We start from the raw sequence: 135,936 nt of genomic DNA on the forward strand, positions 1-135,936 counted from the left end.
TCTTGTGTAAACATGTTGATTCTACTTTACAGGGGGGTGAGAGGAGCAAGAAACATTCCTCTAAATATTTGGTAGTTGGCAATGCTGAGTCCTATCTCTTCGCTTCCCATGGAGGACTGATAATTCTTGTGGAATTACCACTGGCTGCTCGGAAACATGATGTCAGGAGAGAAGGTATTTCATCCGGGTTAGTTGCTGAGTTGCAAAAAGGCATTGGGACCATGTAATCAGCCAGTTCTCTGCAGATGTGCAGAAAATGTTTCATGAACTGTAAAGTGTATTTTAGGAAGTACCTAGTGATGCAGGTAGCTAAGGTAGAATAAATTTGGTAGGGCACTTGAAGTACAGGAAGGGAGATTGCTCTAAAAATTTTTGCAACAAGTTTCCCCATCAGCATTTAAAGTTTCCAAAGCAAATTCTGAAAGGGGAAAAAAAAATCTCTTGTGTTTGAGAAATGGGAAAAGAGAAAGGTGGAAAAAAATGTTGCCTTCCATGTCTCTTAAAGCTCTTTAGTTTTCCTCATCATTTGAAGAAAAAAACAACCTAAACACAAAAACCTCAACCTTGTTCTAATTCTAGCTCACAGCTGCTAGGGAATTTACATCTCCTGTGGCAGGTGTTAATCATGGTGAGACTAAAGAGCTGTTCCACTTTGGTGAGCCTTTCTGTGTGTTAGTAGGTGGTAGCATAGTCAGGACTCGAATTATAAGAGATTATGTTTTCAGAGATGTATTGAAAACCCCAACCTAGCAATTATGTTTTCCAAGTAGTCCATTTGTTACTGCTGGAGACATCCTGTAATGGTAAGTGGTGTGTTCTTGCCGCCTGAGTTTCTGAAACATAAGTAGGGGAAAAAAAGATGAAGTAGGTGGATACTGTTAAAGCAAAACTTTGGAAGCTAGAAAGTCTGAGGCTTTACGTCCTGGGAGGAGGTGTGGTGAGGTGCAGTTGAAGCATTTTTTTGCAGTGTTAGATGGTACAACAGCCATCTTGCTGTATGGCTGGGGAGTGGAGGGCAGGTCTGCAGCGCTGCAGCAACAGTCCAGTTACCTACTCTAGCGCCAGGAACAGTCACACAGGCAGTGGGACACACCCCACAGTGCAGGAGCACCGTGGTACCTGAAGTCCACAGCTTCTTGAACTGAAAGGAACCACAGTAAAGAAACTTGAGTTCATTGGGAGTTAAAGTGGGTAACCGAGTTACTCAGTTCTAATTCAAGATACTTCTCATTTAACTGTGGTAGTGAGAACACATGCTCAGGAGCAATGACGTTCAAGACTCCCAGGTCTGTGTCTTGCCCTTTGGCTAGAAATGAGGCCAAAGGTCCAAACCTGTGACCTCACCTTAGCAAGTGCCAGCAGAGGTTCCTCACTATGACAAGTTTGGTGTTTCTATGCATTTAATTTCAGCTTTCTCATATGCCTGCAACTCCTGAGCAGTTTGGTATTTTTGTCATGCCTAAACAAAAGCTGGATTCCAAAATAAGTGTTCCTCATCCTAGTTGCATAACAGAGCACAAATACCAGCTGCTGTCCTTTTCTTTTAGAGCACAGCTGGAACACCAGGGGGAAATGGCAGTGCCAGTCCTATTTCCATTTTATGGACTAGAGTGGTTGTTCAGTGATGTTAGTGTAAAAGCCTGCAGCCCACTAGGATATCAGTGGATTTGTGTGGAATTCCTTTCACCCTGAAACTTTTCCACGATGCAGCGCAATCTGAAGTATCATAGGGAGTAAAGAATGTGAGTGTGTAAGGATATCAGGCTGCTCACTGTAGTCTGGATTTTATGTGCTTCCCTGTGGAAGAGAGACTATAGTTGTGTCTCTGCATCACAGACTGTTCATTTTATGCACGTTAAAGCAAAACTACCTTTGGCTAAAGTGCAAAAAACGTCCTGGTAATGTAATTGCTACTTACCTACAGCTACTTGAAAAACATTCTCTTGATTCTCTAGGGGATACAGAAAAAAAACAAAGAGAAGGGATTTTGTTTCCCCCAAATTACATCACATCACACAATTTTCTATTAATCTTCTTTTCAGTGTAAATCAAGAATATCCCTGTTGTTTCAAAAAGATGACAGCATCCTGCCCAGTGGGCCAAAGGAATGATAATGCACTCTTAGAACATGAAGAATTCAGCCTTGTTAGCTCTTCTTCCAAGAATAAAGCTGAGAAAAAAGGTTAATGCAAGGGTCGGGGTTGAATCCTTTAAAGTAATTCATCAAATGTGTTAATGAGAGCACCACTTTGTTATCATTTCTGAAAATGAGTGCTTGGATCAGACCAACTTGAAGAGTAGAAACAATCTCACCGTATTGACTCTAGGACTTGGCAAGATAAAGAGACTCAGAGCTGCCTGAAGAGTCCCCTGCATCACTGAGGGTGAGCCCAGCTTTGTCCCATGAAAAATCTACGAGCAGGAAGCTGAAGGTGAAGTTTGTGTGAGTGTCAGGGGTGGGGTCATTGTGTCCTACAGCTCCAGCAGCAGTGAGGTGCAAGAGACAGTGCTGTTATTTATGCTTTATTTGGTACAAACAATGCATTTTAACCTGCCTAACAGAAACTGAGCCAGACTGAGTCATAACTGTTGTGAACTTGGATGCCTGAGTTGTTCTTATATCTGAGCAAACCTTTTCTTCCAGCTTCTGCCAATCTGATTTGCAATCCAAAGGCGTTTGTCGAGTTAACCTAAGGGCATTGAATGGGGTTTGACTAATTCAGTCTCAGTTGGAAATGAGTGTGTATGTAGTGGGATATTTCTGAGAAGAAGCCTCTTGTATTATGCTCTTCTGACTACAAGTTTTGTTTGAATGCTGCCATAGTCCTTATTGGACATCACAGACATGTCTTTGAAACACTGACCTAATAAAATCCAGTCCTGGGGATAGAGAGCCAGTTAAATGTGCAATCTTCATAACCTCTCTACCCAACACAATCCTTTCAAGCAGGGGTCAGACTTTCAACCTCAGTTCTTTACACAGTGAGAAAGAACCAGCAATTAAAGCTCCTTATATGCTTGTAGTTGTCAAGTATAGAAATTACATGATACCAATATGTGTTTTCTACAATGGAGATGGAGGCAGAAAGAGATCATCACATTAATTAGTTTTTTCTTTTGAAAAAAAGACTGACTGTATTGAGAATTATAAGTAAGACCAGTGCATTCCTGACTGGCTGTAAGATCTCAGACAAGTAATTTATTTTCAGTCCTCCTGTTATTTTTATGTGCTCATTTTGTTTTTCGTGCTTAGACTGAAAGCACTTCAGGACAGAATCTCGCACTCTCTGCCCTATATAATGCCAGGCCTAACAAAGCTCTGCTTTGCTTTGGGGCCTTTAGACACTGATGAAACATAAATACTTTCAAAGACAATTAGCAGCACGGACTTTGAATGGGAAGTTATAGTCTGGCCTGAGAAAGAGGAATCTTTACTGCTCTTCCCTATCTGCTGATGAATATTCTCTTGGAAGGGAGGAGACTGGAAATTTTTGCAAACATTCTAAATGTTCAAGATGCTTTCAGAATTGTGGCTGAGTCTGAAGAACCTGCAGTGTGAGTGGTCAAATTGTTTGGCTGGAAATCAAATTAGCTTGATACCTGCATGTCTCACTAGCACCTAAAGCCTAGAAGAGCTTTAGTAAAAATTAAAGAACTCCCTGTCCTAAGCAAATACTTGTGATTACTTACAAAACTTAACCATCAAGTGCCTTGAGGGAGACAAGCTTGACAGTGTGGTAATATTTAAGCTGTAAAGCAAACAGATCAAAATAGGCTTTCCTTTGAAGAATTATATAAATTTTCTATTCCTTTTTTTTATTTTGTTTTCTATTATTTTTATCACAGCAGCACCTGAGAGTCCAGTCAGCATAAAGAGCAGGGCAACATACAAACCCTGCCATAAAATTCTGCTCTTCTTCTAAAGCGCCGTTGGTCTTAGGGCACAGTGAGAGGGGCAAATTAAGTTGCTTGAGAGAACTTAAAATGCAGCGTAACTGCATTTTATGACCTTTATTTCTCCAGAAGTTCTTGTCATGTTAGTTCTACCAGCTAATTTACTTTATTAATTTTTTTTTCCAGCTTGAGTTTTTTGTAGAGTCAGATTGCATTCTGTAGTAATTAGACAGATAAGAGCTGAGATAGGTGGAACTCTGGCAGAGACATAGGATTAAGTATCTGTGGAGTGGAAACTTCTTAACCATGATCAGCACCAGAAGACAAGCAACTGGACATGCACTGATTAGATTAAGTCAGCCCTGGTGGCACAGGTGTGGGAAATAAGTGCAGTCAGAAATTTCTTCTCACTGATTGGTGCCAGGCTGTGACCTGCAAAGACAGTCACTGTTGCAATTACACTGGCCTTTAATTTCTTTGTTTTAAAAGCTAAAGGACATCGCCCCCCCCCCCCCCCAATGTTTTAATAAACAGAGTGACCTGATGTAATCATAGGAGGGCACATTTAAGTATGGGTAGAGTATATACAATTTGTTTCACCTTTCTCCTGTACAAGGTGCTTTAAACATAGGAAGTGTCACTAATTATTCCACAGGTGCAACACAGAAATTGTGGTCTGTGTGTTTTCCCTCAGAAGATTTGGGACTGTGAGAATGTCCTCTGTAATCAGTGAAAATACTTCTGTCATGGGAGTGGTGCAGGTTTAGATACTCTGTTGGTATCATCATGGTAGACTATTCTAATTTGCCTTCTAGTTCACTACCAAGCATTCCTAGTAATTGCAAGTTTTTGAGAAATAACAGCAGGTCACTAGACCTGATCCTCAAGGCAGGCTCATCATTCACTTACCTGTAGTACACATAGGGGCAGCTAATAATATCTCTTAAACCCGATAGGTCAGGTGCATCTTTATAGGCTGTTGGATACCTGTTGGGTGGTTGGGGAATTCTGAACCTGCCCAGTGTCGAGGGCAGTTAATGCTTTTATATTTGGCAATGCAACTTCACCAGGACTATCTAGGAGGAAGTGGTGTGGACAGCAGCACACCTGAGATCTTGCCCTTCTTTAGCATGTGGGAATGTCACACGGAATTCACACCTCTGTGTCCTTGCAGTCATCTAATTTTTTTTTTTTCTTTTTTCTTTAATATGTCATTGTAACTGAAGCTCTTCTTATGAACTGTGAGTAAAGGTGGTGGCTTGCTGGTGGGAAACGAAAGTGTGCAATGCAGGTCTACAAAAGCACTTGCTCTTTAGATTTTGGTACTCTTCAGGCAGCTACTCTATAGTGACCTACTCTGCTTTGCCAGGGAAGGTAGTCGTGGGTCTGTGCAGAGGCACCTTTAGGCAACTTAGTCCGCCAGAGAGTTCAGACAGCCTCAAGGTTATGCAGAAGGTGAGTAGGAGTTTTCAGGAACAGTTTTGGACTTTAATTTTTAATTACATCCTTTTTTATTTTTTCAGTTTGGCCCTACAGTGAAATTTGATTAAGACAGTACTAAAGGTTTTTCCACACCAACAATTTCACCTTCAAAGGCATTTGCAGCTGTGACCTCAGATATTGTCACTGTTTCATGTATTTCTCCTCTACTGACAGAAGGAGGAATTCATGTTCACTGTTCATAAATAGGATCATGGCAGAGAACATCCTGACTCTGTGTGCAATCTCTCTGCCTGCAGTCTGTCTGCTTGATCTGCCAACCCTAAATTTTCATCTCCCCACCTGATTTGAAAAGGGGCAGATATTAGATTTTTCTGTGAAATGAACTGCTGAATTAGCAACTCTCTCATCTAAGGGCCACAAATGGAAATGAAGGGCTAATTCCCTGTGCTGTGGCGCTCAGCTCTGAATTATGTGGCAGGCGCTCGCTCTGAGTGCTGCATTTGATATTCTTAGAAACCATTTTGATTGGAGCAAATGCAGATGAAAGGCTCAACAGATAACAAACCAGAGGAATTTCCTTCAGCCTGAGGTTTGTGTCCTCATTCGGAAGTTGGATTTGGAATCTGCTTGTCCTGGGTGTCATCAGAGTATGTTTTGAAAGCACGCACACAACTGTCCAGAAAATCTGAGAGGATTGCTGGCCAGCTCATTTGTCTTTACAGGTTACATCTGGCTTTGATGAGCTGCACATGCATGCATATGATCTTTGTCCAGGTGGACAAAATGTCTAGTTTAATGTTTAGCAATAGGTCCTTCATAGCCTTTCAGTCAAGGGCTTCAGTTACATATTAATGGCACAGATCTTTGTGCAGGTTCAAGAGCAGGAACATTGGTACATACTGGGGTAGGGAATGTTTTGGCTCACCATGCCAGATATAGCTGTTGGCCCCAATTTGGCAATTACTTCAGTATCCATGTAATTTTAAGCACATAAGTAATTCCAGTCAGTCAGGCTTGTGTTTAAAAGTGTGTTGCTGACTGGGGAATTTCTGGCTTCTATAGCTGTTCAAATCTTGGCTCCCAGGAATCTTCCTCCAAATTTAACAACATTTCTGCTTTACTCTCTTGTGGTAGAAAACTGGTAGCCTGCTTTGCTCTGTCAGCACAGACAGCAAATCTGCTTTAGCTTCCATCCTGTGAGGATCTGTCATTTATGCATTGGACAGATACCTTGATGGGAATAAACATGGGATGGTTTACTTGAGAGGCCATGCAATGTGGGCTGCTAAAGCTGAGACTCGTTATTCAGGTTGCATGGAAATGCAGCCCAGACAATTGGCAAAAATCTTACACACACTTTCACAAAGTTGGGTGCTTGTTCCACAAAGTTTGGAAGTTTTGCAGAGCTTAAGTAGGGCAGTACAGAGTAAGAGCCAGGAGAGGTATTGGAAATGGAATTGCTTTTTCACCAGTATTGGGAGAGAAATGCGTAAGCTCCTTTGAACTAGAACATGAAGCTACATCAGCTCCATGCTATACATGAGATAAATATTGTTCAGGGCAGTGTGGAGAAGATATAGCAGCTTAAATCTTGAGGGAGAGGAAGGACTGTTTGGGACATTTCTAAGTAAGGGAAATATATTTAAATATAAGGTGCTATTCCTTGTCCTGATTTTTTTTTTTTTTTTAATGGATCCTTCACTGTATTGTACCATAACCTGTACAAGTGAAGGAGTTTCTTCTTTTCTCTGGGCAGTGATTTGTTTTATCTTTTTTTTTTTATTCACTTGTACTAGGAAATGTCTGCAGGCCATCAGCCATTTCCACGTTGGCTGTGGAAGAATGAGCCTGTAATAGGAAGAGAGTACTGCCCTACAGTGTAGTCCTTTCTCTTCCTTTTTAACCACATCTTTCCATTGAAGAGCAGAGACTGTCCAGCCTGGCTCAGGTCAAAATGGAAGAATGGCAAAAGTAGATTTTCCTGGGAAGCTGTTTTTTTCCATTCACAGCTAAGTGTGTAACTTCACATCAGAGCTGGTCTGGCTAAATGAGCACCTTGGATACCTCTCTCCCCACTACATCCTAGATGACTTCCTCATCTTCAGCTCTTCCTCCAGCTGGAAAAGCCACAAGTAGCTGGAGACTTCTGTCAGCTGTACTGACAGAACTACTGTCTTCTCTGTCAGCAAATCCACAGCTATTCCCAGGTGCACACCAAATATCTCCAAGCAAAGCAGCAAGAAGTGGGGTTCAGTTTATGACACATTTTCCTGGCTTCTGTAGAATTAATAGGAGCATGTCGCTCAGTGGGTTGCATCAGACAGCCCAGTGAGGTATTGCTCTGTCTCTTCCTCAGCTGTGCACTTGAGGCTTCTGTTCATACTTCAGAGCAAGGATGATCTGAGGTATGTGTAAGGGTCTAGAGCATGTCTGGGACTGTGCTTGTGGGGAGAGGTGGAACTGACAGAAGGGTGATATCAGCACCTTCTAAAGCCTCAGAAGGGATATCATGTTCTTCAGATCCAGCGAGAACCAGCATCTTCCCTGATTGCCTTGTCCCACTGCCAGGGTGAGGCTATTATGAGTAAATGGCTCGGTAATAGGAGGAGCTGCAGAAGGGCCTCAGGAGCCCAAGCAGGTGGTACAGCTGGTGATGACAGGCACAGTCTGTGGGAACAGTATGTGTGCTGGAGATAGCCAGGGAGAACCCATTTTAGCAAGAGCTGGGCAGACTCACGGTCACATGGCTCTGGCTCAGCTGTACAGCCTGAGCTTTAGGAAGCTGAGAGAACCAAGTTTTCAGAATTTGCATACTGCAGCTGAGTGACTCCACTGACTCCATTTCCTGGGGCCAGTGAGTTGTTCTCAAAGTCCTGTTTCTGCAAGAACCACAAAATGAATGACAAAACTCCCAGAATTTCTAATCTGATAGTGTATTTGGAATTGGTTTGGAAATTGGGCAAAGATTCAGCTTGAGTATTTGATATGAAGTGTTCACTTCTGGCTAATGCTATTTCTGTTACATCCCTCCTTCAGAGCATGATTTAAGAGGGCTGTCTGAGAGAAGGGCACTTGCTGACTCTGCGTTACCTCCTGCAGCATTTTGAATGCAGCATAATTCCCCTGTGAAAAGAACCAATACAACCAATCCCCGTGAACTCTTCACACTTGACAGAAACACAAGTGAAGAGGGTGATCCATAATAATTAGGAAATTGGGATCAAAAGCAGGCAGGCTTAGCCCAAACTGTTTTTTCTCAGGGGCAATATTGCAGCTTATAATACACAACTTAATTACTAGAGAACATCCTTTCTGCAAGTGCAGGCAGTTTCCAGAGTGGAAAACTGCTATAAATATAGTTCTAAATTCTACTCAAACTAGGTTAGGAGAGCATGATCTTGGGTAGTATTTAAAAGAGTAAAAGGAGAATGCCATGTAGTGTTGTCCTATTTCTGGCATCACTCCTTAGTGGAAAAGCCATTGTCACCTATCTGCCCTCATATGTCATTCAGAAACAAGAAATCAAACACAAGACAGAAATGATGGTCCTTACGATCCTTTTCCAAACAAAAGTGGTTGTCCTACTTTAGGGCAGTGGCAGGCATGTTCAGCTCAGGGCTGCAAATGCTCTGTTAAAGGCAGACTGAGCTATGTGTGTGTGAGGAGTCCTTTTGTGTGTCACAGATACCGTGTTAATAAAAGTCTAAGCTGCAGAAGAGGTTCATCCTCCCCCACACTTTGCTGCTTTTCCTTTTACTTTATACATGTACTCTACACTCTATAGGCTCTGTTCAATGGAGCTAAGACTCACAGGATGGAGGTAAATTTAAGATTTAAGGGGTTTTTTTAATATGTTGTGTAAGAATAGTCTGACAAATGCAGAGGATATCATGTATCTTAGCATTTGTTTTCCTTTGTTTCATACAACCCCCAGTTTCATTGAGGATTAGATGTCAGCAGCCATTACACAGCAGGGAGTTAATTACAGAAGTTACTGGATTATATAATGGTGTAAAGATTTCCAGACTCAGTAAGTTATATCTCCTCATGACCAGTTTTTTTTCTTGCCTTCTGGCCATATAGTCTATACTAAACATTTTTCAGGGCAGTGATTGAAGTAGTTTTACTGAAGGAATTTTAGCACTGAAGTTTCCTGGTATCTGATGGATTTTTCCAGAAGAAAACATTAGCAAGAGACCGTTACAGTTTGTCACATTTATATCCTATCCTGCTCTGAGGGTAGTGCTTTCGTTGCATGGCCATAAAGTAATGGTATTTCTCTGCCTCTAAACTCTCTTCACAGAAAAGTGCTAAAACATTCTATTTCTGGATTTGCTTTTTTTGTCCTTTGTAGGATTGGGGTGAGGGGCATGGAGGGGTGCGAGGGGGTGTGATTGCATTATGCTTTGCCTCATAGGGTGCAGGTTCTTCAGCTCTTCAAGACTTGAGAGTCATTTTCCTCTGTATGGCAGGTAATTTATTTTCAGTGTTTATAGGAGTATATATTTTCTGCTGTTGTCTGGCACTGATATTTAGCATCTTTGAACAGAACAACATAAGCACCTAATGTATGTATTTTTAAAAAAATCTGAACTGAGAAAAGGAAAAACAAGTCAAGGTCTCAAAGCTGAACCTACAACGTTATGCCAGTGATGTTAAATTTGAGCATTACCATGTCTAATTGTTTAGCCTGTGGTGGCCACAGCATAATCCCAGTCCTTGAGTTAGGCACCTGTAAGTAAATGTGATGCAGAGATACTTAAGGTGCTTTAGCATGGGCTAATTTAGTTGCTTTTCAGGGTGGTTTATCACACAGAGTGTCACACACTCAAAAGAGTAGTGTTTACTTGCATTATGCTGCCTGTGACTGGACTAAGGCTTTTGCTTTCTGTTGTTCCACTTCTATGTAAAACAAATTAAGATTCTCTGGACTGAGAGGGTGGAGCATAGGAATGACTTATTAACTGAAAGGCTTGGACACCCACTTGGGAAGGAGGAGATGTTGGTTTTGGTTTTTGGCCTGTTTCTGAGTTCAATGTAATAATCAAATACTCTTGCTTATTTCTGCCAGTGACCGAAATTTGCCCATTTACAAATGATAGCGTGCAGGTCCAGTCAGAAGTAAGAAAGATACAGTTAGATTGCCCAGCAGGACATTTCTGGCACATGTGTCTATGCTGTGATTCTGTGGGCCCTGAGTACAATATGCACAAGGCAGTTGGAGGAATTAGGCACATTGTGAACAAGATTTTGCCCATCTCCTAGAATTTCATGTTTGTTATTTGACTCTGACCATGTTCTGTAGTCTGACAATGAGATTAGAGGCTTTTGATGTAACTCTGAAAGGCAAAGATTTTGGAGGACAGATGAGTTGAGATCATGTATCTTTGCATGACTTTTGGCAGTTATTTTGGAGAATTATTTTGCATATGAATAGTACCAGCTCTATCTCTCTTTCAGACTTTCATGTCAATGGGTGCATGTTGAAGCTGGCAAGGAAGTCAAGAAGATGTATCAGAGGGAACGATCATGTTACATATAATTTTATGAACAACCATTTTGATTATTTACCTTAATGGTGATGCTTATGCTCTTCCAGAGACCATTCTTCTTCACTTGGTAAAGGCCAAAACACATATCACAAAATAGTTAAGAGTAGTTGCCACAACCATGAGTAAATAGGTTTAGTTCTTGCTCCATAGTGCAGGAAATTTTGAAAAAGATAATAGTAAAAAATATAGACATCCCCAAGTGTTTTGACTACTCAGGCTATTGGATAGAGAAGGAGGAATACACCTTTGTTGTCCAGTATGTGAAACATGGGCTGATAAATAAGTTTGCAAGTGCTTTCTGTATTTAGGCCTGCAGATGGAAAACAATACAGGGGAATACCCTGAGAATCTAAGTAGATCTTGGGTTATTGAACAATTGAGAAGTATTATGACACAAGCAGTTTTATATATTCCTGTTCACAAAAACATAGGCCCAAGCAATGCTAGGGCAGCAGCTCAAAGGGAATTTTAAGAAGTTGGTAGCAAATAAACATCACTTAAGCTCCTAAATGGATGCCTGGTTTTACTGATTCAGCCCCAGGTGCCTCCCATGGTACTCAAGTAATGTACCATGGGAAGCTGCTGTGCTCTGAATGGAACAGCACAAATTCTGTCCCAGCTGTTGCCAAGGGCCTGCCATATGACTTTATATTTGCTGATAGTTTACTTCTCCTTCAAAAACAGGAAAAAGGGGGAGATTTCTGGACCTTTATCATGTTTCCTTCTCTAATTGCTGTATGTGCTGTTTGTCACCCCAAAATAAACTGCAAAAACTTGTTTGCCTGAGGGGAGAGAGAAGATTCATTTGAACAGGCATTGTCCGGTGTGCAGCTGGTACATGCAACTTTGCCCTGCATTCATAATGGAATTGTGTGCTATAAGGGTTTTGCAAGTAGCTTGTAACATTTTAATGAAAACAGGTTACATAGGTTTCTTGTTTTAAAACCCATTTCCTGATTCATCCCTGGGAGAGAATGCAGCAATTCTCCTCCTGTGCTCATGCTGTTTATCTTTTGCTAAACAGAGGAAAGCAGATTATGGTTTTTAAGAGCTAAGCTTTGGCATTTCTGCAGGTCTGTGTGAGGGGGGACACGTTGCTTTGGTGCCTTGAGTGCAAAAATGTTTAGTTTGGGAGCATGTCTAAATAGGCTTAATGCACTTCAATAGTCACAGGTGACTATTTTAGTTAAGTTTGCCAAAATAAAATATACCAACCAGAAGCAAAGGAGGACATGCAGACTTTTGTACTTAAGTGCACTGGTTTAAATTAAGTTACTGCAACCTTTTTTTACTGCAGGCAAAGGCTGAGGTAAACGCTGTTATCAGCGGGAGAAGGGAGTTGTCAGTATCAGCGTACCTTGCCAGCAGCATGGCTGACTTTATCAGGAAGGGAAGAATTGGGGATTAGAAGGTTCAGAGGGGCTGCACTTCTTCCCACAACTGTTCTCTTTGACTGAGGAGGGGATAAACTCACACTGACTTTTGTCCAGATGGACTTGGAACATTGTACAGTGAGAAGCTACACTAAGCAATTAATTGGGAGGTGTTTTTAAGAACTCCCTCCCCAAATTTAGGTCTGAAGTAAGGAGAAGCCTACAGCTTCTCATACATTCATTCACTCCTAGAATGAATACTACAGATCACTGCCTTGTAAAAGCACTTCTCCTGGCAGAGCAGTCAGCAGACCATTCCCCTGAAAGTTAGGTTATTCACTATCAGTTTGAAAACAAGTCAGCCTGTAATTTCTAGTGCTGATGGCTCCAGCAGGGTTCTTGAGCTGCATTTATGTAGACATTGAAAGCAAGCAGTGACACAGACTACATACTGTTCTTGGGGTCTTCACTTGCCCTGATATAGAAGAATTCACATTTTTTTCAAGGAAGTGTTCTATGGCATTCCAAACAGCTGTACTGCTGAGCTTTAGTTGTCTCCTATTCTTAAAAAATAAGCCTTTACAAACTTCTGTTGCAGAGCTTTTTTATTTTTTTAACTGATCAGTCTAATCTCTGCCTGCAACCATTGCTAAACTGCTAATAAAAGTGTGCAGTATGTTAGCCAGCAACTTTGCTTTAGCTCAGAGAAAATAATTGAACAGTTCCTTTCCTCAAGGCACTTGATTCTACATTCCCAGAAATATTTCCATCATATATATTTTTGTATTTACCTTCAGTTTAGCATAATAAATATCTCTTTAAGGTGGCTTTTCCATTTTAGAGAGAATACATAAGTGGATCATATACTTGCATTATAAAATAACTCGGAAAGACAGTTTGTGTGCATGTAAGGTGTGTCTTTGCTTAACTTCATCTAGTGTAAAGAGTTTCCCAGTACAAGATTTGGGGGTTTTGTATCTAGTTTACATTCCCATAAAGTATATCCCAAGATTTCCTTAGCATTTGCAAAGGATGACAAATATCAGTACTTCATACAACTATATTTAATAAGTTATTACAGAAAAAAATAAAGTCCAAACTACAAAGTTTAAGCAGTTGTAAGCAATAGCAGCATTGAGCTCCATGTTTAGTCACAGTACTGCAGTTCCATACAAGCATTAGTCCAAGCCAAAAAGGAAGAAGCCTTGTTAGAATTACTAGCAAAAACAATCTAAGAGAACATGTAATAAAAGATACAGTACATTTAAAATTAGTTGAAAAACAAGTACAGAGATCTTAGCTGTGAATGCTCTAAAAGTTAATGTCCATTAGTTTGACAGTAAAATTACAAATATCTAATACTTTATACCCCAACAGAACTACATCCAGGAAAGAAAAAAGAGCAAAAGTTATCTCTTGTTAGCACCCTGGTTTTCTACTTACTGGTGAACTTTTTGTCATGTAAATTTGAGTGTGTCAGAATTATGTGACCAATGTGATTTCTGACCAGCTACCCATTTGGGGTATAGAGTAGTCACTAACATGAATATAAAATACTCTGTGGTATGATAGAACACTATAGCAGCAGAGATTAAGAAGTTTGTCTGTTTAAAAAAAAAGAAAGAAAGGAAGGAAAAGAAAAAGGGTTTAGCTGACATCATACAAACTAGCATAAAAGCAACTACATACAAGCCAGATTAAACAAAAGAGACACTTCTACAAATCTGTGACTAATCTTTCACTCATACCTTGCAAGTAGAGATGTCACAATACTGAAATATTAACATGGGAGCTTTTCCCAGTTAAGCGCCTTTTTTTTTCTTTTTTCTTTTTTTCTTTTTTTTTTTTACTACTCTAACAGATAGTGAAATCAGCAAAGTTATTTGCTAACTGCATATTTGCAATACAATTTGTTTTAGCCCATGCCTTGCTAGCAGGCTATAAAATACAAGCATGTCGGCAGAAATATAAGCATAAACTTTGTACCACTTAGCAGGAATTTTTTATTCCCTCTTCATTCCTTAATCTCCTTTGTTTGCAATTTGTGTACATTCCAACCAGTAGTACCTAATTTGAGTCTAAATTTTACTTCACTATTTGATCTAGTCTATACATTACTTACAGAACTGAACACACAGAGGATACACAATAGACCAACTCTGGGCACATTTCTTCCCACAAGTCACGGACAAGTCACTCTAACACTCGAGCAGAAGTTAAGTCTAAAAGGTCATCAGCAACTTGTGGAAGCAAGAGTTTTGTCTAGAGAAAGTCATTGTATGCCCTGTTTACGCAACACCAGTTTTAGTCTGGATTGTTTCAGGTGCCAGAACAGTCACTGGCTTCAGGAAGGGGTTTCTTCTGGCTGCATAGGGAAACAAAGGTGATGTAAATGGAGGTGAAAAGTGTTTTGATACTGGCCCTTGGTATTGCCAATACAAAAGAAAAAAAGGACAAAGACACAAGAGAGGCCGAGAAGAACGGAGAAAGACAAAGAAGCTGAACGGATGTTCAGACGTGGTGGCAATATGAGTTACTGCATTGCTACCAGGGGATGGACAGAGAGTATTTTGCATTAACTTGGCAGCTCCCACCCATGTGGGGTGGCTGGGTTAGAAAATGGTGTGGGCACCAACAGTCTGCTCCACGCTGCCACTGAGAAACGCATGCAGAGAGGGACTTGTGCAGGAAAGGGGCAATTTCATTAAATAAATAACACGGTGGCAAAATACAATGAAGAATATATATTTTAGGAGGTTCAATCTAAGGCTATTGAAAAGAGAGGTTACTGAGTTCATGACAAGAAAAGTAATGAAGAATTATGCTGAATGGGCAGGGTCAAAAACCCATTGTTCAATAGATTTAGTTCCTTATAACGGCAATAGTATTTCATCAACACTGGTGGTGTATAAATCTAGACAGCGAACTGGTACTGTGACATCCCTATTATCTCCCTAAATCATTTTGATAAAGGAAAAGGCTTTTCAAAATATCACGTTTTTTCTGCTTCATTCTGTCATTTTATTGCCCAATTCTTTGTTACAATTTTCCAATCACTTTACATAACCAACCATTTTCATCATTGCCACACTATTGTAAACCACATCAGCAAGTTAATACATAAAGCTTTGCATTTCAAAAAACTAGACACTTTAGTAACAATATTACAAAGATTTTAGCTTCAAAAATAACTGAAAATGAAAAAAATAAACTTTTAAAGAATCAGCATCATAAAATTAATTTATTCCAAGTAAAAATACAAAATAATATTAATGACATTGACCAGATATGAAAGTCTCTCCCAGAAACAACTATATTAATGGTTGAGAAAGCACTCCTTAAAGAAAATACGAAATAAAAATGAAAAATATGTAAATATGTTTAATTTTTTTCTTAGCAAAAAATCTTTCTAAAAATAACAATGAAAATTTGTCTCAGTACAAAGGCTACATTACTATTGAAAAAATACCAGCATGAAGAAAAGGTACATATTTGACAGTAGAAAAATGATTTTAGTGAATCACAATGTCTAAAGTCTGCAATGAAAATAAATCTGCAATAAAGATTTATGCCTTTTTTCTTTTCATTTTTCTTTTTTTTTATACAAACAGTACAAACAGTATTGCACATAACAACAAATAGTCGAGGTTAGGTTAGCCTTCAAAAAAATCGACTAGTTCAAGTCTCACATCAGAAAAGGCCACAATAGGACCTGTTGTACCCAGGGGCTTCTTAGTCAAGTTGCAGTTCAGAACTCCATATTTTAAAAAATAATTTTTTTTGAAGGACCCTCTTTTAATATAACATATTAACAACTCAGGGGCACATTCATTTACAAAACAAAAGGGAGCATGTCATAATTTAATAAACTAAAAAAAGTTCTCTTTAAAAAAATACAAACAGAAGAACTCTCACAATTCTGGTCAGTCGTGCATAATCACACTTGATTATAAATATACAAATTAAGGGAAAATATTTTTTCACCTTCTATTCACAACTTTCAGCACCAAATGGAGTTTGTGTTTACACCTGTTCTTTATGATGATTTTGTTTCAGATTTAATCCAACATTATGCTATATTGTACATTTTCCAGCTTCTCTCTCTCTCGCTCTCTTTCTCTCTGGGGGTATTTTTCTACATGAAAGAGGGGTATTTCTTCAAAAAGGTTTACTTCTTTCACATAATTAGGTAGACTTCTGTAGGTTAGCTATGATCTTTAATATTACAGTTATAAAGCTCTAACTTCTTCATTTTCAAAAAAACTCAAATAAGCATGAAAAAAATAAAGTTACCCATCTGTTAAATCATTTTTCTTGCAGAATTAAATTAATATATATTTTTCTGAATAAACTTACTTAGAAAATATCATTTTCTTTCCTATATTTCAAAATTGAGGTATTGCAAAAGATCATGTCAGTCAGAAAGCATGCCTTTTTCTTTAAAAAAAATCATCAGCCGACTGTTGAAAACTGTCTAGATACAAAAAGTAGTGCATAACAAAATGTCTTGTACAGATGAAAAAAAACAGAAAAGACATCTGGGCTGGGAAAAGCAATATCACAAAACCGCCCAGAAGTAACTTCAAAAGGGATAATAATAATAAGCATTTTAAACCAGTAAAAAACTATTTTTTCTTTTTTTTTTTCTCCAAAAACAGAAAAAATCCTTTCAAAGCCAATACTTGCAACTAAACATTGGGAAAACCAACTTACTAAATTAGACACAAAGAAGGACATCACAACAAACAAAACCCAGAACATTTAAATCTACTATGCGGTGTCATATCCAGTCAGATTGTCCCCAGAACTGCAAAAACAAAGGAGGAAAAAGAAAAAAAAATAGTGTACACATTCTCACAATCATTAGTATACCAAGTGTGTTTATATTTATATGCTATCTGCAGCCCCATAGTTCATGCTAAAAAAATGTCCACTGTGTTAGCAGGTCTTAATTGTATTCAAGCTTCACAGGATACATCCAGGGATTAGAGAGATAACACCACATCCACAGAGCAGACATCTCATGTTACTTTTATATGCAGACATTTCTTTAGCACCACTTTGTTTCCTAACTTCCTTAAATGTGCCTAGGTTATTAGTTTGACAGACTATCTAATCGGTAGTGTATGTACGCCAGCATGAGCTCTTTGGTTTTCTGGACAAGGTCTGCAGCTACGTAAATGATGCAAGCATTAGGAGAGAGATTGTAACTAAGAGCTCATTTCTGTTTATGTACCTGTTATGAACTGTCAAAAATGTGTTAATGTCAGATACAGAGGCTTTAACAGTTAAGTTTGATCACAGTACTAGACATAATCACTTTACTATATAAAATAAATTGCACGATATATAACAGAGCACCGCAAAGTACTTCATCTACCATCCACAATTTTTTTTTTAAGAATATCCTACAGCTAGTTTTTATATTTGTTGTAATATAGGTCATTCTGTAATGGGCTGATCCTAATTTCAGAAGCATTACATTTACTGAGGCATGCCTTCCTCCAGTCAGTAATCAACTTTTTTTTGTTACTGAGCATTTTGTAGCCTACGTAGATCATAATTTGTGCATTGTGGGCAGGTTTTATATTAGACATATATAAAATTTATTGCATGCAGCAACCTGATTAAGTAAACATGCAGTCAAAAAATATTGACCTTCCTTGGAAGCTTTTCTGTATGCTATACTGATCTCCTTTCAGCAGCCATCACTATTTTAATCACATACTCATTTTTAATTGATACCCTAGCCTGAATAGAGTATTATGGTATTAGTAATACCATTTTAATAGCAGCAAAAGCTATTGCAGCATACATTTACATAACACTAGAAGACCTAACAAAACAAAACAAACCCAACAAAACAAACAAACAAACAAAAAAAAACCCTCAGCAAAACAAAAGAAAAAAGTCTGATCCAGCTTATGAGGTATCATCCTTACAAGTCAAAATGGAGAGCAACTAAAGGCTTATTTTCTTTAAGGGTTATTACTATTCTAAATGACCCAAACTAATGATTGCTGAATATCTGTTTAAGTTTTTGCTACATCTGCCACCTACTTGTGAATATTACCTTTGGTAAGTCATCTGCTAGGGGCAAGTCTAAATTTCTGAAAATAAGTGCATGCTCCAGTTTAAAAATAAAAATAATTATAATTACAATAAAAAAATCTTCATCACATACACATCAGCCCAGTGAAGACTGATGAGAATGGCAGTCTACATAATGTCACTAGTGACAAGTCTTGTGTAGGAAATTAAGGTACCAAGCAGATGTTTGTGTGAATCAAAGTGCAAAATCAGTACAGTTACACTCTGCCGGTTTGTATTATACTGGACACTGAGTTCAGTAATGTGACTGTAAATAATAATAATAGTAATAAAAAGACCCATATCTTCATTAAAGTCGAGGACGAATGCACAGATTTCCAGAACACTAAGCCCTGAGGCAGCGCTCTCTTTTCACTCAATTTTATTTACTCCAGTACTTGTTGCTGGGTGCGGCCGGGGTTCAGCTCCAGCGGAACGGGACGTGGCGGGGCCGGTCACCTCCCTCCTTTACCAGTGGTTTGTGGAACTCCCGCCCAGCACGAGAGTGTATGCTGGCCCAGCAGTATTCACAGTAATACTGCAAACAGGTAACATTGGCACAAAAGAATGGAGCAAATTTTCCACCACAGCGAGTGCCCTGGCATTCATCACACATCTGATCATCCAGCACATATGGCTTCACTTCCACCTGCACCAGGGACAAGAAAACAACTGTAAGAACATCTCATAGTTTTGCTAAGCATGAACGCAAACCCCAGTATTTTAATTCTTTCTGGCTCTACTGAAGGTTTTCAACTGACGCAGGATTAACCCGAGGTTGGTAGTTAAATTTTCATATGAAGCACTTTACCTGTCAGAAAAATCTCAAGAAAGAAGGTCGTGCTTTCGTAACTATTCAACATTCCTTGGAAAAGTTAGGTGTGGGAAAGCACTAAGATGGAAGTACAGTAAAAATAGCATCTCTGAGGATTTTTCCACTAAGAGAACTCCAGGAATGTGAATAGTTAGGGGGGCAGGCCATGAGAGCAGCATTTAGGAAGAAAAAATTATAAAGAACAAAACTGTATTTTGAAACTTCAGAGGTCTGATGAGTTTCAGAGGTTTTTTCCCACAGAAGATTTTTTTTGTCTCTTTGGTATTTTTGTGATTTGCAAAATGTAGGACCAGACTAGTAAGAGATTCAAATTAAATAAAATTAAATGTACTTGTATTAAGTACTCCCCATTTTGTTGGCAAAAATCACTATCTAAAGATGTTTAACTCTTGAGGTGCAATAAAGTTTCATTGTAGTTACAACTGAGGCCTTGCCATCAATTACAAATAAGCTGGAGAGCTGCTGACTTTTGTCCTACACTCAGTTGTAAACAACTTGGGGCTGGAATGCTTTTTGTTTTTAAAGCATTTGTGCCAAACACAGCAGGACTGATGCATGACTAGGCACTTGCAATAATGCTATTACAGAAGTTGAGTCTGTTCCTATGAATTGTGCCTACACATTTAAATTGAGTGTTCATTCATTCCAGGGAAATCATGAGTTCATGCATGTCTAATTCTTACGGCTCTCTGATGCTATTTATAAAGTGGCTTAAGTACAATCAACTGCACTAGAAAACATAGAAAAAAATCGAAGTATACATTTCTTATACATAATGTTGCTGTAACTGGACAAGTGCCAGTCTGGCACAATTTGTATATTGCAAGGAAAACCTTACTCTAGTAACAACACTGAAGTACATAGATATTTAAAGAAACATATAGAAATATAGACAAGAAACATTCTACAAAAAAGCTTTATGCTGAATTTACTTCAGCTTATCCTGATCACACGTCAACAAATGTTACTCCTTTGAAGTAAAGCTTATAAAGTGAGTTGTATTTCTCGCCTAAGGAACAGCTAGGGCTGCCAATCTATTTTTTAATTACACCCTGCTACTAGTATTGCATGGAACAAGTCTGAGTAACTGCCATTTTGCATATCAGATGCCATATCACTAAAATTAGCAGCATCATGTAAAATAAAACAGCGCTGTCTCAAATAAAATTGGAAGAAAGCAGGTCCGATGTCCAGCACAGCTCTAGATCCCCACCTACTCAAATTTCCCAAGCATGAATTGTGAAGGTCTCAAATAGAGTCTCTTTCTCTCTCTCTCTCCCTCATCTTTTATTGCATTGGTTACTAGTGAAATGATTTTAAGAATGTTTGCTGTATTGGTCAGGGATTTTAATCTATTAGATTTAAAAACTAAGATTTAAGGACTCATTAAGAGATTTCATACTTCTTCAAACTCACACATAAATCTATTTTAAAAACAGATATAAGATAATTAAATAAACTTAAATTATCAGTCCACCAAGTGAAGAAAGAACAGATTAATGAAAAAAATTACTAGCTAGTCACCTTTTGTGGCTTTACCCTAAAGCTTAAAAAGAAACCCCTAGCAAGCATGTTTGATATATAAATCTCAAAGGGTTCAATGTGTCATTAAGACTCCAAAAGTAATCCTCAATCTGTCTGTAAGATTTTTCAGAATCCAATGGACAAGAAATGTTTAGGGATAGCCTTGTCTTAGTTAATGTAATACGGTGTAAGCACCATACAAAACTTGTTTGAGGACTTATAACTCCACGACCTCTTCGAATCTGACAAAAAGTACAATTCAGATTTCTAAAGACAAAGTCAAAATAGTTTGAACTTTGCAGCTGTGTGGATTTATATGCATACAGCACATAATAGACACAAGCAATACCTGTTAAACTGACTTCTGGAGAAACAATTTATGCCAGATTAAGGAAAAAACAAACCATCCCTATCAGAAAAATACATAGCAGCAGTGGATGTTCTTTTGAATAATTCTAAAAGCAGAGCCATGGATGTTGTTTGTATGTGTAATCAAGAGGTGAAGGCAGAAGGTCTAAAGAAAAAAAAAATCTGGAAAGTAAGTAATATTTTCTTTAAATGCATTCAAGTCAAATTTCAGTGAATCCTGTAACTTCACTCAATATTTGAAAAGCCCTTTAGGGATTTCATATGGACTGAACAAAACCATCTCATTTCCCCTCTTCTGCCTGTCAAGCATCTCTTGCCATTTGGTTTTAGTTAAATAATTCTCAGGACTTTTGAGGCGAGCATCACCTATTTTACTTAAAATAAACCTGTGCTTTAGGGACTTCAAGTCTAGACCTACACTACTGACAGAAAATGGTGCCTAATAATAGCAAAACTGTCAGAAGCTACACAAGTAGTCACTAAACTAAAAGCCATTGATGCACAATGAGCAAACTTCTAAAGAAGGAGAAAGAAGCTGGGAAATGCTATGGAATTCAAAAGAGAATCGAGGAAAAATGATCTCACAATCAATTATTTTCTGGGTTTAGCGCTGAACAGTTATTTAAGATATTTAAAGTATTTTTTCACTCTGCTTTAGATGCTTAAATAAGCTTTAAAAAAATTGACAAATGTCATCTGAATAACAGAACTTACAGTGTTCTCTGACACAATGCTAATAACGATTTTTTAAATACCTGTTCAGTTTGGTAACAACCATTCTGCTCCATGCTATTTTACTTACCCGTTTATCAATGTCATTGTGTTGGAGCTGGACAAAGCGAGCACTGATAGCAGCAATATAGCTCTGCTGATTGGAGAAAGCCACTCTGCCAGCACCTTTTGGGTACTTCAGCTCTGGGTCTGTATCAATGCCAGCATAGCAGACACCTCCATATAAACGGTCCATAATCATTGCCAATTCAACTGCAAGAAGTCAATTGTTAAATATAATAGATTTAACACAAATAATGGTGTTGCACTTGGATTGTTGTATTTAAAAAAGCACTATTTGCCTTATCAGACTTGTCTTCCAAAGTCTGAAATTGCAAACTGAAACACAGAGTGAATCAACCTTACATGAATTATAGTAAAATATAAAGGCAAAAACCAGAATCAGTCACACCAACTTTTTACAGAAGTGTGAAAAAAATGCAGCCTTACATTGTTAAAGTAGGTATCAGATGAACAAGAATTTACAATATTGCATATTAAAACACTGGCACTTGGTAGGCCTTTTAAGGCTACTTTACATGTAAGATCACTTAGCGATATTCCTGGTTTAGAATCTAATATTTTGCCCTAAGTACTAAGGTTCAAAAAATATCAAAGATGTGTTTCACATTTGAAACAAAAACCTGTGAAACATCTGAAGTTCCTGCAGCTAAGGCAAGCCTACATTTTAGGTGCGACTTAAATTAATACTTTGGTATTTTCTTGGTTGTGGATATTTTAAAATACTTTGTTGCTTTTTATGATATTAAGAATAACTCTAAAGAAGTTATAAATATCATACATAAAATAAGACAGGTTGAATGCATGGCTGAGGACACATAAAGAAGAAAAGTTAAGGAAAAGAATGGAATGAAGTAGTAAAGAGGCTGAAGAAAGCAGGGAAGGGCCATGTAAACTGTGCAAGGCTGTATGGCCACTGAGCCAAGCTCTCTGTAAAAACTCATAGGCAACACATTTGTCAGATGGACAATGCAAGAACTGTACAGGCCCTGCCAAGTCAGCCGTTTTCTAGTGCTAACGTGTGAAAACGCTTTCTGTAGCAAGTTACAATTTAAGTACCCAAAATAAAATTAAACCCCCCCAAATACTAAATATTTAAATTCTCATAGTTCTCACAAAATTCTCATTAGTAAATTGAATAGGTATATGTGTTTGTATAAATCTATGTGCAGGGAAGACTATATGCTAATTTGTCCTTTTGCAACAAGCAAACAAATGTCTGACTCATTCTACCAAACCAGATAATACTTTTGCTCCAAAAAGTAAGGAAAAACTACCAGCATAATGTGATTAATAGATAGATAGATTCTTCTGCTTTCTAATGAATTGGAATCATCATTTGGGTGGTGATCTCAAAAGATGACAGTTCAGAACAAACATCAGGAACACGTTTACAGTAGTAGTTCCACTAAGTTACTCTTGCCAATACAGAAAGAATATCCAGGATTCCAGGGCAAGGAATCCATGCAGTGTTCAGATATCTTAGGAAGAACTTCTGTATCAGATCTTTAAAGCTACAAACAAGAAAAAATGGCAACTATCTACTTTGGAGATGTTACCTATTTAAAGGCATCAGTTTTCAAAAGTGATCTATGACAGGCAAAATTACATCCAGTTTTATAAAGGCCATCATTAGAAATTAACTAATGTTTAATTGTTACTATTTACATAATTACCACCTTACAATTGGGCCTTATTTTAAGATAGTGAGGAAAGTGAAAGCTGCCAAGAAACGTGGAATAAGAGAAATCTTACTGTCAGCAATGGCTGGGGGACGTTGGTACAGCTTCCCAAAAGATTTAGGATTAGGCAAAAGATAAAGTGAGGAGCTGAACTTCCTGTGGGCTGGAAAGTGGCTGCTGAAGGAAAACTGCAGGCAGGCTACAAAGAAAGTCTTCCAGACGGTGACTGAGAGGCCTTGGCTACTACAGTTTCCCAGGATTAGGATTAGGGTTGAGAGGATGAGAAAGACAAACCATGCAGCTGCCTCGGAGTGAAGATGAAAAGGGAGTATAGACAGAAGTGAGGGTTGCTGAAAGATCTGGCCAGGAGAAATGTTTTAACTTGCTTCAGCACTTTGTCACTGGCTCACCAAAACTGTCAGGATTAGAAGAAAGAAATGAGCTACAATTGGGAGCAGTGCTCAAATGGGACCTTCAAAACAAAATGGGGACTGCCAGGAGTCCTGGGCTGGGATAAATCTTCCCTCTGGACAAAAGCAAAGGACTCTAGTCTATGGCTCTGCAAATAAAAGTGAAGAGAAAGAGCTAAGGGTGAAGAAAAAAAATGGAGGGAAAGACGCTACATTAGGAGCGAGTCTGGAAAATGGTCTTCCATGTGAGGCCACCAAGAGACCGGGCCTGGGAAAAATTTTACTTCTGGACAATAGCTGAGAGGCCATGTCCATAGCTCCATGGAAAAATTAAGGTAAGGGTTCAATAAAAGGGAAACATAAATCATAGAGCTGAGGTTGGAATTGGTATGGAAAGGGTCTGGTCTTCTAGTCAAAGGAAAGAGAAACTTGTCTGCACCTCAGCAAACAAATCAGGGTTAGGATTAAGATGGTCTACATTACAAAAAATCAGCCAAGTTCTAGGATATTTTGCAAAGTTGAGGAAAACTGTTTTTTATTGGCAATCCTAATAAGTAACCTATTTAAAAGCTAAAAAAGTGTTCACTGTATTTTGTAAACAGGAAGATACTCCTTGTCTTAGAAAGCAAGATGTGATCATTGGAAAACACAGGGTCCATTTTCTGTTCTTTTACAGATACTATATATCTTTCCTCATCTTTTCTACTTGATCTGCTACATGTCCTACATTTTCCTTCTACTCACCAGCTCGGAGAGGCCGTGGAACTCCTCCAACAAAGATTGTTTTTCTTGGATCCAAAGGCTGAGACCCATCCATCACAAAGTCACTGTCACTTAGGTTCCAAGGTCGAATTTGCACCTGTATTAAGGATCATTTTTAGTAGAGGAACTTGGCCACTTAATTAAGAAAAAAAAGGCCAAATCTTTCTATACTTGAAAACAAAATTTTAATTTTTCAAAAGCAGTAAATTGGTGGTATAAGCACCAAGACAATTTGAGAACATAGCTTATCTAAGTGTCCAAAAGAAGGGGGACAACTCATTTATCACCTCTAGAGGCCAGGCTTGAGTTAAATCTCCTCATCACAAACTCCTACGCTCATTAATTCCCTGCCCCTAATCACCATCACAGGGAGAAAGCTGTGAAAGGACTTTCAGAACATTTTACCATATATGTCCAATTACAGTTGCAGTTTGGGCTTCTGGCTTTCTTGAAATCACATACAGTGATCCACAAATTTAAAAGCACTGATATGAGCTGATAAAATTCATTTCTGTGCTTGGATACAAAAGGAATTTGTATAATATGTGAATGCCTATTTCTATTGAGCAGCAAGCAACACAGCTGATAAGAAGTCTTTAGATTACACAGAAAAAACTGCTCAAATTATTTAGATAAAGCTGTTCATCAATCCATTTTTTTGATCCTAGGAATCACACAAGCCCGCTCATTGTGCTGCAGTCCTGGGTTGTTCATTCATCTGTGCAAGACTTTTAATAGTACTTTCAAAAGGCTCTTATTTGTCTGTAGTTTTCACCTTATCTGTATATCTTCACAGGCACAAAAAAGACCAGCAATAAACAATGTTAGAGATGTGAATAAAAACTGGTTACTGTATGTCTTTTATTCTGCTATAGCTGTCTGCAGTAGTTGATTTTACCCTATAGTTTCTATAAGGTGAGGCCTAAATTATAAATGGATTAGCTATTGAATGCATAAAAAATAATATTTAAAAAAACCTAATGAAATACAGGGGATATTTGATGCTATCTGGATCTTAATTTGCCTGGGCAAGTTTCTTCATTTCACCACATTAGGCTTTCTTTTCTCTCAAATCATATAGATGAAAAGTTACCACTCCATTGTTTTACAGTTAATACTGTAAAAGGATGCACACTCCTGATGCATACCAGGAGTAGCAAATACAAAAGTTAATTGAACATGGCATTTATCAGAAAAAAGCAAATGTTAAAGCCATGTTACGCTGATACAGAAAGTCAATTCAAAGTAACAGCAAGGACAGAAACAGGAAATGACAAGTAATTAATTGTAAGTATTTTTTATTTATTTATTAACTGAAAGAGTAACAGCAAATGGGTTAGCAACCAGCGTAAGTGTCATGGCATGAGCTACTTACTGGCTTATCCTTGATTGTGGGACTTGACACACATAGGTAAAGTTTTCCATCTTCTTCCAGACAGGCATCTATCAGAGCTTGTACAGAGCTTTCTTCCTGGAACAGCAGAAAGGCGTAACCTTGGAAAGGGTAAGGGCACAAGAAAGAAAAGTAACAGATTAATTTAGAGAGCATTTTTTAAACAAACAAGCCCAAGAAGTGGGCAAGATAAACAAATTACAAATAACTGTTCAGGTTGGTAGTTTGTTTTCATAAATCAAATTCACTGAACAGATCATACCCTCATACAGTACGGATTTCAGACTAGAGACAAGAGTATTTGCTGCATCTGAGGATGTCTATTTGATTAATTAATGATTCTGAGCAGTGAGAATATAGGCTGGTGAATAAGGGTTTCTATTATCCAACAACTGTATTGGAGCTATTTACCAGTGGCATCTGCTGGTATCAGTGATTAACATCTTACAATGGAGGCACAAAATATCTACTTACTATATTCAATTAATAAATTCTAGAAGAGAGGGATAAGAAAGTGGACAGGTAAACAGAAAAACAGACTTCTATGCATACACACAAAAATGAAAAAATGTTCAATAAAACAATAAGCCCAGTGAAAAAGAACAACATGCTTTGTATTTTATTGTGAATAAAAGACCTGCTGTTGTTACTTACATTTAAATAAAGCAGTTCAAAAGAAAGAAGAAAGTCTACTAAAATTGTTTCATGTAATTCAGAATTTTAAGACGTTAAATTAGCCAGTAAAACTAAGTGTGTAGCACTCGGTGTTCTGCTGAATGCAGATGCCAAGAAAACTTTGAGTTTTATTTAATGTTGTTAAATCTGCATGAAGATTTGACCCAAGCAGCCCATGCTTTTGCTACCTCAGAAATGAAACGAATACAGCACCCCCTGCACTCAACAAAGCCAGGTAACAACAGGCTGCTGAATCACTGGAGCTGCCTGGTTGAGAGGACTCCCACGGAGCAGGCACTGCTCCCCTGCTCCACAATCACTACAGCAGAGTTTTCTCACTCCAAGTGAACATGTTGGGTGTGCCCTTCGTAATTTGCCACTTGTATGTCTTTTTTGGGGGGGGGTTCTACGTCATAGTGAGAGGTTACATCTGTTGTAGCTGGGAGTTGACCACCCTTTGGGGGTACAGTAAATGGTATGATCATAATTTCCCCAAACAGTTAAAATGAACCAAACAGATACTTACTATTTTTCTCTGGTTGTTAGATTACACTATTAGTCCAAGTTGGTGAGGTTTCAGTTTTCTGACCTGGAGCTAGTGCCTGCCATGAAGTTCAGAGAGGTACAAGCTCCTCACTCCTCTAGACCTCTGTGAATAAACCGTTCTCCTGCTGCGGGATCCACAAGGATCCGCTGAAGACACGGAGGCTGTTTACAGAGCAGCCTTGTGCTAATCCAGAAAAGGAGGAGGCTGCACTAGCATGACTTGATGTCCAGCACTACTTCAAAACCTGGTGACTGCACATCTATTCCAATCATTCAAGGACTCCTGGTACTGAAGATTAACAAAGATTACATGAAAATGAAAAATAAATGAAGAACAGAACTTCAGATAATAGGATCATAGAAGCTGATATGGTCAAGAAAGACACCTGCTGAAGTTAATGGTATTTTTGCTTATTTTCTAGAAGCACATAGAGATGCAAAAACCTTAAATTCAGAAAGGTGCAGCTTTTTCCCCATGAGCAATTCTAGGCATTGCCGCTACTGAAGACTTACCCTCTTCATCACAATGCCACAGTTTAGAGCTGCATCTACTTGTTCATCCAGGAAAACATGTGCTTCCATGGATGCACTTCATTTCACTGGAACTCTATAGCAGAAGATGCACTTTGAACTCAGATTCCAGTATAAAAAAATTAAACTGGAAAATACCTGTGCCAAAATTGGCATTGCATAAAGAATTATCTCACTCTAAGTTCAATTTAGCAGATGCTGAAAGTTGCTTCAAACTCCCCAGCATCATGTGCTTCAGCACATTCTCCTATCTGTGCTTCATGAATATTGTATCACTTAAAAAATCATCCATTTTTTCCCCAAGAAGTAAAAGATTTGATAAACCTCGAAATTTTAATGCTCTGTGGCAGAATTTTGGTAGCACACTGTGGTAGTAGGTTGCAGTCAAACTTCGGCAGTGCTCCTTTCTTACCTGACCAGACACTCTAAAGGTTTGAGGGCTCAAGGGACTGCCCTTGACTCAAATTCCACAAAGTAAAACAGGCGAGATATTTGAGGCTTCAAAAAACAGCAACCTGACTACAGCTGAATATTCTCTATCCACAGATATTTGGATTCTTGGCTGAGCAGAAGCAATCCAGCTCCTCCTCTGCTGTTGGTGCAACACATCACTGCAGTGCTGACAATAAACAATTCTCAGGAGAAGGCAACAACGTATTTTGGGGTGAGAGAAGTCATTACAACTTTTCAAAGGGTACAGCAGAGGGAGGATGAGGAGAAAATGAATTTCCTTAGTTTCTGAAGCCATCCTAGGAGATCCTCAACCCTGAGCTCCAAGATTCATTATTTTATGAAAAGCAGTGTCAGAACTAAGCTCCTTTGTACATGTCCTATTCTGACAGCTAAACAGTGACACAATTTCCATATGAAAGGGTAATTTAGTCCAGTTGGTCTAATTTCAGTTAACCTTGCTGAGAATAAACTGGAAAATCTGGCATATACACTGTGTCCCACAAGCTTGAAACAAGGTTGCCACTTGAAATGCAAGATACACTTGGAACTAAAAAAAGTAGTTACAGTCTGCCGAAAGCATTTTTGCCAGCCTAAACAGCCTGGAAAAAAACCCCAAAAACTCTATTTCAGTTAATACCAACATTGGCATATCTTGTCTAATGATGGGAACCTTTCTGAATTACTGAAAGCACATTTTGTAATAAGGCTTCAGTGACCTCTTCAAAACAACATGCTAGATGGAAAGGTGCCCAATCTGCCTTTCTAATATCTTGATATTCATACTTTTATGTTAAAAACTGGCATGTTGGTACAAATTACAGGCAATCATATTGGAGTTTTAGCTAGTCGTGCATTATGCATGTATTCTGCCCATCCTTCCTCAATGTAATTAATTGAAAAGAACTATTCATGTACCTTTATTAGGGCAGAATGTGCATTATATGTATTAGGCATGTGAGAGAAAATAACCTTACAGGCCCTGTGGACACCATTCAATTTAGCAAGCCACAGCTGGTAGAGTTTATCAGAAAAGAGTATTATCTTGTCTAAAGTAAAATATTTCTCAAGAGTTAAAGATTATCCAGCTTAATGCCTGTCATGACTCACCAGGAAAAGACTGACTGCATTTCACAGCATTTGTGAAAAAAGCATGTTTTAAATAGAAAAGGCTCTCTTTTATTCTTCTAAATCTGGTAACACCTTTCTTTTACAGCTCCATCGTTTGGTGGAATAAAAGGAAATCACTGACTGTGCTTTCTAACTCATGGGAGAAGGTAGGAATGAAGTTTGTTATATTAGAAGTTTTATACTCTGTTTCAGTTTAAGTGATTAATTACTAACATTATGAGACTAAAGGTTGTCTGGACAGTCTCTAGTTATTTAGTGATACAGGAATATTTCAGAACGGAACTAATGGAGTAACAGCACAGATCTCTCACTTAATGAAGTCCAGAGTGGACTGGATTTAATCAAGAGTTTTTCTTAGAAATTTCAATTAATTGTGAATTAGTTCAGTTTTATTATAATAACAGAAGGGTACCATTATGTGCTCAACTTGTGAATACTCAATGTAATTAATAATTTAAGTTCTTGCATTTGAGAACAACAATACATAATTTGTTGTTCAAATACATCAACCATGAGCTGAATCTTCTGGTACAAAGCCAGCATTTTGGCATGCAAATGCTATATAGCCAACAGGGAAGGATTAACCTATTTCTAGTTCTTAGAATCTGGGCTCTTTTCAAACAAAGTGAAACACTGTAATGAAGAATTATATATAAGGTCAGAGAGTATTTGAATCTCCATGATGGGAGTCTGCATGTCATCTATTCATTTCATATATCATTGATCTGAAATCCGTCATTCCCAAAATTCAGCCCACTTGCAAAATCAGATACAGGAATCATAATCTAAGGGTTATGTGTTTTCAGCTTTATAACGCTGAGGTTGGCTGGTAGAATTAAGAGAATGAAGAGAAGAATTTCCTCTTTACATTCTGCACAGCAAGTCAGAAGAGCCTTTGGGGTAGTCCCATGCATTGATTTCATCTGTGGAAGGGAAGGACTTATGCTTGAAAAAAGTTTAACTACCTTCGAAGCACATCTTCTTTCATTCATTTAGACAGTGTCTTTTCTGATGTTTTTATAAGCTTCAGGATTACAACAAAATCTAGCATCAACTTCAGATTTCTTATAAAAGTATTTCAGTATATAAATCTACCTCATACTATTATGTAAAAAATAAGATGGAGTTAAAATGGCAAAGAAAATTAATGTTCTAGTCTCATTTCTTTAGGGTTATTTTTAGATGGTTGAGATGGCTGTCTCAAAGAAGTAGATTTAAATAGACTTAACTTTTTCATGAAATATGTATTTCACTTTCTTTTTTTCTTTTTCCTGGATTTTAAAAAATAGTTTTGAACGGAATTATGGTTGTATTTACTAGAACTTTTAAAATAAAGTTGTTTTTAAAGCCCACAGGAAAGGAACATTTAGAAACAGTGTGAACCAAATTTCTGAATCAGTTAATGTGATGACAAGGGTCATTGCTCAAAGTCACCTTAGTAATCTTATTAGAAGATGCTTTGAACATGAATAAAACACATTTCTAAATCCAAAGATGAAACGACTATTAAAAATTAAACTCATTTTTGAAAAATAAAAATCTGAGGTGTTAAAAAAACTGCAGACTTTTCCTTTAAACATTGCAGTGACATGACTGCATTTTCAAAAAACTTCAAAGGCTTTAAATACTTAAGAAACCTCAAAATAGAAAAGGCTGTAATCTCAGCTACTGCAGAAGAGTAAAATTATGTATTAGTCAGGGCTGCAAAGATTAATTTCTTTTAGATGGTCTAATTTTATATGACAGTGTTTGACCCTGTCAGCTGATTCTTTTCTCCAAAAAACAAAGGTGTATAAGAAATAGGAACAGTCTAACATCTTACAGTGACTCTTCTATTTATACACATTTACATTTTTACATGTTTTTCATGAATACCAGACTAAGCCTGGCTGGTGTGATATGTAAGAAATTCCTCATATGCCACATATCAGACAGGTACTGGGAAGGGTTTGTTTGATTTTAATTAAAGGATTGTGCCCATGTCCTCCATTACATTGAAAAATAATTGGATCCTGAATCTTAATAGCAACAAAATGAAGCATACGTGTCAAATGGAAGACAGGAGACATAACAAGAAAAGTCAGCAATGGAGTGGATCACAGAAAAGAGCTGAATGAAAACTGAGGTTCTGTATCAGTAGCTTCTGTAAAATAAATTGCATGTCTTCATAATCCCAGTCATACCAGTAAATAGCCCACATCATGAGATCACCAAAAGAATTGAAAGTTAACACTTAGTCCTTACCAATAATGATCTTACCATATCACAAATAACAGGGAAAATAGAAACCTTCTATTTTGGCATAAACATTAGGGAGCGTTTTTCTCCACATCTTCAATTTAAGTGGAAGAAGAAACCCAACGTACCCACAGAACCTCTGCTTTCTGGACATGCATTATTTGTGGGACATGGGAGAGGTGCCCCAGTGTTTCCTCAGTAGAAAGGACAACATTTCTGTAGTGCTGTAGTAAATACATACAAAGATTTACAAAGCCTTTTCAGTTCCAAAACATGTCAAGAAGCAAAAACAATTTTCTAGCCATCATTACTTTACTTTACTTTCACCAGTTATGGGTAAAAAAGCCCCAAAAGAACAGTATGCATATGCCATCTCAGTTTGTCCTGTAGTAAAAATACTCCCACCCACCTGTATTAAAAAAGAAAAGCCTGAAATAAATTACTTGTGGGTTTTTGTGGTTTTTTAAGCAGAAGAATATTCTACAGGCATACTAAAGCCTCTCTTTATCTGGCATTTACTTTAAACTCGTATAAAACATTGCAACAGCAAATTTATAGGGTTGTCTCCTCTTTCAAAGGTCACAGCCATTTTCAACATCAGACTTCAGACTGCAATGTGATCTATAGCAGCTATAAATCAGAATTAAAGGGTATAAAAACGCAAAAGAAAGGCTCTAACATACAATTTGGTTACTGTAGTTGTAAGAGGAGTCACATGAATTTCATATGACAAAGACTAAATATTTGATGAGATGGAAGTTATCTTTGTGAAGTTTACTGAGTCAGCATCATGAAAAAAAAAAAGCATTCACATTCCTAAATATAAAAACCCAACTAAATTCAGAATTGAATTTTTAAAATTTTTATTTTCAAGGGCAATATGCAATGGTGACTGCTCTGGGCAGAGCAGCTCATGGTCATCATCTGGAGGGGGTCAGATCTGCTGCTGCTGCTTTTACTCTGAACAGATGGCTCAAGAGAGATCAGTTTTCAAGTTTGAACAAAACCTGTTACTCTCCTTTGCAAAAAAGCTATTTTCCAGTCCTACTCCAACCAAAATTAACATGGAAAAATTCTGCAGAAATATAAATGCTCTGCTTGATTTCAGCTTCTATTTCAAGCACAGTTATCAGCATGAGGTAAAATAAATTTTCAGAGGAAGAAAGCACCGGTCCAAAAATCCAGGCTACCTTTTAGCTGAAGTCAGTTATTTTAAATTAAATTTGATATTGGGTTTTACAATAAAAATAGTTTTCACTTTAAATTATATGTTTTTCTAAAAATTTATTCTTAAAGAAGAAAGCAAGCAGCACTTACTAAATGTTGTGATACACAAAATATTTGGGACTGTTGTCAAGAGCTTCAAAGTAAAATACTTCAATCAAAAAGAAAAGACACCCCATGTCATTTGCAGAGACCAAGCTAGTAACATTTTTTCTGATTTTTGTATGATGCTAACTCTCCTGTGAGCTGTAAGACATTTTTAAAGGCAGAATGCAGAGCTTCAGCACTAAGCTTTGACTTCCCTTCTTTTAATCAAGTAATCAATTTGTCATTTGCTGCTGTGGTGCTGCTAATAACTGGTTTGAATGTTCACTCACATGTGGATTGTTTTCAGGTTCTGGTTTGTTCAAGTTTCTTGTGTTTGTTGACTATAAGGAAAAGATGCAGCTTGAAAAACCCTCCTTAATAATACAAGGGTTTTCTTCCAAAATTGGATTATGTTGAACAACAAATTCCTCTCAAAACCCAAAACTGCTTTTAGTGAGTATGAGTATGCATTTCCCTGGGAGATCAGAATAGTGTGTTAAAAAAAATAAAAATACTGGACTTACCAAATCCTCTATAAAATTAAGTGTTTCACTTTATTAATATAACTGCCCAGCCTCCCCTGGCATACAGCTGACTACTGGTTACACTCTCTTGGCATAATCAGTAGTCAGATACATCGGAGGTCCCAAAACCAGGTAGAATTTGCATGGTATTGAGCAGACAAAATCTGCCAAGCACAGCACTGAGACAGCTGAGGGAGACACCAGTTCTGAGCTGCTCCAAGCTTTTGAGATCAGAGAGAGGCCTAAAAGTATGGATGTACTGCCTTGGGCAGAGGTACCCGCAGCATATCCAGCATCTGAAGTACTCATATTGCCAGTTCAAAGGACAGCTTTTATCCTGAAGCCCATAATACTTACAGATCAATTAATGTATTTCCATTTACAAAACAAAAGGTGACATTTAACAAAAATAGTATTGGGGAGAGATGGGGTGTACAACCCACAGTAACATCTACTTGGGCTTTAGAAGAGGTTAATGAGAATAAGGCAAATATTTAACTCCTTCCATTTGACAGAAGTGGTCTGGCTGCCTCTACAGATAAACGTGGAAAGATTTTAGGTACTTAGATATGTTCAAATTATTGAAAAAGGGTCAAATGCTTGCTAAAAATTGTGGCTTCTTCTATAGCAACCTAGCAATTCTGAAAATAAGTAGGATCTGTTGAAAGCAACATGAAACCTGGGAGAGTAATCCTGCAACGCTACTTCAGAATCAGATTTGTTCTGCCTAGGCTTGGATAGGTCAAAAATACTTTTGTGTTTTACCTCACCAGATTCTTGTTTTCCCCTAGAATAAGAAGTTGCAAATTACATAGAGACAAAAATTCCCTTATATGAAGCAATCTCCTTGAATGCTCTTTGAGACTGCTGTGCCAGGTATCTAAGATAGACATTTAAAAATCATCATTATCAGTACACCACCAAGAATCCTCAAATGTTTAGGACAAGACAGGAAAAAGTGTTAAGAGGTTAAAAAAGGGAGGCTCAAACAAAAGTCATCAAAAACCTCAAAGAAAATTCTCTGCAAAATCAACCTAAAGTCACACAGCTACAGAAGAGCACATTAGTGTGTACTGCATTTTGCCACCACACATTTTGTGAATTGCATTGATTTGGGATTATGCTGCCCTGCTGTGGGAAGACACAGGGACTACAAATCACAGACATGGCCTCAGATGTCAGTGGGTAAACGACTGACACTGCACACGTGTATTGGAACATAGATAAACAACACCTAAAAACCCTCCCAGAATCACTATTTGCCCCACAATGTAATTCTGGATAGGGAATGTCAGTTTCCATTCTAACATATTACGATCTCTGACTTCAGTTTTTAAAAGACAAAAATTGGCTCAGCATTTCACACTGGATTGTGGTGGTACTGTATTTGATCAGTTAAGCCAAAGCAGGCAGTTTCCTAGAACAGACTGCTGTATTTGGACAAACCAGATACCTTCTTGTGAATATAACTAATGAAATTGGAATTATGACTCCATACTTCCTCCTTGCAACTGTTCATGCTTGCTCCTCTGGCAGAAACTACAACTGCCACTGCAGTGGCAATGGAATTAACCATGGAAATGGTCTTCATCCATGAAATCAAGATCAGTCAAAAGACTACAACAACAGTGCTTCCATCTAAACAGTACTTTAGAGAGAATCAGAAAGGCTCACACTGTCTGTCCCACCAATTGTTTTAAATTAGAGCATGAGAATCATTTCATGTTACTTTGTACAACTTTGCTTACAGTTTTGTTTTTCATGAGATCTCCCTCACCCCTAGTGTCCCATATGGAGCAGTAGGGACAAATGTGCTTAATTTTATCAGATAACAGGATAACGAACTGAAGAACAGGGAAAACACAAAAGGATCAGACTGCTGCATCACACATTTAAATCAACTGTAAAGCCAAAGCATTCCTCCCATTCCAAACCCATCCTATCTCCAAGCTCTGCCATGCTTCATTTTCAAACTCTAATTCTCATCTCTATCCAACATCAATCTTTTTAAATGGAAAAAAAAAAAAAAAAAGAGAGGAAAACTTTTGCATGATTTTTGGCATTTTAAAACACCTTATGCAATTTTTAGTGATTACTAGAAAAATCATAGTTATCACAAGGAAAAAGCAGTAAAGAGTATTTTAAAAGTTCTTTTAAAGATAGCAATCTGTTAAAAAAAACAAACTGAAAAAAAAAGTTTTTGAAACAGTTGGCACCATCTGTTTAATAAAAAAAAAAAGGAAAGAAAAAAATTTACTGTAGTTAGCATAAGCATTGCTTAACTCAGCACACCAGCAAATAAGTGAAAACCCCATCAATTTCTATTTAAATAAAACATGAATTATCTGGATTTTGCCAGAGATAAATAGACTGTGACATGGTAATGTGCATAGCATCCTTTAATACATATTTCTTTATTTCTCAATGTCTCATAGGTACCCAAAAAATACTTAACCACAAACCACATTTAATTCCCAAACTCTGGGGTGAAAGCCAAGTAAACACATTATGAACTGGGCATCTGCTTACCCAAGACCAACACATGGCATTTATAATTTTGCCAGTTCCATTAGTAACATATCCAAACAGATGCCAAAGGAAGTAATCCAAAGACTTCTCAGGCAATGGGAATGAATTAGCCTTATTCAGAGGCAAAGCATTAAAAATCCCCTCATGCATGACACAAACATAAAAACATGGTGCTAAGCTTTACAATGCATAGGAGGGGTAAAAAGAAATGTTAAGACAACAATACAGATGCTTAGAACTAGAAATAGGAGCTCTTACACACATTGTCAGCTGTTGGCAGTTTCTCCTACCCAAGTGCACCATATTCACTTTCAGTGACGACTGTCCCTCTTCTCTCAGCAACCTAAATATTGAACTCACTGGCAACCAAGGTAAGGTAAGGTGTGCTTGATCTACAGAATGATTTTGGTTTTGCTGTTACAATGCTCAAAACTCAAACGCTGACAAAGCCAGACTGCTTTCACAAACACATGATCAGTGTATTCTGTGATGTCAGGCAAGATTCAGTAAGAGTAACAAACCCCTAGAATAGCTGGGAAAACAGGAAAACCTGGATAATACAGACAGCAATGATGTGCCTGAGGAATGTGTTGCAGATAAATCTGTGTTGCTGTGCCATCCCCCAAGGTCCAAAATGGCACTGTTGACACCACACTAAGCTAAGCCTGGTGTAACTCACCATGCTGGAGATCCCAGCTCAGCATTATTTCACACACAAACATTTATGTCCCTCAGGCCCAGCACTAAATCTGAGGTAATGTGCCTAAGCAGACCTGTGGTGACACCATCCTGCTCAGGATGCCATATCCAGGAAAACCTTCTTTGTTCAAGCTCAGTGCTGCAGGAATATTTCTGGACTCCAACTAGTCCCAATGATAGCTTACGTGCCACTACAGCTAAGCTAATCAACCACACCAACGAATAAATTAGCTAATAAGGCTTGCTGGAACTGACTACGCATCTATGGCCCGACTTGCTCACTAAACGAACCAGATAAAGCCCTTGGGGGGTTGGTGGGTGGTGGTGGAGGTCACTAGACTGTAAGCAATATTTTAATCTTTCAGATTTCATGCTTGATCAGATTAGCCATGGCTAATGGTTTCTGCAGCCTTCTCTTCCTAGCCCTAAGAATATCAACAGAGTGCCCCTAATACAGGGTGACTACAGGGAATTCATGTATGGCACCAACACAGCAAACATTCCAAAATGCAATAAATTATACCAACAAGTAGATACTGGAAATCTGTATTGATTTACTCAGGACTGCAGGGGATGTTGCATCACCTGGATGTAACTGAAGACAGAAAATCACGATGTGGAGCAGCTCCAGCATAAAACTTCACTGACTGTGCTGACCCACAGCATCACCTACTGATGGTGTCTGCCCCAAACCTCTAAGTGAACACTTATCAAAGCAAACAGACAAAAAATCCTGAACCTTGCTGAAAGACCAGACACTGCCCAATGGTCTGACCCTCCAGTAATGGAAAAGGCTATCCATCAAAAGGACACTGAAATCCATCTGGAGGTCATGACATATGTTCAGAAAGAGCAAGGCTCAATTTTACTGCCTGTGGGGCACATTCAGGTAGGTGGGAGAAGCCTTGAAGGTGAGGCTTTATCAATGTGGGAATAAAGACTAGCCTCTGCATCATCCCCACTTCATTCCAACAATTCATTTTTCTTGATTTCTTTCAAGATTGCTAGCATACAAAACCCAGCTCATTCTCTCCTCTATAACTTCATTTGTCCTTTGTTTTTTTTTTTTTGGACATGTTTTCAATTTGAAAGACTCATATTCAAAATGTCAGAGAATTTACAGACTAGCAATGCAACATGGAAAACAAGACATCTAGAAAAATGAAGGGAGAAAACATTTGAATTCATGAGTATTCGACAGCTGAGTCTCACTGAATTTTGCACCAAGCATAATTTCAAATATCTCTTTTTGTTTCACTGTTTTCAGGAAATGTCCAATAATGCACCAAAACAGCTTAAAATAAAAAAGTAAAACAAATAAAACCAAAACCAAAGCCCACCAACTAAAGTTTTAGGTCTAAAGGAACTTCTGATTAAAACCAGCACTGGAGAAGTTTTATTGTGGTACTCCTGAAAATGATTCCATAATAACTTTGAAAAAGTACTCTTTATTTAAAAACAAACAAACAAAAGAAGACAAAAAAGCTGTGAAAAAATTACAAGAGACATTCAATCTTTACCCTGTGACTCCTGGAAATAATATTCTGTCTTCTGTGTAGGTGCTGCCTATATGGGATCATAATAAATCAAGTACATTTGACCTACGGAGCTTACCATGACTGTAAGTGAATCTCAGAGCCAGGCATGCAGGATGTCTGATGCTGCAGCCCTGACTGATAACTAAGAAGTCAGATATAAATAAATCTGGAACAGTTGGGATTGACTGTTGTTTAGCACTTTCAGACAGACGTTCAGGGCAACTGGCAGGGGCTTTGAAAGCTGTTTCCTATATTAGAATCATGACAAAAATAGAAGTGAGGCAGCATTCCCTTGTCTTCTGCTAAAATAGATCTTACTCAAAAACATTTTACAAGTTTGTCGAGGCATAACTAGTCCACAGTCAGATACAGCACAAAATTAAAATTGGAAGTCCTATGTTGATCTACTACAAATAATTACTTATTGAATTAATAAGAGCAAAAAAATAAAAAAAGGGAAAACAAGTAGAGAGTACTAAGAGATAATAAGGACAAGGAGAAGCTGGCTTTTCAACTTTTTTAAAAAAAAACAACCAAACTTTTGAGTGAAGGAACAAATAGAATTCACTAGCCAGAAAGACCCTAAAGATCTTTAAAAATAACATAAAAAGGGAAACACATATATTTTACCCACTGTCCTTAGCAATATTGCAGGGGGGGTTCAGGTTTGGGGTATTTTGTTGCTGGTTTTGGGGCTGTTTGATTTGTTTTTAAATTCAAGAACAGATGTTGCATAACTGCTGACAGCAAGGCAAATTGGTGAGAACAGAACAGGAAAGAGGAAGCATGTATGGGTTTCTCTTCTGATTTTAAGTGTCCCAAATACTGTTCACAGGGCAAGTATTTGTCATGGTGTTATCTTGCCTCCAGCAACTAAGCTTCCAAATAAATTAAGTTGGCTTTTATTTGTGTGTTTTTGCAGTCAAAATACATCTATCAAAATATTGTAGGATTACCTGTTTCACTAACTGAACAGCCCATCGTTCTGCCAAAATAATCAATGGCCTTAATGAGCAATTAAGAGCTCCTAGGGTCAATGAGAACTGAAAATCTTTACATATAGACCAGAAATTTTGTGTACAACTTCCTGCTACTGTTTCAGATCATGAGTGAACTCAGGAGCTACATACATGCAAGAGGCACATGTGAAAGAGAGTAGAATGTATTGTACAAAATCACAGAGACCAGGGTACAGTAAGAGCAGTTTGATTTAGCCAAGTAATGCTCCCAAACAGGTTTCCCGTAAACGGTTCTTTCTCAACCAGAACAGGTCTGCATAATGTTATGCTGACAGATAGGAGGTTGCCCCACCTGCACACACTCTAGCCCACCCCTGGGCTGTCTGTGGTGCCCTCTGAGCAGAGCTCGCCCAGGGAGCCCTGACACAGAGTTTGTGCTTCCGAGCAGGATCACGGCCCCTCAGGTCACAGCACACACTGGAGGTGCTTCCCTGCAAAACACTGGGGACCCAATCCAACGGCCCAATCCAAGTGACTTCCAGATCTTATTCCCATGGGTTTTGCAATGTCCAAAGTGCAACAGAATCAACTAGGAAATTTCAGCAACTTGAATTCTACCTACTCCTGGTACAAATTAAAGCATAATGCAAGGGTTCAAGGTGTGCAGAAGAAGTACACACAGAGGAGCACCATTCAGTTACCAGATTGTGCATTTTTTTCCCATCATGACAACGGCTGAAAATATGCTTGATGAAAGATAGAAAATTCACCATGAAGAGTCAAAACTTTGCTTTGTAATGGATTTCCACACTGGGGATGTAATTTTCTTTTACCAGACCAGCCTTCTTAAATATATTTTAAACTCATTACCTTTAGGCGGAAAATATGACTTGCTTTCAGCTTTGTGAGGCCAGTCCACCACAAGAGGTCCAAACCTACGAAAGCTGGCAGTGATCTCATCTACAAAAAACAAATGAGGCACCTTAGAGAGAATGTAAAAACTGACAGTGGCAAGGTAAAAAGGTCTTACTTAAAAAAAAAATAATGTCCATAGAAGATGGCTAAATATTCTTTCATCTCTTATGCTGCACATGGCTGCTTAAAAAGGTAATTTTACATTTCACTAGTGGAAGTCTGCAGCAGGATTAAATGCAAACATGATCTATCAGAAGTAAATATGCTTCAGCTGTGGTCTATTTCTAATTATAGCCTCAAAGCAGGGTCAGATGCAGCCACATGGGACTGACGGAGGAGCTCCATGTCAGCACGGCTGCTCCTTGCAGCCTGCCCTAGAAAGAGGCTGCAGCAGGTCATGCTACTGTGGGCATTGCACTTTCCTCAGGCCCCTCAGGAAATCTACCTTGAATTACCAAGTTTTTTCTTCACTTTTTAAGCATCAATTTGGAACCACGATGTAACATACATCATGAGCTATCCTACAGGACAATTTTGTTTTACATGTAAATGCTTCAGAAAAAGTATTTTAAATTGTTTTTTTAAAAAACATTTTTTTCTCAATACATTTTAAAATGTACTTTAAATAAAGAATTAGTTTAAAATTGTATCTAATGTGGTGTTAGATAGATCAGAGCAACAAGCCATCAGGAGAAAAGGCAGTGGGGTTTTTCAATTTCTGGACTGCTGTTTGAGATGTGTCCAGTTTCTCTGACCCCATGAATTGCATGCCAGATTTTTCAAGCACCTGGAGACACAGCACACATGTTGTGTACCTGAGGAGCTGAAGGAGAAAGGGTTACTGAAGGAGACCTCTCAGGAAAGAGGGTGACAGCTCCCAGGTCACTGTATGACTTCCTCACAGGACAGACTGGGCATGTACTTTGATTCTGAGTGGCCCAGCAATGTTCACATCAGTTGTACCTGTTGGGCTGCTGCTTCTTACAGCTGCAAATCCAGATTATCCACCAGACCCTGTACAACAGTCTTGCAACTCTTGGTATGATATGGGAACTGCATTTGAGGTGTTTGCAAACATAAGACTGGCAACTCATACTCTTTTCTTCATTAAAATTCTACATGGTTTAGGCTTCAGATCAGTAGATTAGAGATCCCTCTCTTTTCAATATAAGGCATCCTCAGATTCTCTGTGTATGCCCATTGAAGCTAGATAGTGGTGGATTCCAGCTCTAATATGAAATATACACCAAAAACTGTCATGATTTTAGTTTGGGAGTAAGGGTTTGTGGGGGCACACACAAGCAGAGCAGATTAATGATTGAGGAAAAATCCTGACCATCCCTACTAAGCTGGTTATTATTTTGTAACCATATTATTACCCTGTATTTATCATCTGAACCCTGCATATGTGCTGGATAAAAGAGCTGATTATTCAAGCCCACCATATTTTGGTAACAACTGCATTAAGAAAGTCTTTAAAGTCAACCACATCCAAGAATAGGAAAAGACTATGGAGGAGGGACAGTACCCACTAAGTTCCCTTTTTCAGCTTTCCCACTTTACAGTCGTGGGAAGACATGCAGATCAGAAGACCTGCTATGCAGCCACTTCTGTCTCCATCTCTTCTGATCTACAGTACAAAAGAATGTCAAGTAAATTCTCAGGTGTTGCAGGGGGGTGGTAGTTTGTGTTTGTTCTAAATAATGCCACAAGCACTACAAGAGACACACCTGGGAAAATACATTTGCTTCTATGAAACTGACCTTTTTTATAATTATATGAAAGCCAATTCCCACATCTCAGGAATACAAGTGATTCACAGTACCTTCATCAATGTCAGGAGGAAGACCTCCAACAAACACCTTTCTAGAATAACGTTCCACTCTTTCCCCATTCTGACAGCGTGTTGGAGAGCTGAGACCTGAGGATAGTGACTGATCACCATGGCTGTCATCTAGGAAGCCATCTTCAAAAGGAAAGAGTGAAGACCGACCTGGAACAGATTTTGTAGGATCTAAAGTTAATGTTATTTCCTGGAGAATGAAATATTTCAGTAAAAAACTTTTCCTTTTACTCTTTTACTTCAACAGAATTTGCATTAAAGGACCCAGCTAGGTGGTCTAGTTGTCCAATTCATGTTCATTAGTATCATTTCTATTTTTCCAAGAGTGTATTACCCTTACAAGACAATAAAACTAATTTAGCTTTAAAACAAACCCTTGCAAATGGATAACGATGAAAAACAAGTTATCTGATGAAATTACATGTCATAGCTATAGAAAAACCTTTTCAAGATTTACATTTCAAACCAAATATTAGAGATTTACACCTTCCATAACAGATCTTGAAGGAATGATTTTAAGATCCCTCAAGCCACTGCACTGCAGAGCAGGACAGTCCTTTGAGTGCTCTACAGGATCCTGACAACAAGGGCTGCAGCACTTCCACCTCCACAGAACACAGGCCCGCACTGAGCAGCGGGGCAAGCAGCAAAATAAACATGAAAAAGCGTTGGCTTGTGGATATTAAACAGGTAGTGAAGAAACTTAGCAAACAAGAAAAAAAATCTTGTTAAATAAAAGAACTTGCACTTGAAGGAAAACATTGTTAGCTAGAACAGCCTGTCAGACTGTTTGTTCCTCAGAGTTAAAACATCCTCTCAGTAGTGAATGAGCAAAATCAACATAAATGGCTACTACTGAGTTTTCTAATGAAAAGTAAAGAATTTATTTGTAACCATCTGATACAATTAACTTGTCGCTACTACTACCAAAGTATACACACATTATCTTAAGAAGAGATTTATTAACAAAGAAGATAAAAATATTCAAAGACTGCAAATAAGCAACACTGTAGAACATGCCAACTTTAGAGTTTAACACTTCCCTATACCTGAGCTGAAAAATAAGTCCTGCAATATAAAGAGAGGTATAAATGGGAACCACACCTCAACTCTGAAAAGGCTACTTGTCCACTCATATCATGGAGGATTGATCCCAGGGATGGAAATTAATTAATTGATACAAACAGTTTATATGGGGGTTGATTACAAATATAAATGTATTTATACTTTTCTAAGCGCACAGAATTAAATTCAAAGGTAACAGACCACTTGAAACTGACTTAGCAAGACCTAAGGATTAATACCATACTGGCATTAACAGCGCAGGGAAGTGAAGGACAAAAAACCAGAAGTAAGGAGAAAAATCAAGACAGAGGGACAGCAGTCAGAAAAACATATACACTGAAAATATCAGTAATTGTCTCCAGTAGTAAAGGACAAATTACAAAAAGAAGCAGTAATCCTGTATATGGAAAACAAGTTAACAAAATCAGGAAAGATGCTCTCACTGACACACACCACCAGCCTGATTTTTTTTACGAACATCAGGTACTAGAAAAGTGTTGATTAAAAAGAATATATTGCATGTTAAACACTGACAGAGATCACAGACACAAAAATCCACTGAAGCAAAAATCCTTCTGTGCTTTTACACATCAACATAAAAGACAGGGTAAATGCCACAATCAGAGAAGGATGTAGAGATGCTGCCTTTCAAAGGCTTGTCAGAAATGGTGGGTTTAGAGCATAAAACAGGAAAGACTTTTGATGAATATTCCATTAATGGACAAATATGTATAAACATATGCATTTCAACATAATAGAGAACATTTGCATGAGAGAAAAAATAATTAAGAATAGTACAACTGTGTAAAAATACCAAATCAGAACACTCATTGAAAAGCAGGAAATCTGAAAATATCTGTAAGAGATTGACATTACTGAAGAGCTAAATCATCTTCCAATTCCTGCCCATCAACCTACTTTCTTGTAAAAAAGTAAACAAACAACAAACATGAGCCATTAGTGGAAGATGACATATCAAATTAATAACAAGGTGTCCAATGAAAATACAGATCTGCAGAAGAGACTGAGGTCTGAAGGAAATAATAAAAACTCAGAGCAGCTTAGAAAGCAAGGTATCACCTCTAAGCACCATGCCAGATGCTTGGCGGACTACAGGCACTGCACTCACCTTAAATAAATGCAAACAATGTTCTATAATTTTATAGTTAAGTATAGAGCTAAATGTATAAAGTATCCATTTAAAATAATGGAAAGCATACAGACAAGGGAATAGGCAATGACTGTTCATGGTCTTCTCCACTAAGGGAAAAATAAACTGCATTGAACATAATCAGTACATGCCAAGGCTGAAAAAAGCAAGGCAAACTCTGGAAACCCTTGCTACAAGACTTTTTGGGATGTTGAAAAATTTATGTAGGCTTAGAAAAGGGAATGAGTAGAAACAAGAAAAAAATGCAATCTAAAGCAATAAATATTGAAACATCACCTCAAAAAAACCCCAGGGGCAAATTTCTGGGAGAACATTATGGAAAGGCATCACTTAATGCACTTTTTTTGTAACATACTCCTGTACCCCTCCCTGGGCATCTCTGAGTTGTCAGTGTAGCAAAATAGTTTGGGCTGATTTCCCACAGCGGTGCTTACATCTGTACCTGAAAAACTGGTTGTAAAAGTTAAAAACCAAGGTACCAAGAACATGACTCAACAGCTCTAAACATGATACATACAAAGAAATGCTCATCTCTTTTCTCAAAGGAAACAGAGAATCAAGTAGAGAACTGAGAGTTCACTGCAAGCCTCAAGAAATGTCTGAGAAAACCTCTTCTCACTGAAGATGCTTAGTCACAGTAACAGAATCAAACACTAATTAAAAAATATCCAACTGTAACAAACATGAAATGAGTCCTTGCACAGGCTGGCCTCTGGTTACTCTGCATATTATCCCGATGCAAATGGTAAAAACAATAATAGAGAGGGATATATGAGAATATTAGATAACCAACACATTTTTTTAACACACTGTTGTAGGGCTCATGGTTCTTAAGGTTAAGAAAGCTCAAAACTAACATTATAAAAGTCAAGGTAATCATAAAGCATGAACATCACAGACTTTAATACGAATGAGGCAAGTCAAAATCCCTAACATAAATTATAAGACACACACAAATCTTCTTGTTAGTATGGAAAAGCCTGAATTTCATACAGGAAACGAGTCTTGTGTAGTGAAGCATGCTTTTTGGTAGTGAGAAAAAAAGTCTGAAAAGCCAGCATATTCAGAACTCGTTTGCCCTGTTTTGCCTTCACTAAAGTTTGTATAAAACAGCCTAAACTATATTCATCACAATTACTTCCACATTATTGTATTTTGCTTCTACAAGTAAACATGACTTGCAAGTAGTTGATAGTGTCCTACTGATTCCTACCTCCTTTCCTACTTTGGTACCATTTGATTAATCTGGACACACTTGCCACAATCTTAAAATAAAATTAATCAGTGTTTACATGCTCAGAGAGTATACCTTACTGTATACTCCACATACTTCCCAATTTGTTTCAGTACCATGAAAGCACTGAAAAAGTGTAAGTATCAGAATGCTTTCAACGTCTGTTAACAGTAGCCTGAGCTCTGGAGGTGGTGAAAAATTGGAAGGTCAGTTTGTGAAGAAAACTAAAGCTGAAACAAAAGATTCAAGTTATCAAACACTAAAACGAGGCTCAAATTCTTTATTACAAACTGTGTTAATACAGCCTGTACAGCCTACCACCTCAATACATACACATATGCAAATTACAAGCCCTTAAGACACTATTGGCCTGTGTGATGGATACATCTGTCTCCAAAGTTCTTCACAAACATGGTGCAAATTCTACATTTGGAAAAGGAAGCAATGTCACCTGCAGAGTTGCCAGAGAACTTCATGGAAAGGAAGATAAAATTAAGTTTAATGCTAAAGTACCCCACGCAGGTGACACTGCCTAAATAATTGTTAAAAGCTGCTATTTTCACTGTTATTTTCTCAGTAACAACCAGTCTGTGTAAACTACAGCACAGTACATAAATATAAGCTGCATTAGTTGCTTGCTCAGTAGTCAGCTATTGGACTTGCTATTGTCCTTGTTCATTCATCTCTCAGAATAAACTGATATGCAGCACTGTACATTTATAAAATATTTTCAGTTTGCTTTTATGTTGTAAGGGTTGTCTGTGATGAAATACAGTTAAAATGTGCTCAAATAATGTATCTTTTCAAAATTATTATCAATATTCACTGTTGAGGACAGTTACTAGTATTGGTATGCACACATGTCCTACCTGAGGCAATTCAATGTAATAAAGTGTAATATTCAGCAAAAGCTGTTACAGGTAAGAAAAAAATTAATTTTCAAATGTTCAATGCAACAGTTAAACATTGCACTTCTACAAAACAAACAAACACCAAACATAAACCCAAAACCAATCTTTTTTTGGAACTCTACACACATCAAGTCACAAATAGGTGTCACAAGAATCTTTACATTCAGTCATCCTCCAGGTCTCTCGTAATAGCAACACACTTGAAGTTATCAGCTCAGAATCATCTTTGCTTTAAGATGCTGTTAAAAGGGAGCTGTTTTGCAAGGGAAGAATATGAGATTGATTTATATGAAGCAATTGATCAATTAAATAATGTAAAAATTGGTAACATCATCTTATCACAAGAAAACTAGATTTATTTCTCCCACTATTCAGCAAACAAAACATTTAGTAAATACTTTTACCTCTTCTCCGCCCATAGCTCCTGGCTGCATGTAAACACAGAAGAAAATTGTCGGTACAGCTGTCATTAGATTTAGCTCCAAAAGCAATGAAAATGTAGCTTCTACCTCTTCTCTTTTCCCCCTCCCACCATAAAGAAGGAAAAGACATTTAAAAAGTGCAAGATGAAATTCAAACAACCCAAGATGAGAAAAAAAAGTTGAAGATGATACAGCCAGGGAAAAAACAAAACAAAACCCAACATACCTGCTGTGCAAATTTTCTATATAGCAAAGGTATTAAAAAAATCAGGCATATCAGACAGTATTATAAAATAATAATTTAGGATTATGGTTTTAAGAGGTAATAAACATCACCAACAGTAATCCTAATTAAAAGAACTCATTTTGCATTTTACTAAATAGTTGTGGAGAACATGTTTTCCAATTATGTTTCAGTTTAACTAATTAACCATATGTAAGTATTAAAATCCTACTAAAACAATATGAACTCAATAGCCAGCATGTTTAGATGAATAAAACTAGATTGACAAAATGCCTTCATAACTACCAGAATTAACACAGCATTTCAATGAGACATGCATCAATGGCAAATCCACAATGTTGGACAACTTCAGAACCGTATTTCATGATGTAATGGGAAATGCAAAAACCAGTATTTTTGAGCTGAAATTTTAGAAAGATGGAAAATAGCCTGGAAAACATGTGTCTTCTACACAGGATCTCTGATTTATCACAAAAGACATCTGTCCTTCCAAGGTAATCAAATGTGGAAGGCTAGGGATCAAGCAGGGTTTTTCAACACAAGTGAGCTCACCTAAGGGGTAACAGAGCTTTGTTTTGTTTCTTTCTCTCTTCATTGTAACACTCTCAAGTGTTCCTACTCCTTCCCAACCCCATCTCTTATCTCCCAAACTCACACAGTGCCTTCTGGTCCTGTCCTACACACCCAGGTGTCCCACCAGACCCCTCAGTATTCCCTGTCTACTTTTCTTTTGACTGAGGGGCCCCAGGGCTACCCAGAGCAATGCTCACCCTCCTTCAGCACAGGCACCTCTCTTCTACCCAAGCAGCTTCTTCCTCAAGCCCTGAAGAAACACCATACACCTACATCTTTTTTCTTCCACTATCCATGAGGTCACAAAAAGGCAACTACATGAGTATGTCATTAGGGGGATTAAAAAATTTCAAGGGCTATGATGAACTGCCCTTCATGTTTAGCATGAAGACAGCAGGAGCGGTTTGTGTGAACAGGTACTCAGCCACAGTGAGGTGTTTGGTAAGCCCTGAGAGAGACTCTGCTTCTTGCATAGCAGGCAATGGTGAGAATTAACACTAGAGTTGGCTTTGCAGCAAGAATAAAATTAGTCCTCCTTCTTTCTAGTTACTGCCATATTTTATTAGTTATTATGATGGCAAACAATCATTGTCAGATCTCTTGTAGCAAGTCCTTGTCTTGATGAATGCCCACATTCCCAAAAAAAGCATGTATCAAGGTATAGTTATGCACACATTCTGAAAGCAATTTATCTGAAAGAGGTTTTTCAGAATGTTACCAATCTAAAAATTAAATAAAGGAGAATTATTGCAGTATGAGATGGAAGAGACTCATGTGTTTCTTCTGAAGAAAACAAAGCTTTAAATGCTTAATGTAAACTTTCAGGCTCTGATCAAGATTAGTACATGAGGGCAGAAATCTACCACAGACTTCTGTAAATTCTAGAATACCCTATTGCTATTCATGTATAATAACACTTAAATGCAATACTTCACTGCAGAATAATACTTTTATCCTATATTTGCATCCACACACAATCTTTATGTCTATAAAAGTTACTGAAAGTCACTGAAGGTATATTTGCCTTGTAAATTCCAGGGGCAATTCACTTAAACAGGAAGACAGGCAAGTCAGTTTTTGCTGATTTAAAAACATTGCATTACATTTAAATACTCAAAGAAAGTGAAGTTTCACCATTGTTATTTATATTTTGTATACGATACATATATATATAAAAAATACACATATTTATATATATATAAAATTATCTCAGTTTCAACTGGTATTTATATTAAAATGTTACTTTTTTCCCAACAGGCTGAGAGTTATTCAGCACGACAACTTCAGAATGCCAATGCACACTTCATTATGTTGCTTACACAGAATGCAAATGTGAAATTTGAATGTGTCATTTGAAACAAGTTAATTAAAAAATACCCATCTTGTTCACAAGTCAAAATTCAGAGCACAACAGATTAAGCAGCAGGAATGGTTCATCAGGTAAATTTCATAATGCCTCCACTTTGAGTAAATATTTTAGAAAGTAAACAATTTAGAAATTATTCTTGAATGAAGATATTTGGGAGCAAATAAGAAGATTACTGCACTATTACAATGAAATTACCAGAGCTACATATCTGAAGTTACTTTCTCTCTTGGGCAATTCCAACAGAAGACAAAAAAAGACTGGGAGCTCCTAAAATTGTACCCACACCAATGCATCTGCTCCCCATATACTGGTTTTGGTGCCACATATAAATGTCCTTTTGCACAGAAACCATCTCCTGAAATGTTTCTGAATTCAACACAACTGATTCTTTCCTAGGTACCTCCTAGATCATTACAGTATTAAGGAAAACACAGATGAGCACATTTTCCCATGTAAAAAGTGCACTGATGGATTGTGCAGCTCACAGCAGGATCATCCCTGCATTGGTGTTTGTCCATCCTTAGCAACGTTCTGTAACTGTCAGGTACAAAGTTACATAACTGCTGTGTCCCAAATTGCCTGTCCTCAAATGCAAAGGAACAACAGATTCTTTTTCGCCCGCTGATAACTCTCCTGAAACTATTAACTCACCTCATCCCAGAAGCTGAGTGTATTTTTATGAACATGAAACTGTATAATGAAGGACAGAACTTTACACTTTTAACAAACAAGCAGAACAAACTCTCCAAACCTCAAATCTTGCAATGCAATCAAGTAAACTTAGTGTTAATGCTTTGGAATTCCCCAAAGCCTGCAGCTAAGATTACCCATTGTTGAAATAAATCAAAACCCACTCAAATGAACTGCTCAGATTTTAACTGCATCTCAAGGCTACATGAAACTGATGAAAAAGAACTTTTCTGGGGTTTTTTCATTGTTTTATTATAATATGGGATTGAAACTGCACCTTGTATTTGTATCAAAAATTAGCAGTCCTAGGAAAAAACAAATTTGTGAATCCGTAAAACATTAACTCAAAAGGACTAGATCTACGTGCTTTCCATAACATAACTAAAAATGAATCTGATAAGGTAATTTCAAATTTAGAAATAGGTGACAACATTTATTTGTATTATCACATTTTATGGAAGACTTTATAGAAAGTATTTTGAGATTTTAAAGAACATTCTTTCTTCACTTCTGGTATTTATTTTGTTCATGCAATTATGTGTCCACAATATCAAAGATGCACACTTCAAGGAAATCTTAAAGACACATCTTAAATTGACTTAAAGTAGCATTACCTCTATGAAAAAAAAGAAATCAACGTTCCCAGACTAGAAATTTTGGATCTATACTGGCTAAAGGAAAGTTTATTTGACAAGACTGGGAACCTCCTTGATTTACAGGGTACCAGAATCTTAGTTCTAGCTTGGAACACTCATTTGTATTCTTGAAGCAGTCAGCAGTTCAGAACAATACTTGCTTTAGGACATTCTGAGTTATGCAATGATTTTCTGAGATCAGAAAGGAAAATATGTCAAGCTTTTGCTTTTGAACAGAGGGTCTCTGAAGTTCTTAGGGATCTGGAAGTTTACAAGTGAATTAAAATACCAGTGAAAATGCATTCATGAACTGAGGGAAGGTGGTAGAATTGAGTATAATTATGCAATGTGTTTTTCCACAACAGAGGGATCATATAGAAGAATTGCAAAGATGATGGACACTCATCTACAAGTGGTTCAGAAAGTGGTTCTCAATTTCTGCAGATAGATGAGCTGGATGTGCAGATGGGCAGTACAATAATTTGGTTACATGAACCTCAGCAGTCCCTTTCGGTTGATTCTTCTCCAATACTAACAATGCAAGTGTTACAGCAATCTCCCTGCTAACATATGCTCACATACATATAAAACTGAATCCCATAATCAGAAAAACACAATCTACATGAAAGCTGTATGCAGTTAAGTCCCACACATAAGCCTCAAACACTTGATCAAACACATGAACTGCATTCAATACCCCAAACCAGCTTAGGTGTCCCTTCCTGAGGCATACAAGCAGCCAAGCAACTGTGCAATAGGGAAGGTTTATGTATTTTCATCTCTTTGTTTTAGTTAAAAAAAAAATCTGTTAACAATAAAACTCACATTTTTAACAGCCAGGCTGCTTCATCTCTTCTAGCATCATATATAATGCTCATGGAGTAGCCTGGCAAATCTTAAAATTCAGAGGAAACAGATGGCACTAACCCCCAATAGAGAGGTTCACGAAGATGAAAGGAAAGCACATTGGTGAGCTTGCGAGGCAGGAAAAATGGTGGGGAAAACAAACAAACAAGAAGTTATTAAAGAGCTACCAAGTTGGATTAAGAGGAAGACAATTTAGGAAATCTTCCTTTGCTAGAAAAAGCCTTCAGCAGCCACTGATTAGAGATATTGCCTTCAGTAACAGCCAAATCAGATCTCTGGAAGTGCAGATGCCAATATAAAAAACTGAAAGGAAGAAAGAAGAAAAGGCACATACCTACTATTGCTCCCCTGCTTCCCCCTTCACCCTTTTTTAAAATTTAAATAGGTACAGAAGGGACTTTAAGGTATCAGCAAACCCACCTCACAGCCTCCAAGGCATCAATACCAACTGCTCACACAGCTGGTTCTGAAAAACGTAACAAGGTGATGTGTAAAGCAACAGTTCCCACACGCTGGCACTCCTCCGAACCCCGCTGCCTCTGCTATGCCACACTTTACAGTCATTTTTTTCCCCTCCAGTTATATTAACTCAGATCTCTTCACAACTAAATCAGGTCTAGTTTTGCAAACCTTATAATTTCTCTCAGTGTTTTTTATTCCTTTCTGTTATTCTATATATGCTCTTAAGCTGGTGACACATTAGTAACCCAACCTGGCAACTGGGCTGAAGTGTTCAGCAAATTCCTATAGGCAAGAACTAATCTATTAGAAGAGATTGATGCCTCTTGGAATTTAGTCACACATTTGCCCAGAATATTATCACTACCAAAAAAAAAGCTTTTATTAGCTATTAAACTGCCAGCCCAAGATCTTGCAAGACGAAAGTAATCCAATAAGCTTTCTATTTGGAGCAGTTTATTTCAAGGTATAACAGTAGCATTGGCAAAAATTTTAAATCTAAAATGCTACTTCAGCAACTTTTTTTATATCTAAACACTATATGTGTTTGGAAACAACACATCAGAATAGAGGGAGAGCCAAGTACAATAGCTCTTAAGGAGTCAAAGCAATTTTAGAAACAACAGAAGAATGAAAATAAAAAAATGAGATAATTTTGTTGTCATTACACTTCCTGTCATGGCATGACAACTTCCCCACATAAATGGGATTAATAGAACAAAACCAAAATCTCAACACAGACATCTAAAAAGGTGACCCAAATCCTTTCCTTAATGTATTTTTCAAATTATTTTACTCTGAATAAATATAACTAAATTACACTAATGAAAAGAAGAAAAGACAGTCACATGGAGAGCAAACAGTACCAGACCTTACAGATGACGCATTTTTGTATGAGACAAGAATGAACAGTGGAAGCAGATGGAACATTTGAAGCCCAACAGGACTGCAAAGTCACTGTACAGAGGAGCTTTAGGAAAAACAAAATTCCAGCATTTCACAAAGGGGTTTTTCTCATTTTTTTCATTTAACCACCTTTAGACCACATTTATTTTATGGAAGATTGTTTGGGATTCTGGCACAACACTTCAGTACTTCCTTATAGAGATCACACACCCTCATTTTTTCCCATCTTCCTTTTTCACCTGCCACACTTCTCTCCCACTGAAGTTATTGTGGCTTTCTGGAGTTCCCAAGAAGCATTAAAGACAGCTCACCACCTACCACGTAGGTGACTCTGTATTCATGCTGATCATTCACTCCTAGTTACTCAGCTAATTAGAAAGGAGCACATATTCAGAAAAAGCAATGCCTGCAGAAATGTATGGCTACAAATGGTATTGAATATTAGCAAGAGAAGGGATGGAGGACACCTCAGAGTTAAATTTATGCCACATTTCCCCTACAAATTACAGTATCAATTATTTTAATAAGGTGCTGTAGATAGAAGTTTATAAAAATTCTTCTGTTTAGCTCAGTATGAATGATACTACTAAAAAATTACTTAATGTCACTAATTGATTAAAACACCATTTCAATTAGAGAAATTTCATTTAGATCTAGCACAGACAAAAGCTATACCATCTCCCCTTTAAAAATGCTTCCAAGCTAATATTTGCATCTTCCTTTTGTTTAGATGTTCTTTAGGATTATGCTCAGATCTCTCTGAATATTTGAGCACTGCATTCCTCAACAGAAGCCTAATTCTGAATTTCAAGAGCACTTATTATATAAACATGTTTACGCACATGTGCAAACCGTATGAACACAAGCATAATGCCACTAATGACACAGAGATTCACAATAATTATGCACTTTAAAGAAATCTCTTTTATCCCATGAATTTAATTATTTCAGAAATCAGTTTTTTAAGATGGTGATGATTTAGCCTTGCACAATGATGGACAAAATGGTGACAGCATGCTCCCCCCATGCTGCCAGCTAAGCAACACCTTCCCTCAAACCAAACAATGCCCTCCAACATTAAGAGACAGCAGCTCAAGACAGGCAGGCAGGAAAATCCCCGGTTTCAAAAGGCTGTAACGAGTAAGCAGGAATAACAGCTGAAGTACAGTTGAAAGTGCTGCCACAGAGGATAAGAAGGAGATAGAGACAAACATCCCCCAGAAAACTTCCCCTCTCCCTACAACATGTGAAGTTTTGCATTGCTGTTGGCATGAGCATATGTTGTCTTCCAACTTCAAAAGATTGCCTACATTGTCAGTGTGAAATTGAGCTTTGAGTAATAAATCTTAAAGATTATTACTATGTCTTCACAGGAAAAGAGAAAAATGCTTATGAAGCAATGACTATAAATAGAATGTGAAGGTTGGATTTGCAGACTCAGCAAACTATGTTTAGTTTCACAGAAATTAAACACAGATATGGCAAGTATTATGATTTAAAGATATTACATAAGTTCTCAAAATTATTCCAAAAAATACTGTGATGAAGTATCTTTTCGGAATTTTTATTTTACTTATTTTATATCTTTTAACCCAAATCATAGCCATTCCAGCACAGAAAAGAATACTTCTTCTTGAACTAATTTTCTTTGCTGTATTTCCCCACAACAAAGGTAATGGATGAAATGGGAATTACCTAGTTCTAAATTTTTCAAGTTGAGCTGCATACAAAAAAGAATTTCAATCACAGAAAGTAATTTTTAAGCTTTTGTACTTGAATATTTGCTTTTATTCTTAGCTCTTGAAAGATCTAAAAGCAAAACCCAACAGGTTTCAATAATTCTAGCTTAGGGCTCTTATTGATGGCCAGAAGTGGTGTGGCCTTGCCTAGTAAAGAAATAAAGGGAGAAGAGTTGCAGAAGAGGAAAAATATATGGGAACTTATTCAGACTTTTGATTTGTGATTAATTTCATTTTTCATAAATTGCATGTTTATGATTCTGGGCTTATTTAAGTCTTTAAACAGTCAATACTTCAATAAACCCATAATATTTTAAGTAGTGCAAATGCCTAAATATATTTCATTTCAGTCCCTCAGTTAGCTATGTTGATATTTTAACCATGTACCAGGACTATAGCTTCAAAAGATCATTGGTTTTATAAACTATTAGAGTATCTGTCTGCTGTAAAAATTTCAAAGAAATTAGGAAAAAGTTTTTTTCATTATTTTCATTAGAAAGAAACCAGAATAAAGCACATCATTAATTTAAGATAAAAGCAAGTTGTCCCAAAATAGTGTAACTTTTCGTTTCAGTTTTTCATCCCCATCTTTCAAAAATCACTATTAGACTTTGGAGGAAATACTACTATGTATTTCATCATAACTGTCAATTTTTAAAGGTAACTCAAAATTCAATCATAATATCCCATCTTCACAAATGTATTTCTGTTGCAGTTAGCTTGTTGAAATGCCCACTTTAGAACAACAAATACATTCTGAGACCAGAACTCATGTCAAACACCTGACAACTGTACTGTGTAGAACTTATTTACACACACACAGAGGCATGAACAGCTTCCTCTTTTAATAAAGTCTTTAATAAAACAAAACATTTCTCCTAGTTAATAACTTGATTTCCCAAAATTTCATGTGCCATAAGAAAATCGGGCTTATATGCTAACTACGACAACAAAATCTCCCCGAAGTATCACCTCACCATTAACAGTATAAAACTAAGAAGAGCACGAGCTAAGTCATAAAGGTTCCAAAAGCTGGCCTTTAAAGCCAAGTGTTAAACACCTTGCATCTTGCCTATGACAAATTTTCAGTTCTTCACATCTGTAAATTATTCTTTGCTTGGTACTACACAAAAAACCCCTGCAGTTTTCAGCTATACTCAGTCTAGCTTACATAGTGTGTAGTGGGTTGAAGTGGGTTTTTTTGAAAGGCAAAAAATTTTAGAGAAGTTTGTAAATAACCCTAACATGTCTAATACAACATTGTAAACAAAAATGGACATTTCAAAATAGTCAGCATTTCTCAGGATTAGACAGACAAATACTCTGCTTTGCACAATTCAGTTCAGCATTATGCTGGTGGTGCCTGACACCCTGTCCCCCACCCTCCCCATATAGGAACTGTCTTCCAGGTCCATTCTGCCAAGTTTTTTTGAATCCATATGTTCATGACTGGAATTTTAATTTTACTTTTATTTCCTGACACAAAAAAATGCAATAATCTCTCAGCGGAGTTTTCCCTCATTATTTAGATGTCTAAACATTCTCTCCATTCCTGTCTACATAATAGAAACCAACAAAGCAAACACCATCAGTCCATGTAATTATATGCAAAACTTGTAACAGCTCATCCCAACAGGAAGAAATATGTCTGGAGAGGTATCAGAAATTAAAGTTACAGCTTTAACACACATACACACCCACAAAAGAGGGAACAAGAGAGCCTGTTCTGTAATACTATCTATAGCAGGCATTGTGAAGCTTCCAGTGAAACACATAAAGCCATTACAAAGCTAATATAAAGAATCAGAGGTGATTGATTTATGGAAAACATTTTCAGAGAGAGAACATGAATTTCTGTGCAAACATTACACATATTTATGTCTGATTGTGCAGCTACACACACAATAAGAAATAATATTCAACATGGCAATATAAATCACTAGACATTAACTACTTACTATTAAGAGCCATAATATTGTCTGTTCCTGGATGATGGAAGTTTATTCCCATACGCCCTGCAATGTAAGCAAAAGTTATTTTCAATGGGTTTATTTCAAACTGAATTAAATTCATTAATATGAAAAATTTCTAAAGGGGATGAAGTCAGGGTAGCTGAATCTTCCACCTGTTGAAGACAACTTCCCAAGAATACACATTTAAAATATTTAACACCACAGTACCTTCAGTATTATGTACTTGAAACACTGAAAATCACAAAATAAACGTTATTTTTAATACATTTCCTTTACTTTTCACTAAGAAAGCATTATGCTTACCCTTTCAAAACAAGGCCTCGAGTTCAACCTTGCTGCAGTTACACCATTTATAGTCGGTTTTCAATAACGAGTACAGCATTGCAAAACTCCATTTAATTGGTAAAAATAAATCACTATTTTTCATACTACATAAAGCACCAGAAGCTCTCAAGTTAACAGATAGCTGGAGAGAGAGTTCTTACCCTGGTTTTGCATTCTTCCCTAAGAATCTTCCATCATCTACCATTTGAGATAAGACACTAGGTTAGAAGGAGTATCATTCTCAAGCAGTACATTCATATGTACTTTGAAAATTAAATATTCTTGACCCAAAGGAGACTTAGCCCACAGAAACCTACTTTTACTGTTAAAGCAAGAAATGAGCCAACAACAGCACTTCAGATTAGTACTGGATACTATTTAACTGAGATGAAGTATTAGATGTTATCCTGAAGAAACCTTGTCATAGGAGTTTTTAAATTAAACTACCCAAGACAATCTGCAAGCTTTAATTTGTATTAGTCCTTTCCTTGAAAAAGATACAAAAGGATAATTACAGCCATGCAAAAATTTATTTCAACTAAGTAACCTAAGTAACTTTATGTATATAATGTAATTCCATTTCATAGGCTCTTCCTGTCTCTAGGTCTGTGGTTAAGTTTGGGAAGTAAGGAAGAGGTCACTTTACATTTCTTCACTACATGGACACTCAAATATGGGGGTTCAGGACCCACTCACTGCACTGAAATACCAATAAAATTGTGATGTTCCTGTACTTCTGCAAACCCAAGTTTTAACAAACAAACTCTGGCAAAGCAGAACTGAAGCCAATCCTCTCCAACATTTTTAGTTCCTATTGATAGTCAAAGCCTTCTATTTCCAGTCACTGAAACTGCTGTGCTGTAATGAATATTCTTTCTGAACAGATGCAGCATGAAGTTTCAATATACTTCTGAAACTAAGTCATAAGCAGGTTAAGAAAAGTAAATAAATCTTTTCTTCACATTGAAGTTTTCTCCTTTTAGAACAAAATGCCACCACAATAAGGCTATGAAGCAAAGAGCACCTCCAGAAAGAAGTGGGGAGAGAAGGTAAATAGAATCTCCATTTTTACTTTCCAACTCCTTGAGTAAAGCTTCTTAAAGAGCTGATCTTCATTAACCACTTCACATTTCCTAATTACAGACATAATTCTCCTATACATATTTTCACATTAATCTGGCACTGCAGAAACATTAAAGCTGCTATTATTTCAGTTAGTATAACCTTTGCTAAAATACTTCAGACATGTCTCCAGATGGACATTAATTCCCTTTTCTTTAACAGTGTACTAATGAGTGTGAGGTTACAGGTATTACTTGTAAAAAGAAAAGGTGTCTGTACTAATTTGTACTTCAAAATTATTACTTGGAATAGAAAAAAAGAGAAAAAGTATCTGCTATGAAAAAAATAGAGTAAATTTTGAATGTATAATGTTTGGATGGGCCCTTCTCTTTTCCTTTGCTGAACCAGAAATTCTGCTGTTTGACCAGCTTCAGAAATAGAATCCTATCTGTGACATCTGGGTTTAGTTTTTTCCTCCCTCCTGGCTGTCACCGGACCAGGTGCTGCTTGTGTGACATTTTGTCACCTGCCCTTGGCCTGCTATTTTTAAACTGTTCTTGTCAGCTATCTTTTAAGAGGAGCAGAAAATACAGAGCAGCACAAGCAGAAGGACATGTTCTCACACTGAGCTAAGCCAGCGTGCAGGATAATTCTGTACATCTTCAGAGGTCCCTCGTGCAACTCTATAGAAACACATTAATGGAATCCTTCCAAAACACACCTCTATTAAAAGCATTCAAAAGAGACTGGCAATACACCAATCACAAAACAATTAATTAATTATGAATAATTATACAGCCTTTCATATTGGCTATAGTGTTTTAATATTTTATTGCTTGAAGCAAATTATTCAATTGAAAAAAGAGGCCATCTGCAGATTACAAAACTGCATAATTATCTAAGGAACAACAAGAGAGCACAGAAAGGAAATTATAATTTTTTAATTTAAAGGTGCAATGCAGAACTGTGAAGTATAATTAAGAATATGTACTTTCAAAGACCTATTTAGGTGAAACACATAAATGACTACAGGAAAACAATCAATTTTATGAAAATCATATGTATGTTACCTGAACCTTTATGAAATCTATATAAGCACATATTCTAATTACAGTTTTAAAACAAAACCTCTAGATAAAAGTATTACTTTTCAAGAATATTAAGCACATTAAACAGAAACATAGAGAAGTTAAGAGCACAGAAGTTATGGATTCCAGCAGTTCACTGAAATCATAAATAGCAACCCTTCCAGTAACATCATCCCCAGTACTTGTATTCAGTGTACATCTGCCATTTTCAGTTTGCCTGTCTTGGTTTCATAACTATTTAGTGAGTATATTTTCAATTATATGCTTTTATAACATGCACTCAAGAGTACTGCAGTTAGGCTGCAACAATTATCACTCTTTTACGTCTTTTCAATTCCTAGTTTAGAAAGAAAAAAATCTAGTTGTATACTTCTTGCTCTTCAAACACTTCAGAGCATAAATGAAGGCTTAATGACTCTTGTACAGCCCAGGCTGCACTGTTGCTAATCTCACATCATTAAATTTCTTACATTCTCTCTCCTAACAACATTTGGAGAGACTTTTCTGGCTGGACTGCCTGAGTGCCCTGCTGCATGTGCAATATCATACTTGCCATGGCAGAGAGCCCAATTCCTTTTTGGAGCACATCAAGGCTGTGCATCTTCTCTTCTGTATTATACTGGAAATGAGATGCTAAATAGAATTTGACTTTACCTTGATCTTTGTAAAAGAGAGTAATGATCTTGAATGAATTCTGAAATCTTTCTAACAACTTAAGGAAGTATACCCTTCCCACATATGAACCTTTATTGATACTTTTGCAAATAAATTTTTTTAAATTGTGTAGATAATTTTGAGTTACATGATCGGTTTTGAGAAATAATATTGTTCTGGAAATAGCAAACATGAGTATCAGAGACAGTTTTACCACTATTGCATTTCTTCTTTTATTAATTTTCTCTTCCTAAGTGCTTTATGGTTTTTTGAACTTGTGTAGCCCTAATCAGCCCCCGGCTATGAATACTCGCATAGTGAAGGACTTTTAAGATTACAGTTACCTATTCTCATCATTTTCATGTTACAATCAACATTCCAAGAAACAATGTTCATTGCTTGCGTATTGAGTAAAACTTCTTGCACTACTATATTTCATGATTTGCACCAAGACTGACCCCTTATACCAATTCAGCAATTAGTATTTGGCATAAGATTTGCTAGAAAATAGCTGGCCTGCTATTGACCTGTCCTGAACTTACTGGGAATGAGAACTTACTGGAAATGAGAACTTTCTCTCACATAATTCTTAAGATCACTGTTGATATCAATTACAATTTATGACTACATAATCCTGTGGCAAGGTCAAATGAAATGGGCAACGGGACTATGTCTGCTCTGTTTCTTTAGTAATAATACCTCCTTTATCAATCTTATCTTTTCTATGATTTCCAAGATGGTGCCAACAAAAGGCACTGAAAAACAGCAATACTTATTTGGATGGATAGCTAGCAAGCGGGGTAGGGTAAAGTTTAGACACAGGAGAGTGCAAAAATCAAAGCAAGACCTGAACATTACCCCAAACATGTGAAACAAGATTATTCATCTGACTCGCATGTATTCGGAAGCCTGGTTTACAGCACAAGCTACAACTCCACACACACCCCTCCCATCCCCCCAGCTCAGCCATGAGTGTGTGCTCCAGGATTCACAAATGGCCACAAAGCATGAAGCACGTGTGCATATAAAAGAATTTTAATAATTTTTACCTGAGAAGACCTTAGACCATTCTCTCTCTTTTCCCCCCAAAATTACAGACATCTGAAACTATGCTACACTATCTCAACATATAGGCCCAAGACAATTTCAACACCAAGAATGTTGTAAGCAAGGGTCTGCATAAAAAATTATAAAAATAAAAGGTAACTCTCTGAAGAAGTTTATTGACTTTATTCTCTCCCCTGTTTTTAATGTATATCTGCCATTTGCTCACACCCATAATTTAAACACCTACACTTACAGATCTTTAAAAAAACTAAAATACTGAGCAGAACAAAAGTACTATTGTTTTCCAGAAGGGAAATATGAAGAACTATTATTGTGATCACACACATATACTTTAACTGTGCAAAAACATATTGTGGCAATGTGAAGAAAAGTGTATAATTATCAGCTATGAATATCAGTAATAAAACTTCTTCCTATCACTGAGTAAGCATATATAGCCTATCAGTAGGGAAAGCAACCTATAAATAAAACAGCATATATATTACAATGAAATGCAGACTTTATAAGTAAATTACATTGCTCCAATAAAACACAACAGTCTTGCATATATTTAAGTAGGGCAAACATTTTTAGCTTGAAAACAGCTATATTTTCAAAATAATAGTACTTTGAAAGCAAGACTTGAACATAAAGTTAAATTTGGCATTACTTGTAAGTGGTAGACAAGTATTTGTACACATATGATCATTCTACATGAAGTTCTAGAACTGTATTCAAAAGAGTAATATTGATATTTTTCACTGGCGTGGGGGGAGGGGGGACTAAAACAAAACAATATCAAAGCAGACTTTTCCATTAGCAATCTATACTAAAATATACAAACCCCTCAAAACAGTAGCAAAGCAAGAAAGAAAAAAAGCAAAACACCTTTAGCTCTTTGTAAGGTCAGTCTTCAACAACACAATGAAAAAATGGAAATAAAGAGAAGGAAAATTTGCTATCTCTATAACCACTTCTTAAACTAAAATCAAACAAAAAATCCCCACCATTCCTGACCAAACAGATTCAGCAGGTCAAAGACAAGGACATAGTGGTTGCCAGCAGCAAATTAGGAAGTATGATCACACTACAGGATCGTTGGAAAAGGCACTTATTTAAGAAATATGAACCATTTAATGACCATATTCTGTCCTGAAAAAAAATACTAAAGAGGATCTTCTTAAATAAGAGGAGTTTTAAATGGAAAGACAACATACTGTCCTTTAAAAGGATTAGCATGAGGGGCCTAATTTTAAACACAAATACACGTGCAAACACATCTGTCTGCACACTGTTTTTCATGAGCATTTACAGAAAGGGGTCTGATGAGCACCGAGATTTTGGGAAATGCTGGTACACTGCACTTTTTTCTAATGAAAGTGTTGCAAAAAGCTCTAACAGGGTAGCACCATTTCTAGGACTGAGATGACAACATTTCTATTTACATGACCTTTGTGTTCAGTTGCTGACTGCAAACACAAATACGATCCATTCATCTTCACTTTTCTTAGGTCATGTGGCAAACTTAGTGCTTTGCTTACAAAAAGCTTAGGAACACTTAGAGCTGAACAAAATCAGGTAGAATGTATTGAAATTAATCCAAATCCAAGTGGAAATGTAAAGGTCCATTCTATATTTATTACAACACTAAGTTGCATGTAATCTTCAAACAACTGGCTGTCAAAATGTAGTTAATTTAAATGCAAACAAGAAATCTTAAATTTTGCTTAGTTTTCATATGACCTGATAGTCTTTACAATAGTTATGAAGTAACCCAGCAACTTCAGTTTTGTATTACACAAATAAGTACTGAAAACCAAGACAAAAAGTTTCCTCACAGATGCTGTTTCTGCCTCTGAATGTTGTACATATATATTCAACATCTTGATCTCTACTGAAATATTATGACATAATCAACACATGCTTTATGTATCTTTCTACAATATGATCTCTGTTAAAAGTAGGTACAATAGAGCCAACTCTTGAAATCTCCTTGTACTTGTGTTGTCTCCAATTACTTATATTTGAAGTTGTGTCACACTAATACTCTGAAAAAAATCAGAATTTTTGTTAGGTGGGGATTTGTAAATCACAAAGCTTGTTTCTGTTCTGATTTAGAATAAAACCCAAATATTACTGTTATCTAGTGTAACAGTAAATTTAAAAGAAATACTTTGAAGGACATGATTTCTCTCCTCAATTTCATACTTAGTTTCATGACCTGTCAGTAGCACATGTGCACAGCATATGATCTAACACAGCTGAAATATTTTATTTAATTATTTAAAAATAGAACAAAGGCAGCTGCTAGTTACTACCGATCAAAATATTTTTTATAGATCAGAATGCATCTGTTTGTGTTGTAATGCAATAGTTTGACATGGATAAACATATTGCAACAGTGACATATTACACCACAGACAGGAGACACTTTCATGTAGGAAAGAAATATTCTGGTCAGTGATAAGCAGCATCTACCCATAGCTATTCCGATAATTCACTTTTGCCCTACAGCTTCAGGTCAAAGCAGAATGTAAATTAAAAAGCTTATAAAATACTGCAAATACAACCTTTCCTTATTAAAGCAAAACTGTCCCTCATATTTTTGTAGTGTATAATATATTTTACTGGCAACTCAGAAAATAAATAAGACCGTTCAGGAAAACATCTTAGGAGATACTGCACACTTCTGTTACAGAGGCCTTGTTCTGACTGACATGGGGAGCAGCCAGATACCCTGGGCCATACACTGGAATTTGTCATTAACCAGGCGAAGCTTAACAGTTCCTTAACTGAATTTTTTTCCTCTTTTTTTCCCCTCCTTTTGAAAGAAGGAAAGTATTTATGAGTATTGACTGAAAGAAAAGAAAAATGTTGAAGCTGGTCATGATGGCAAAGAAAGCAGGTAGGGAAGTCTGTCGAAGTGTCTTAGGACAAATGAAAATGAGAATTCCTTTTCAATTAATTTACATTCCTTAAATCTCAAAGCACAAAAATGGCAAATGATTTGTAAAGCTACACAGTTCTCAGACTATGAGGACAGAAAGACAGGAACATACAGAAGGTTTCCCCTATCTGGCAGGAAAGGCTGAGAAAAAGAAATTGGTTTTAGAAACAAAACAAGAGCTGATACCAAGCACCTTCTCCCAAGACTGGGCTTATGATAAAATGCAAATTAGATGGATATGCTGGTAATTTAAGTCCAGAAATCTCAGAGCTAGATTTCAAATCTCTTTCACAGCAAGAAATACACTGAGTAAAAAGAACTGACTGAGTGACCCTGGCTCTCCTTGCTGGAAAGCACCAAGCCAGCCTGCCAATCAGACTAGGTCAGCACTCACTCAATATAAGTAACTCAATATTTCAAGAGTGAGGATCAGGTAGTTTCTGCTGCACTAACAATCTGTCAGACTTGCTCTGTTCCATGCTTGAAAGCAAAAAAAAAAATCCCTCCCCAAAAAAGTCACTTAATCACACGCCCTCTCAAGGCCAAGTGGATCATGCTTTAAAAGAAGTGCTTTGGTGACCTTGAAATAAATTCAATTTCCATGGCCTACAGGACAAAGTCTGACCATACCTCAGATTGAGAGAAGGGTTTGGAGCTTCAGCTACCACAGACAAGAGGATAGACTCTCCCTTTCTCACCTAGAGCTCCTCCACTACCTCCTCTGAACCAAACAGAGCACGAGAAACTCAGACCCCAAAACAAGAGGAAAATATCCCAGAAGCATTTCAATTTGGTCTTCCCATCAGAATCTTGTATGCTTAATCCTCCTAACCACATTCTAATCTTGTTCCATCCTAAGAGAATTATTTTTTGTTCCAAGTATCTACTGGGACATGAGGGGGCACATATACCAAGAAGGGTGATGTTCCAAGCAAAGTTTCAAACTTAAGACAAAGGAGGGTGCAGGTTGATCAGGAATTCAATGAAATGCTGCCACACCTTTCATTATACACTACCAGTGAAGTATTAGAAATGGTTTCATGTCTAATGCAACACCTGGTAGAACAAACACAGTTTAACAGCATAAATAATCAAAACTTTCTCAGCACTTAACAACATCTAACATCTTTTGGCTCCTCCTAACAATTTGAAATCCAAATTAAGATAAATTTGTTTAAAAGAAACCTGAAATAAATATAGAGAGTAACCTCGATACAGTGGTTGGTTTGGGACCACGGTATCGTAGCTGATAATCCACACATAAGTGAAGTATAACCTTTGAAAAAGATGTTGAACACAACAATTGGACTCCAGCTGCATGAAACATTTTTTGAAGTGACTGCAGCAAGAGATCTCATTCTACAATTTGCTGATACAAAATCCCATGTTTCAGATATGCCAGTTAGATAATACTATGATTGTACACTTACAATAAATGTATACACATTTCACCTCATCTTCCTAGTAGAGAAGTTGATCTTAAAATGGGAGAACAGAAATTTCACATAACTGGAAACTCATTCATTAACAAAAAGTTTATAGAAATACTGAAAAGCTGATTTTTTGTTTAAACACCAAGCAAGCATGGACATATGAATATTCCTAACCTGTAAAATGATTCCTCCACATTATATCAGCGAAACTCATTGGTGGGCCACTGGGAGGGTAGTGTTTACCTTTCAGAGGCTCATGATCAGTCCTTATCATATCCATTAAGGAATTTTCCAAAGAGTGCAAGTTAAAAGTGTCATAGGGCCTATTCCGGTCCTAGAAGAAAAAAAAAAAAAAAGAAGAAAACAACAAGAGTTATTGAAAAACTTAATTTTCTAACATAGGCTCATTTCTTGTTACATGAATTCCAGCATCCAATTCTACATTTCTTCTCGCAAGAACTCTTTATAAGAAAAAAATAAAAATTTATAAATATGTCTACAGTTGTTTAAAATTATACCCTTCATTTTGCAACTGCTGTTTTCACCAGTACAGCTATGCAAAGAGGCTTTTAAATACTTCTAAAAATACACATACAAGCAATAGCTAATTCTAAACATCATCATTTAAATAACAACTTAGAAATAAAGCAATATTAATGCTTACACTGGAGAAGTGAAATTGTTTCAGAGATTTTTGGTTTACAGCTTCAACATCTGCCTTCTGTCACTGTGCTATCTTAATACCAGAGCAGAAGCAAGCAATGCTCAAGACACCAGCAGGCACCTTTGCTCCAGAAAGTACCAATTAATTCTTCAAATGTCTCACATTAATCTGACAGGTTTAAGGAAAGTACACTAGGTGCAAAAAAAAAATAAAGGAAGCTAGGATAACACTTCCACTGTAGGGCACTCAAAAACCTGAGCAAGGGTTGGTTTGTATTGTTTGAATTTCTCATTTTAATTCACTGTAGTTCTGCTTCTGCTTTTGGTAAGTAGAAGGGAAAAAGAAAAGAAAAACAAATACCAGAATCACTCTTTAGAAGGCCGACTAGAACAACCAGTTTCAAAGCTCAGGAACGATCACATGGAGGGGACAATCTACCAATGTATCTGGAGTACCGTACGCCATAAGACAGCATAACAGAATGGCCCCTTGTAGTCATCCTGTCGCTAAAAAAACATTTGTTTTCCTATTCTCATCACTATCATTACAAAAAAAAGGGGGGGAGGTTGTATACTATATTATGCTACAGTTGATGAAGAGTGGTGCAACAGTCTACTCTGCAAACTGAAACCTTCATTGTAATATGCTCCCACAATTCCTGGAACAATGTTTTTCACATGCTAGTTACTAGAGGATATTCTTGATAGAAAAACTAAAATTTAAAATCCTCAGAGAAAAAGCAGAAGTAGCCATAGAAGAGGTAATAAAAGTTTTGTCTTAATAAATATTATTTCTCTTGAACCCTCTTGTTCTTAGGTTGTCTTTAAATAAAAGTAAAGGAGAGAACTGAGTTCACTGGTATAAATTAAGCTTTCTTTTAATATTCCTGTTCTGGAATTAAAATAAATACACATCATTAAAAGCTTGCTGTTACAGAAAACTCTGAAATACAGATAATCTTACTGTCAAAAATTTCACGTTCCCACAGTGCCTGCTCTGTAAACTGAAGACCCAATTTCTAATACTGTGCTAATACTGTACTTTTTATAAGTGGACTACCATTATTTTCTATACACCTTTATTTCATCTATTGAGCATTTTTTGGCAGTCAAACACGATGTTCAAAGAATAATACATGATTTCTGTTAGAAGCTATACTAAGTACTGAAGTTCAAGTGAGCTCACTGATTTTCAGTTCTCATTGTTGATGATTTTTATGTCTTCTACAGCTGCTTAGAATGCCAACGTTTGTATACTGTATTTAAAAGAGGACTTGTTGATCTATCCAACTGGATCAATACATTGGAATATAAAATAAAATGTATGTCCAGGAAATCTAAAATAGATCCTAGGGGGAAAAATAACCTCAAACCAAACAAAAACATCCAAAACACTGAGGTTCACTGAGGTGGGGGTTTTTTTCCAAAAAGAAAACTTTATTTTGGTTAAAACAACCCACTCCTTAGTAATATGTGGTCAGAGAGAAGAGTTTGTTTTATTTCATATCCACTTCCTTAAAAAAAAAATGCAAGTCTAAATTGAAAAGAAAAAGCGTTAACTTTGATGTGAAAAAAAATCCTTTCTAGTGATATATTAGTAAATTGATTCAATAGAATCTATATCATTCCTTCAAAGCAAGAATTTTTGTTGTCTTTCTCTATTTGCCTCTTTTAGATACATGTACTGCATGTAAGTAAAGAGGTCAGATGCTTCAATACCCAACTATAACATCTATTTGAAGAGAAAATATGAATGCAAAGATACAGCTTATATCCTAAACAGGGGTAAGGAAGTATTTTTTAGTCAGATGTGTGCCCTGATTGGGTTTACTATATAGCCATAGCAGAGCTGAGCTGGCAAAACCAACAGTGGCAGGAGAGTAAAAGGGCAGGACTGCTGCTTTTGCCACAATGATAGCTTATTCCAACTTTAAACATTCCTGAGATTACAGTCTTAGAGGTCGGAAGGCGTGAGTTCAGAAGAGGACACAGCCTACAAATTGAATTTAATTGTCCTTTATTAACATAGGTATGTTATATTGTAACTATGCTACTATAGCAGCAAATCCCTGGGAGGTCCTACTTTGTTCTGTAACCTGCCAAGAAGCTGTGCACACGGATACAAGTGGAAAAAGGGAGAAAGAAATCGAAGTGTCGCGGCAAGGTTATGCAGGGCAGGCTTGTTAGAATGCTGCATCTTCATAACCTTTTAAGGGGCATACAAACCTGCAATATCTTTTCAAGATTAACACAGACCTACATTAGACACAGGAAAATCAATTTAATCAAAACCCTTTACCAGGCAATTGTAACACTTCCCATTATAGTACTTGAGCAAGATAAATCTAGTAAAGGAAATTTTAGATGCAACAGATTTTACGAGTATGTTGTGGCAGTGCATAAGTATAACGCATGCTGACTACAGACTTCGCAGTGTGGGTGATAAAACACAAGTAAGGGCTAACATTCTAGCTCCTAAATAAAAGGGCTATTACAATTTTTCTCAGTAGCTTTCAATTCAGTAGTAATTCATTTGTACTCAGCAGATTTGAAAACTGTTTTCTAAATTCAGCAATTTCTTCCAAGATGACTGGTGCTTCTGCACACACACACACTTATCTTTCCTCATTTCCCAGCATGAACAGGTTCTCCTGGTTTTGTGAGCTGATACTGTTCCATCTCCTGGATTTGCCTTTTGCATTGTTTCCACAGGCCACCAGTCTATTGCCAAACAATCCCAACAACATACAAAACTCATAAAGGTCCTTAGCGGTGCACAAGAACTTTGCAAGAAAGTTCTGGGACTAGGACCGTGAACTAAAAACAAAATATATACAAAATACAGAGTGAAAAAGCATAATAAATAACTTGGAAAAGAAATTTGAAAATCCAGCAAGTCTGGAAAATTCGCAAGGATATCTTCCTAAAGAAGACAAAGCTCCTAAGACCTACTTAGGTAAACTGCATTATGGATAAAAGAGAAATCTCCAGCTACCAGGCACTGCCTCTGGCTACAGAAAAATCATTAAGTCAGCAAAAGATTAAGTCCAGCCTGCCCACGTTGGATTGTACTTCTGCTGTGTGCAGACAGCAGCTCCTTCCTTGTTAGCTACCGGTGTATATGGCAGCATATTTCAGTTCTTAGAATTCTCTAGTCTTGAAAGAAAAACAGTTTAGTAATAAGAGCTCTTAGAGAAGAGATGCATCCCAAAACTTTAAATCCCAGCCCTTCATGGCTATTATCTATTCATTCATCCATGCCATAGACTTCCTCAAAGTGGACATGTTAAGCATAGTGAAAAATTACAAATGCATATCAGGATCAGATTTTTGAAGGATCACAAAGTGAAATGGACCTTTAGTTGGAGTTGGGTCTCAACTTTCTACCTCTAAAGATCTTACTTGTAAGGCTGATTAAAAATGTCACATAATACAGTGTCTATAATATTTTAATTTTTAAAAAGTCAAAACCAAAGAGTAACTGCCAAAAATAACTGTAGAGTCAATACACTAAAATAAAATGAGAAAATACAACGATGTGCATTTTATCTGAATCTTACACTTTTGTGCATATGTATTATGCTAGTCTTTAATTACACAACCATGATAACTATTCAGAGGTCTCCAGTCTCCATCCAACACACATAATGAACAAGCTCTAGGAATGAATCAAAACAGTGCTTTCAAGAGGTCTGTTTATCTCTAGGACAGATGCCTGTGTCACTTATTCCAGGACATGGCTGAGTTGTAATAAGTGCGTCAGCAAATTCCAGGAGGCGAAAGTAACTTTGAAAGTTATCTTAATTATGAAACAAATATTACTGAGCAGTACCTGAACTACTGACACATTTGTAACACTTGAAATAAAAAGAACTTTTTCCCATTTTTTGTACCCTGTAATGTGGTAGCCGTTATTCTGCCCCCTTCAGACTCACAGCATGGGCGTGTAAGGGCAGGGCATAACAAGCACTACTTCAGTTCCCTCCCAGTAGACACACAAACCATGTCTTTACTGCTGAGAGTGAAAGATAAAGAATGAGAAAAAAATACATGACTACATCATGGATGACAGTGTCAAGACCAAATCTACAGCTAGGATCATAACAGGTGAGAAGTGGATCTTAATATAGCCTGATTTCCTCACTAACTCTCTCAGCTTGAAAAGGTAGCCCAAAGTAATTGGAACTAATGAACTAAAAAAGGAAATTACTGACCTATCCCATGGCAGAGACATGGAGAACATGCATCTTGCTCCAAAACCTGAAGATGTATAATTTTCTTTTGTCTCTGAAGAGGATAATGGCAGAAAATACACCTGACCATTAATTATTAAAGTACAGTTAAAAAGTGGCAGGTTTCACCCTGAGAACGCATGTCAGCAATCTAACACATTGCCCAGGCCTAGCTATCATCCATACTCAGAATCCTTAACCATGGAACACACAGCTGCATGTGTTAAGTTCTGTTTGGCATGGTCATCTACATCTATAGCATAAAATACACACGGAGTTGAGAGATCCCTCTCATCTGCATTTTTTCTACTGTGCAAGCAACAAATCCCCAGGTATCTAGACCCTTCCAAAGATACATTTCCCTGGGTCTACAGATTTCAGTTCACTGACTTTCTACTAAGCTTCCAAGCTTCCTATATTCTTAACACTATCTCAGTTTCAGTAATTTATTTCAGTGTTCTACATTTTCATGCTGCCCTAGATTTTCCAGCTTTCTGCACCAGTATGTGGCACAACGCAACCCAACTCTGCTGAGCAACAAGATGGCTTCAATTCACTGAAATATTAACTGTTTCCAGAATACCACAACTCCAGTGAGTCTCACAGGACCCATCAGAGCCTACGACATTACACGTAGTGTTTTGATCAGAAGAATGAGATCTAGGGAACAGCTACAACTCTTACGGCTTAAACAACTTTCCTATCAATGCAAACTTCTTCACAGGGGTCACTGCTGTGTTTTGTTCTGTGCCCAACATAAACCTGGATTTGGCTGGACAGAATTGCTAAGCATTGCCAACTAAAGCTGAAGTCAATGGAAGCAGAGCTTTGAATAAATACAGGGTAAAATGCCAGCACTGTTTCAAACAGGGCTCGCTCACTCTGTTCTAGCACTTGCAGCACAGGTTATTACTAAGAACACAAGGAAAACAAGTTTGTCTTGTTTCAGTATCTCAATTCAAAACAGCAAAACCAACAACTGCAAAGAAAAAGTATTCTGAAGTTTAGCTTGGGACATGCCCAACATACCATGATGGTGCACATGAATAATCACATACAGCATGCTCTAAATGCTCGCTGGGCAGCCCTTCACTTCTCACAGCTTCAGCTGGGATGCAATCCCACTTTCAAAAGTCTTTCAAAATACAGGAAATCTGAGGAATATGGTCACATGGTAAAGTAAAATTATCACTGTACAAAAGAAAAAAACCTGTAAATAGCAAGTGTTACTTCCTTTGCAGATTGGTGTTGGAATGCTGCCAACAACAACATGACTGACAACCCAGATGCACACAGAACTGGAACAACCAGAAATGTCAGTAGTTCTTCCTTATACTGGATTTAATAAAAATATGGAATAAACCAAAACAAATAAGAAGACATAAAATGTAGGTAGGATGGAACAATAGGGTAAATTTGTCTATGCCCATAATGAAGCATAGCTACTAACATCAAGTCTTAATGGAATTTTATTTGAATTCCACTTTCTTTCTTATCTTTCCAGTTAATTTTGGGTAGTAGTAAACTAAGCTGGATTTATTGTGTCCCTTTACTGGAACAAATTGGGGAATGTTTTCTTATGTTACTGTTGCTTTTGGAAATGTGCAGAGAACACATCAACTTCTCATACATTTGTCTTTTCTCAACATTACCAACTGTAGCACATTTTATTTTCATAGGTGTTCGGAAGTTCACTGGGCAAAAGGTGAATTTTTTTAAGCTTATTTAGAAGGCTTCTAAGAAAAATAAGGAAGTTTAATACAAATATAAAACAATATCTAACTGTATATAGATTATGGAAACATTTCCATGTCATTTGAAAAATAACATTTCAAAACTCTAGTTAATATTTAGTCACCTTGTCTATGTTACATAAACGTTTATAGTTAACATGCAAGAACTCGGACTGAATCCAAAAGCCTTGAAAACTTGACCTACTCAAGCAATTTTTCCACAAAGAAAGGTAAAGTTGTATTCAAACTTCAACCCTTTACAAATTCTGACTTCTAAAAATTTTTAGTGAAATGTTTGTACTTTTTATTTTCAGATTAACTAAAAAGCACAGAAATAGGAAGAGATACAAGCAGCACTATATAGAATTACAAAAACTAATAAAAATTATGTTATTTGGGTCTAATGTCCCTTTACTTTGCAGTTGAGATTCCCTTTTTGTACACCCTTAATACATGTTCAAAATATATATAAGAAAGTTCAGTCTTTATTGCTATACAACTTGGCATCGTTCTGACTAAACAAAATATCCTGTCAAGTTCCAGAATATTCAATATTTGCTTGCCAAGTAGGGGGAAGAAAGTAATTGAATTTGCCCTGCATTTTCCTAAATAGAGGTGATAACTGATTAAGTTATTCTTCCAATACAGATTTTTATAATATGCCAAGCATACTATTTGCATGATCACTAGTGTTATTTCTCCATTCAAGGACAGTAAAGCATGAAGAGTCATATGTTCCAATGGGGAACACCATCTTTTGCCTTGCTACCATCTTGGCAAACAGAAATATGATAATATAATACAATTAATATTTCAAACATCATCTTTTGCCATGAAAACAATTAAACAATGTATTTTAAAAACCCAAACAAAAACCCCACCAAAAAAAAAAAAAAAAAAATCAGAAGGATCAACAAAACATCCATTATTTTTTCAGCCAATACACTACTGTAGGGAATGATCTGCAGACAGTACAACTGACTGAGCACTCAGTGACAGGATTTATGTTTAGTCATATTTTGTTCAATGTGATGCTTTAGATAAAAATCTGCTCATCAGTCCTGCTGCTGAATGCATCTCAGAAAGCTGATGTATCCACTTTCTATTATAGTTACTGATTCCAGTAACAAACGGTTCTAACACTTGTAAAATATAGGATTAAAGTAGTTACATCCAAGATGACCATCAATTCACTAAAACAAGCAAGTGGAAAAAAAAAGATGTCAGCAGTAGAATTTACAAGCCCATTCATTATACCCTTGAGCTATTAAAATGACATAATTTAACTGGTTCATTGGCCGGCTGTGCAAGAGTTCAGCACTGATAAGCTACCTTTGGGCTTCTACTGCTCTGTTCAGTAGAACATTGCCTGTGTCCCATAGCAAGGAAAAACTAACATTGACCTAAGAACTCCTTGCCAGACAAATCAGCACAAGTGCAAACCTCAAATCACAAAATGAAAGCACTACAGAGATGCAAGGGAGGAGGGAGTACTGGGGATGCTACAATGTGAAAGGATCTGAATAATCAAACTTCTCAGGCTGGACCACAGTATGTAAAAGAGAGTAGAGACATACTGTGTAAGGAAGCTACTGCCTCAAAGATTTACAGACTGTCTCATGGTATGACAGCATAATGAGACAAAATGGGAGATAGAAAAGAACACAAGTAATCACTGTCAAACAGATGTCTGAGCACCATTGCCCAGTAGCTTCATTTACTGTGGCCACCAAGCAAAGGAGACTCAAGGATTTCTCTGAAACAGTGGTTTTGTCTACAGTTACTGATCATCAGTGACAAGGAATATATTGGTAAGAGGGGAAAAAAAGTGTCACTGAAATGTTTAAGCCTGATGACAAATAAAATATTGTCTCTCACCCCAACTCATTGTGCTTTTAAGAAAAATGTGACTAAAATAATATCTAACTGGCACATTTCAAGTCACACTCCTGTTCTATTTCTCTCGTGCTCAGGAAAGAGTGCCTCCTGACAAAAATCTTATACGTGTCAGAACTCCAGCAGCTATTTCAACAAAAGAGAAGTACCACGTTTCATCTGTTCACACAGGACAAGATCCTTACCTACAGGTTTGGAGAACTACCCTTAGAGAGGACAGTCATGTTCCATTTCAGAACATGAAACAGTATAGTGGGGATCATTGTTCGTAAGGGCTGGGGGGAACTGGGGTCATTCACCAGTATTTACTCAGAGGCCTGAACCAGGCCAGAAACACTCACAATGAAAAACAAGGAGGTGACCTTTGCAGTGTGATGTCACTTTGCAGCCAGCAGGATTTAAAGAAAAAGTTTAACCTATTAGGTGCAATATACTTTTAATTACTAATTAATTACCAATTCATGTGAACTACCCAAGTCCTAACTTTGTGCTATTACAGCATGATTAATATGCATGACAAATTGAGGCACACAACAATCCACTCTGTCACCTTCTTCCCAACGGGATTGAGAATAGTTAGGCAGCAAATGTTGTCCGTCCTGGGACTTTATCAAGGACATAATCGATCACAGAATTCCAAGCTGTCTCAGGCACCTTCTTGTAAGGGAAATAGAACTACAGGCTTTCTCAAGCTGTGTGCCTACTTCTAAACATGAGTTGAAGACTCCTGTACAGCCAGTGAGATATCAGGCAAACCTTTTCCTAAAGTGTCATTATGTTAGAAACCCTAATTTAAAAATATTTGCTATTAAGTATTTGATCATCTGCAAAATTACCAAAATCCCAATCCAAAATTATGTTTAAATTAGAAGCAACTCTTCAGATCAATTATATGCAAGCAATTTCATTTCAGATTAAATTTTATAAACAAAGGAATTTTTCCAGTTGCAAATACTGAATCATCCCATGTATGAAAAAAACCTCAATTTAATAATAAATTCAGAATTAATTTATTAAATATATTACTTCATGTGATAATATATTAAAATAGTAATAGAATCACACTGGGCATACTTCCATCTTTTATTACATAAGGGGCTTAAAGGCATACAGGATATGAGGAAAAGAATAACTAACTGTATCATGTATAAAGTGCCTGAATACTTATGTTAAATTCTTTAAAATAATCAGAATAAAAAATTCTTCCCCTTAGATAAGAAGAGGCCATAAGCAGTTGTGTTGTCAGGTAGGTGTTATGCATTCAAATTACTGCTGCACATTTGCATTTAATTAAAATAATTCAGAAATCACTTACAAGATACACAAGTGTGAACAGCCAATTAACCAAAAGGAAACCTTTATGCAGAAATTGAAAACCATATTCATGGGAGCAAGAAAAGCACTCTCCTTTTACATCATAAGAGCTAAACTGATTAGCACGTGGCAAATTCAGTAAAGATTGCTCCAGACAGGAAAAATGTCTTGAGATAAAAGCCTGCCTGATTTGCAGAATTCTCCTTTTTTTTTCCCCACAAGGTAATAAAAACTGACAGGCATCTTAAGAAAATGCTGCTACAAGGAAAGAACCAGGATGTTCAGTCACTTATGTATATTCAGGGAAACTGTAAGAAGGTCAGCATGAATACCTTGGACAACAAATGTCTAGAAAAAATTCTAGCAAGACTGATAAAAAAGTTGTAAAACACCCAAAGAAGTCAGAAGAAAATAATGTAGCCTCCATAATTGGTCCTCACATTCACAGAAAATATCAGGTAAACAAGGGTAAACAGAGAAGACAGATAAATAGTAAGAGAAAGCAGCATCATCTATCCAACTCACTAACAGATGAGGTGCATGGCAACATTGTAATCAAAAGGAGCCAGAGTCAGAAAGGCAGTCAGTGGAACCACCAAAGCTAGTCCAACTAACAATGTCAGTACTGTATGTATCTGACCAGCAAAATAAAAATGAAAGAACTTCAGCAATAGCTGAAGCAGGATATGAAACTATAGATGACAAACACTGTTTCTAGTTTTTATGACTGAAATTCAAGGATTTCTTCTCTTTTGAAATACAGTGCAGAAATAATGTAGCATTATGCTTTACTGATGCAATACCCTGGAAAAGATGATTCCTGGGTCTTGAAAGATTAGGATATGCTGTTCTAATGAGGACTTCCACAGAGGGTTTCACATGGTGCTACAGGCAAAGTAACCACGTAAATGGGGAAAAAAACCTAATCAGTGTAATTGAGGTAAGAAAGAAAATTGTAAAATGGGAAAGAACTGCTAGTGCTCAACAGAATCTGCTAAAGGAAAGTGAATAATGCAGTTTCTTAAAGGCAAATCTTGAGATCAGTTTTGTTGAGATCACTTGAGATACTTGAAATGAGTAATGTTGGTTATTAAAGTAAAAACAATAATAATACTTAAAAGATATCATCAACCCAGAGGAGATAAGCTCATCACACAAAAAGAACTGAAAAACTGCAGCAAAGCAGACTGATATTTAATAGCACTAAATACAAGGTCATGACCTCAAGGAGTCAATCTTCCCTATAAACTGGAACCTCATCAACCAGAAAGAATAACACAGAAAGGAGAAATACCAGTTTTTTAGTCGATTTCTAGACAATTACAAATGTTATGTGTGAAAAGGTAACAAAATTATAGGTTGTTTGAAAAACCATGCATCTCATATGGTTGCCACATGCATCTGTGCACACCTGTATTCATAAAAAAAGCTATTTTCACTGTATTTGTTCTTTTAAATTAATTCTCCTTGCTCTACATGTCTAGTGGAGCCAAGGACTGAGCTATATTTTAAGACATTCACCAGTTCAAGTTTATATTCAAACAAGGCCACTGTGCAAGTGAAATAGCATAAAAACTTTCCAGTTTCTATACAAAGTGAAGCCTTTCAAAAAACCTCTAAAATTTACTACAATCAATTTTCAATTCGTTTTGAATGGCATACACAACATCGGGTACTTCTCCCTTGCCTAGCAAGAAAAAAACCTCTTATATAAGTAATCTACTACTTTGTAAAACCATGTCAGAAGAGTGTGTTCCTGTTTAGACAAGGGAGGTAAGACTGTGTGCAGAAACTTGCATCAAAACATCACTCGTAAAATCTGCTGGCAATTATGGCTGATTTTCTTACTCAGAAGTCACAGGTATAGCTTCACTTAGCAGCAGCCAAAAGTAGCAGGAGCCACCCACCTGAGGACCCTTTCCACTAAAAGTTGAATCTGGTCCAAACTTTGCAAGATTTTATTTGCAGAAATTCTCATCCACAGAAAGTGAATGAGTATATTGTCATGTTGGATTGCCACATTTGAAAATGCCATAGCTTCCCCTTCATTCTGTACTATAAAAGTCCTACTTTTTCTTGTTCCTGATTTTTGTTTCCTCTACTCTCTTGTTCTGTCTTAGTCTTCCTGCTGCACAGTCAGCTGCTACTTCAGGCTTTGTGAGTTTTAAGAAAAACCCTTTCAGTTACTCTGAGAGGTCTCTCTGTTCTCTTTTTTTTTTTTTTCCCCAATTGTCACAGGAAGAAACAATACGATCCTGGAGAGAATACATGAGCAAGATAATTATTTAGTGAGGTGAAATAATTAGGTCAAACTGTTGTGGGCATCGTGATTTAAAACTAAAAGGTATCTTCAGAAGTAGTTTAAAAAAATTTCAAACCCACAAAGTGTGCTATAAACATTTTACACACTTGATTATTACACACCTTAATGCTTACTAAGGGCACCAATAGATCATATTAGATTTGGTTATAAGCCATCTGTTAACATGCTAACAATCAGTTAATACATTAGTAATTTGGTAACCCTTTACAAATTTAGAGGTCACACAGTAAATGGGTGTAACACTAGCTACCTCCATGTTAATTCATTAATGCTTTTAACACATCTCTTTCACAAAGCAAGATACTTCAGCAGAACAAAGCAGCAACTTTCAACAAGGAATTAGGAATTTTCATTTAATCCGAAGCAATATTTAACTGTTCAAGTGTTTTAAAACAAAATGTTTGTTCTGTTTTATTTCAGCAATTTCCGTAAGAAGGTACAATTCCAAAGACTTTCTGTAGGAAATGAGTCTTACCTGCAAAAAAGAGCCTTTACCACTCAGAGAATAAAACCCAGAGAGCTTTAGTGGGTGAATTTCTTTGTTGTCTGGTATTTCTCATTAAAAGATCAGCTTTAAGTTAACTACAGCATTGCCAAAAATAACTTTTTGGGATGAATCTTTTTAAGATGAGCACCTTCACAACAATTCTTCTATGTAGGAAAGATGAATTTCACCAGAACATCCACTTATGATTATGACATAAAACAAAACCATATTAAAAATGCCCATGATTAAGCCATAATGCTTTCCTCATTTACGTCAGAAGTGGTTTTTTGTCAATTTGTGTGAAAATCTACCCCAAGTCACACATTCTGGAAGCTTGGTTTGGGCATGGGGAAAGAAAACCAGTTCTGCATGCTCACACTAAGTTATCACTTAGTTAAAATGTCTAAATTTCTAGAATTTAGAACTTCTAGCCAGTATTTCTGGAAATTCCATTCTCCCTGAATTTGTTTCAACCTATTTAAAACCCCTCATGCTATTAATTTTGCACAGGACTAAGTGAACATGATTCAGCTTATGACTAAAGAGATTTATTGGGCCTTCCTCTGTAACCTGAAGCTTTGACACAGAATGTGGAATAGGGGAGGCCAACTCAAATGAAAAGCCTCATTGAAAAAAAAAAATATCAAAAATCAGGAACAGGAAGAAATAGAAGGGATGTTTGAAAGCAGTTGAACGGTTCAAGGGTGGATAAAACAAAGAAAAGGGGCCATGCCCACTGAAACCCATTGACAGTTGGTGCTCTGTACACAACTTTCATTAACTTTGTTAACCAAGAACAAAGAACTGTTGACTTGATCAAAAGCCTCTTCACTTGGGTGATGAATCATGTGAAGTTTATCACCCTAACATGGAACAGAATCTGTAGTTTTGCTTAACTAGTTTATTTAGACTCTAGGAATTTAAAAGAAAACTGCTGCAAATTCTTGCAAATTTTGCAAAGCCATCTAGAAAAAAAGAATTAGGAAAAGCAGGAGTAAGACTTCTCCAGAACCTGGAAGATGTACAGAGAACAACATACACAGTTGAAGAAAAAATGGGTATCAATTAAAGAAATTAAATATTTTGCTTCTTTTCTCTTCCCTGATGAAAATTTCTTAGTTCTGAGTAATTGGTATGTAACGCAAACTAAAAGTTTTCACAGGAAACAATTTGTTTTCTTCACTTTTTCATGCCTAATTTGAGGTTCACACAAACAGCAAACTTAAGAGACTGCAGTGGATGTTCTGTTTTCAAAGACCTGTTTTCTAAGTATTTCAGAAAAAAACTACAAATGTTTCGTTTTCTCAGATAGCATTGAGAAGAAAATTAATTTCCCAAACTCTGCGCCTCTTGTTTACCTCTGTAGAATGGAGTTCACATCACCCCTTCTAACACTGTTGTGACAAAGCAGATCAATATCTATCCTGATTGGCACAGTGCTTCTCTCCTGTAAGATCTTAGAAAAATTGACGATTTTATCTCTGGAATGAGCTTGAGAAACATACAAGAAAGGGACAGAGCCATTTGTCCACAACAAGGAGGAAAAGGAAGGCATCAATGAATTGTGATTTACAAATGCTACTCATAGCTTGTAGGAAAAGACAGCATCATATAACTGAAACTTATGAAAATGAAAATGTTGACCAAGTCTGAACAAACACAAGCAAAGTTTCTGTGATCTTTCACAATTTGCATTTTTAAAATTCTAAAATTTGCATGTAATAATAAAAAGATTACACAAATTAAGATCTAATTCTATATACAAAAAATTTACCTTCTTCTAACTACTGAGACAACTGCTTAGTATCAGTACGTGCAGCATTCTAACAATTGCTTAAAAGCAATGCTTTTGTGAAACATGGAAAAACTAAATTTAAAAAAATAATGAAACAAAACATGGCAATGGTACCCTAAATTTAGGTACAGAACGTATAAAATATCACAATAGACTAAAACCTGCAAAGTATAGAACAGAAGCAAAATTCAGGTGTGTACTGCTTAAGATCACTTTCAAACTTTGAACTAAACAGTGCTATATTTTAGCTTCCCCTTAGTATAGGTCTGCTAGGAATTACTCACGAGTGACCTTAATGAAAGGAGAGCTATTTTACCAACTGCTAACAAATGGAAATACTCATCATTCACTCAGTAAACTCTTTTTTTCCCCTTGAAAACCACTGGAACCTGAAAACACTGCTTTTCCAGGTCTCTCTTCCTCTTACATTCCATTCACAAAAGCAGCCTAGGCAAAATGATGAAAACTAGGAGAGATGATCCTAGAAGGGAAATAGCAAAATGAACTGCCATGCCCTTCACCTTCCCTTCTACCATTCCTCCCAAAGACAGATAAATCCTCTATCAAATCTTTAAGATGGAATTATTGATTCATCGTTTGATATTAATACCTTTAATGTTTTTAAGGAAGTCCTGTCTATGTACGGAGTTCATCAGAGTATCAGCTGCCTACTGAACTCAGACCTTCGCTCTGCCTTCACTAACTCTGACAGCTAAACGATGATTGGTTACTTAAAATCAAAACTCTAATCCATAAGCAATTAGTGCTCAATCATCATACTTTGAACATGAAACAGCCATGTGCTTTTTTTCCTGTACTGTTACTATGTTTTAGTTAATTTGAAAATGAAGACATTTAGAATTCAATCAAATTTAAAATCGAACAAAAAATTGTAAAATACCTCACAACTAATAAACTAGAACATCACGTGTTACTTGTATCTGTTACACTGGAAGACTACTGAGATACCACAATATGTGCTCCCACATTTTAGTATTCAGAATCCAGCTACAAATAGTGCTAGTACCAACAGAAGCATGTAAGAAAGGTGGAGGGGGGGAAAAAAGCAGACCTAGGTACTTTCCTTTTTTTTTTTTTTTTCTGTCCACAAAGTTGCAGGTTGTCAGGACATGTGCATCAGCACACACGAAAAATTAAGATTGGACTACATGCAAAGAAATAGTTTTTAAGGTAACAGTAACATTACTAAGTGGGGCTACCTATTAAACTGACAAGAAGCTAGAGCCCAGAATGCCAGATTTATACTAAAGAAATACAGTCTTTTAAAAATTAATCTTTAAATAGACTTACTGCATGCAACTATTTCTGACTTTAAAAAACCCCTCTAGATTTAAAAACAGTTTTTAAAATTGGTCACCAGAGTGTATTAGCCAGTAAAACTCCTTTACTCATAAATACAAAACTTTGTTACACTAGTGAGTGTTCCAATACTTGAACTCTGTATTTATACATATATTCACACTTATATTTAAACACAAACTCACTGCATGTTAGAATTGGCATTTTGTTTAAATATGAAATATTGAAGTTTTATAAAATTTCTATATTTAGCTTATAATTTTATCTGGTCCAGACTAATTCCAATTGAAAACAATGAGGAAAAAAAGGCCACACCAAAACACTTCCCCCAAAAAAATTCTTTCTCAGTCTCCCTGCAAAAGATAGCATGTTAAAACTTTTATACACAATAAACACCACCTTATTTATTTCTGCTATAAAAATATTTATCAGTAAAGCTGCCAAGAACGATTTGATGCATGCCAGAATCTTCAGAGCACAAACTGCAATGCATTTTTTGTTTCCAAAGAACATTACTTGGGAAAACATCAAAACTCAGCACAGTTTCTGGAAAACTGTTACAGTGTTGCTATAATTAAAAATCCACAAGGTAGACATACTTAATTAGAATACTGGTCTGCAAACATTTAATTCCTTCTCCATCTTCCCTGCAAAGAGAATTTCTTATCCTTGCCTCCAAGGGTCTATTTCAGGCACGAACAATCCTCCTAACCCACAAGCTGTGTCCCACTATCTTCACATGGCCAAAAGCCAAAAGAAATACAGTATTTACCTGAGAGAAGTGAAGGGAAAGAGAATAGTGGGAGCAGCTCAGAAGCAAAAGATGACAACAGCTCTCTACAAGCCTCACGACTCTGCTGGAAAATGGAACTGAGCCGCTGCCGTGAGAACGGTGTCCCAGGAACAATCAGTTAATGTCAGCCTCAAACGCCAGAGCTGAGGATCACCTAACATACTAGCACAACACGACTGCTTGCCACATGACAGTCAGAGACCCTCCACCTGAACCACTCAGAAGCCAAAGAATATTCAGAAGAACAAACTGGCCATGTTTTTGTATTTCCAATCTGGCCTAGTTCCACATCTTTTCCCATGATCTTGTCTTCAACTCTTACTTGCTACATTACATTCCATTCCAGACTGATCACTTCTCTTTTTCCTTTCAACTATCAGCTTTGTATCTCCATAGATTTTTTTACATTGCAATCAATTTTCCCCAGTAAGTATAGGAGTGTGGTCTCCTTCAAAGCATTTTTGCTGCTTTTCAACACCAATCACAAGGCAAACACCAGCAGAATTCCTACCAAGTGGTATTTTAAACCTTCTGATGTGTTCTGCAGCACAGTTTCTTGGGACAGACGCCAATTGGTTTTGACATACAAGATGCACTAAAGTATTACTCAAATTAAGGGATGAAAATACCTAGCATATTGCTTTATATCCATGTTCTTAAGAGAAACATTTTCAAGCTGAACATTTTTTCCTAGAACAAGATAATATCAATAGCTGAGTATCACCTGTCTTCAAATATTATAACTCAGAATACAGATCTTGGTTATAGACCTTTTCTGATTAATATTTGTGATCACTGCAAAGACCTGTAAAAATAGCTCTCCCTGATGTTATTTCAAACAGTGAACGTGTTAATAGTTTTCTTTTTTCTTACAAAGCCTCATAATCTTAACATAAAAAAATTGGTTAACATGAAGAACTTGCTAATGTGCCTAAGTGTGTTGCTAGAAAGTTTACTGGAAGGTATTTCTAAAGTAGCTCAAAACCACGCAGTTATGGAGGGTGGCAGATGCACATGGATAGACCTGCCAGAACTACTTGGTAGTGCTGACAAGCAGAACTTAACATATTGCCCAATTTCGGGGTGGGGGGAAAAAGAAAAAAGACAACCAGAACCTTGGCAGCAAATATTAAACTCTTAGACTAATTTGAATTTCATTTTTATCAGTGAAACAAAACAGTTGCCTTCTACCAATAGTATGGTTTCAAGATGTCTTTGGCATTTTGTTAAGTATAGCAGCAATCAACATTAACCTAGATTACAATTTTTAATAAGCAAAATTCAGCAGCTTGTACAAAAAAAAAAGGAGCCTAATAGAAAAAAAAAAAAGTTTTCTGTGTCTCTGAAATCAGACTGCTATACCAGCTGGTGCTGAGAACAGCCTAAGCATTTGCTTTCAGTTGAACGTGAAGATACCACGTTAAATTCACAGAAAAGAAAACAAGTTTCCAAATTCACATATTGGCTAATACTTTAGCTTTTTGAAAGCTTAATTTCAAAATCAAAAGAACTTTTCTTCAAGAGCAGTTAGCTACTTTTTTTCCTAGTGATGAGTAATTATCTGCCAGTTTAATTTGTAAGAATTTACAGTCACAATAATAAAGTTCTGTATTCACTAAAGATGTATCTCACTAAGCAAACCACAGAAATAAGACCATTTACTGTTGTTTTCACTACTAATTCAAATATACCAAAATTTGTAATGTCTTACATGTAGACCATTAAGAATACTTGTAAATTGAAACACATTTCCCACTCCCAAAAAATGACTGGGAGCTATTAGCTTTTGTGGTGCTGTGCTCTGTGCAACACAGTATTTACAGCAGGCATATTGTGTCTAAAGTGTAATCTTCCTCCAGCCTTCAGTGCTTCAGAGACATTAACCAGCAGCTCACCAGAAGCCACTCCACCTTCATTTAGGGCAACCAATAAAAAAATTGTAACTCTCCCTTTAAACAGAATGAAGCAGCAAAATGAAATTTCAGGGCTGACTATAAGATGTCCTCTTTGAATGGGACTGGAAAGTGCATATATTTTACTTCAACAGTCTCCTAAAATTATGGGGGTGGGGGTGCATTTGTTTGATTTTTTTTTTTTACTGTGTTTCTAAAACTGTCAATCTAAATGTTATTCTTACCAAACTGATAAGTTAAAAATGTTTGAGAGATCATACTTCCTTGAGGAAACAGCTACCTAAAGAGCAAGCATATATGAATGATTTAACTGTATTTCAAAGGAGAAAATTTTGACTTGTCTGACACCAAAACAGCTAACCTAGAAAAAGTCTGAGATTCACTTCACCTAGTATAGATATAACTGCAAGTGCAAGCACTGCTTTTTTTCAACTTAAAATGGATTTCACACCATGACAGGTTTCATTCTGCATTAAAATTGCAAATCTTCCATTTGGCCCAGTTTCAGCTGCAATTGATCTGCTTTGTCGTCATAGATTAAAAAAAAAACAGTGAAGGGCACTGCAGCTTTAAATATTTCAGAGCTATGTAGCTAGTAAATAGACTCCATTGCAATATGGCTCTGAAGGTCGTGTCCTATTGTCTCTTTTCTCTGCAAATATTCTGAACAGCATAAAATGGTTCATTTTATACAATACCTCCCTGCCATTTCTAAATCATGTCAATTGTATTAGGCATTTCCTTACTGGAAAGGACAGATACACCACTCTTTCCATACACACCCACGCTGCTTCGAGATGTATTCAAAACGTCCACTGTGAATTTAACAGCAGGGTGTACGTATTAGATGTACACAGCTTTTCATACGGATACCTTATGCGAACAGACTCCCCGTTAAATCCCACCACAACATAAGGACAATTAGTTATTGCAATGGTGATAAAATAATTAACTGAATTTCAGGTCAAGAAGCATCTTTGGTTAAAATTAACAGCCCAGTTAGAAAACTGAAGCCAGCAATTTCAACATCTCAGCTTTCTCACATATGGGAGAATACAAAAAAAATTCTAACACAGCACCAAGGGAACGTAGTCTGCCGAACCTGTTTTTCATGAAGGCTACTACCTTTCAGATGCTAAAAAAAGAGCAAAAAACAACAACAAAAAAGCCCCATATGCCACACTTAACAATAACTTACAAGAAAAATGGGATTTTAAACCTTAAGCTAGAATTGGAAATCTCTGTGTATGCACTCCCTACGTTCAACCCCACTTGTTTTCATATAAGGTGACTATTTGATGCAAATATGAATTATGGAGATGCCACTCAGAACAGTAACATGAAACACAGCCCTACAAAAAATACAAATTTGTGATAGCTGTCACCACGCAGAAGGTGCATGTAGTCATTTACCTGAAAAGGCAACAGATTGTTGCCATTGTCCGTCCTGAACGCGTTGTCTTCCATCCAGGATTTGGGGGTTAAGGGTGCAGCCCGTGGGAACTTCGGAGGGGCAATGACATTGCTGGAGAAGGGTTTTTTAAGGGGTGAAATGGGGTTGAGGGGGGAGGGTACGCCGACTCCCACTCCCACGCCAACCCCCACTCCAACTGCCCTTCGAGGGTCCCTACCAGCCTGCAGCCCACCCCAAGGGTTGGAAGGTGTACTCCAAGCCGCGTTTTGATGGTTATTCCAGCTGGAGGAGGAAGAAGAGGAGGCAGAGGAGGAAGACGGTTTGCTGGTCATGATGGGCTGATGGCTGTAAGCAGCATTTCTCTGGGCGAAAGGTGCCTGATTAGGACTTACAGGTGACCTCCGCTGCTGCTGCTGCTGCTGCTGAGCTTGCTGCTGCTGCTGCTGATGTTGGTGGTGTTGAGTCTGAGCTAGGCCAATCTGAGGTGAGAAAGTGCCACCAAATACAGGGTTGACATGGTGTGGAAAATTCTGGAAAAGCATTGTCCCATTGACTGGAGTAATCCCTTGGAAAAAGCTATCATCCACCGTGTTTGTGGTCCCTGTAGACCAGGTGCTGCCAAACGAGGGAGACAAGGAGGTGCCGGCTGCAGGTTCTTGTTGAGGCTGGTGAAAGCTCAAGCCAGGCAAAATGGGAGACTCCATCTGCATCTTCTCCTTGCTATTTTGGGAAGGAGCCGATGTGCCGATACTAGTCACTGAACTGTTGTCTTCTGGTTTGGGTGTCTCCGACGAGATGGGTGTAGAGGGGGCTTCTGCTGAGTTTGGATCTTGCTGCTGCTGCCGCTGCTGCTGGGGCTGGGCTTTGCTTTTGTCCATCAGTAAATCATCCTGCATGGTTTGCGCAGCTGAAACAGTAGGGGAAAAAACCACAAAGACAGATTATTAACATTGTCATTCATACCACAAACCAGTCTGTTTTAATCACTTGCCAGCCAAAAATCTCGTCCTATTGCTAGTACTATGCTACAGCATATTGCAAGGCAAAGCCGTAATCTTCCCCCTCCCCCATTTAGGAATATGTAACCTTTGATCGTGCTAGATTGCCTTTAAAATATTTTTTAAGATGCTTCACCCTTTTTGATGCCTTGTTTCCCTTCAGTCTAAATGAGAGATGTGCTTATAGGGCAGAGATATACAGCAATTTCGCCACGTCTCTTTTCTCTTACACCGGAACTCAGAGCTCTCACCCTGCAATGAGAAACTGATTCTGGTTCCTGTTTTTCCAAGCACCCTCCTCCTCCACCTCCTCCCCCTGGTTATTTGCATACGTCAATAAATACTGCTGCGTCCTTCAGCAAGGTTAAAAAGACACCAGTCTTCGCTCTTCTCCACCCCCTTTTCTATTAGGGGACCTTTAAAGGAGCCGGGTACCGATTTTCCTTAATTAACAAGCAAGCTTCCAGCGATGGAGGTTTATCAGGGAGAAAGCGCACACGGACGCTCGCACCGACACGGGAGCGGCTCCTCGCTGCACAATCGTTTCCTGCCCGTCCCTGCGCCCAGCTCGCGCCGGCTCCGGGCAGCGGAGGCGATGGCACAGCCGGGAAGGGGGGCCGGGGGGGCGGAGACACTTCGTGTACAAAGCCACCGATGGGTGTTAGATTTGCCTTCGGTGACCTTACGATCTCTCCGCGTAAAATGCTATTTTACATCAAAGCAGTCCTTTACTTGAAGGTACAGCTATCTACTCGCTCTATTTATATACATACCCGCTCTATTTATACACATGCATATGAAATCATCGGTAATTTGTTCATTAGAAAAACATAAGGTCAAAATCAGCAGACCGGGGAGGTATTACTAGACTATGATCTTTCTGATGCTTTCAAATGAAATATAAAACCAGAGGAAGTCGAAATACTTACAATATAGACATGCTGCATGTTAAAAAACATATTTATATGCACGAGACAAAGACTAGTGATGCAAATTATTTCCTAAATCAATACATAAGTTTAAACTTTAGAAAGGAAATGTATGTGGAATGGTTGAGGCTTATATCTGCTAGAAAAGGTGCTTCATATGAAACAGGGCAGATCATATGATTTTATTATTATTTTGAGACTCAATAGTAGTAATACAATACAAACATCAATGAACAGCAATTGTATGAAATCACAACAGGAACCTCCACATTTTGCAGGCTTTTAGTCAATTGAAGAGATCATTCTAAATCTCAAAAGTATTTTAAATGAGCCCCAAATCACTTACATTAATTAACTATGTCAAAGATGGCCATCGCTGAATACCTAACTGCATTTCTATTCAGTTAATCATATGACATTTACATGCCTAAGACTGCATTTTTTTAGGATTGTTTTTGTAATGTAACAATGTAAAGCCAATCAATTAACTGTTTAGGAAAGGTGGCAAAGTGTGAAACTGTTAACACTGTCCTTTCCGACATCAGAGGGTCCAGGTGTATCTTACGTTTTTTGTTCTTTTAAATATCTTCTGAGACATGCACACACATTTTAGTTAAAATGTATGTCAGGAGAGGTTTCTGCTGTCAAGTAAGTTACTGCTTATGCTCCCCCTTATTTTCCAGTTCAACATGTAAAGCGAGCAGCAAGGCTTCCTGAGCAGACCATGCTGTGAGACAACATTAAGCTCCTAAGGACGGGGTAAACCATTGCATCTGTTCCAGGCAGCGCTGCTGCTGCTGCTGGGAGTGCAGAAAATCTTGCAAGGCATTTGAAAGCAATACTGCAGTAAACCACAATATACCAAGCTCTGTCAGTGTAACTTTCCATTAGCTTCACTTCTATCCGCATCGCTATTACTCCTAAGGCTACATAAAACTACTGATGACTCCACATCAGAGGGAGAAAAGGATCATGTGTATCCCTCTCCCCTGGTTCTGAGCTATCAGTATAAAAATACTTTTAGAGAGAAAAACATAGCAACTGAAATGTTAAAATTCTGTCGTCAATAAAGTTATATTTAAATTAGTCACCCAGTTATCTATAGTGGCTAGCACAGCAGTTGCTTCAAATATGTACCTTGACTTAGGCTAGCTGGTTTTGAACTTTATCCTAAGGACTGTGATTCACATTCCCTTCCATATTGTTTCTTAAAGGCAAAAATCACTGCACAGCTCAACCCTTCTGTCAAGGTCAAGACCTTCCTTTAATGAATGAAGCCAGTCCAAATGAAAAAATACTGGTTAATAAATGACTTTGAAAGACAGGCCAGCCAATGTCTAATGTTGGACTAGTATGCAGTACTCTTTGGTTATTTGCTGGTGTAAGTATTTTTACCAATTTACAATCCAGTACAGGAAATCTATAACCCCATAGCAATACCAGCTCCATTTGCATGCAGAAACCCACGCAGCCAACACAGAAATGTTCAAGGAACAGTTACCTTTGGATTTTCTGTATTTAAAGATCAACAAAAGGACAGTATATTTATTTTCTTCTTTCAGGTTTGGTATATGACAAATAGTCGACCAGTCTGGCAAGAGCACTTTGACAAGTGGAAGCTTTCAGCGCATGCTCTCCCAAGGAATCATGGGGTTTGAAGTCTTAGCTATAGATAGCATTTCACTGCCGCTTTCTGAAAGGAGGAGAGCTCGAAATGGAAAAAAAAAAGTGCACACTCCCTCTTCCCAGAGAAAACTGCTGCAATCTGAATCATCAGCTCTGAGAAAATATCTGTCAGACTGAGCTGAAAGTGACTAACTAAATACGAGCTTTCAAACAGTTTAATTTAGAAGCCCAGATCAAAGAGCCACCTATTCAGAACAACTGCTAGACAAAGAAATAGTTACAGTACTTCCAAACTTCCCTTACAAACTCTTAGCATAAGAAATTAATTATAAGCTCACACTAGCTATAAAATTTACAGTTAATACAAAGGAAATTGTGTCACTCTGCTTAGCTGAAGAATATATTAACTAATCATGTGTCATAATATAATCTCTAAATATATTCTGAAACTCAAACACAAATAGGTCGGGTATGAAAATTTAAAAACAAATCAGAATCAGCACACAGGTGAAAAGTTGTACTATCTGAACAGTTTCCAATTTTCAAGTTACAACTTTTTCATTACTATGCTGTTACTACACTGAAAGTTCTACCAAAAAAATAAGCTGTTCAGAAAAAAATCAGAAAAAAAAGGTGTGAATGTTACTATTTAACATCCCATTTAACATCTATTCTGTACACCGTGGTGTCACACTTCACCTCCCTCCCTTTCACTACCCACCATCTCTATCTCTCCAGCCTCCACATCAATATACAGCCTGACACAAGTTCCTCTCATAAGATATTAACATTGTGATCATTAATATAGGTCAGGTAAAGTTTTCAGAATTTCATTCACTAGCACTTGGTGTTCTGTTTTGCACTAGTCCATGAATTATTCTGCATATTTATTCTGGGTAATTCATAATACTAATTATTCAGACCAAATAGTAATGCTCATATGGAAATACATAGTTGAAATCAGAAGTGTGAAAATAACAGTGTTTTATAAAAGTGCAGGCTGATTTTCCAAGGATGAAATATGCATAGCTTTGTGCACGAAAGAGAGATGACTAAAGCTGAGAAAGATAAATTAGGGCAGCTGAAACAGAGTTGTTCTAACACTTACGTCTCTGCTTTCTGCACTCTGTTTATGTTGGACTGTATGGTCTGCCTGCCCTAAATCAACGCTGTAATTAAGAGTTTCTCAACACTTGCTCTAACCTGTTTGTGCTACTCTGAATCATTAAAGGCAGCAAAACTGCCTTCTTGCAGCAATTGAAAACACTTAATTTTATGAACTATCCCATCTATCACAGGGCTGGCTCTAGGCATTCTATGCTCCTCCTTTATGTCCCTATTTACTTGTGGGTTATTGCTTTTCAGATGATTTGAGGATTCACATGCAAGGGACCACACTGTTTCTGTCAGTTCTTCCCAGGGGACAGTTTCACTTGGTAGATCAATCATTAGGATAAGGAAAAGCACTCCAGAACCAAAGAAAATCAAGATGTAAAGGCAGTTTTTGATCAACTAGCCACTAGCAGAAAACAATTATTTTTTGTTTCTAGCAACCAACTTTCTTGTAACTGGAAATTAAAAGATAGTAACGACAGCTGAATCAGAACACACGAGCTTAATGCAATCTGATATATGAATTGCTTGACCTGGGCCAGTTCCAAAGAAACAAATGTAAGAAAGGCCCAAATAAGCCAAGTTAATTCCATTAACATTCTATTAAGTGTATTTTTATTTTAAGAAATTCATTATGAAGCAATTTACGCCTCTTTAAGCCTCATATGACTAACAAACCATACTAGTCTTTTTGAAAGAAAGTGACTATTCCAACTAGCTTGAAGGTTAAAATGAAGTGTTATGCTACTGAAAAAACCCCAAGTTTTATTGTAGAAACATGTTTTTCAGCTTAATTAGTTTCATTTTAGCCTAATTGAGGGCTACTTATCTTTTAAAAAAATGGAACCAAGTAGATGAAAAATGCCTGATTTTATAATTTAATTTTACATATTACTATCATAACCGTTAGCATTTAGATTTGCCAAAATAGAGTACTCCTATATTGCTGGGTTAGTTAGCTTTGTTGAAAACAGTGAATAATTTCAACAGTTTTAATACTGTCAGGTCAGAGGAACTGTATTAAGGTACAGTTCCTTCATTATTTCTACAGCTCCTTTTTTATTTGTCTTGTTTTCCTCTTTTTCAGGCCTCACTGAAATAGTCATATATGTATATTTAATCTACCTCATGTAATTCTTTCAGTAATTGCTTGTCAACTTCTTTATTAAGCTTAAATCTGTATAAATTTTTTATCAAACCATTTAGTATTTTAAAAGTTGATATTTTGCAGTAAATCTGATAGCCAATTTTAGGGCTCAGTTTTAAGCCCTAAATAGCTTATATTGCTTTTGGTGATTTTCATTAAGTTCTGTACTTGCCTTCAAATGTGCAGTTTTACTTAATTCAAAATGGCTGCTACCTCCAATCAGTGTCCGGGAGCTGAGCTCTGGCAAACCTCCAGGAAGAGCAGCCACTTTCCCTCACTTTGCAGTGGCCAAACCGAGCCTGCTCCCAGGAGAGTTCTCTCTCAGCTCACATGTAGCTACTTACTACCAGGTGCAGGTAAGAGACGACAGAGTGAGGCAGAGTGCAGTGAACATCAGAGAAACAGAAGGAAGAAACAAAGAAGGATCTATTAAGGGATGACATAGAAAGCAATAGTTTAAAAATGAAAAAAATGCAAGAGGCAATCTGAGATTTATAGTGGAAATTGCCAATGCAAAGAAGGAAGCATAAAGAACAAAAAGTGGAAAGAAAATGAAGAGAAAAGGGGGATGAGGGAGAGTGAAGGAAGAGACTGTAGGGGAGAATAAAACAAGCATTTGAATAGAGCAGCTGCATTTCCAGTCTTGTTAAGGAGAATAGAGAAGGATGGAATGACAACTCTTGCTCTGTCTGGGAATAAGGAACTGGTTTTTTTCAAATTTAAAAGCAGTTGGTTATATATGTATTTTAGGATCACGCTTTGATTCTGGAAAGAGCAGATGAAGAACATATACCCCAAGCTGTCCAGTAGTTTCCACAAATGGGTTTTTGCATTTCAGAATCTTTAAGCTATTCATGGGATGTTAAGGGGTCTGCCATTATATAATGCTTTGGGTTGTAAGGGACCTTTAAAGCTCCTCTAGTCCAACCTCCCTGCAATGAGTAGGGACATCTTCAACCAGATCAGGTTGCTTAACCTGACCTTAAATGCTTCCAGGGATGGGAATCCACCTTCTCTCTGGACAACCTATGCCACCATCAGGGTGCTTTACCACCCTCATCGTAAAAGATTTCTTCCTTACGTTCAATTTAAATCTACCCTCTTAGTTTAAAACCACTAAAGCTTGTCCAATTATGCTTTTATGTATCCTATTACGTTTTTATTTTTCATGATTGGAAAAAAAATTAGAATATTTTCTTCATGTAAATATTCTTCACAGCCATTATTAGTCACTATGACCTTTATCATAAATGGCAGGCAACTAGCATATCCTTTCAACTCAAAAGCAAAAATACAGAAATTGCACAAACCACATAGTCCTAGAAATAAAACCAGCTTCCCTATTTCTATTTGTAACACTTGAGAATAAATATAAAAAACCTAAGCTAGGCTAGCCTAGCTGCTCAATGTTCTGGCCAATAGACAATGAGCTTAGTCCAGACCACAAATAGGAACCAGAAACCCTTGATATCTAATACTGTTCTTACATGCCATGGACAGCTGTAATTGGGACACTGTGTATTAGGATCTCTTCCAGGAGGTCATGCCCATGTGGTTTACTCAGGCTACTGTACAACCAACACTCCTCAACAGCAGCAGCAACACTGAATTTTATGGTCCCAAGAATAAGTACAAAATAAATTTTCTGAGACACGATGTCGGTACCTTCTTCCTACCTGTTTCTATACATTCCTCCTGTAAGAAACATTTGCATCTCTGTAAATACTTCAGCATGCCTCTTTATGATATTTGTAGCAATTAGAAAATAAACAACACCCTTCCAACTTTTATACATGCCCATACTATTATGCACATAATACTGCTTACAAGTCCAAGTCCAGGTGTTTTATACACACTTTGACACTTTTCTCTCCCCAAAGACTCTCAAAACCAGACCGTATAGTCCCTAGCTAAGGCAGCACAGTCAAAGAATCCAGTATATTCCCTAAACTTGACTTCCTATTCCACCTGATGTCTATTATCACATACATACAAATACTTGATCTCAACCAAGAACAGCTGTAGGTTGATGCAGCTGCACAGTTGCACTCTGGGCTTGGCCCTGTAAATTACAACCTTGAACAGCAACTGCAGCGTAATTTACACAAGGTACAGGGACTAGTTTCATATAGCAAAATTTATTACAAGAGCTGTTCTTTAAAAATATAACCTGAAAAGGAAAATTAGAAGTTGATATTTACTAACTAATTTTTCCAAGAATCTGTCGTGTCAGAACTGCCTCTGAAAAACAGGCTATTGACTTTGCTCGGGGAGCATGACGTGAGGGCGGGAGACAGACACCCATGGTGGAGATAATTGGAAAGGCAACTTCTTTCCAGGTGCTATCCACCTCTTTGCTCTATTAAGGCTCTTCAGCGTCTAAATTTCCAGTTTTTCAGATTATGATGCTCTAAGTTGACTTCTGAACATACAACAAACTTTAAAAGCACCTTAGAAGGACTGTTTCCCATTTGGAAGCACACCAACAAACCCAAAAGAGAGTGTTGCCATTACCACCGGCCGTGCCATCCCTCACCCCACTTGCACACAGAAGCCAGCGGTCACCGGGCCTCCATCTAGCACCAAGTGCCACTTACAAGGGCGCCGGGTGCTTGTCCTTGTCATTGACAACACCACCACTGAAACGGATTAATTTCCCTTCCGCCGTTCTAGCCACCGCCCTTCTGGGCAGCCCGGTCAGGGCTGGCACCTGGCAGGGTCCCCTCCGCCCTGGGGGCAGGTCCTGGGGCCCGGCGGCCAAGCAGAGCCGGGGGCCGCCTGCACCTGTTCGGCAGGGCAGGGAATGAGGGACGCTCCTGCCCGAGGGGATCCCTGCGGGAGCGGGAGGGGGCAAAACAGGCGGCCCAGGCTCGCTCGCTCCCTCTCTCTCTCTCTCTCTCTCTCTCCCTCCCTCTTTCCTTCCCTCCCTCCCTCCCTCCCTCCACCCGTGAGGGGTCCCGGCCGGTGGGGGGGGAGGGGCGGCAGGCGCCGGGCGCGGACCTTCCCCCCGCAGACCCCGCTCGGCCACCCCGCCGCGCTCCCGTACCTGCCCCGCGCGCGGAGCCGGGCAGCGACTGCGCGACGGCGGCGAGGAGAGACATGGGCAGGGCAGGGGGAGCGCCCCGCCGGACCTTTAAACCCGCGCCGGCGGCGGGACTACAGCTCCCAGCGGCGGCAGGACTGCGGTGGGATCGCGGCGGGACTAGGACAGGACTACAGCTCCCGGCGCTCCCAGCGCTCCGGGCACGGGCTCGCGCTCCGCCCTTGGCGCAGGCGCGCTGCGAGGTCGGGCGGTGGTGACGGGCGGCGCGGCTGCGCTCAGCGCTCGCTGCCTCTCCCCGCGGCGGCCCGGGAGCTCCGTCCTGCCCCGGCCACCGGCCGGCCCCGTGCCGCGTCCCGCCTGCCCAAGGAGGGGCCGCCCCGGCCGTCCCGCGGTAGGGCGGATTTGCCGCCTTCCCCTTCGCTCCCCTTTCTCCGCCGCCGCACGCGTGACGCCTTTGTCAGGCTCCGGGCCCTCGGCTGGGCCCGCTCCTCCGCCCGGGGCCATGGCCGAGCAGACGGGCTTGGCGCTGCCACAGACCATGGACAGGTACGGGGAGGGAACGTTCGGGCTGGGCCTGTGAGCCTCCCGCGGCGGGTTTGGGGTCGGTGTCGCGAGTCCGGTTTCATTTTTTGCCTTCTAAAAATCCCTGGTGGTCTGGGAGAAGTTGTGTGAGCGCTGTCGTAAAGTAGCGCAAGGTACCGTGAGCAGCTGAGGGGTGTGGAGAGACCGCTCCTGTAGCCCTCGGGCAGCAGGAGGTGTGTGTGTCCCTGAGCTGGGACGGGCTCTGGGGCAGATGGGGGGCTGCAGGAGCCTGGCCCTGTCCCGGGGTCTGGGAGAGCCTCTGGGTATGGAACGCACTGACGTGCACGTAAAGTGAGGCACCAAAAGATGACCTAAGCTTAGCCGGCCCTGTGTGTTTTGTTGCTGGTTTTATGATCGGAAGAAAGCCTAGAATCGCTTTCTGGAGCGTTCTTGAAAATTACAACCTTAGAAGTATTTTGACTTAAGTATCTTTCCTCTTATATAATTATTAACTTGTAAATTCTGTTTATTATACTTGTTTTCTCTTTATGCTTTTATTTAAATATGTAGCACTTTCACCCTGTTCCACTGAGCACTTAAGATTCCTTAACTGTCATTTTGGCTCATCGAGGAAGCCCTTGCAGACTATCCCTACAAACAGTAAACCACATTGACAGCCTGTTATTGCAGGAGTTGTAATAGACTGGTATCTCAGAAGATAGGGACCCAGAGGCAATCAGGCTTCTGTTTATGAACCTGTCAAGTTTTCTTCATAAGGAAGCAAAAAGAACCCTGGTGGTTTTCTCCTTTCCAGGTTGCCTCTAAGGAAAGAGTATTTAGTGAAATACAGCCTGTCATCAGGCAGGTGATGGAAATACAAACTATATGAGACAGGGGTTGAACTTGTGCAGCCTGGAAGGTGAGGATAAGAAGTTCCAGTTTGATACAGAAAGAAGATAAAAGTGATTTGGGGAGGAAAAGTTTGTGTTTTAGAAAAACTCAAAAAGTGGGAGATGACAAAGGGATGGTTTAGGTTATGAGTATTGCAGAATCAACTCCTCTTAAACTAAAAAAAAACAAAAACAAACCAACAAAATTTCATCTTCATCCTGAATTTTGTAGTCCAGTAATATATAGTATTTTGTGTTTTGGAGTTCTAGGGACCCATAAGACTCTGAGTGGATGCCCTGCTGCCCATGGCTATTGTGTCACACTCTGAAGTCCTAGTTCACCCTGTTGGGAAATGGCTGTAAGGTGGCGTTTATAATCTTTGTTGTGACCAACTGTTAAATTAAACAGTTAATTAAAAAAAAAAAAAAAAGGGAAATTAGTTACCCGGTTGCCAAATCAGTCTACTGTTCTTCAGTTGTTGCCTGTAACAGAGATGTGGGTTTTGATGTACATTTAATATTCTTGTATCCTTTCAAGTCTGTGAAATTATAATTTGTGTCTCTGGCTCTTTTCAAAGACTTTTTCTAGTATACTTGAAGTAGCTTCAAATCTAAAAAAATTGGAAAATGTCTCTGATTTCCTTAATAACAAGGACAGCAGGGAAAGAATTTGAAATACCTAAGTAGCATAAGAGGAGGTATGAAGAGAGGCTGTAGCTTCCATATAAGAATTCATTTGGCTCAGTATAGGAAACTTTAGAAACAGGAGTTTGACAAGTGGTGAATGTAGTAGTAAGAAGGAACCAAGTATTTGGGATTTAATTTAATTCAGAGTGTAGCACAACATCAATAGAAGGATTTTGGACTAACCAGGACCTCAAAATGCAGTTGGTGTAAATAATCTTTCTGGTTTATATTGGGTTTATGGAGCAGGGTTACATTTGAATACACAGATTTTTATTCATCTGATGTTTCTGAAGGTTGTACATAACTGTTGTCACATTGTTTGTAGTGGTGATCAAGATAAACCTTCAGTATTTCATCTTGAGCAACATACGCCATGGTTAAATTATCTGTGGGGATTCTGAGGAATGGAAATACTTCTTCTGTCCTGTTATCTTTTTTGCTCATGACAGATACTTGTTTTCCTCAGTGAGAAAAAAAATTAGATATGTAAAATCTTAAGAGTAATTGCTAATACATTATAGCTTAACACAAAGTGCATACTTTTAAATAAAACACAGATCTTTTAGTGAAGGATGCAGAAAACAGCTTTCCAGTGAAGATGACTTTCATTTGGATTGTAATAGTTGAAGAGCAGAAAAAGAAGGGTTTTCTTCTGTTTCCAGTACCTAGATGACCACCGAGAGTGGTGATGTGCTGTTCTATCAGCAATTTAGGTGTTGCCGTAGATCTGAATGCATGCACTGCTTTGTATACAAGGGTCAGAGCTCTCAGAGCAAATTCTTTAGCTCTCTATTTGTGAGAGGGAATAGTTGGATTCTTCTCTTGACTCTTAGATTCTATACCTGTATGATTACGGGTTTTTTTCCTTCATAAAGCAAGTTGGATTTCTCCAGTGCAAGGACTGACTTGATAGCATCTCCACATTGTTGCTGAGGATTCATCTTTCTTTAATGTATTTTTGCTCCATCCTTTATTTTCCCTGCATAATTTCAGTCTAGAAGCAACCCATGGATTTATAACAAAGAAGGTAAATAGCTGTTAAGATGTAAGGAGTTAGTTACTCAAAATTTCTAGCTAAGGATTTTATACTTACCTGAAGGATTGGCTATAGCATAAGTACAAGAAGCATGACTGTGAAGTGACACTACATTGTGGAGTTGTCTCATCTGCAGCATTTAGGAGACTAATCCATATGATTGACATGATCTTTTCTAGCCTTAACATTGGAATTTCCATGCCCCTTGTAATTTTTTTCTTCTCGTTCATGTTCAAATAAAAGTTCCAGATAAGTCTTAAAATACCATCCTTTTCTGCAAGCAGAAATCTTTTCAATCTATGTTAAAAAGCTGTATTTCTGGACTAATGTGTACAGTTGAAGGCAGGGATTAGTAATCTGTCTAAATGGTGAGATTTTATTATTATTTAATTATTTTAAATCCATTTGTTCGTGATAGTTTAATGCATAAATTACAGAATTATAGTAATCTTCATTAAAACTTGAAGTTACGTGGCAATGAGTTTTTTATGTGCTGTTAATGTGAGCTATAATGCTAAAACATACTCATATTTTTAAGCTTTATTCTCTTTACTTCAGTTGAATTACATGTGGATTGCTCTTGCAATCCACATGTAATTATATCAAGGTTATATCAAGGGTTCAGAATGCTGGGGTTTTGTTTTTTGTAGCATGTCCTGTGGTAGCAATTTGTGGTATTTCATATGCTATCCAAATTAAAGACAACTGTTCCCTTCTTTCCATATATTTGCCACTTGGTCAGAACATGCTCATCATTGCTTTCTGTTACTTCAGTCTTCAAAGATGTTAGTCAAAATTTGATGGATAATCTGCTGAAGGCTTGTGCAGGTACATGCTGAAGAATCAACATAGTGGTAATTTTAGCATGGTTTAAGTTTTGAATTAGCATTCTTCATTTTCTGACTGGATGGTAGTTGCTCAGTTATAGTCAATATCCTTGATAAAAACTAGAGCAACGTGATGTGACTTTAACTCTACCCTTGCCATTCCGTATTGAAAGGAGACAAGAGAGCTGAAATTGCAGGTAGACTTTCAAAGCAATTAAACAATAAATTGTATTAAATTAAATAAATTTGCTTAAGAAATTGCTAATGCTATCAAGAGAGGAGTACTGTTGCAACTAATTTTTCTCTTTGCCAGATCATTGATTTATTGAAAAAAAGCTAGCAATTGTAGGTCAAAAATTGCAAAATAGTGTTGGGTTTTCTACTGCAGTTTTTTGAACTGTCATCTGATTCCATTGTAATTTTCTTTCTTTTTTTTTTTTTCCCCCAAGAAGAAAGAATATGCAGTGGCTTTGTACATAATCTTCAGTTTCTCTTTCCATTCCAGTCACCATTTGTGGTGGTATTTGTGTTCAGATCAGTCTTTTCCTTCCTTCTTTGAAAGTGCAGGCAGTGATTTAGTTTTATTTGCACAATTAACTGTTGATACTTTAGTAACCTAATACATGGTTTTGGATTAAGACCCTAATGCTACAACCTAGACAGTGTAATTAGTGCAGTGTGGTCCTTGATTGAAGACGTTTATTCTGAACGTCTTAAACTTGTACTGGATGTTGTGCTCTGATTTCTCTCACTGACAGAAGTTGACACACAAGTAACTCTTTGTACAAGTGGAGTTCAACCAGATAAGATATGCAGAGTAATAAGCAACATAAAACACAATAAAGGATTTATGTGTTATCTTTATTTTTCACAGAATGCCATCTCTGCAGTTACTCAGTCTATTTGTTCTACTTGTACTGATTAAGCATGTCTCTCTTGTCCTATCTGAAGTAATTATTTTCTTTCTTCACAACAGAGTTAAACTCTTTTGAGAGAGGTCTTCCTAACTTCTGATCAAAATCTTTCAGTATCTAGAAGTACCTGGCTTTCTGTTGTTCCTTGAGAGTAGGTTATTCATGCTTAGAAGGAAAGGCTGTGTAAGAGTAAAGAATGGACCATGCTGGGTTAATATCTACCTGAACAGAAACAAGGGGTTTGTTTTTCCCTGTCCTTACCCCAACTATTTGGAAGTTGATGTTGATACAGGATGGAAAAAGCAAAATCACGCATATCTTGGAGGGTGGGTTTCAAGAAAGAAAGTTTGAAACAATACCAACTTTGTAATAGCTTGGCTTTCTCCTTACTGCTTCATGCCAGGTACATCCTTTACTATTTTGCTTCACTTTATGCTTCTATGTGGATTGACTTTTTCCTGTGTCTTATCAGTAAAGATGATTAGTGGAGACTTAATGCAGACCTGTACACTGCCTTTTGCCCGTGTGAAATATACAGGTGTCAGCATGTTATTTATAAACTATCTTAGCCTTTTGACTGTCTTCTTACGTATATTATTTTTCTATCTTTGATGTCTGCTTTGATATGCTTAGGAACAAATGTACACGTTTTAATTGCTGCTTTACAATTAACTTCTACCTGCATACAGTAGGTAATTATTCTTCCTATTTAAGTGTAGGGAAACTCCTAAGAGACAACAAAATTTTTTGTACTCAAAATCTCATGGTATCCCATGTATTATGAAGGCATTCAAATAATATTTCCATATGTTGTATTCACTATATCTGAAAAGGCTATACAAACCCCTGTTTATTATATGGATCTCTTCCATATAAAAGTGTTCAGACTCTCTAATAGGGCTTAATGTGCTAACGGTTTCCTTTGCCATGGTGTCTTAAAGTGCTCACTGAAGTTGGAACTTCTGACAATTAATGCAAATGTGTTGAATAAATATATGTATAATAATTTACAGACAAATATCAAAAGGTTCAGGTATCAATTTCAGAACTTTTTTTTAAAGTAATACTTAAAGTGGTAAGGAATATAACAGCTGTTTTAGGCTAATTTGGTGCTTTTGACCTGCTTATGGTCTTTCTGCACTGCACAGAGATTGGAAAATTCCTGGTGTGAAAATAAGTGCTTTCTGATGCACCTTTTCGTTTCATCTCAGCAGCAGAATGGGCCAAGTACTAGATTTTTATAGGATGTAATATCTACCTTTATCAAAAGAGTGCATGACTTGCTTATGCTTTTACTGGCATTTGTAGTTTACCACAAGTAGCAAATTCATTGTCAGTGCAAAAGAATAAGAGGACTCAATCTGAAGTGGTTAAAGCAAACTGCTTCTGGCTGATGTTTCTAAATGAAACTGTTGAGGTTGCATAAATTGGTCAAGGGGCTGGAGCACTTGGCTTACTAGAAAAAGCTAGAAGGAACTAAGCCTGCCTGAAGGAGGGATGGCTTGGGAGATCTGATAACCCTCTACCTACAAAGGAGGCTGTTTAGAAGACTGACTGTGGAGGTTCCTGGCAGGATGATGAGAATCAACTGTAAATTTGAACAGAGAAGTGTTCAGCATGTGAGGATGGGGATGATGCAGTTGAGCTTAGGAACAGGTTGCCCAGTGCAGATGCAGACCTCTGCCCATGGGGCTTTTCTGGGACCCAGCTCTGCTGTCTGGTCTGAATTCAGTATTGCTTCTGTCTTGGGCAGGAGGTCTGACAAGATCACCTGTGGTCCCTTCCAACCTGTAATTTTGTGATACCAGGTCTAGATGCAATCCCAGTTTACGTGGGAAAACAGCACAGTATCATTTGCACTGCATAACTTAAGCATACTATGCTGGAGGTGCCAATAGGGAGGTACAGTCCACTGACACCTTCTAGCAAATCTGCACTTGGCCTTTTTTAGCAGCGGCTCTGAATTTGTACCTAAAAGTTAAGATCTTGCTTTTTTTCTCTTAAGAATTTTTGCTCCTGTCATGTTAATGCTAATGTGAGTGCTTTTTGTCAAAAATTTCTAAAACTCAGTGGAAGTGCTTATGCTCAGGATTTTTGTGTCATTGATTCTGGAGGAAGGATTAGACATGTCCTGCCTAACACTACTGTAGGATAAGAAAATTTACAATCACAATATTCACTTTCAAATGCTGCTTTAAAAAAAATGCACTGAAGTTGTATTAAATCAGGGACTAGCTGTTCATTTGTTTCTAAGTTACGATAAAAATTAAACTGGCCTGCTATATAATAGTTTCCCCTATAACAAGTAAATACCCGTTGATTTAAGGGCTAACCAGGGAATTTTTGTATGCGCTTATGTTTGGAAACAACTCACAGAAACAAACTTTTTGGATAAGTGTTATTAGTGCTTCTAGGTTTTCAGGTGATTGCTGATGAGAAGTATGGACTATCTAGTGTTCTCAGTTTATGTATCTCTGCCTGTTTCCCCCTATGGCCATGCAGCTCTTCTTCAATGTGTACAAATTAAAAGAAACTACTAACACAGTGGGAAGGTGGTAAATAATAGAGTCGTCATGGACAAGAGGGGCTGGCATTCAGTGGTATTTCTTTTTTAAAGCCATTTTGATGTGATTTATTATTTCTTCACAATCTTTCTAGAAAAAAGACAAGACCCTCTATCCCTCTATTTTAAATCTGCAGTGTGGTCGTTATGTACCTTCCAGATCTCTTCCCATTTGTTTATTCCAAGTGCCTCCTCCTGGAATGTGAATATTTTTGTTTAGAAGTGGATATTTTTTATTGGACTAAAATGTGCCAACATAAGTTAGCTTTCTGTGAGGGATATAATTACAGAAGACCATGTGCAGGGTGCTTGTGACTGTTCTGCTGGTGAGTCATGCAGTCAGTTCCACAGCCTGTTGAGGAGAGTTACTTAATGTTATGATCAGACACCTTGCAATTTTGTTCACATTTATTTAGAGTAAAGGCATTTCCAAATTTTCAGTGTCTGCCACATTTGATAGGTGTTTTTTTGTTGTTCTTGAGGTATTAACATACCAAGAATTTATCTTGTTGGCGTTTAAAGTTTTTTGGTAATTTTTAGGTCAGAAATGGTTCCAATTTTTATTATTAGGATTATATAAGACGACTGACTTAAGTAGAGCTTTTTGGTTTTTCTCTTATATTGTAAATTATCTGGTAAAAAATAGAAATTATAAACTGAGAATAACTTGAGTAACAGTGTCTGTCGTAAACTCTTGAGTTCAAAGCAATTTGCTTTCTTTGGAGTCTTCCACTTTTTGCAATTGTAGGACTACACTTCCATTTTTTTTTCTTCTCTTTTCTTTGGAAGAACACAACAGGAAGATTGCTTACCCTGTATGGTCAGTTTACCCATGAAACTCTCTAGGAATACATAAAAAAATCAAACTTGTATTTCACAAATACTTTCCCTAAAAATTGAATGTAAAGCAAGGAGCCATGTTTGGTTTCTAACAGATGTCTATGCTAATGTATTTACTTTTGTAACTAAAGCTGCTGTGCTTAAAGATTCATTTGTACTTCTGCATTAACTGTGTGACACTGGAAAATGGCTGCAGGAGATTGAGCTCACATGATAGAGACTCTGAATAACTTTGCATTTCTCTCATTTGCTTATCACAGCAACAGCTTAATGTCAAGTTGGTTACAGTTTTAGGCAGGTCAGACTTGGTCTATTCTGTATGTAGGTCGCTCCTGATATTTGTAGCATCTGTCATCTACTCTGTACATGCACCATAAAAATTAGTTTTGGTATTTTTCTTATGCAACTCCCCCTTTCACCCAGTGCAAAATGGCATTGTTTAATGTTGGTTAGTAGAAACTACGTATTTTTGTCTTCATTTGGAGTCTGGTCATCTTAGAGGTAATTAATAAGTAATTAAGATGTTTAAAGTCACATTCAAGGAAGTAACTTTAAATAGCCTCTAAAATGTAATTTCCTAGTTGCTTCACATCTCTGTTACTTCCTCTGTGATTATTGACAGATTTGTCAAACAATGCATGAGAAAACGTTTTCCCTATATATAGTATCATGTGCTATCTGCATTATAAAAAAATCCATTAAATTTTTAAAGCATTAGCGTAATGCTATTAGAATTCTTCACTGTTTGCTATGTATGTATGTACTTGACTACGTGTCAGCTTTCTGTTCAAATCATGCTGTTCAAAGCATGTGTCAGTTTTGGAAGTAAATTATTTTTGTGTGTGTGTATGGGGTTCTTCGTTTAGGTTTTGTTTGGTTGGTTTTTCTGTTGCCACTTAGTTTTAGTCACTTTTGTTTTTCCTCCTAAGATGGTAAGAATCAGTGTTACCTACCCCCCCCCCCCCAGCAGGCACTCAGTAGCTTAAATTGTTAGTTGTAGGCCAAGCTGCTAATACACAATAGTAAGAGTTTAGTTAGCAAAATGTATAATGTTTAGTAATAAAGTGCTTATTGTATGAGTAATAGTTTTTCCTGATTTGTTCTTTGTACATGTCTATAAGGGCCCTGTTCTCCCTCCTTCACTTAAGAATAAATAAAGAGAAATAAAACAAATGCTTCTAACATAAAAATTAATTGTATATTTAAAGGCTGACAGCAAGGCCACTGAGCTTTGGTGACTTCTCAGCTTTTCCTTTTGAAAAACCGAGAGTATGGTAGTACTAAAGCCTTTAAGATAACTGAATTTTGAAGACTTTGCAAAAGGAATGTGTCTGAATAACTGGTTGCAAAAGTTTAAATTATCCAGAATGAAAGCTAATTTTTTTTTCTGACAGTCTAGATTTGGCAAACTAGAGACTAAAACCTGACAAGATAGGTAGATCTGGGGAGGGATTCCTTATTCTAAGATGGCTAGAAACAGACCATAAAAACCTCGTAAGGCCCAATTTAAGCACAATAGGTGATGCTTGGCAGTCAGAGGTTTAATTTTATCCACAAGCTAGAAAGCAGCCAGCAGGATTCAGTGAACTGTCCTTTACTTGAATCTCTGCCTTTACATAGTGCAATGAACGCAAGTGTAAAATATTTCCCCTTGGTTTAAGCTATAATTGAGAATATAATAAAGCTTGAATTGAACTTTAGATAATCAGTTCATCTTTCTGGTGTACTTTCTAGTTAATTATTCTATGGGGTTTTAATGTCTTTGTTTACTGGATTTTAGTTATCCATATGCTTTTATTAAAAGCTTTCTAAAATCTAGTTTATACAATGTCATCCTGAGGTTAGAGGAAGTCAGAACCTATATGTGAATACCACTTGTGTGAGCATATGTTCACACCAACATTAGCTTGATATTCTCTACTTAAGCTGTTTCTACTGAATGCACTGCTTTTGTAGTAAAGTGTAGTTACTGTTATGTCTAGATTCTTATCAATGTCTCCTTTACACAGCATTACACCCTATCCTGAATGACTAGGCAGAGCAGAATTGGGTATAAGGTCAATTGACTTTCAGGACTGCCTTTGAGAATTTTAGACTTTGTTTCAAGGTGACAACTTGTTTTCTAGCTGAGTGATACAGGCTAGCATATGGCTGCTATGCCATGCTACCTTAAAAGCATCCGCTGAAGTCACGACGGAGCATCTAAGACTGCTATTTTTGCACTGCTATCTCTGTTCTTCACTCAGTGTATTTCCCTTGTGTGTTTTTCCCCTTAGGATAGTGTAAGGGTTTTTTGAGTTTGATAGGTGGGTCTTGGATTGAAGATAAAAGTATTTTCCATTGTGTTTGATGCCCAGGAAAATACTGGGGAAAGAGTGGTGTTCCATCTGTAATCCTGCACGTGAGTTCATCTCTTCTGGCACTTAATCTCCTCTGTGAAGCATGACATAAGCTAACATTTCTCGGGTTAACGATATTCCTCTCTTTGTAGCCTTTATCAGGGGTTTGTAGGCTAGGCTTGCATTCTCTTGTGACCAGGCAGTGGCCCTCTAGCACAAGATCTTACTGCTGCTGGTTCTTCACTCTCAGGAAAAGGAAATGCTTAGTGCTAGCATTTGCAATATGGTGTTTCTCTTGCTTTTTGAGAGAACAGTTTGCTGTACCCCTACTAAAATTCCAGGCAGCTCTACAGCAGCCAAATGCTACTAGGTAACTCCATTTTTCTGACATCCTAGTCTTCGAACTTAAACATGATTGTGTAGTACTTAGAGTGTAGTTGGCAAGTTTAGTGTAAAGCTTATCACTATTCATCATCAAAGGTACTTTATCTGTCGACATAGACTATACATAAAATGTTGTTGTAGAAGCTCATGAAAAATTGCCTCTTCCAAACAGCAGACTTGTGGCTCATCCTTTAGAACAGTGCCTTTTTATGGCTAGTTATTGGAATGCTTTCAGTCATTTCTTCCAAGGTACATTTTCACGCCTCACTGACTTCGCTCTCTGTGCTATCATTGCTATCAGTTATGTTTCAGCCTTTTCACTTTCTTCTTTTTGGATGTGAAATTTAATTGCAATAAGCTGCTGAGACCCTTGGTGCTTAGCAGGATAAGGATGCTTTACTCTTACAGCAAGATATCGTGCCACTTTAAGGAAAAGAGGTGTGCTTTATGATGTGGGAGAAATGCAGAAAATTTCTTATTTTACGAAAGAACTGTAATGAGAGGGAAAATGCATTTTTAGCTCATGATTCTAGAGCATGTCATGCATGTTCAAATTTGCATTTCCCATGGTAAGAGTTAGGTCTAAAAGTCTAGTAGAACTTTGTTGTCTGAGAAGTTTTCTGGTTTTGCTGGCCATTCATATTTGTATGCCACTGAACACAAATGGGAAAATTCCAAGATGTTTCCATTCCTACTTGCAGTACTGAATATTTGAAACCAGACCATAAAACAGCTGTGCTGTCCCAGTCTAGCAGGTCATCTTCCATTAAGTGTTGTGGATACAAGGATACCTGCTGGGCTTATGAGGCTTTACAAGTTTTTGAAAATCTTTTACTGTTGTGTATATATAATCAACATACTGCTTTTAAATTACTTTTTTGTATTGCTTTACACAGTCATGCCTGCTTGAAAACAAAGCTGTTTCATTATGAATTCAGCCTTCACAAATTGAGTCAGATTTGATTTAAACAACCTGAATAAGATACTGTCTTCCCTCCTGTCTAAGACTGGTTTTGGAAAAAAGTAACCTTTTGAAGGGTTATAGCTTAATAAAAAGGAGAGCAGTCCAGGAATGTCTGATACTGGAGATCTTACAGATTTGTTGGAGCTGTAGCTCCAACTGAGTACCAGAGAGTGGGTTCCTTACCGGTAAGAAACTTGTGATTTGGAGGAACCTGGTTTTAGGCAGGCCTTGGTTTCTTAGATTAGTCATGTAACATTTGGAGTATAGGATCTCTAATCTTCAATACAACTTTCTCCCCATCTGCTTTGGTCTTAACACAAGCAGTGCCCTGAAAAGAGTTTGTCTTTGCTAGAGAAAAAACCAGATGCAAAAACCGCATTATTCTCAGAGTCAGAATACAATTTTTGAGACTGGAAACCTGCATCTGCTGGGGAGCTGAATATAAAAGGCATTTGTAACCTTATATTCAGAGCTGCAATAGTGATATTGGTCTTGGGTTTTGTATGTTTTGTTTTGATTTTTTTTTTTTTTTTTTTTTTTTTTTTTTTTTTTTTTTTTTTTTGAGCCAAGGAAGTGTGGAAAAATACATTAGTGTTATTGATTTGGCTATGTAGAAAGTCATCAAGAAAAAAGGTTTGAGTTTCTATCAGAAACAATGCTTTGTTCCACCCTTTCAGCCCTTTCTATTTCAGGTTATCTGAGTAGCAACCTGATTCAGTGGTAAGAATCAAGGTCATATTTTATTCAGTACAAGAAAATGGAAAACCTGGCAAGAGCCTAGATACCTGTTTTGAAATGGTTTTATTTAGTCCTTTCGGCTACAGCTGCTGTCAATGGAGAGAGATAAAGCTGATGACAGTATAGAGGGAATTTACTGTTCATTATTCATGACTTGCTAAAGGTTTAAGTCTGTAAAGGATTTTGTTATTCCTTTCATAGGTCTTTCAGGTTTTCAGGTATGACTGGCTGGCAAGAAATTGGATGAAGCAATTAAAGAAAAGATGCTTTTTTTTTTTTTTTTTTTTTACTTACTTTTACTAACCTTGACAGAGAACTTGAGAACACAATTTAATCTACAACCATTGTCAAGGACAAATTCACTAGTTAAAATTGCACTGTAGCAAGATTATGTTCATGCTTAAATCTGTCATTATTTGAATAAACTCTAGACTTGCATTTTGTGATGATATCCTCAGACCTAACTAGCTCTGTTGTGAAGCCTTTAATTTATAAATAAAAATCTGAATTACAAATTTAGAGCAGTTGTAGACTTAAATAGGATGTGGAATGAATGAGTGAATATTTACCTGTAATGCAGGCAAAAACTGCTGAAGAGGAACAATGATCAGTAGTATTGTATGGTATAATTTGTTCTTAAAGTAAATTTGGGGATTCTTAATGTAAATAAAAATCAATAAACAGTGCAAGAACTTGTATTCTGTAAGAACTCCTTGATATTGAGTGCAATGAACCAAAATGTCACTTGTGCTTTGTAATCCTTACAAATCTTCGTTGTGGTCTCATCATTTTCATCAAGATTCTTACTGACTTGTGGCTTGTCTGTCTTTCCTCCTCCTGCTTAGGAAGGTTAATGTGTCCTTTCATTTGGGACTGCAGTAGGTGCACATTGGGAGTATGAAGGCAAAAAGAAGGGTGGTGGTGCAGGAGTGAATAGCATGACAATTTTGATACAAACCAATGTGGGGAAGGACAGAAAGAAGCCAAGTCAAACTTTGATTTTACCTTCCCATTAAGGTGAATGGAAGAAACCACAGTTCTGATTCCATATGTCAGTCATCAACTGAAAAGTCTTCTCAAATGCTAACTGAGGCAGCTCTAGTTTTAGGCCATCACAGTTTAAATTTACATCTGTACCTACCAAAATGTGTTCTGTACTTAAAACTGGACGTGTGGACATTACAGGTTCATTTTATGAATTGTTCAGTGTTGTTAAATGGCTATTTCTCCAGTCTTCCCTGGAATCTGAATCTCAAATTTACCCTTTTACAAGTATGCCAGTAATAAATTGCTACAGGTTGCCTTCTGCTCTGACACACTTGCAACTTTTTCAATATACTTCTACTACTATAGATGTTAAAAAGATTCAGTGCTTTAAAGAATGTCTTGCAAGTATTTTATAGGCACTGTTATTTCTATTAAAAAAACATGGCTATCTTCTGTAAAGAAACACTTGGAATTTACAAATAGAATACTACCCAAGATAGTGAGATCTGAAAAGCAAAGCTGTTAGACAACAATATTTTTCATTTCTTGAAGTTGGAGCCCGACAAAATTGTTTCCCATTGCAGATTCCCCCTTCTTTTTCCTTAAAGAGAAGTTAAAAACAAACAAAAACAAAGTGAGAGGAAAAAACAAACAAAAACAAGTGATGAACCACTGTAACATCCTGGCATAGAGTCTGCAATCATGATTCTCAGATAATAAAGTTGCTTTGTTTACTAGCGCCAGAGCATTTCTCAGTTTCTTCTTCTCTCAATTACTGTCTGCTACTGGTTACATATAAGAAACCTCCTAGTGTTTTGTCTTAATGATGTTACTCAAGTTGTTAAGAGAACAAAACTTCTTCATCGAAATAGTGATGCAAAACTTCGGTTAGGTCACAATGTCTAATTAGATTGTGTCTTGGTAGCTAAATTATAGGGATGCTGTTGCTGTGCTCCTTTATAAGGGTTTAACTATGATTGCAGTGGCTTGCATAAAATATTTTTTAAAAATGAAACCATTATATAAATATTTATAGTAAGATCCTTATTTTGATAAATTCTGTTTTATTACGTAAGCTTCCATATCTTCAGTATGGGAATTAGCAAATAGTTTCACAGTAAAAATTATTGGCTGAACATACCTGATATTTTCCTAGTTCAGATCCATATTTTGCTTTCTCTTGTAAGTTGGCCAAAAGTCTGACCTAATCATCAGACCAGATATCTGGGAGTTCCTAGGTTCTGTGCTCACTTCAGATCAGGTTGTATAGACTGTCAGTCTTGTGTTTTCTCCTTACAGAATTAATATATTTGAATTTTCAAGTCCACATAATTCTCTAAGGCAGAAATTTCCTCCTCTACTGGTACAATAGTATTCTTGAAGTACTTTGTAACTTAATTTTTATTATACAGAGTCAACTTGTTTGAACTAAAGTCTTTACCTTTTCAAAGAGAGGGAATGAATTTGATATAATTGTTTAGAGGTTTTTGTGATATATTGTATCATTTGTGTTGTTTTATCATTTAAATGGATTGGATTTAGTTTCCCAAGTAGCAGACTACAGTATTGATCTTATATTTTTAAAATTAAAAAAAAACTTACCAAAATGTCTGTTGTAGAAGGAGATGATAAAACATTAAAAAACCATGGATTTTTCATATGTATTATTCAAAGGTTGGACTGCAGTCTCAATGCTTTTTAATCATAAATTATCTAAAAGTTTAATTAATAATTCAGACTGTATAAAGTAGTTGTTTAGCTATCTGTAAAATTATGTTTATTATGTTGATTTTACGGCAAAACCGTGGTACAAAATACTTAACTTCTGGTGATTAAGAAGGAAGTAACAACCATCATCTCCTCTAGGTGCACATTTTCTAAAACTGCATGCTTGCACATGTGAATGTTTATTTTAAGCATGTAAAAGTAGCAGAAAATATCTTTTTTTTTCCTTCCTGTGATTACAGAAGCTGCTGGGTTTGTTTTGCTACCGATGAGGATGATCGGACAGCAGAGTGGGTGAGACCCTGTAGGTGCAGGGGCTCTACCAAATGGGTGCATCAGACTTGTCTGCAGCGCTGGGTGGATGAAAAGCAAAGAGGAAACAGTACTGCTAGAGTTGCTTGTCCTCAGTGCAATGCAGAATATTTAATAGTATTTCCAAAGCTAGGTAAGATATGGATCATTTAAATTGTTCTTTCTTTATTTGTTCTTGCTTTCTTGTTTTTTTCCTTTCTTGTGCTTGGAGCACCATTTCTGTTGAAAACTTGTCTATTCCCTTTTCCAGACAGAAAGAAATAACTTTATATTCTGCTTGCATCCAATTTGGTGGCTTAGTTAAATACCTTCTAAAACTTTTGGATGTATTCCACTTAGGTATATAGATAAATCTTGTGATTGACCTGTAATTTTTTCCTGGCTAATGGGATTATTTTTCTTGTTGAGCAGAAGGTGACTTCTTTCAGCAATTGCCACACAGCACATAAACACATCCTTTTTTTGACTCAGCTTGCAGAGACACTTATCAGAGGAAATTCAGAGGAGAATTTCCTAAGCAGCATGTGGTATTACTGGAAAAACATACTTTCACTTTGGTCAGGAGGTGTTTCTGAGTCAATATTGCCCTGTAATCAAGAGGCAGAATATTTATGATTGCTGGGTCCTGCTCTTGCTCTGTTTGTCAAGGTGAAAAAAAAAATTGGACATGGTCTCCCAGATTAGCCAAGTACTCTTACTTCTTACTTGAGTATCCAAGTAGGATAATGCATGGTATGTTGCATGTATTTAAATTAGCAGTGCTTGCTGTTATTTCAGCCGTCATTTGCCCATGTGTTCTATGGGATATATTAAGCAAATCAAGAAAATGAAATGTTGCCATGGAAACTTAAATTTTGTTTAAAAGTAAAACTGCTTGTTGAAGAAATGGTGATGTAGCAAGTGAGTGCAGGCTTTTAGAGGATTTTTAAGAAGATTTTTTAAGTATCTAATTTCTGTAATGAAAGAGCTGAAAATAACTTACTTCCAGTTCTTTGGGACAGGACCCCTTTCTTATTAGTTTAAGGGCTTACAAAATTAAGGTGTCAAGGGAATTTTGAGTGGTGACATTTATTTCCATGATAGAACAGTGAGTAATGGGAAAGAAAATATAAACAATACTGTATTGTTGATATTAAAAAAGACATAAACCAGTATAAAACTTACTGCAAGTTATTCATACAACAACCACAATTTGGCTTTGCCAAATAAGGTAAATCTCCATCATAAAGAAGGCATCAAATGATAACATTTAGCATTGGCTTTGGGAAGAAAGCTGGGTTTCTGTCTGGGCCTAGAATGCACCACAAAACTTGACACTGTTTAAAATTCTTACTTGTGTCTTGACTGATGAAATTGTAATGTGAGCTGCATTTGCATTTTTTTTTGACAATGGGCAAAAGGGGAAGCAACTATAATTTGAATAGGATACATTAACATAGCAAGCATTTTAATTTGTTCCTGTAGTTTGAAAGCTTAGATTACAACTTTCCTGGATTCTGAAGCTGGCCTAAAATTCTTGCATGAGGTTGTTCAGCTCTTACATGCAGATGTGTGAGACTGCCTTCATGTATTTTGATATATTTTCCCTCACAATACCATGTTTTTCCATTTTTAAAGATAAGGGCATAAAAATTCAGACTTGTGTAAGAGTACACAAGACATCGGTAGTAGAGCAGGGAAATGAATCTGGGTCCATGGAACATCAATCATGACCTTGAAGTGCCTTAAACAGTCTTGCCCTTTTGTAGCTCTGTCTAGTAACCCAAAGCTGTTACAGCACAATTCAACTACAAGTCAATCAAGGTCACACTAGGCAGAGTTAGGACAGTAAGAATTTTCCAAGAGGCCTTGCTAGTGGCCCTGTTTCTTCTGCAGCAGGTGTCTTTTGAAGACAGTACTAGTTGTACCCTTCAAGAATCTAAAATTACTTGAGCAGGGAAGAAGTAACGAGTAAAGCTTCCCTGAGGCATCACAGTACAGAAGCTTATTTACATTAAGACTTCCCTAATGTACTGCTGGAAACCTTTTTCTAAAAATTCTGTGAAAGGACACCCCCAACTCAAATTCTAATTTATAATTATAGTTTAGAAGTGATATCAACTTGAGGAGACATCAGTGAATATCTTTATAAGTAACAGTTGGTGTCTTTCTATGTGTTTACTAGTTCAAAAACAACCTCTCATGATATATCTCATTTATATATCATAATTCCATTTCAGATTTGATAGTGCCTATCAGTTTTGGTGATTGGTGGTAATTATGTTCCTGTGAACTGTATTCTGCTCTTCTGAGAACTTTCACTAAATAGAAAAACATTATTACCACTTTGAAAGTAACCAAAGTATCTCTTAGATAATTATTTCAGTTTAATAAACAGAAAACAGTTTGGCAGAGAAAAACTCTTCAAAGCATGATATATTTTTCAAAATGAAAAATATTTTTGTTTCATATTTCCTTATTTAATTTGGGTATCAGTGATATTTTTTTCCTGTTTCTTCCTCAATACCATCTTAAAAAACAAACCAGTTTTGTCCTCCTTTCTCACTTCCTTCCTAAGGGCTAATTAAAAGATTGTTTTAATAATTTTTTTCTAGTATTGTCTCAAGATTTTACACCCGATTCTTTAGCCAGGCTTCTCTTAATCATTAGTATCAGTAGGTGCAATTTGTTAGTACTTGTAGTGTTACAAGGCAACCTTCAGTGTCATTTGAGTCTCCTGTCTTCAAACCTAAGTTTTCAAAATGGTACAACCAAACAACTTTTTCAGTGACTCTGGGAAACAGTCAAGATGTGTAAACTACTGTGCATTTAGTACTTGTTATGACCTTGTTGCTACTTCCAGCATATTGATAGACATCTCAGCACCTTCTTAAGTGTGTTCTGGAAAGTCAAACACACAGGAGTTGAACTGGATGTTTCTGTTGCTTTTTTTCACTGGCTGACTTGAGCTGAGTAGAACTGGGGTTTTTGAAATCATTCACAATAGAGCTGTTGTCTAGAAAAAGAAGAAGTAACTAAGTCATGAAACAGGAGTCACAATTTTGTCACTGTGGGTAAACTTTGATAGACATGGAGAATTAGTTACTGGAGGAATGCCTGTAGGCTGGTTTTGAGAATTGTCACTGATTTTGGTAGGAAAAAGTAGGAGGGAGCTAACAGGAGCTGTTCATGCATATGAGCTGTGGGAGGACAGTCTGTATGTAGAATTTGTTGACAAATACAAAAGTAATGCGAATTATGGTGATGATGTTTTTCAGTTCCATATATACATTTCAGTGTTCTGGCTTTTGTTTCACTCGTGCTCTTGCAGTCCCTCAAAGAAAAGATGCAGGCATTGCCCTTGTTTACCTCACCAAAGGTAGTCAGGGTATTTATTGTCTTGCCCTGTGTAGGTCTGGAAAGTGCCGTTGTGCATAGATAGAACAATGAAACTATTCATGTGTTGTTTTCAAAGGCACTGAATAACCTGAATAGGAGTATTTTTTCCTCCAGTGTTTTGAGAGGTGATCCTCTAAACATACTGAATGCAGCCTCTTCCAGTGGAAGGAGTCTTGTATTAACTGTGCTACTTTTTACTGCATAGGAGGATAGTTTAGTGACAGAATTTTGAGGTGAAGCTCTCAAAGATAAGGACGTGAAGTACATTACAACAAATGGGTATTTTTTCCTTTAGAAAACTGAAATATCTAACAAATAAAAAAGCCACTAAGCCTGAAGTGGTTTCTACAAAACAATTCTTATTCAACACAAAGGAAGCTAATCGGTGGGTAAATTAGTGCTTTAAGCAGTATATCAATCTCTTGGAAAGATTATGTGGTAAATGAAATGGTAGGTAGAAAGAAGTTTAGCTTAATAGCTTTTTAATTATATATTCTCACTTAAACAGCACGTATGGTATGTCAGACTTGTATTTTGCCTCATTTGTTCTTTCTTCTTGGTGATGCTGACCTTTCTACAGTATGCTTTTATGTTGTATCTATATATATCTATCTTGAAACCTTACTTTTCCTTTATCACAGGTCCAGTTGTTTACGTTTTGGATCTTGCAGATCGCCTGATCTCAAAGGCATGTCCCTTTGCTGCAGCTGGGATAATGGTGGGCTCTATATACTGGACAGCCGTTACGTACGGAGCTGTGACGGTCATGCAGGTACACACGTATTCTCTCTTCTTGCCGTCTTTGAAAGCAAAAGTCAATTCCGACTCCTCTTTCCTTGGCTTAAAAAGTGCTTAGCTGCTTTCAGTGTAGTTAACAAGTGAATTCAAGGTGGTTTTTCACTTCTAACTGGTCATTGGAACTAGGCGTGGTTCAGTCTGCAACTAACAAAATGCACTACTGCTCGAGCTGGCTGCCCTTTGTATGGCAGACTGGTGAACCCAATTCTGTTCTCATAGAAAAGATACCAGCTAGGTACCACCTAGCTAGCAGTAATGAGTAATTATTCAGAAAGGACATGAGATTTAATCTTCTCTCTTACCTGGAGAAAAACTTTGCTAGTAATGTTCAAAGGGCTAAAATTGGAACACAGTAGATTATTTTTTGGATAATGTGATTTTTTTTTTTTTTAATTGTATAAAGGAAAATACATGCTCTGAATGATGCAATTCATTCATAAACAAGAAATGCAAAACACTGCAAATTAATAGTGTTTTAATTACTTCAGCCTGTATGATTAGTTGAAAGGGGAAAAATACTTTTCCTGCTTCTGTTCTTGTGAACTTGATATTTAAATAGAAAAGTAATGCTGACAGGTGGTAGACTATTAACTATGGAAAGACTTCATGGCCATTCTAGTTCAACCACAAGACCAGATTTTTCAGATTGTACAATCAGAAGCACCTTCATTACCATTTTAGTTGTTGATTTCTACATCAAGTCCATAACATGTGTTTTGCCTGAAAGCATAAAAGTATTTCTGATGCTAATTCAGCTGTAGATAGAATTAACAAATCTGTATGTTAATAAATACTCCTCTACGCAGTTCTGATTTTAAATATACAACCTGGTCCTTCTCCATGTAAGTCATTTGGCACTAGTTCTTGCATTGTATGGTACTGCCCTGCAGTTCTGCAGGTCACTCCCTCTCAAGATCATGTGCTGTTTTGGTTCTGAAAGTAGAAATGGAGCCCAAGTGAATGGTTGCAGTCTCCCTGTACCAGTGTGGCCAAGGGTCAAGCAGCTGGATAAGGGATGTGTAATGGCTTTCAATACCACCTCCATTCCAGTGGATGAGTCTGTGTATTACAGAGTGGTGCACTTAAATATTTTCTCATTGGATACTTTGTTCTTGTGGCTCCAACAGGAACATTGCAACCATCTGTAATACTACAACCAGATTTTGGAAGTGCACCAGTCCTTTTCTCCTTGCTCACTGCTACACTGAGCCCTTTTCTGTAGGAAATTGTGACCTTTTTAGCTGGCCTAGAACTCCATAGCCAAATGGAAAGATAAATGCTTCTTTCTGAAGTTGTTTTGCTTTTGAAATGAGGATCTGTCTAAACATTAGTTTAGGCAGCTGGTCAAATCCCAGGTATGAAAAATTAGCTATTTTCACGATTTAATGTTTTGATTGTATGGATGGCATGCTGGGCAAGACAGTAATTTATTTTTGCTTATAAAGGAGGAGATTTAGCAGGTAGTAGAGGGAAACTGTTCCACCCCTTTTGCCACCACAGCATTGCTAGGTTTAATACAACTTGTTTCCTGATGCATTTCAGACTCCTTTTCTTAGTTGAAGGGCCAGAGAGAAGCACAAAAGCTATTTTTAAAGCTATTTTAAACTTCAGGTGCAGAAAAATAAGTACAGGATTGACATTGTGGTAGCTAAGTCTGTAACAAGTCAGATGGGGTTACTGAAAGCAGAGAAATAGAGTAATCTAAAGCAGAAAGAGACAAGATACTGAGGCTTTTTTTGACGGGCAATGACTATAAGGAGAAAAAGGATAGTGTCAGACTTCGCAGCTTGGATAAAAGATACTGAAGAAGCTGGAAGACAAATGTTGAATGTTTTTTCAGGAATAATCTTCTGGCAGCAACAGTATTGGTTATGCCTATTTTTAGAGGCTGTGGTATATAACATAACTTCCTGTTCTAGAGGCATAACATGGAATAGTTTTCAAAGCAAGGCAAAAGTGTACACTTTGAAGGTACTGTGGTACATTACCGTAGCTTCTTCTCCGTGTCCTGCCTATTCCAGAAGTACTGGGTTTGTTGTTTTCTTTTTTAAAAATTTTGTTATTGTTTCATGTTCTTACCTCCTAATTCTAATTTTTGTGCAATTGAAGACTTGGTAAGTTATTGCATTTGTGGGGAAAACGAGAAGTCAATGAAAACACATGAGAAAATCCAGTGCTTTACAAACGTAATTATTATTTTAGTGTTTTTAGTCTTCCCAGATTCTTATGGAAAAAGTCATGAAAGAGCCTGTTCTTCCTGGAAGCAGTTCAAGGACTTTGTTAGCATTTATACTGCTTAAATTGAGACAGCTCTAGAGGCTATCTACCACTCTGATGTCTTTTTTTATCTTCAGTCCTATTAGATTTATTTAAAATTAAAACAGTGTACTTTTTAGAAGACATAAGGCACCATTCTGTTAGTTTTAATATGTGCATTTTATAAATGGAAAATTCTGATTAATTTTTTTATATGCCAGTAGGAAAGTGTAGACACAGCAGTAATAATGATCCTTTAAAATCCTTGAACTAACCACATTTGAAAATAAGGTACATGTGAAGATATGCTGCTATTTCCACTACAGTTGAAAATAATGTACATCTTCCTGCATTGTCCAGAGAAACAACAGTTAAATACTGTGATCTCTGTTATATACAGTATTCCTAAAACCCATGAAATTTTGATTAAAACATCCTGAGATACTTACTATCTACTTACGTAGATACGTACTATCTACTACTACTTACCTACTTACTATTTATCCTTTGAACTGTAGTATCTGATCAATTTCTGAGTGTAGAATTAATCATTGTAAAACTGTAAATTCTTAAAAGCATTTTGGAAAGCATGCCATATTATTAGTGTTTCAGATGTTTAGGCTTTTACTTACACAGAAACACATGGAACTTCTCTTGAGATGGTAGGGAATTGTGTTACAGCTCTCTGCAAGATTAATGATTTGCAAAGTAGGGCTAGTAGCTCACCTGCATATTTATGCTCCATAAGCAACCAAGGATACAAAGAGAAAACAGTAAATTAAATAAAACACTATTCTTTTTTTCTTTAACTTGAAATGTGTGGGCAGCTTCAAACAAACTCAACTTTTTAGGTTACATTTTTGTTCATTTGTACATCGTTACATTGTTGTGGCCTTTGTTATGTTTGTCAACTATATGCATATTTTCCAGGTTGTGGGTCACAAAGAAGGTCTTGATGTGATGGAGAGAGCTGATCCTTTATTTCTTTTGATTGGCCTTCCCACTATCCCAGTCATGTTAATATTGGGCAAGATGATCCGTTGGGAGGACTATGTGCTCAGGCTGTGGCGCAAATACTCTAATAAGCTACAAATTTTGAACAGCATATTTCCAGGTAATGGGATTAAATTTAAAAGGAAATGCCAAGATTGAATTTCTGCCTCTAGGAGATGGGGATAGGCAAGTAGTTTTTGCCATTTTTAAGTAGAGGTGATTAACACCATCCCTCTATTTCATGTTCATTCTGTTTAGATTGTGTTTCTGTGGTATGTCCTGAGAAAGGTGAGGCAGGACTAGCAGGAACATGGTTTCAGTTCAGGCTTTAGTAACAAAACAAACTACTAAAATTCATGGGTCTTACTTGAAAGTAGAAATTACTGCAGTCATTTAATGGAAATAGAATATTCACTGAGGGATAGTTCTCAAAAAGTGGTTGGGCTATAGATTTGTAGTGGAGTGGGGAGTGGGCAGTAATGTACTTTGTGTTCTTTTTGAGGCAGTGGCTATGTAACCTTTTCTTCCCCCATTCTTATCCCTTTAGGCATTGGATGTCCTGTTCCTCGTATCCCGGCAGAGGCCAACCCTTTGGCAGATCATGTCTCTGCCACACGTATTCTGTGTGGAGCTCTAGTTTTCCCTACTATTGCCACAATAGTTGGCAAGCTTATGTTCAGCAGTGTTAACTCAAATCTACAAAGGACAATCTTGGTAAGTTTCAGTACTATTTGTTTCATAAATTATAATAGTACAGGAATATGAAATGTTGTGAGGGAGCGAGGCAAAGGAAAAAGGAACATAAATTGATCCAGAATTTTGAGAGCGACATTTGATTAAAGGAAGGGATTTTTTAAGGTTGTCTGTCTTAGCAGTGGACAAACATTATGTGTGTGAAAGACTGTCTTTATGACTGAAACTAATCTCAGTTCATGACAAGGCTGAAACTTGCATCTGCCTACTGTAGTAGGCAGGCCTTAGCAGTAATTAGGGCTGACAATGAAGATGAGGAGCCAGCATCTTCTAAGAACAATTTCTGTAAGGGAAGACTGGGGTTTATATTATAAACCTTTCCATATTAGCTTTTGTTTACTGATTTTGAGAGAAACCCTTCGTTTCTTATTTTAATAAGGAGAGGAAAATTAACTCTCCGTAGAATTCAAATGGAGGGGGAATGACAATCTCTTCCTTTATGAATAACCTCTCTGGTTGCAGCCTCTCAAGGGGAAGCACACTGAGTTTGATAATATGGTATCCCTGGTCATCTGACTGTCACTTCAGCTCCTGTTTTCAGTTTCTGCATGTTTATACACCCCTCTCTTCTATATGGAACAAACAGTGATATTGCAAATGTTTATGCAGACTAAAAGCTTCTTGGTGTCTCATTTTGAAGACACGAGAGAAACATATTGTAAAGCTTTCTAGAGGGGAAAAAAGTTTGTTTTACAAAAATAGCTTTTATTTTACTCCACTTTTGGCAAGTGCCGTTTTTCACATCTAGTTATAGAATGGTTATCAGTGTTATTCCTTGTGCCGTGTGTAGTATATATTCAGAGAAGGGAGGAAAGCAGATACACATCTGCCTTTTCTTTGTTCTTGAAATAAGATTTTGATTTTTTTATATTTAGGATATTGGTGAGACTTTCAAGGAAATAAAAGCTTTTATAGATTCAGTACTTAATCCCTTTAAGTAACATTAACCTCTGTAATGGTGCACTGTGACAGAAAACTTTGAGATACTTATTTGGAATTGTACTAATTAGTTAATCTTTGGAAGAAAATACCACATGTTCAGAAAAAAAATCTTCTTTGACTGGAAATTTTTAAGAACATTTGCAATGATATGACACTGAACTGTGCAGGTTTTCAAAATATCTTTTTATTTCAGGGTGGAATTGCTTTTGTTGCTATAAAAGGAGCTTTTAAGGTTTACTTCAAGCAGCAGCAATATTTGCGCCAAGCTCACCGCAAAATTTTAAATTATCCTGAGCAAGAAGGAGCGTAAGGCTGTAACCTCCAGATGTCACAGAGTCTCACCTAACAGGTTTCCATGTTGTATTGGTTCCATTGTTATTGCACAGTAGTGGAAAATTGTGATAAGTTGCTGCTCCTCTCTTTTTTTTTCTTTAAATACAATAAAGCACTGTCTTGTGGCAGGGTAAATCCTTTCAGCAACCACTGAACCTAAGAATGTGATTTGGCTTTCATTATTTTTTGGGTATTTCTGTTGGGCAATAAGCTTTTGAATTATTTTCTTTGAGCCAATATACTGAATGGAAAAAAGAGAATCAACTACAGAACATTTTAAATGTAGGCTATATCCAAATGCCTTTTCTATAGGTGTTTTCATACCCACACTGTCATTCAGTTTAGCATTTCACACAATGCAGGGAGATTGGTTTAGATAGAGAATGTGAGTCGTTACCAAGGAGAAGTAATTTTCCTTGGGTTTTGCTGGTATCAAGCAGGGAGTGTGAAATACCCAAATGACAGAGAAAGCAGAAGATAGATCACTCTCTACAGGACTTGTATGTCAGCTTTAACCACCTAAGTATTAGGTGTTAAAATTAGCATGGCTTTCAGGTGACTGTTTTATTACTGGTAATTTTCAGTGTCCTGTTGTATCTTCTGCAGTGCCTAGTGTCATTTTCTCATGGCTTTACTGGTTTGTAACTGGTGCTGGATAGCATTTTTTTTCCTCCAAATAATTACAAGGGGGAAGCAAATTTCAGTTGCTTATTCTGTAGTTAAGTATTAGAGCACTTGTTAAGTTTCCATATTCCTTTATATTGTGTAAATACCCATACAAAAAATGTGAGAAAACAGCATTGAACACTAAAGCTACATTTGAACTGACAGAGCAGGGCATCCCCCTAAGCATCCAGACCTGAGTGTGTAACTCAGCTCTAGGACTAGGCTCTCCTGCCCTAGTGGAAGGGCTGGCTGCAAGGGGCTGACACTACACTCTGGCTACCTGAGCTGAGCATCCTGCCAGTAGGGTAGGTGCTCTTAAGGTAATTTGACTCCATTTTGTAAAGGACTAAAGGATAAATCTTAAATGTGTAATTAAGTTTATTTATACAGTAGGCTTTACTGTTCCAATATGTCTAGAGTAGTCAGCTGAGGGAGACGTTAGCACTTCCATTATTTGATGTATTTATAAACCTAATTTCAAGAGAAATTGATTGTTTTGTGAAGTTAAATTCTGACAAACATAATATGGCCATTGCATATTCATACCAGACCTAATCCAGATTTCGTATTTGAAGTTCTTTCTTAACAACAATTTCTTTGTTTTTCTCAGTTTTTTCTTTTACTTGTTCATATTAGGATGTCAAATGCATGGAGAATGGCTTAAAATTTTTTTCTAGTGGAATTATTCATAAGTAAATATTTCTTTTCACCAGACATGAAGTAAATGCAGAAAGGACTTCGTCTTTGACTGCAATAATGTATGTTAAGAGAAATTCAAAATAAGGTACCTTTTCTATAGTGTGTTTATCTCAATTACCAAGATGTAATATTTTAAAACTGTACAAAAGTGTATATAAAGGCCAGTTAATATTAAAAACCTATACAGGTGTTAAGAATTATACATTCAATCAATATCAAATACTTTTGAGGCTCTTGCTGTAATGGAAGAATTACTATAACCTTGTAAGTCTGCTGATTATATTTGTCTTAGTGGGCTCACTTTTATATACATCTTAAACTGAGTAGCAGCCTCTGAAAGTTGCTACAGTCTGTAAGATAGTCTTGAAACAATATGATATGTATTTCTTACAGAATGCCTCGTTTCAAGAAAACAGCTTTTCAGTGGTCTTCACTGTATATATTTCCAAGCAATTTATTACTGTTTTTTAAAGTCTCATGGAGAGAATTTAATGATGCAAATTAGTGGGTTTGAAACTTGCTTCATGGGAAAGTTCATTGTCTCCTCTGGAAGTTAAAGCTATTGTAAAAATAAAATTATAAAATACTGTATGGACTGTAAGATGATTTCACATGAGTGGTTAAAGGTCATTACTCTGTAAATCTTGTTTTTAAGTATTGAAAATTATAGTTATGTTGAATTAGGTTGAATAAATATTTTTTACACTCCTTAGTGTATTTTGTCAGTTAAACAAAAAGCCTGTAGCAAAACTTCTGAATGGAAACTGTGTTTTGTTTTAATGCATACCTAAGGATTTATATAATTAATTATAAGTTGACAGACCAAAGAAATATCTTTGTGATGAAAAAAGAATTACTTTAAGACTTACAGCTGACATTGAGTTTTTTTTCCTCCTTTCTAGTGATCAATAAAGGATGTAGGGGAATGTGTTTCTCAAACATTTAAATCAAAAGAATTGTTGCAATATGGGCAACTTCCAGTAACAGCACGGGGCTTGGGAGTGACTAGATATCCTTAGGCTGGCTGATGTGCAGCATTGATCTGGACAATACATTGATCCCTCTTCATTGAGAAAGATAAGACTGACTGAAGGAATTGTATTTTTCACTGATAGCAAATTTTTGTCCCGTTATTTTCAGGACAGGGAATATGAAATGTTATCTAGCATTTCTCAGTATACACTTACCTGTAACTTGGTTTCTCTTAGACTTCAGTACCTCAACATAAAGGCACAAATTACCTGCGCCGTGATTATATAAATACACAGGAGATGCTTCTCCCCTTCTCTGTTTTCTTCTGCCTTAAACTCTTAGACAGATCCCTACTTTACTTTTTTTTTTTTGCTTGTGTGGTTCTGTCCTGTAAAACCAAGAAGTATGTGTGCCAAAATTTGCCCAGCATTCCTAAGCTTTCCTAAGATACAGAAGTCCAGATAGGCTTTGTTAATTAATTTCAAGCCTTGCCCAAGAGCTTGAGTGATAAAACTCACTGTCCAAAAGGGCAACTCCCAGGACATGTCCATGAAGAAGTATTGCTGTGAGTGAAAAATGTGCTCTGCAAACAGGGATGAACTGTCCATTGGACCATGGCCCCTATGCCTTCAGAAGGTTTGAAGACCTGTGGCCACTTTGTTCACTCTTGCCCGTTAAGTTATTCACATGCTCTGGATATTTAATGGCTTTTGCTCCTCTGAATACTGTGAGCATAAAGCAGTTATTTCTGGTGTACTATACTAAGTTGTTCAGTAGAAAAATTCCATTCCAGAACCACTAAAAGCAAACAGGAGACATGACTTGAAACTGCCTTAACCAAACAGCTCAGCAGCACTTGTCAAAACATATCGTGCAGGCACCTCATGTAATGCTGGATGACTAAGCCATGGAAAAGCAATTGCCTAAGCAGTGGTCCTCCACAGGAAGTCCTGTGCTTTTAAATAAAAAATAAAATTGTGCAACTCCTGGATTCAGACCACTCTGTGGTAGAACATACACAGCTTGATGTTTGGGGTGTTCAGTGTTTTTCAGCTGCTCCTCTGCTCTTACTACAACTCGGTAACACTTGGCTGCAGCTCATGGGAGCTGATAAAGGAACACACTGCTCTGAGTATTTACTGCATGTCTAAGGACTGTTTTGTCAGCAGTTGTCATTTCTCTGACATGAATCATTACAAGAAACTACCTCTGACAGGGCCTCCCTTTCTGAATTTTCTAGATACTTCTCATGCACAGAAGATAGAATATATAAGAATAGAATTTAAAACATTTTTAGTTTGATGAAAAGCAAGAATGATTTTTGGGCGCTTTTCTGCAGCAAAATAGTGGCTGGTTCTGAACTGTTTGACTAATTTGGTGGAAGAAAGTCTCTACCACATTACCTCTCTTGCACAGTTCTAGGTTAACCTAGATCGTTCCCTTGGGTAATTCAGAATTTGTTACTAATCACAGTTTGCTGCATTTCTGTTGCTTTATTCTGTTTCAAACAAGAGCACAGTGCAGGAGGAAAGTCCTGCTTCTCCAGTTTATTTGCACTTCAGGTTCAGGGGATTTATGTATTTTATTTTACTAATCCAAGGCAGATGTTGGTTAAGTCTAGAAAACATTACAGTAACTGCTTCTGGATCAGAAACATTGCAGTAGCTCTATGGAACACAAGTTACATGATGAAAGGCATTTGGGGTAGGGTGGGTGCATGTAGGAATAAAAACAGAGATAGAAGAAAATGCCATTTTGACATACAGAATCTGAGACTTGGACCCAATTCCCTCAGCACCAAGCTATGAAAGGCTAGTGGGATTTCTTGTAACCAAGACAAGCAATTCTTTTGGAATTGCTGAGAGGAGCATAGAAAATTGTTGCTATAACCTATAAAAATACTTCAGTTTGAATTTCATTAAACCAGTATTTCAGGTTTTAAAATTTTTTTGGTACCTTTTAAATGCAAAACAAATTTTTTTGTGTGTTCTCTTGTTGGTTTCTTTTGAAAAAGCAAATGGCATCTTTTAACAGCAGTTAAAACACCCCAGCATGTTTTTAAATTTCAAGGTTCTGTGAAAAATAAAGTGCTTTCCACTTAGCATAAATTCCATACTGTGGAATAGAACTGACTTTCTCCCCCATTACCAAGCCCCATCTCCTACTGCAGACACAGAATTGCGGTGTGGATTTATGTTACGTAGCACCTTACTTGTAATTAGGCTTCTTTTCCCATCTCATTTCAAAGATGAATTAAAATGCAGCCTAATTAAAGAGTAAATTCACAAGTGATTTTCAAAAGTATGGGTGCTTCCATTTCTTTTTTTCAGCTCTAGATCCCTTATTAACAGATTTTCTATTTTCCTTTCTAAATGGGCTCAAAAGTGCTAAGACTCATTACATCCATTTGTGTAGTATATGCCAAATGACAGAAAACCTATGTGTATTTCCTGAGCCTTGAGCCAGAAGCTCTTGGGATAGAGTAGGTGATCCCAGATAGTCTGTAGCATTCCTCCAGCATTTCACTTCTTGCTGAGCTAAATGACACACACTGTGTCTTGAAATCCCTCTATGTAACACTTAAGAGTAGAATTATTAACAAACTGCAGAAGTGTTTTGCCCTAATCTACAGATTCAGACCAAGAAAACATAAACCAGCTTTACTAGTAGCATCTGTGGAGACATTCTAGAGATTATTCCAGCAGCAGACAGTGGAAGTTGCCCCACAAGTCAGGGAGATGATCTTGTCTCTTCAAAAATCTGAGCAGCACAGAGCATTTCTTGGCCAAGCATGACTCTTGAGTACATCCCCTGCAATGGGCAGCATCATGTGGCTTGCAGCACTGAGCTCTCTGTGCCTCAGTCTTTTCAACCAAGTACCAAGATGGGGATAAACCTCTGCCTTGCAGATAATGTAATTACAGAATGTTCTTAGAAAGGGGAATGAGTGCTGATGCCTCCCAAAACTCTGTGAGATGCATTTATTAACTAATGTTACTGGCTACTTATATCAATTTGATGGCCCAAGTCCTTATTCATTGCATCTGGCACTCGGATGTTGCCTAAGTAAGTAACTATTTGCAAACCCGCAGCTGACAGGCAGAAGGCGTCTTTCATGGTTATCCTAATTCTTCCTTGTTACCCCATTAATTAACTCCCATAAACCTCCCTTAGAGTGTCTCATTATTGAGGATGCCATTTATGGCATCCACATATGAAGAGCTTAAAAAAAGTAATAAACCCATTCTGTATAATAAGGTGGACACCTTCAAAAGCCTGTTAGACTGTCAGCTTTAGGAGCCTCATTATAGGGTAATTAGTTGCATCTGGATATTTCTCACAAGCAAATTAACAAAGCATTTTAAAAAGTAGTTCTTAATATGAATTCATCCCTTTGGCAGCTGCATAATCATCATCTGGGAAGCCAAGTAATACTTTACCTTACGAATGGCATCCACTGAGCCAAGGTTAAAACACATTGTCAAACCTATGAACATGATCAGGAGAAAAGGAGTATTTCTACATCAGCCATGATGTACAGCTTGGATGGTGGTTTTTACTTTTGGTTTGATGCTATTCTGTTTTTAAAAGAACAAGGCTTGTCATATTGCACACCCCAGGAGAGACACAAAAGGCATAAGCAAGCTGAACTGATCAGCATGTGGCAGTTCTGCTCCAGTCAAAAAGCAAATAAATATACTGAAATGTAACTACAATAAATCAAATATACACCACAATTATATGGCTCATGGTAGGCAGACTCCAGAAGTGTACTTTTGCATGGTAACATTTCTTGTATTCTAAAAGCAAATGCTTTTCTTATGATTGCATTTTTGACATGTAATTAGATGGCTTCAAAATACATTTTTTTCTATAAGAATCCTTTTTTGAAAGTCAAGTATCTTTTTTTACTAATTGACGTATGGAGGAATTGAACGGTATTACTATCAAAATACAGTAACAACACTTAATATTCCCTGTCTAGTAGGTAAGGAAGCAGAAGGATGGGCAGACTGATCAATGAAATTAAATTCTAGTACTATTAACAGGTGAATTTGGTGCTGTCTTGAGTGGTGCACATAGTTAATTTTGTCTTTTTAAATCTATTGGCATTAAAAAAATAAACATTTAATCAGTATGAGATAAACCACGACACCCATTCTCTCTCTCACACACACACACACCCACACAAACCCTGCCTTTTTGTTCAATGCTGATGCCAAACCAAAAGTGAGACCCCAGAGTGGCAGCCAAGTGCTCTGGCCATGCTGCCCTTGAGACTCTGCTCCCTTCACCCTGTGCAGGTCCTGCTGGCTGGAGGAAGCAGCACTGCTGCACAGCAGGAGTTTGTGGAGAACCACTTGAGACAAAGCCTGTGGCTGACTCAAGTGAAAAAGGTGCTACAGGCAGTGACTGCAGGGCCACTTTTAGCTGCATAATCTGGTTTCTCAGTCCCAGAAGTCCTATAAATGCCCTTTTCCATCTAAAGAAACAAAGCAACCACCTGTCAACATAGGCTGTCAGTCACAGAGGCGGGCTGGGGTTCCTCCAGCACCTCTGACAAATCTGTCACAACTGGATGTTGTTGTTGCAGATTAAATTTCAGCTGGTTTAAGGTGCAGTTACTCAGCTCAGGGATGGTGTCTCCTGGACAAGCAGATGCAGACAGAGCAATTTTGTGACTGTATGAGCCATGGATGCATATGCCACCAGATGCTTCAAATTCTACTGCACCTTGCCCATTGCTAGTTTCCACATGATTGCTGGATGTTATTGGGAATCTTTTGGGTGCGACACTGATGCTCCAGCCTTTGGGCTCAGTTGCCTCCCCAGGAAGCACCTGCAGTGCACAGCAGTGCTCCTGTCCTGTGGCCTGACTGTCTAAGAGTCAAAGGCATAAAGGGCACAGGGTGCCATGGCTGTACGGGAACACCATGGCCAAAATGCCAACAGCTGAGTTGGCTGTTACTTGCTTGGAATAAGGATAGGGCTAAGAGTAATCTGACCTATGGAACAAGCTTCATGGCCTCTTTTTTCCCAGAAGGTACAATATTTTAAAAAATCCTCCAGTGGTGCATTGTAAGGTTCTGACAGCAAAATGCAGACAGAACACAGAACAACTTCACAGAAGCCAGGTTTGGCCTCAGAGTCTGCAGAGTAACAAAAGATAGAAATGAGAGTGTTGTGTCAGGATTCTGGAACTGTACCAACTGCTTGGAAAAAAGAGATTCAGATTTCACTTAATGTCTAGAACGAGATTATCTCTCCTTATCCCAGCAATGTAAGCCTAGAGCAGATGCTGGAATTCAAAATTCTGCACCAGGTGAAAGCAGATCTAGGTCCCCAGCAGGTAAAATTGCCAGCACTGTTTTCTTTTTCCAGCTTCTGCTGCTCCTGCCAGTAGCTGCAGTTGTGCTGAAAAGTTATTTTAAAAGGTCAGAGATAAAGATAGTTGGATACGGATTTGCAATCCTGAACACATGCAGTATCTGAGAAGATGATCTGATCTCATATTCTGGTTCAGTCCTTTTATAGTTAATCTCCCCATTTTCCAACTGTGTAGGAATTGTACATTTTGGCTAATCCTTATATGCCTCTGGTGGTTGGAGTTTTCTCCATTGACAGCAGTTCATCAGTACAGCTAAACAAAATCACTGTAAGCTGTCAAACAGAAGACAAATGAGAGCTTAGAAAATAGAATACTCGCTGAACTGAGACAAAACTTCAGCACCGACAATGATGATGGCAGGGGAGCAGAGACTATCTAGTTACATTGCCAATTTAGCAACAACTGAGCCTGTACTTATCTGTACTTCTGCTAAATTCATGATGTTTTTGTCCTGTGCTAAGCTTCAACATTAGCAGACACAATGCAAATGCAGTGTTCCAGGGATAACTCCTCTCTCAAAAGCAGCAGGATGTGGTTAGTCTGAGGACTGAGTCGTAAGGGAAGATCTCTTTTTTCCCTTATGTGGGCACCTGCTGTTGAGCTGAGATTTTTTGAATCTGCCTGCAAGCCATAAGGTGATGAGCAGGCACTGGTTATTTTTCAGTAGATATTTGTTCTAGCCTTCACCTTTTTCTATAAGCTCAAAATATGAATTAATTTTGTTTTAAACTTGCCTATCAGGTGAAGTCTTATCTTGGTAACAGGTATCTTTGGATCCTACCTCCTAAATCCAGCATTCTGTTTCATCATGAAGGGGTTGCCACCAAACACTGGGGGCTTATTCTTTCAAGGATAGGTGATTTGTGGGAGGTAATTACTGTTTAGCCTCTTGATATGCTCTCTCATCAAAAGATGCTTCAAATTAATGAAGTGTTAAAAGGATATATAAAAATATGCAAAGCCCATTTCTCAGAAATAAATTTTGCTCCAGTGCACTAAAGTGCAGATGAGTGGAGTAGCAAAACATGTACCTGCCCTTTTAAATGACAAACGGCATCTCAGGGAAATTCATACAGCAACAATAATTCTCATAATCTAAAAATAAGCATCAACTGTAATATTAGGTGCATGGATGATGTTGGTACACAACATGGCATACCTAAACCAGAAAGATAATACAGAATCCTGAAATTAAAATTGGACTATTCATTATAAGAATAGGGGATAGCAAGAAGCTGGAGTAAGAAACAAATCTTCCCACCTTTCCTGTATAGGCATCCATGTACTGCTATCCATTGTGGGACAGGAACCTTCTAACATTCTTCCAACCCCCATGACATACAGGAGAAACTGTGTCCCTTCTCCAAGCTGACAGTTATTTTAGTCCCATAAATAGCTTGCTATAAATTATGCCACAGAACAATAAAAATGCAGGGATGACACAAAAATTAGGTATATGATACAGAAAAACAGCAGAGAAATTTGTCTTCAGTTGAAATTTGAAATGTTGCAGACCACTGTGCCACATCCTAAAAGGCTTTGACAGGCCTCTCGCCAGCATAGCCGTCGTTTCCTTTCCTACCATGTATTCTCTAAGTCATAGCTGCAGGCCTTTCTTGTTTCAGTATGGGTAGGATGTTTGGTTTGCAGCGTGGATTATGAGGCAGATCATATGAAAGGGTCCGTGTGGTCTGAACAATGCCTGTGGTCTGAAGCATTAGTATTTGATACAGCTTTGACCAAATTTGCTGCACTGGAGCTCACGTGGTGGGTGGGAGGGGCAGGGGCTGGCAGCACAGTCTGTCTGTCAAAGGCCTGACTCGGGCAGCTGCCTAGTCCAGCTTCAAAAGCAGCTCTTTGTGTACAGATTTCACTCTCCTATTGCTAAGTCATAGAAATCTGTGCCATAGTCATGTGTTCAGGATTGCAAGTAGGGCTGTACATTCACGGCTAATGCTGTTACTTATGTAACTGCTACTTTAAAATCTAAGGAGAATTTAGATTTACAAGGTTGAATTTGAAAGTGAATGAAGATGCTGGAACAACACATTCATCTATTCTTTTCATACTGTGTGTAACATCATATTAGATTTCCCATAAATCTGCATAGGCAAGGGCACGGTTTAAACTGAGCCAGTGTAATAATGGTTTGTGCTGTCCTTCCTGGCAGGAGCTGTTTGAGTGGCCCATTACCAACTCCTGACTGGGGCCCAGCAATGTGAGGTGAGTGGCTGGAAAGGAGGATGCAGATACACACCTGATCCTTCCAATACAGCGATGAGAATGATGCAGTCACCTCATTAAACCACCCTTCAGACTCACCCCTTTTCACCTTTTCCTTTGCTGCCAGATTTAGATTATTTATTACAGCTCTGCATGTGTGAATCTGACCTGTTTGCCATGACAGGCTGTAGCACAGAAGGTCAGAATAAGCTGAGCAAGGAAGCTTGAGCTTTCTCAGTCTTGCTCTTTAAGATGCAAGTAACATCACTTCAGACTTGCATCTGGGTAGTCAGCAGGGATAAGTGCAGGTCTAAGGCCATTCAAGCTGACAAATCTCTGACTCATCTCTCCTCTCTACTGGGGTGATACACACTGCGAATTACTGAGGCCTTTGAAATAAAAAACGGACAAAGGAAAGACAAAAGGGAATTTAACAAAATGTCATAATTGATTCAACAACATTTTAAATCACCAACTGCAGTGTTACTCAGTTTTGGTGAATGGGAAATTAAATAATTCAAATTTTTTCAAATCTCAAAGACCAATTATTCAACTGAAAGCTCAAAAGTTCAGATCAATCTTCAGAGAGGTGTATTTCTAATGGACAGGATTTCTCTCAAGCCAAGAACATGCATTATCTCTGCAATGTTCTTTTCAAGCTTACAGCTCTGGAAAGTGCAATTTATTCATCTGTCAGATTTTATGCACTTCTTGCCAGGGTATCATTTATATATTATTTCTCCAAACCAGAAAAAATATTTTTAGAAAGAGAGAGCAAGCAGAATAAAGCCCTTAAATACAAATCGGCTGATTCAGAGTCTCTTCTCCACTTTCTATCTTCTTCAACCACACTGCCTCGTATTTACCCTTAAGTTAAACCAGTCAGATGAGCTTTTGCTCTCTGAGACAGAATTACAGAAAACAGGATAAGCAGTTTATCCTTTCAATGTGCAAACCAGGCATCTCTTCCAAGCAGATGTATTAGCGAGTCACCACAGCAGGTGCAGCCCAGGGATGCTCACGCCCAGCAGAAAGTCTGACCCGGGGAAAAAGGAAAGTCCTGCTGCATTGCAAAGCACAGAGGAAGGGGCCTGTGGCTCTGTAATTCTGTTCTTCATTTACTGTGCAAAGTGTGCAGTTAATGAGATATTGCTGCAAATTTCTCTTCTTGCACTCTCTCCTAAGGCTCATACTGCTCCTCTTTCCTCAGCACTCACATGCCTGCATGTACCTACACATACTCACAGCTCCCCCAATAGCAAGTCTTGAGCCAAGAGGAGGGTGTTAGTACAGGCTTTTGGAAGGCAGGTGTGCAGGATCCTTTCCATTTAAGGGTATGTCAGCCTTAAGTTACAGAGCTCTGCAAGATGTTCTCCTCCTCCTCCTCCTCCTCCTCTACTTCCACCTGACACAGGAATGCTGCTACCACCACCTGGTTGCCTGGTAATTCCTTTAATAAGACCATGTTTCCAATTGCTAAGATTCTTACTGAACCTCAAACACCATGCTCTGTGGCCCCAGTAAGCAACTATGGAAGATTTCTTCTGTCATAGTTTGGACACTTAATGGGAAATGGTGGCAGGTCTCTGACAGTCTTAAAGTTTGAAGCAGGAAATTGAAAATTAGGTGGTAGGGAAGACTTCAGATTGATTGATTGAGGTGTTTTGTGAATTGTATGAGGAATTTTCCAAGCACCCTAAAGACCTGTATGTTGAAGCTGCTTAGGTGGGATTGGATGAAACAACTACAATTGCCCAAGGGTCTGGGGTTTTTTAAGGGCCACTTTAAGAGAAGAGATGGATCTTAGCGCGTTATCGTCACCTGCAGTGCTGTATGGCTGGACCTGAAAGCAAAAAGGCTGTCCTCCAGAGCGCTTGGTGACTTCCCTACTTATCCTGTCCTACTCCAAGGCAAAAGATAAAATGTGGTTTCAGCAACACATGTAATGAAGGAAGGACAAAGAAGTTGGGGACTGAGGAGTCATTGAGAAAAGTGCGTGAGAGCTGGTGGGCATTATCTGTGACAGAGAGCCTGGGAGCTGCAGGAGGGTGTCGGCGGTAGGGGGCTGTTGATTACACATGGGGTGAAGCAGGCAGGTGACAAATGGGTGAGGAGATGAGGACAGTCTGGCCAGAGCAGGACGTGGATCGGAGACGGGGAGGGGATGGTCGGGAAGAAAAGACACGTGGTCTGTCACCATCCGAGGCTGGAGCGAGTGCGTGCCTCAGCCCTTTGCTGCTCTCCAGCAGCGGGCAGTGGCAGCGCTGGCTGCTTATCGCACGGCCACACTCGTCCTGCCGTGACGGGGCCCGTGGCTGTCCCCGCCAGATAATGCGCGTGGGGTCACCAGGTACCACTGAACGAAAGCTGTCCCGCATCGATCCCTTCAGTTTCCCTTTCCTCTGGCTTGAACACTTGCCAATTACACCTCCCAGTCTGTGCTACGAGCACTTTACCATCAAGGCCCCACTATGCCGGCACAGACGAGAGCCATTCTCTCTTCCTCAGCCCCCTGTGCGCCACTCTCGCTCAAACCTGCTCCGTACGCAAAATGTGCTGCTGTTTTCATGCGTGTCCCTGCAGTGGCAGCTGTCGCAGTGCCGAGCAGTGCCCCAGCACAGCCTCCTCGGGGGCTGGGTGCGAAGCTGGAGCACTTAGATAATGGCACTGCCGGCGCCACGTCCCGGCCCGGGTCAGTTCTGCCCTCAGAGAACGGCGCGTCGCGCCCGCCATGCGTGGGGCGCAGGGCAGAGCCGCGGCTGCGCTCGGTGCTGCCTCACACGGGCCCCGGTAATTCACGGACACCCCGCACCCCTAGAGAGCAGGGGCGGCTGAGAAATGGAGCCTGCGGCCCCGCCGCTGCCCGCCCGGAGCCCCCCGGTGCTGCTCCCGCCGGGCCCCCCGGCCTGAGGGGAAGGCAAAGCCGGGGCCAACCCCCCGGGCCGGGAGGCCTGGAAAACCCTTGGAAAGCCCTGGGGTGAAAGGCACGGGCAGCGAGCGAGGTCCGGAGCTGGCGAAGATAAGGACGTCACACCGTCCTGCTCCTTATAAAATACACATCGGAACTAGTTCTGCAATTTAAAACTGATTTATTTTCTCTGATTAAGCATTTAAAGTTCGGTTTAGACTTTTATCCGTAGAATCGTACAAACACGATTTTCCTCAGCGCAACGAAGGAAATAATTTTCATGCATAATGGTGAGATGCACAACTCTTCACATTGTTACAGGGAAGAACAGCAAACTTTGTATCGTATGGCACCAAGAAGAATTTTAATTACAGTGTGAAAGAAAGGTACCACAAAAGCTTCTTGTTTCATGGTAAATAATTTAGGCTGACGTTTTTACTCTGAAGTATATGCTGTTTTCCAAGCAACGAAAATTAAGCTTCTCATTAAAAAATTAAAATACACCTGTTTAAAAACTTTACACTTTCTAAAAATTAAGATATTAAATTTTATTTATTTTCTTGCATAGCATATTTTAAACTTTGAAACAGGTAAGACAATCTAACAAAAAAACCCAAAAAAACAAAAACCAAACCAAAACAAAAAAACCCCCAACCCCAAAAAATTAACTCTTCCTTTCCTGGTGTTCCCTTACCCTAGCCTGGTCAAGCAGCAGGAAGTAATTATTGAATATATAGACTACATCATGAACGTGAACATTCCTCTGAAAATTTAAGCCTACAGTCCTGCTCCTTAATTAATTACTATTAAAATGGCACTAAAGAGTTCAAAATTTACTGTCCAGTAAGTCACTACTACTTGACTTTCAAAAATATTTTGGGAAGTGCCAGCTCTAAAGACTCAACAAGCGACCCAAAAAATTCCTACTTCAGGTCTTTCACTCTCTTGCATCACCATAAATAAAACACCCAGTTCTGTTGTTCATTTCAAAGACGAAGAACTAAATGTGATGGGCAATTTCAAATACTTATGCACATCTGTTACCTCCAGGCACAGGTAACTGGTTGGAAATAGCACTAATTAATGCACTATAAATACTGCAAAAGAAGAGGTATCATTAAACTTCCTTTTTGACAAGGAAAAGGTAGTAACATATAACATTAAATCAAACCAAAGGAAAGACCTGTTGAGTAAGGAGACTTGATTTCATGTAGTTGCTGCTCAATAACAGAACTTTACTTAGTTTGCCCAAAGCATCCAAGATTGCAAGGGGCCAATAAAAGCAGGATCACTCTCCTGATAGCTTTGGCCATTCTTACTTTCAGGACCAGGAAGAAACATCACAAATACTGCTGAGCTGCTGTGGGTCTGTGGGTACTGCAGTGCTCTCCATTCTCATTACAGCTCCCCCAACTGGGCACTCTCTCCTGCAATACCAGAGCACCAGGACTGTGCATGGTGTTGCCAGGACATTTCTGGTGTGGCTGCTGAGGGCACCTCAGCATGTTCAATGCACCAGAACTTAGACCAGCCTAAGTAAAATAGTTTAAGTTTACTGACTGTGCTATCCCTTATAGTCTTATTTATCATACACATAAATCTATACTTGGCTTTTGATTTTGAGTTGCAGTCTATTTTCTGAACAATTACCTCTTGTGAGCTGCTGGACAACCAGATCTATTAAATCTTTCCACACAACTTTGAGAATGTAGATTATTTACTTCAGTTTAAGAAAAAGTGCCAGATTACACTACAAATGCATACTTCACAAAGTAGTAGACAGACATTATTTTGCTTGCATGGGGTATGGTGGCTCCTGGGGACTAGGGAGGCAGCTCCTCTGGCATCTTTGTAACACATCTCTGTCACAGATCTCTGTGACACTGTTGACAAATTAAAGCTCAGTCCAACAAGCTCAAGTCCAACTATGGGACTCTTGATTATTTCTATCCAAGACTAAGACCCTGTATGTGGATCTCAGATCAAAACAAAAACATGAACGTTACAAGACTTCCAGGACTATTAGCTACTCCAAAAGTATTTAAGATTATTTTAAATGACTAGCCAAGAGTTTATGCCAAAATCATTGTTAAGATATACATATTTTATAATCTAGGGCTATCAGTATACTACAAGGCAACACATTTAGTCCAGCTGTCAGGCCAACTTAAGGATTTAGTTATCAATTATCTCAACTGCCTTCATTTTTTGGTGTCTTGAGTAGAGAATGTAGAGCTAATAAAGTCAATGAGAAATTCTGGTAATTTTATTCTGTTGCTTTCAAGGCCCCAAGAAACTTAGGACTGTTTAGACGCTACAAGTTGTCCTGAAATTAAGGTCTTGTCCTCACGCTAAATTACTCAATTCAACATTTAAAAAAGCCTAATACATATTATTAGCTATACAGCGCCACAGTTGTGCATTGGTGGCTCACAACAGTAACACATGACCGACCCCTTTTCCCAGGAATTTATAATTTTTACACAATGACGTGACAGACAGACATGATTATCAGACAAGAAGTGCAAAATGGCATGCAATTTATATGCATTATCTTCCATTTCAACATTATGAAGTGGCTCACAGTATGGGCCAGCACCCCAGCTCACACTTACACTTTGTATACATTGAGCTTAGTACAATCTTTTGCATTTTCACATTCATAGTATCTTTAAACTAACCATTACTGACATTTAAATTCAACTGGACAATCCAAACTACAAGCATTCTTTATATATGCACTCTTCAAGATACACAGAGCCTACAAGTTATTCCACTCTTAAATATTCTACTCTTCCTACTGCCAGGAAAAGGCTGCATAAGGTACATTTTTCTTAGCTTATTCACAGCAATAGAATCATGTTGCGCATACATCAGCAGATGTCTCCTGCTGCAGTTGAGTAGCACCTGCTTTTAAATTTTTTCTGCAATAGTTTTACTCGCTTAAATCTCCCACTTTTCTGAGCTCCAGCAGCAGTCCAGGGTGGCTCTCCAGACTTGGACATACTGTAGGTGCCATCTTTGTATAATTTCATGGGTAAAGCTTCCTATGATCAGAAGATAAGCTCTAATCACAGAAACAATATCCTAGGGCACACACATGCTGCTCGCACATGGTGTGTGCCAGTGCTAAAGGGACACCAGTGACACTTTGGGCTGGTGTGACAATGGCAGTATCTGGTCATCTCACCTTGGCCAGGGAGACATCACACAAGGCAAGGTGAGCAGCAGCTGTCTCTGCCTTTGAAGGTGACACGCAGAGTAGCAGAACTAAACAATCAGCTTGTGGAGATGACAGATCCAGTTATACATACAGATTCCTGTGTTCCTAAAATACATTTAATTCTGCAGAATTGTCACTTTGTCACTACTACTTTCTCTTCCTACAATCTTATCTGGAAGTAAGTATTAATCAAATCTGTGAACAGAATTATTTGCATAGGTTTTTTTCAGACTCTTCAAACTTTCCCCTTAACCAGTATGTGCCAGTGAATGATATGGGTGTCTCCCAATCAAAACAAGTAACTTCACTTGGAGTGATGGGCTTTAAGAAATGGGTTGTAAAAAACACTTCTACTCCTCTGACCCTGCAGAAGGCTTGGAATGCACAAGTATTAGCAAGCTGAAAGTTACTGTAATGACAACAGCACAAAGTGAGGAGGTGTTGAACTGTTTGACAGCTGACTGACTCTAGAGCACTGATGGGCACTAAGCTTGTGAACTTCCCTGGCTTTCATACAGATGCACAAATAATCCTTTGGGTTGAAACTTGTCCTGCTAGCCTTGCTTCATTCCAGAGCCAGTTGGAAAGTTTAAGAAAGACCAAGTGAGTCACTTTTGAGCACTATTACTGTGAAATGTAACCACTTCTTTTAACCTACTTCCAACATTGCCTTGTCAAGTGCACCATTTTTAAATACTATTGAGGAAATTTTAAAGATCTCTCACTAAAAGGCATCACATCTAAAATTTACATCTTCAAAGTGCTGCCTCAGTTTTCACTGACATTTTGCACACCCAGATTTTCTACATTCCATACCCCAAAATACCATTTTTGCACATGCTCTGAAGTGATTCAGCCTTAACCATGTAAAATGCATTATAATTGGTCTCCTACATCTGCCTGGAATTCACAAATAGCTCTTCTCTCTCTCCCATCACATGAGTCCATCCTCTACAACAGACTCCATATAAAAAATATGCTTTTCTATGCCACAACACAGTGGTTAGTTTAAGTTTCCAAAACATCAACCTCATTTCCATTTTCTATTAGAGTCTTCCCTAGCCTGTTCTTCCCACTTTCCAGGTTACTAACGTAGGCTGAGGACCACCTCATTC

At 37.8% G+C, this 135,936-nt stretch overlaps 2 protein-coding genes and 1 long non-coding RNA gene across 10 annotated transcripts; 2 read left to right on the top strand and 1 right to left on the bottom strand.

Annotated features, from left to right (window-relative positions):
* Positions 1 to 13,308: 13,308 nt before the first annotated feature.
* Positions 13,309 to 93,707, bottom strand: CPEB3 (cytoplasmic polyadenylation element binding protein 3). 8 transcript variants are annotated; one of them, XM_048310710.1, is made up of 11 exons: positions 93,564 to 93,707; positions 84,704 to 85,611; positions 65,065 to 65,155; positions 56,252 to 56,308; positions 46,794 to 46,817; positions 41,991 to 42,158; positions 40,121 to 40,210; positions 26,102 to 26,220; positions 24,709 to 24,823; positions 21,883 to 22,064; positions 13,309 to 19,001 (listed from the first exon to the last, which is right to left on the bottom strand). In XM_048310710.1, the coding sequence occupies exons 1-11, from the start codon at positions 93,616 to 93,618 to the stop codon at positions 18,774 to 18,776; spliced, it is 2,037 nt and encodes a 678-aa protein (XP_048166667.1). In that variant the 5' UTR covers positions 93,619 to 93,707; the 3' UTR covers positions 13,309 to 18,773. The 8 variants fall into 8 exon arrangements, with proteins under 8 accessions (XP_048166667.1, XP_048166661.1, XP_048166666.1 ...); XM_048310704.1 differs by having other exon boundaries at positions 64,996 to 65,155; XM_048310709.1 differs by lacking the exon at positions 93,564 to 93,707 and adding an exon at positions 86,138 to 86,257 and having other exon boundaries at positions 64,996 to 65,155.
* Positions 29,446 to 38,756, top strand: LOC125329175. The gene is made up of 2 exons (XR_007205075.1): positions 29,446 to 29,598; positions 38,313 to 38,756. It is a non-coding gene; the product is annotated as an uncharacterized LOC125329175 (long non-coding RNA).
* Positions 93,708 to 93,814: 107 nt separating the features above from the next.
* On the top strand, positions 93,815 to 120,814 carry MARCHF5 (membrane associated ring-CH-type finger 5). Its single transcript, XM_048311398.1, has 6 exons — positions 93,815 to 94,106; positions 109,219 to 109,421; positions 113,308 to 113,438; positions 116,651 to 116,834; positions 117,261 to 117,427; positions 118,602 to 120,814. The coding sequence occupies exons 1-6, from the start codon at positions 94,063 to 94,065 to the stop codon at positions 118,716 to 118,718; spliced, it is 846 nt and encodes a 281-aa protein (XP_048167355.1). The 5' UTR covers positions 93,815 to 94,062; the 3' UTR covers positions 118,719 to 120,814.
* Positions 120,815 to 135,936: the final 15,122 nt, after the last annotated feature.

This window comes from Corvus hawaiiensis, chromosome 8 (assembly GCF_020740725.1).
Source record: "Corvus hawaiiensis isolate bCorHaw1 chromosome 8, bCorHaw1.pri.cur, whole genome shotgun sequence".
In the NCBI taxonomy this organism is placed as follows: Eukaryota; Metazoa; Chordata; class Aves; order Passeriformes; family Corvidae; genus Corvus; species Corvus hawaiiensis.

Bases quoted from the DNA above. Each gene is read 5' to 3' on its own strand.
- MARCHF5 (XM_048311398.1), top strand. From the start codon at position 94,063: ATGGCCGAGCAGACGGGCTTGGCGCTGCCACAGACCATGGACAG. The intron at 113,439-116,650 runs GTACACACGTAT...CATATTTTCCAG, and splicing joins GAGCTGTGACGGTCATGCAG to GTTGTGGGTCACAAAGAAGG. The intron at 116,835-117,260 runs GTAATGGGATTA...TTATCCCTTTAG, and splicing joins TTTGAACAGCATATTTCCAG to GCATTGGATGTCCTGTTCCT.
- CPEB3 (XM_048310704.1), bottom strand. From the start codon at position 93,618: ATGTCTCTCCTCGCCGCCGTCGCGCAGTCGCTGCCCGGCTCCGCGCGC. The intron at 42,159-46,793 runs GTAAAAGTATTT...AATCTGTTCCAG, and splicing joins GAGCTATGGGCGGAGAAGAG to GTCGGTCTTCACTCTTTCCT. The intron at 24,824-26,101 runs GTAAGTAGCTCA...TCCTTAATACAG, and splicing joins CCACAATCAAGGATAAGCCA to GTGCAAATTCGACCTTGGAA.